Genomic DNA, 128,081 nt, shown 5'->3' with positions numbered 1-128,081 from the left:
ACAGTCATTTGGCTCAACCTTGCCTGCTTCTCTTCTGCAGTCAGGGCCTTGACAGCCCTGAGCAGCATGAGTGCAGATGAGAGTGCTGAGCCAGGCCCCTGGGGGCTGTCCATGTGCAGTAATGCTCTCGAAGCTACTTGAGGCGCTGGGCATTGTTGTCAACCCCATTTTACCGTTGGGGAAATTGCCTTTGTGAGCAAGCACCTTGCCCTAGATCCGAATGAGCCATCAGCTTGGAGACCCACCCAAGTGACCTGGAGATTACATAGTAGCACCTCTGAGAAATCATTAACTCTGCTTTGATATGAAGAATAAAAGACATAATGCTTAGAGGAAATGTGCAACTCAGAGGAATAATACCGAGTTTGGTTGTAGAAAACTGAGAAAATTCAGAGAAGCAGCCCCCCATAAAGAACTGCGGGTTATTAATTTTTTAAATATTGCTCTCAGGAGACTGAACCACACAGGTGTTTCCCAGCAGTTGAAATGGGAAAGATGCAGCTTGGAATAATAAGCCCCGAAAGTCACGGGACCATGTGTGAACACACATGACAGGGTATATTCAGGGGAATGCACAACTTCCCGTTCTGTACCCAACGTCCTTGGCCTTCACCCAGGACACGCACCAATAAATGCTTAAACTGCCTTCCCCAGGCAGGATGAAAAAGGTAAGACATGCTTCTGAGTGGCTGGGAGTAATACAGACACACGATGGGCTTCCTTTGCTCCATACCATGCACTGGAACTCGGTGCACTATTCCAGGGGATGGGCTGGGAGCAAGGAGAAAAGTCCCTCTCAGTACTAATTGAATCTCTCTCTCTCTCTGAATACACCTAACCTGTAAGTGCTCATACAATGACTCCATAAACATTTTCTGAATAGACCGGGGTCAAATCATAGCTCTGCCTTAATTGACCCTTAACTGACCCGAATTCCCCTGTGCACTTGCCATGAACAATTACCCTACATCCTGGTGCCTGCTTGCAATGCCAGGCAAATGAAGTGTACGGGGGGGGGGGGCGGGGAGGGGAGGCATTTTCTTACCCTCAGCCCTGGTTCACCGGCAAGGAGTGTCTGTTTCGTCTCGCCCCCCTGCTCTGGAGAAGGCTCTCGGGGTCAGTGTTCTCTCTGACTTCCGGAGCGTGGAGATCTAGGTGGGCTCCTGGGTGCAAGCTGAGCTACGGAACAGTCTGTGCCGCTCACCACCTCAGGGGTGGGTTGAACTTGGAGCTATGGAAAGCCTGCAGAGGGGGCGGGGGGGGGGGGTGGGCGTGGAGAGGGGGCCGGATAATCCAGAGTTCTAGCTTCCTGGTTCTCAGGGGCCAGCCAATGCTGCTGCAGCGTGTGCTTGTGTGCCATGTGAGATCCAGAGAAACGGGTTCTAGTGGAAACAGACTCTCCAAATGGGTTTCCAACCTTCACCACTGTTTCACATTCAGTAAGGTCGCTTCCTCTCCTTTTTAAAGCTTTTGACTTTAGTCTTTATATACCTGCCAACAGGATGCATGAGACCTTACATGCAGATAAAATTGTTAAAAGATTATTTTCAGGGCGCCTGGGTGGCTCAGTCGGTGAGGCATCTGCCTTTGGCTCAGGTCATGATCCCAGGGTCCTGGAATCGAGTCCCGAGTCGGCTCCCTGCTCCTCGGGGAGCCTGCTTCTCCCTCTCCCTCTGCCTGCCACTCCCCTTGCTTGTGTGCTCTCTCTCTGTCAAATAAATAAATGAAATCTTTGAAAAAATAAGAGATCATTTTCGGTAAAAGGTAAGATCGTGACTCTCATATGGATAGGAAACCTGAAAATGTGTTAAGGATTTTTTACTACTCATGAGAGGACCGGGCAGATGTAATAATTTATTCAAAAGAGAAGGTGCAGAGGCACAGATTAATATAGAGTAAGGATTGCTAACCGGGAATTGCAAACGGGGGCAAAACAGGTTTTTCCACAGGATGGGCAGCAGGACAGAATCTGCGTGGCTGTCAACTTCCTACAATTGACAGAATTGTCAAATAGTTCAAAGACCATGTTGGGCTAGAATCGGCTCAGCTGGAGGGATGTCTCCTAGACGATGCAGACTTTTCCAGGGACATACAGCAGCAGTGTTTCTAGAGTGAGTGTACCTCGGAACCACTCCAGGACTGGAGTTGTTGGAAACGTCCCCTCTGCTGGAAGAGACTTTTGGTGACTTAGGGGAATGCTGGATTAAATGGAAAGAGGTCAGCTTGTTAGGGACAGTGAGTAGCGGCATTCAATGCCCCTTTATATGTCCTGCCTTCTCTATTTTCTGTACCAGGCCCACCCCTAACTTTTTTTTTTTAAAGATTTTATTTATTCATTCATGAGAGACAGAGGGAGGGAGAGAGAGAGAGAAGCAGAGGGAGAAGCAGGCTCCCCGCTGAGCAGGGAGCCCGATGCGGGACTCGATCCCAGGACCCTGGGATCACGACCTGAGCTGAAGGCAGACGCTTAACCATCTGAGCCACGCAGGCGCCCCCCTAACTTTTTTTAAACAGCCTGATTGAGATATAATTTATATACTATCTAGTTCGCACACCTAAGTGTACAATTCGATGGATTTGAGTCTATTTACAGAATGATGCAACCTATTCATCCAGGCACTCGCACCTTAAAAGTTCCCCCTTCTAACTATTTTCGTTTCTTTTTTTTTTTTTAAGTAGGGTCCACACCCATTGTGGGCTTGAACTCATGATCCTGAGATCAAGAGTCACATGCTCTACCAACTGAGTCAGCCAGGCACCCCAAAAGTTCCTCCTTCTGAGGGGGAGCAGCCTTGGGCATTTACACAGTGTTCCAGGCCGCCAAGAATCAGTGTGATTTTATTTTATTTCATGTACTTATTTTTTCCTTTAAAGTAAGGCAGACTGCCATGTGCAGTCCCTCATTTGGATGTGTCTGGAGTCTTGGAAGCTTGACTACCCTTATGTTTTCCTACAAATGGACCTTGAGAGCTCCTTTAGCCATTCTAGCAGGAGAGGGCAGATATTTGTATGCTCTTGACCAAATCATGGTCGTCCTCTGTCGGGGAAGCTCGTCCCATTCCACCGAGTACACAGCTTTGGGAGGGACGCACATGGAGTGGTGAGGGAGGGTGGGGACACCACCTAGCCAGCCAGATCAGCCACCTCCATCACCTGGAGGTGATGGTGTGATGGGTACCACAGCCTGATCGCTCTCACAGCCAGTGTGATCTTATTTTTAAGTCTGAATTCTTGGGTCTGAGTAGCTTTCTGGTCAGATGTGTTTGGTCAGACATGTTTCAGTCCCTTGAGCCCAGTAAGGCTCCTGCCCTTTGCTGATGAGTCTTTGTGGTGTGGAAAATTCTCTCAGCTCTGCTCCACGTCCTGCTCTGACTGTTTCGGCATGGGTACGCATGCTTTCTGGACCCCCAGGAATGAAGAGTCCTGTGAGGATTCTTCTTGGCTGTCTCTTTCTCTGGTTCTCTCTGTTAAACTTCTGGGTGGTCTGCTATTTTGCTTGTCTCCACTAGGATCATTGGGCTACCATACCTTTTAATGGTTTGCCCAAAATGTGTTTATCTCTGAAGAACCTACAAACCTTCATAGCACCGAGACACTGTTGCCTTTGACTTTGAAGATATAAGGCAAAGGATGTGAAGAAGCCTTTCTCTGGGGCCCGAGCAGTGTTAGTCATAAAAGCATATGCTGAGCACCAGCTTCAAGTGACATAGGTGTACCCTGGTCTTTGATAAGTCTGTGTTTGTACATCTGTGACATGGGGCCTTCTGAAGTGTGGTGTCCAGCCCGGGGCTCCTCTTGTTTCTTTCTTTCTTTCTTTCTCTTTCTTTCTTTCTTTCTTTCTTTCTTCCTTTCTTTCTTCCTTCCTTCCTTCCTTCCTTCCTTCCTTCCTTCCTTCCTTCCTTCCTTCCTTCCTTCCTTCCCTTCCTTCCCTTCCTTCTTTCCTTCTTTCCTTCCTTCCTTCCTTCCTTTCTTTCTTTCTTTCTTTTTTCCTTTCTTTCTTTCTTTTCTTTCTTTCCTTCTTTCTTTCTCCTCCCTTCCTTCCTCCCTTCCTTCCTTCCTTAGCTAGAATGCCCTGGTTCACAAAGCTACAGTATTTTACAATATTTGTCTTTATAACAGGCTCAACTGGCATATTCATTTCTTAGAAGTTTCTCACAGAAACAGAAAGGCAAACACAATGCCAATTGGTTAAAAAAAAAATGGAATTTTAATTCATGAGTCTTTGTTGTCTGATGAGGGCGTCGATGATTAAGGGTGCCGTAGGCAAGCGTTCACTATTACTAGACAGCCTCTCTTCCATACAGAATGTCCTACCTCCCGGTGGTCATGGTCAGAGGTGTGCTTGTCTTGGAACACTGAATCTGGATGGGGCGTCCTGTCAAAGCCCTCTGGGCTACTGCGGTGTTTGTGGAGGCGGCTAGAAAGGCCAGGCCGACCCTGGTGGACCGCCTTGACGACATTTCTTCAATCTCCAGATGCAATGACAGTATTCCAATTCTCTTAAGACTCTAATAACAAAGCAGAATCCTACTTCATTTCCTAAGATCATAGCTTCTCCTTCCTTAGCACACAGGAAAGCATCTGCCCTTCCCACGTCCTCTCCTCGTGGAGAAGTTCATCCGAGGGAAAGGTGAATGTACCGCCACAGCCCAGTGTCAGGGTGAAAGTGTTATCGAAAAGAAATATGGCACGTGAGACGCCTGGGTGGCTCAGTTGTTAAGTGTCTGCCTTCGGCTCAGGTCATGATCCCAGGGTCCTGGGATCGAGCCCCGCATGGGGCTCCCTGCTCGGCGGGAAGCCTGCTTCTCCCTCTCCCACTCCCCCTGCTTGTGTTCCCTCTCGCTGTGTCTCTCTCTCTGTCAAATAAATAATAAAATCTTAAAAAAAAAAAAGAATATGTCATGAGATCAAAGTTTTTCCTGGTGAATTTGTTCATTTCACACTTATTGAGAGACTCCTGTGTGCTGGGCTCCTGGGTGACTCCATGATGGAAGACAAGCAGGGTCACTGGAGGCCCGGGGCTAGGGGTTGCTGACCTGAGGGGTGCTTGAGTACAAAAAGGTTCCCTGGGCAGTGCTCCCAACATGACCAGTGAGGCCCACGGGATAACGTGGGACATGGGTGCATAAAAGGCAGCACCAAGAAGGCTGAGGACGTGCTTGAAGCAGGAAAACTCCACCCTGACCACATCCGGCCCCGAGTGCTATCAGTACCTAGAGAGGAAAAGCTGAGAGTGAATGGCCAAATTGTACTGCAGGCCACCTGCGGCGTTAATAATTGCTGTGTAGAAGGCAACTTTGTGGAGAGGTTTTCTGGGTTGGCAGGAGATTGATTTTTGATGATACTTCCCCAACCCCGGGCCCTGTAGGTGCTGCAGACACACAGATGGAGTCCTAACCTCACGGACACTACCTGCCAGGGCAGAGATGGATGAGAATCAGTCAAACGGACAGTGATTGGTTCTGGGAAGGGAAATGAGGGGCTTGAGAGCTGTGCTCAGGGACAGCCTATCTGGGGAGTGAGCAGGTGAAGGAAGGAGGCGAGCCACGAGACAGACATGGGCAAACACCTGTTGCTCCCCCTGCTTGTGTTCTCTCTGTCAAATAAATAAATAAAATCTTTAAAATATATATATAGGGGGGTGGGAGGATGGGTTAGCCTGGTGATGGGTATTAAAGAGGGCATGTTCTGGGCGCCTGGGTGGCTCAGTTGGTTAAGCGACTGCCTTCGGCTCAGGTCATGATCCTGGAGTCCTGGGATCGAGTCCCACATCGGGCTCCCTGCTCAGCAGGGAGTCCGCTTCTCCCTCTGACTCTCTTCCTTCTCGTGCTCTCTGTCTCTCATTCTCTCTTTCTCAAATAAATAAAATCTTAAAAAAAAAAAATAAAGAGGGCACGTTCTGCGTGGAGCACGGGGTGTTATATGCAAACAATGAATCGTGGAACACTACATCAAAAATTAATGATGTAATGTATGGTGATTAACATAACGTAATAATAAAAAAATAAAAAATAAAAAAATATATAAAACAAAACAAAAAAACAATGACCAGTCCTCAAGTAAGAGGGCTGGACAGCACATTTGTCACACAGAGTCCATCCTATTGGTGGGACCATCTGTGTTAGCTAACTGGCTTTGAAACAAATTAATGAGGTTCCTGCCCTCCCACAGAAACTGGGTGAAGGGGGTGCCGTCTTCCTCGATCACATTTACAAGAGATGCTTCCGGGCGTCTTTGAGAAAGACATTCCTGGGTCTGGCAAGAGGATTCTTCAGCTTTAAAAAGACTCACATACATTTCAAACAGACAGAGGAAGAACTTACAAGTTTTCTAAAGTGAACACTCTAAGAAAAGGGAGGGGGAGCAAAATCTCTATCCTTATTCTCAAAGGAGGAATTACGCATCTTATTATTATTATCATTTTTTTTTTACTTGTATCTGCTCTTAACCTAGAAAAGCAGAGCATGTAGGCCTCACAAGTCTCAGTGAGGAGTTTGGGTTTATTCTGAGCTTGATGGGAAGGCTGGGGAGGTATGAGCTGGACAGTGTTCTAAAGGCTCAGTCTGGGTGCTGAGCGGACACTTGGCCCCCGGGCTTGGCCTGATGCCTGTAGTGAGGAGGGGGACTTTGGAGCCTCCAGAAGGTTGAGAATGGCGCTGATTTCCTTTGATGGCTTGTGCCTAGGAGCCAAGCGGGTCTGCTAACTCCAGCACTTATGGCACTTAGCAGGGCTGTTTCTTTGCCTTGTTCTGTTGAAGCCCCGAATTTCTGTATAACGAGTGTCATCTGGTCGTTATGGAATATACCCATCATTCTTCCACTTTTCTGGTCTTTTCTCTAGGACAGTGTCTCTCAAATGTTTCAAACTTCTCCCTAAAAGGTGGAAGTAAGGTAGAGCTTTGGGAAACAAATTCCCAAGAGCTATTTATGAGAAGAGTAAAGAAATGCTAATGAAGGCAGGGCACAGAGAAGTCAAGTAAGGTAGACAGTACTGTGTGCAGCCGTAGGGCAAGGCTGTGAATGTGGCCAGCTCCTGAAAAGCCAGCAAAGAGAGACGGCATTACTGGAATCAGACCCAAACCAGGGTTTTTTTTCAGGTTTTCCACCTGGATCCTTTGTGCCCTCAATCGTCCTTTATGTAACCGTTTGTCAGTAGAATATTCCATCTAAACAAACAGGTCTCTGAAAAGAAGCAAACTGATTACATAGTTTCTTTTATGCTTGTGGCATAAAATCATAAATAGAATTACACACCACAGCCTCTGAAAGTCTCTCTGCCTTGCAGGCTGGGAGCTCATTCTTACCTGCTCACCTGAATTCTTGGGTTTGTGGTTGCTCTTATTTGCTCTTTGGCTATTTGTTGTTGTTGCTGGTTTGTTTCTTTGTTTTGGAGCACTCACCCTATTTCTGGACCGCTGGCTGTTCGGAAATAAGAAGTTAATTGGATCTTTTCTCTCCATCTGCAGGAAGATTCATTTTGTTTTTATACTTTTGCAAGGTCTTGGCTCTCAGAAAACGCACCTTTAATCTCACATGGGACATGGATGTTTTACCGTGGAGACCTTAGTCACCTAATTGCACAACTGCCGCCGATAAAGGCAACAGTTCCCCAAGTCATAAGGGCCTTCGGGTAACTTTGGGAGTGAAAGCCGTATCGTCCTTGGGCAGTCCTCTCCCTTCTCCAGGGCGAGAAGGCTGTTTTTCTGCAGCTCTGTGCTGTAACTGGGCATCAGTGGGTTTCACAGTGAGCAGGCCCCTCTTGGCAGCAACATTGAATGCATTTCATCCCTTCCCTGTCTCGCTCATTACACCCAGCCACTCGTTAGCCGTACCATCTTGAGCAAATCACACATTAATGGTTATAATAACAGTTCACAAGGGCACAGACTCTGTTCTAATCCATTACACATACTGTCTTATTCCTCATAACAACCCAGTGATTGGCAGTTAAAATCCCCATTTTAGGGCGCCTGGGTGGCTCAGTCATTAAGCGTCTGCCTTCGGCTCAGATCATGATCCCAGAATCCTGGGATCGAGCCCCGCATCGGGCTCCCTGCTCAGCAGGAGGCCTGCTTCTCCCTCTCCCACTCCCCCTGCTTGTGTTCCCTCTCCCGCTGTCTCTCTCTCGTCAAATAAATAAATAAAATCTTTAAAAACAAAAATCCCCATTTTAGGGGCGCCTGGGTGGCTCAGTCGGCTAAGCTTCTGCCTTCGGCTCGGGTCATGATCCTGGGGTCCTGGGATCGAGCCCTGCACTGGGCTCCTTGCTCTGCAGGGAGCCCGCTTCTCCCTCTCTTCCCTGCTTGTGTTCTCTTACTGTCTCTCCTTCTCTCTCAAATAAATAAATAAAATCTTTTTAAAAAATCCCCATTTTATCGATAAAGTGAAGCACACAGTACCTTGCCCGAGGCCCCTCAGCTGGGAAGCAGCACAGCCAGGATTTGGGCACCTGCACCACGATGCTGTGTGGCCCAGGGCTTTGTTAAACCTTAGCGTGGTCATCTGTACCATGAGCTAGTTGACCAGATGTTCCTGAAGCTTCCAAAGAGCCCTCATGAGTCCGTGTTGGTCAGCGGCTCACTAGTTTGAGTGCTGAAGAGGAATGTTCTATATCGGCTCTGTTCCTTCCCCAGAACTTACCCCAGCAGACAAGTTCAGGAACCACTGCAGGCGGGAGGAACCGAATAGGGCTCATCTTCATGGACCAGTCTTCATGGAGCTCTGCATGTCTGACCCTCAGTGTCTTGCCCTATGTCATCATTCATACACTAGATGAAATTCTTGTGGCAGATAGTCTCAAAAGTTTCTGGAAACAACTGGTTCTTGGGGCTGTTTAATAAAACTAAAGTAACTTAAGCCCTTCTACACCCCAACTGGAATTGGCTTCTCTGTCCTTCACACTAACTTGTACCCTACCAAGATTCGATCAATGATGCTTGTTACACGTCTTCTTGGTTTCTCCCTTAACAGTACAGTGTTTGTTTTTTTCTTTCTTCTTTTTTTTTTTTTTTTTGAGCCAGGGACCAACTCACTTGTATGTCTTTCCCCTGGCCCAATCACTATTGTGTAGTTGGCATTTAGTGACTGTGTGGCAAATCAGCTGAATCAAAACAAAACAAATAGATGATAACATATGTAGCATAAGCCCCGGCGGGCATTTCTCCCTCTCTCTTTTTTGTGATCCAAGTGTTTTATTTAAGCTGTACTTGCCAAGGCATCCACTTCTCAGAGGTACCCACTTCGAAGACCACTATCTCAAATAAACACATTACCAGCCACCCCACTAGATAAAAGGCTGGCTGTTTCCCCTGCACTGAGGATCTTGGTTGGCTTCAATAACTGACCATTTGGGCCGCCTTGCCTGTTTTCTTCCCATTTTTTTAAATTCCTGCTGTTGTGTTTTAAATTCACTAATAAGGCCTAAGCCCTCCAAAACCCCAGGTCCCCACCCTCCACCCCAATATAAGCAGAACCCCAGGCCTGCACTCCTCTCTCTCTCTCTCTCTACCTGTGACCTCGCTCTGTGGCCCCAGCTGTGTGGTGTAATTTCCAGGTTCTGTTAAGTCATCAACCTCTGTCTTTCAAAATTTCCTGATGGTTCTTGCTGAAGGGCACCTTGGCGTCGTAGTAAGAACCACCAGGGCCCGTCCACTTGTAACGCTGGGTTGGAGGAGAGGGGGATGTGTGAGGGAGGTTCACCCAGGCTGGGACCGCCACAAAGCAATAGAAGACACTTGTTTTCCAGCCCAGGATTAGGTGTGGTCAAAGAAGCACCCAGCCTAGTCCAGGAAAAGGGCTTGGGAAGAGGTAGAACTAGAGCTCTCTGGGCCTGCTATTATGTTGCACGTCCAAAATGCCTGCGAAATGGAAATTTCAAATTAGTTACGTAGGGGCCAGCGCAGGCTGCTCCAAGATGGGCCATTTTGGCATGAAGACTATCCTGAGATAAAAAGCAATCAAAACCCAGCAGATTCAGGGAAAGTTCTTTACTCCCTCCTCTCCGCCATCTGCCTAAAAGGAACTCGGGCAGAGGACCTGCTCCAGGAACAGAGCTGTCACCATGGATAACCTCGTTAGGATGGGAACAGGGAGGCTAGGCAGGGAGGAAGCTAGCAAGGCCTGGTCGATCAAAGTCCTCTCTGTCCCATTGTTTCTTTTTTTTTTTTTTTAAAGATTTTATTTATTTATTTGAGAGAGAGAGAATGAGAGATAGAGAACACGAGAGGGAAGAGGGTCAGAGGGAGAAGCAGACTCCCCGCCGAGCAGGGAGCCCGATGTGGGACTCGATCCCGGGACTCCAGGATCATGACCCGAGCCGAAGGCAGTCGCCTAACCAACTGAGCCACCCAGGCGCCCTGTCCCATTGTTTCTGAGTGGCGCTGCAAACGTTTCCGGGTTTTCATCTTCCTGTGAAGTGCATTCCTTCCGCTTGAAGTCCCAGACCCCTACCCCCTCCTCCTTAGTTCAGGTTGACCTATGTACCTCATTGCACCTGACTGTCTTTGGAATTTCTGTGTCTGTGTGGATTCCCCAGATGTACAAAGTTAGATCTTCTCTTCAATCTGTCTCATGTCTGGTTGACTCTTAGCCCAGCCAGAAGGATCTTGAAAGGGACAGGGAATTCTTGCTCCGTGACAATTAACCTTCAGTAATATGGCCATTCCATGCATCCGATGTTCCCTAGGATTCTTTCTGTGTGACACCAAACTTTCCTGTCCACAGGCCCTTAACAAGTAAGAGGCAGGGTGCGTAAGGGTCTTCTGTCTGACATACTTGTGCCAAGGATAGAAACCTAGGAGGATGTCCATGAAAGAGGAGAAGGGGCTCCTCTGGGCACCCCTTTTGAGCCATGCCTAATAAGAAGAAAATGTCATTTCTCTAGACTCAAAATATCAGCATATTTTTGCTAATATTTGAATTTTTACTAACCTTCTTCCCAAGGTTCAAATTTCGAAAATGAATCCCTCAATCAGAATTGTATCTTGAAAATGGAAAAGCTGGATTTCCTCCAAAGGATCTAAGTAGGAAATACCTTACTGCCCAAACCAATGAGTGATGGTGGTTGAGAAGGGGCAGTAGCTTCGGGGAGTGGTCAGAATCCAACTTCTCTGTCATATATGCCAAGGTATTGAGTGGTATTCTCCATGTCATTCCAGAAATATGGCTAAGACTCAAAGCTGCAGACCAGAGATGCCAAGTGGCTGTGGGTGGGGGGCAGCAATGAAGACGGGACCCCCGTGGGAAGGGGAGCCTGGTGTCTCCTGCTTACTGAGCTATAGGACCTTGGCACTGCCACCAGCATGCATCTTTTTGGGGTAGGAACTTTTGAGAACAATTGACATATGTTCCCTGGGGCTTGGGGGTGCATACATGTGAACATACAGAGTATTTACAATAGAGTGACTGTTATTTCCAGTCTAGGGATTTCTGAAGGCAGGATACCCACTAGAGTGAGTGGCCTTTGCCAATGGAGTCTGAGAACACTGTGTGAGTCTGGGAATGAGAACGGGGTGCCCCCATGCCAGTCTCCCATGGCCCTTGGAAGGTGCAGAAAAGCCTCTGCATTTCCTGAGTTTCTATAAGAAGCAGCATGGAGGTGAGAGGAAGGGTAGGACCCACGGGCTGTCCAGGTGGCCTCCGGGCCAAACAATGGGCTCTAGACATGGGGAAGTGGACTGCTGTGGGGTCAGGGAAGATAAGGCTGTCCTTTCCGAGGGGGCCTCGGTGATGGAGGAGACTGGGGGAAACCCGCCATCTATGCGGAGACCACTCTATGTCGGCAACCAGGAGTAGTAGATAGAACTAAGCCAAGCCTGACCCTGGGGCACACGGCCAGTTCAACGGAAAGATCCCTCTCCCTCCCTCCCCACACCAGGGGAGCTTGAAAGCCAAGCCTTGCCAAAAGAAGGAGCCTCCGTGCCCCCCAACCCTGCCCGTCTCCCCATTCTCCCAGCAGCCAGTGGCTGAGCCTGTCCGCCTGCCCTGTCCGCCTGCCGAGGGGAGGGACCAGGAGGGAGCTGGCACGGAAAGGCTGAGCTGGAGGGAGAAATTAGAAAATTGTTTCCTTGTTGCTTCCCCAGGGTCAGTTGAAGCTCAACGAAACTGCACTTAGATTGTTGTCTGGACCAGAGTTTCCCTGTCCTTTGATGCCCTTGCCTCTGATAACTCGAGGCCCTTTTCTCAGCCTGGAGCACTTTCTGCCACCCTGCCATCTGGAAAACTGAGACACCACGTGTGCAGGTCCCGTAGCACCCCAAGGGGAGGGCTTTTACTCTAGACTTCGTGGTTGTTGTGACCCTGGGGACAGAGTCTTCCGAGGAATCCAGGACAAAGGATTGCATACATATCATCGTAAGAAGTTTGTTCTTTTAGGGAACTCACAGGAATTAGTGGGCGGATTGCCAATAGGAAAGCAGCTGTCTCGGAAAGTTAAGAAGCCTTCTGACCACAAACGGAAGGACTGTGCCGAGAACAACAGCCTCCGGGGATAGGCAGGTGGGCTGCGTGGCCTGGGACAAAGCAGCTCCTCAGTGGTACTGGGTATTTATTGTTTAAGTATAACCAGAGTTCAGTTTTGCTCTGCTACCTCATGTTCAGCCGGTATTCTGACACTTCCTTAATGGCCTCCTGATGGCCCGGTTTCTGTGTTTGCCTTTCCAAAGACTACAGTAAATCAATAACGTTAGAGAATTAAAAACAAGTCCACCTTCCAAGCCAGAAGATAAGATAAAGTCTGCCATTTAAAAAAGGAGGAGGCAAATGAGTCAGGGATTACACCCAAAGACACTCTGGTGGACAAACCGCCACATGTCCTCCTGATTTTCCTGCTCAGAAGAGCCGGGTCCACCAAAGCCAGCCTGGAAGCGCTATTCCCCCAGATGTGGGGGCCCTGGTGTGGTTGGGGAGTCAGCCCTGGGTGCTGCGCGCCCCCCCAGCCCCCCCTCGTATCTGGTCTCCACCACCAGCTGTCACCAGGATTCAGTCCTGGTCTCTAAATCCCATTTTCCATGGGAAGAAACCAGGGAGCTCTGGAGAAGTAGCCAATTAGACTCCAGAGCAGGAAATGTACACATGGACTTGGGACATCTTGTTATGCCAGAAAGCGAGGAAGCTATCAAAGATGAATCACGTTAGAAGTTCACAGAATCTCCTAAAGAACTGGCCTGTACTCTTCAAAAATGTCAAGGTTACAAAGGACAAAGAGACTGAGGAGCCATTCTAGATTAAGGGAGACAAGAGAACCAAATGCAATGCTTAATCCCTGATTGGATCCTGGAATACGTTGTTTTTTTTTAAATAAGACACTTTGTTGGGACAGCCGGCAAAGTATGAATACATCATAGATGAAATAATGGAAGTATACCTGCTAAACCGATACTGATCATTGTTCATGACTATGTGAGAGTATGTCCTTGTTCTTAGGAAACAGACACTCTCCTGTTTGGACTAGGAGTGCAATTCACCCTCACATGGTTAAAATGTTATACATATGAAAGAGAAAATGGTTAAACAAATGCGATCAAGTGCTAACAGTTGGGGAACCTGGAGGAAGGGTCTGTGAGAGCTCTTTGCACCATTCTTTTAATTATCGTGTAAATCTAACATTATTAAAACAAAAAAACAAGGTCACCGGAGTCAACGTAAAAGGTTTCGTTTCCTATACAAACTGTGTTTTAAGGAAACCACAAAACTGATAAGGGGAAGTTCTTTATAGACTTCAAGTTAGTAAATGCAGGAAGAATATGAGAACTGGAAACCCAGCATTTTAGCAGCTGTAATCATCCGTGAACGCTAATACCCTGAGGTGGGAGTGAAGGTGGGCAGGGCGGGTGGCTGACACCACCTGCCTCCATTGGCAGATCCTAGCACTGCTAACTGTGGAATTTGTGAGGCCACCCGTGAAGAATTCTGGCCCAAAACAGTGCACTTGAATAACTGAACCTTTACAGCTAACCACCAGTTTGCAGGAAAGACGGGGTATAGAAGAATAGGGAAACTGTACCTTAAGGACACCATCAGCCAAATCCAGACGGTGGACTATTCTATAAGACGCATGAGTTACCTGGTTTCTCTATCACATCAATGCCATTTAAAAAAAAAAAAAAAAAAGGAGGGTAGATAGACTGTTAGCTACTAAGAGACTTGAGACATAATGACTAATTGCAGTGTGTGGCTCTTGTTTGCATTCTGCTTTAAACAAACCAGCTAATTTAGACAATCAGAGATTAGGTAATATTAAGGAATTATTAATTTTATTAAGGGTGACAGTGGCATGTGACTATGGTTTTTTCCAAATGTTTTTATTAGTTAAAGATGCAGGGGCGCCTGGGTGGCTCAGTCGTTAAGCATCTGCCTTCGGCTCAGGTCACGATCCCGGGGTCCTGGGATCGAGCCCCGCATCGGGCTCCCTGCTCGGCGGGAAGCCTGCTTCTTCCTCTCCCACTCCCCCTGCTTGTGTTCCCTCTCTCGCTGTGTCTCTCTCTGTCAAATAAATAAAACCTTAAAAAAATGCATATTAATGTATTTATGGGAGAAATGACACAATGGGCTTGTCTTTAGCAGGCTGGCAAGGGGTGAGGGGTTTAGATGAAATAAGATTGGCCAGGCATGGGTAATCGTTGAAGCTGAGTGACGAGGATGTAGGGTTTCACTACCTGATTTCCTCTACATTTGTATATGTTTGAAATTTTCCATATAAAAATCTTTAAATCAATTATGCCCAATGACTGCAATTTAGATTCCATTATTTCAGATGACTATTCCTTTTCTCCCACCAGTCAAGGCTTCAGGAAATGTGGTTCAGAGTCTCTCTCTGGTCCTTGCCTGGTGGTCTGGTGTCTATTTTAATCCTGCTGGTGAGTGGGCCGCCTGCACTTTCCTGGTGATTGGAAAGAAATCTAATTTGACTGGACTTCAAACCCAGATTGCAGTCATATGAAATTAAAATGAAACCATCCAACTCATGATGTCATTTACCTGTCTCTCCTTCAATTAATGTCCCTGGTCTCACTTGATCACATACCTGAATTTTCGACAAAGAAATGAGTTCTACAAACGTAGACTGCAGAAAGTCAAGTGTTTACAGAAAATTATATCATCTTTACTGTATAATATGCAGACTTGACTTTGCCACGTGTACCCCTATTCAGTAGTGAGGTTGACATGTCCGTGGCATTCTTATCTGAAAGTAATTCACTAATGAAAACTCTGGAAAGATGAAAATGGTAAAGTCCCAATTAAAAGCTGTGACTGAAGGGGCGCTTGGGTGGCTCAGATAATTAAGCGTCTGCCTTCGGCTCAGGTCATGATCCCAGGGTCCTGGGATCGAGTCCCGCATCGGGCTCCCTGCTAGGCAGGGAGCCTGCTTCTCCCTCTGCCTCTCTCTCTCTCTCTCTCTCTCTCTCTCTCTGACTCTCATGAATAAATAAATAAAACATTTAAAATAAATAAATAAATAAAAGTTGTGACTGAATTTCATAAGTTGTTCTCAGAAGTAGACTCTCAAGGACATTCTTCTCTTAAGCTCCACAGTTCACTCCTCCCTGGGCTATATAATCTTTTGCTATCCACTACTGCAGAAACCAAGGTGAAACACACAGAAAAGCAGAAGAAATCTTGAACTATGGGAGAAGCAGATTAACTTCTTGCTAACAAGTATGATACAAAGAAAGAACATGTCAATGGGCGCCTGGGTGGCTCAGTCGTTAAGCATCTGCCTTCGGCTCAGGTCGTGATCCCAGAGTCCTGGGATCGAGTCCCACGTCTGGCTCCCCGCTCAGTGGGAAGCCTGCTTCTCCCTCTCCCACGCTCCCTGCTTGTGTTCTCTCTCTCACTGTCTCTCTCTCTGTTAAAAAATAAATTAAAAAATCTTAAAAAAAAAAAAAAAGAAAGAAAGAACATGTCAAAACTCACACGCTGCCCAGACAGAAACTTTGCAATACTCAAGTCTCTAGTAATAGTTTGGACGTGAGTGGAAAAATTTAAATTCTAATATTTGCACAATGAACATTGATTCTTCAGTTTTGATCATCTCTTGGCCACAGAATTGATTTTTCGTATCTGCCTGTACCAGGGTGGGTTTTTCTTCTCCTTCTCTTCATCTTTTCTGCCCACCCCGCTTCCTGAGGGGAAATCTTTGATAAGGGGAGAAAAAAGACAGTCCTAGGGAAAAAGAGCGTGTGTTTTGCCCTTACGCTTCCAAGTTGCCCTAAAGGCTGAGTCCAAAGAGAAAAGAGAGAACATGGAGGAGGTTCTCCAACGGGTCACTGGGTTGGTCCCAGAAGAGCCTGCGCTCCAGGGGCCACTCTGGGTTGTGCAGCACCGCTGGAGGGAGCCGTTCTCTGCAGTACCCTGGGCTGTGTGGTTCCTTCTTCATCCCAGCCTCTCAGGGCTTCTCATGGCAAAGGCAGGTCAGCTGCAGACCCCCAGCTCTGCAGCCAGTGGGAGGAGATTTGAATGTCTCCGGTGGCTTCTTCACCCACACTGTTGGGCTAGTGACTCAGCCTCTCTATGCCTCAATTTTCTTGTCTGTAAAATGCAAATAATAATCATGGGGGGACGCACTGATGTGCCTCCCAGATTACCCCAGCAGGAAGGGAGGATTTTCCCTGTGCGGGAGCACTTCGCTGGAGACAGCAGGCCCCTTTCATTGCAGCCAGCATCCAAAGAGTGATGGACAAGGCAGTGTTAGGGCATGGTCATCACACTCCTCGGGGTCTACTCTGAATGGCCATCCTGGCTTCAGAACTCCCTCCGGGGTCCACGGCGGCCCCTCTCTTCCTCTGGTAGGTGTTGATCCTGAGCCTCTGGTACAGGGATCTCCACGTTAGAGATGCCTGGGGACCCAGCCTGCCACACACCGCTTTCTCATTAGGACTAAAGTGCACACAACTTAAAATTCTCATCGCAGAGTCAGACACAAGCACCTAAGAGAATTAGCTGTGCTATTACAAACCCAAGGCATGTCTTTTTTTTTTTTTGCTCTTATGATTAGAGATTTTTAAAAATCCTCTCAAAAGACCAAAAGAGGCAACCTCAGTATGTGCTCATGTTACCATTTTGATGGGGATGCCAAAAAACGAACACAGAAGCAAGAACTCTCAGCTTTTTTGAGATCTAATTCATATACCGTACAATTCATCACTTGAAAGCAGACAATTTAGTGGCTTTTAGTATAGTCACAGAGTTTTGCAAACATGACCACAGTCAATTTTAGAATGTTTTCGTCACTTCCCCAAAATACCCTGTGCCCATTAGTGGGGACTGCTCTTTCCTTGCACCCCGCCCCCAGTCCTAGGCAACCACCAATCTACTTTCCGTGTCTGTAAATTTGCCTCTTCAGGACATCTCATATAAAGGGAATGATACAATGTGTGGTCTTTTGTGTCTGGGTTTTTCACTTAACATAGTATTTTCAAGGTTTATCCATGCTACAGCTACTTTGTTCCTTTTTATGGTTGAATAATATTCCATTGTGTGGATAGACCACATTTTGTTTATCCATTAACCAGGTGATGGACATTTGGGTCGTTTTCACCTTTTAGCTATTATGAATAATGCTGTTATGAACTTTCATGTAAAAGTTTTTCTGCGGAGGGGCGCCTCGCTGGCTCAGTCGTTAAGCGTCTGCCTTCGGCTCAGGTCATGATCCTGGGGTCCTGGGATCAAGCCCCGCATCGGGCTCTCTGCTCGGCGGGGAGCCTGCTTCTCCCTCTCCCGCTCCCCCTGCTTGTGTTCCTTCTCTCGCTGTGTCTCTCTCTGTCAAATAAATAAATATTAAAAAACAGTTTTTCTGTGGACATAGTTTTTTGTTTTTTTCCCCAGCTTCATCGAGATATAATGGACATACAACATTGTGCAAGTTTAAGGTGTATAACACATTGATTTAAGGCACATACACAGCAGAATGATTTCTGCCATGGTGTTAGCTAACACCTCCAATTCCGTCACATAATTACCACTTGGGGATTTTTTTGGTGAGTGTGGACATATCTTTTGATTTCACTTGGGTATATAGCTAGGAGTAAAATTAGCTGAATCATATGGCAATTCTTTAATTTTTGGAGGAATTGCCACTGTTTCACAAAGCAGCTGCCCCATTTTACAGTCCCATCGAGAGTGTGAGGGTTCCAACTTCCCCACATCTTCACCAGCCGCTCCTTTTTATGGGTCTTGGCCATTCTAATGGCTGTGAAGTAGTGGCTCATGTTTTTGATTTGCATTTGATTTGCATGTTGATCATCTTTTCACGGGCTTATTGGCCATTTGTATATCTTCTTTGCAGAAATGTCTACTCAGATCCTTTGCTTATCTTTTTTTTTAAGATTTTATTTATTTATTTGACAGCGAGAGACACAGCGAGAGAGGGAACACAAGCAGGGGGAGTGGGAGAGGGAGAAGCAGGCTTCCTGCGGAGCAGGGAGCCCGATGCAGGGCTCGATCCCAGGACCCTGGGATCATGACCCGAGCCGAAGGCAGACGCTTAACGACTGAGTCACCCAGGCACCGTATGATTCTTTGCTTATCTTAAAATTGGGTTATCTTGAAAATATATATATATTTTTTTAAAGGTTAATTTATTTGTTTTAGAGAGAGAGCACATTTGTGGGCAAGTGGGAGGAGGGACAGAGGGAGATGAAGAAAGAGAATCCAAGGAGACTCCCCGCTGAGGGTGGAGTGCCACGTATGTGGGCAAGTGGGGCTCAATCTCATGACCCTGAGATCATGATCTGAGCGGAAACCAAGAGTCTGATGCTTAAGTGACAGCCACCCAGGCACACCGGTCTTCAAAATTTTGAGTCTTGTTTCCCTTTTCTATAAAAGAAGATGTTTACTGTGTCCTTCACAGATTTGTTGTGATTTCACACAGTGCTCTGCACTTAGCATGCGCTCCAAAGTTAGTGAACTTTCATCTCACCTTGCTTTGAAAGTAGAAACGAAGTCAAACTCATTGAGCATTACATCAGCCAGTGCAGTGCTTTGCATGAAGACGGGCTCAATAAACGTCTGGAAGTATAAATGTGCCAATTCACACTACTCAATATTCTAATTGGAATCTTATGTGCTTCACCCCCTTGCTCCCGTTACTTTCAGCGAACCTTTTCTTCTGAGAACAATTTTCTTAATTTTATTCCCCTTACCAGCTACCTCCTGTCCTGAAATTCAACTGGCGGCATCACTGAAGCTGATTACAAGACAAGCAAAGACACCACCCAGCAGGGCTGATGTGAATATGAGAACCCTTTGAAGGAGCTAAAGGGCTGACAGCCTGTCAATACAACCTGTCCCCTTTTGGAGAGCTCAACAAAAAGTAATTAAAGTCATTACAGCAGTGAGAAAATTGAGATTTCCTAAAAAACGCTGACTGAAGATTGACAGTTATTTAGCAGTTCAGTAACCCCTAACGTCCCAGCCTGGTCTGAGGCATGGCCCTCGTTCTCATTTGTAGGGTACTAGGCCACCAGCTAGCTGGCCCAAAGGTTCGAGGGGTGGGGTTGGGGTCCCTGCTCGGGTGTGGATGGATTTGGGTGGTGGACGGGAGACCCCCAAGTCCTACTTCATTGCACACTTAGTCAGCAGTGCTTTAGTAAACCCGGCTGAGCTGCCTGGGCCATAACGTGAAAGCTCAAGCACAGGTGAGGCAAGGCGTCTCATTTCACCTTGCACCGTCTTGAAGGTCAGCCCAATACCAAAGGCACCCTGGTGGGAATATGGTTACTTGCAGTTGTGCACATAAGAGGGCTCTGCTGGATTTTACCTTAGGCCCGGGTATAACCGGGAATATGAAAAACAAGGGATGTGTGTGTGTGTGTGTGTTGGATTCAGCTGCAGGACTGGGGTCTGAAACCTTGGGCCTCTTTCTCGAACCTACTAGAGGGTGGGCCTGGGGAGTGCTGCAGGACCTGTGTGTGTGTGTCTGTATGTGTGTGTGTGTGTGTGTGTGTGTGTTGGATTCAGCTGCAGGACCTGTGTGTGCATGTGTGTTGGATTCAGCTGCAGAACGTGTGTGTGTGTGTTGGATTCAGCTGCAGGACCTGTGTGTGTGCGTGTGTGTGTTGGATTCAGCTGCAGGACGTGTGTTTGTGTGTGTTGGATTCAGCTGCAGGACGTGTGTGTGTGTGTGTCTGTATGTGTGTGTGTTGGATTCAGCTGCAGGACGTGTGTTTGTGTGTGTTGGATTCAGCTGCAGGACGTGTGTGTGTGTCTGTATGTGTGTGTGTTGGATTCAGCTGCAGGACGTGTGTGTGTGTGTGTGTGCGCGCGTGTGTGTGTTGGATTCAGCTGCAGGACCTGTGTGTGTCTGTATGTGTGTGTGTTGGATTCAGCTGCAGGACCTGTGTGTGTGTGTCTGTATGTGTGTGTGTTGGATTCAGCTGCAGGACCGGGGTCTGAAACCCTGGGCCACTTTCTCGAAGCTACTGGAGGGCGGGCCTGGGGAGGGCTGGGGGATGAAGGTGGAGATGGTGGGCTCCTGGATGCAGGGACCTGCACGACTTCATCTCCCTATGCGGGGCCTAGCACGGGGCACTGCTCAGGGGCAGTCCGGGGCTCCTGGCCCTGTCGCGGGAGGGACCTGGAAGCCAGCTCCTGGCCGTCCAGCTCGCCAGGCCGCACGTCGACGCGGCGGGGTATTGGGCGCGGGGACCAATCTCCCGACCTGAGCCGCGGAGGGGCGGCGGCGCGGACCTGGGGCCGGACCCCAGAGCGGGGACCCCGCCGCCCCTGCGGCGAGGGCAAAGCCTGGTGTGGGCGGGACGGGCCAGTTCGCACTTCTCATTGGACAAATGCCCTTGTCAATCGCTGAGGAAATGCGAACGGACATCCGGGACTTCCCCCCCTCGGGACAAGGCGGGCTCTGGGGAGATGGGCGGATGCGGTACCCAGTAGCAGTCAAGCTCTTTGCCTGCGCGAGAGATTGGCAGATATTCTAACCACTGAGACGTCGCGGTGGGTTACCGGCTAGCCTGGGTGATTGGTGGCGGCTCTTGGGTTTTTCAGGTGCGGGGAGCCTCATAGTCATAGTTCCTGTAAAAGGGGCGCCTAATTAACGCATAAATGGGTTGAAGCTGCGGCGAGTTTGTCGTCTTTTCTTGAGTTAGGCGTGAGGCTTTCACGGAGGCTCCTGAGTTTGGTAGGCTTTTCCTTGGAATTACCCAGATTTTCTGGGCCCCTTAATAAAGCACCCCCTTCCACGTGCAGGATCAGGGCTGGACGAAAACGGGCGCTGAGCCCGCAGTGATCACCGAGATCCCCGGAAACATGCGCGTTCCGTGAGTTAAAGCGAAGATTGAGTGGACGACATTCAGTAGAAAACGGGAAGCAAAGAGAACGGAAGTTTGCGGGGAGGAGGGGAATGCAAGGAGCCCCTAAAAATTTGAATGGATGCTCAGCATTTCTCATAGTAGGAAAGATGCGAATTAAAACTTCCCTGAGCTAACATCCCTGACCTGTCAGATTGGCAGGAACTCAGAGTTTGACGAGGTACTGCCTTGAGGACAGTGCAGAAACCGGCTCTCTCGTGTGTTGCTGGTGGAGTGCACACTGGCCCAAGACCCGAGGGTGGGTGGGCATCTAACGAAATATCATGTATTCGTTCACCTTGGGCCCAGCAACCCATTTTTAGGGATCTGCTCTGAAAATACGCCTCCACAAACAGAGACCTCTAAATGCACAGTTTTATTCACATTGCCATTATCTGAATTAGCCAAAGATGGGAAACTGCACGAATGGCCATCAGCAGGGGAATGGTTGAAGTGACTGAGGGACGTCCGCGCTATGGAGCATTATATAGGAGACTACGTTAAGGCATTAAAGAGAATAAGGAAGCCAGCGGTATTTCCTGCGATCTCCAGAGACGTATACAGACCGCCACCTTTAGCAAAAGGACGCTGCAAGGCCAAAACCAACACGAATAAAAATGGTTGCACGGAAGGGGTAGAGGTGGTGGCGGTGCAGCTGGTGGGAGCCTTAGCGGGGAAATAGAATAAACACAAAGTGATACTGGGATGCCTGGGTGGCTCAGGTCATGATCCCAGGGTCCTGGAATCAAGTCCCACATCGGGCTCCCTGCTCAGCGGGGAGCCTGCTTCTCCCTCTCCCTCTGCTGCTCCCCGTGTTTGTGCTCTCTGTCAAATAAAATCCAAAAAATAAATAAATAAATAAAGTGATAGTAATAATAACAGTAAAATAAAAACAAAACAAAAATCGGTGACAATAGAAATCTGCCAAGCTTGGCCCCTGTTCTGGGACCCAGCATTAGATCCGGAAAGCAGGCATGCTGGGCTGGGTGGGCCTCAAGTTCTCTAAATAGGGCCACACTGTAGACGGAGCTAAGGATTTCTGGCATCTTGCGCCTCCCTAGGGCTTCTCCAGGAGATGAGGACAGAAAGAAAATGACTTTTACCTGCTTCCAGGTAATATATATGTCCCCTCCACGGTGAGAAGTAGAGACTGGACGTGGATCCCAGACAATGAGGATGAAGGGCCCAGTAGGTGACTGTGGGCTTCTCTGTGCCCAGGCAACCTTGCGGATGTGGCTCAGAGAGAGACAGAGCTCTTCACTGCCCTTCTCCAGCACTGTCTGGTTCCATAGAAATGATGCCATGGCCTTCAGAAGGCATGTGGCCTGGCCTGCCTGGATCCAGCCGTGCTGACACTTGAGGTCTTCCGGGCCCAGAGGACAAACTGTTAATCTGAGTTCAGGGAGGTCCTGTGGACAAATGTATTTTCTCACAATCAAATTGGGAAGAACAAAACAAATTCAATGTGATCTGTTCTTGGGAAAACTATTTTCATTTTCAAATATTAAAAAATTGACAACAAGGGGCGCCTGCCTGGCTCAGTCGATAGAGGGTGTGACTCGATCTCAGGGGTATGAGTTCAAACCCCACAATGGGTGTAAAGAGTAGTTAAAAAAAAAAAAATTGAGAACAAGTACAAATCATCCAAAAAGAGGAAAAAAGAGCTGTGTGCGCAAGGAGTTCACAGCAAAGTTGCTCCAGGTTTTAGGTTTTAGGCTGCCCTTAAAGCTGCTTAGTTTGCACGTTTTCTTCAACACGGCCATTTTTAGTACAGGAAGTGAGGAGACAACCTAATTTAGTCTGGATGGTGGCAGTTACAATGGACTTTTTTTTTAGGATTTTATTTGAGACAGAGAGCACGCACAAGTGGGGGCGGGGGCAGAGGGAGAGGGAGAAGCAGACTCCCCACTGAGCAGGGAGCCCGACGCGGGGCTCGATCCCAGGACCCTGAGATCATGACCTGGGCCGAAGGCAGCCGCTTAACCGACGGAGCCACCCAGGCGCCCCTACAACGGACGTTTTGAAGGAAGGTGGCCCTGAAAAGTTTCTAGCAAGCAGAGTTTGGTAAATAGAAATGAATTGTCTGTGGACTTGGTTTTTCGCGGGTGTGTGACGTGTGTGATGGGTGACAAGCCATGGCTATTTGTGTCACGTAGGGAGGCCAGCCTGTGCACAGGGCTCCGGGGCGGAGTGGTGAGGGGGCGCAGGGGGAGGGCGGAGACTCTGGGCATCTGAAAGTCTCTCAAGCCCCAGACTGGACAGTCTTCAGACTGGCTTTTGTCAGCTCCCGTGGCTTTGGGCCCCGCACGGTGGTGCCACGTCGGTGGTGCCACGTTGGTGGCATCCTGCCATGCCCTGCCTTACAGAAGGCTCACACCATGTTTGCTCTCTCCCTCCGGTCCTGCTGCTTCCTTCTCCCGCACCTTATGCTTTTTAGTGGCCCTAATGGTATCAAGGTGGTTTTCTTCCACCCAACGCTGTGAACAAGGGGGTCTCCTCTTGCTTTCAGCTTGCAGGGTGGGATGGCACCTTGTGGTTGTGAGTTATGGCCTTGCCATTGACTCTAAGAACTCCAGGAAACTTCTCAGATTGGGTTCTGAATCTGCAGGTACATTTGTTCCAAGGCACTTTGAGTTTCCTGAGCCAGAGCAGTCCTGCTATCTGGTGGGACACATGGGGATGAGTTTGAAGTGGGTTCTGAGAGGACTCTTCTGGCCACAGATGGACTCGAGGGCACCCCAGTGAGGCGGATGAGGTGACAGGAATGGTATAAACACAGGTGGACACTCATCTGGAAATGGCGGCAGAGCCACCCCCACAGCCCCAGTGAGTCGGCAGTGCTTCCTTGAACGATCAGAGGCCCAGTGTGGAACCTGGGCAACAGGACCCCCACCCGGGAGGTGTGCAGGGTGCTGTATGCAGCATACTTCAGAGGCTCTCGAGTCCCCACCAGGTGACAGAGTGGTCCTGGTGTCTACGCAGCAACCACCTCCCCCATCCCTTCCTCAGAGAATCCTGATGGGTCCAGCTCTCTGCTCCTGTGAATGGCCCTGTGTTCAGGGGATGCGGCCCCAGCCCCAGGTACCTCAGCTAACCGTGGTTGGCCCATCTCCTTGCTGGAGATTGGTTGCGGCATGAACACATGACATATTCTGGCCAATTGGGACCTGAAAGGAGGTGGGGGGTGCAGGTGCACCGGTTCCTAGAGACACAAGTCAGAGACGGCCGGTTTCCTGCATCTGGACCTGACACGTGAACTCCTGCGGCCGTCTTGCAAGCCTGAGGAGAGCTAGTGGGCCACAGAGCCCACAGCTCGAGGAATTCTGAGCCACGGGGACGGCCGTGTGGGCCCATTCTGCCTTTGGGCTCCTCCGTGACCCAGCTCCTCTCTGGTGTAAGCCGGCGGAGTCGGAGCTTTCTGTTCCTTGCTGTTGGAACATCTTAGCAGATCCAAGGATACGAAAGTTCCTTGAGTTTACTTCCCACAGCCGTGGGAATTTTGACTCAAGTACGCACGAGTCCTTCGTGTTTGGTATAATCAGAGAGGAAGGATCCAGGCAGGAGAAGAGGAAGGGCCATCATCTGGCAGCAGGGCAACGTGATGGGCAGGGCGGCCCCCCGGGGGTGGTGGCCCTGCCCGCCGAGCACACCCAGTGGGTGGGGAGATGCAATGATGGAGAAGGGGTCCCTGGGAGGTGACTAAAGGACCAAAGAACTCTAAAATCAGAATAAAAAAAAAAAGCAGTGACAAAAAGATAAATTTTATAAAAGAAAGAACCACCAACATTGGGATAGAAGAGCAGACCCTCCTCCTGGGCAGAGTGTCAGCAAGGAAGCAAAAGAATCACAGCCACAGGCAGGGGAGGTGCTCAAGGAGAATTCTAGTAGCGAGTGAGAGAGGAAGGAAGGAGAGTAACTCACCCCCGCCATCACTAATGTCAGGTGCGCAAAAGGCCACTGCTTCTTTGAGTTCACTGTGTTGATTTAGCTTTATTTCGGCAAATACAAAATATTTATAAGAACTTCATAGGTTCTCTCCTCAGCAGGCCCTCCCTAACTCCGTTTGCTATGAGTTTTCCTGCCAACGGGGTGAGCAGAAACAGGGCCCGTGCGGCATGGAGGAGCTGCTGTATTCGCCTCGTCCTGCGCTGGCTGAACTCCTGGAAACCTACTGAGCCCGAGGTGTCCCAGACACTGTCCCGCCAGGTCATTTTGGTGTTTTCCTGCATGCTGTCTGGGGAGATGCTCTTTCCCTGCACACATGCCCGTCTTCTCTGGAGGACCTTTGTCCCCCTACAGGTGGGCACCATGTCGCATCCTTGATGTCTCTCCCTAGCATCTGGAGGACCTTCATCCCCCTACAGGTGGGCACCACGTCGCATCCTTGATGTCTCTCCCTAGCAGCGAGCATGGTCTCGGGTGCGTGATGAGCACTCAAATGAGCCTCCCTTCCTTACATGGAAAGTTAAGTCTCATGCTTAAATGGGAGGAGCTCTTCGCGGGTCTCAGCTCTGATTACACTGATCTGTTCCAGCACGGAAGGTGGGTGTTGAGTTAGGGTTTTTGCTAAAAGGACGCTCGAGTCGGGGCAGGCAGCAGCTTGAAACCGTGGGCACAGCACCCCCCCCCAACTCCGGACACCTGGTGTGGAAAGGATTCGGGGGTGCTGTAGGGAAGATGGGTAACAGGTCCTGCTGCCTGGGTGTCCAGTCTAACAACACTGCACCCTCATTCTGCCTCAGAAGGCTTTCTGGAAGCCTCTGTAAGTGCATGGGAGGAAGCAGGAGGGGAGCATGCTCTTAGCAAACAAGTCTAACTCTGACGACAAGGATCCCGATTCCCGTAAAAGGAGGCCTAACTGTGGGAACTGCGCGATCCGTGTGTCATCCACCTCTACAGCTACGCGTGGGGACGGGAAGGAGCCTGCTGACGTCTGCGCGTGAGGGCCGGGGCCGCCTACATGTCATAGAGCCGGAGCTGCTCCTGCACGTCGCCCGCGGACATCTCCCCAAACGTCTCCTTGTTGTCCTTCATGAGCTTGAAGATGGCAGCCAGCTGCTCCTTCTGCACTCTGTGGGGAAGAGAGGACAGAGAGGAAAAGGGTGCTCCGAGCCTGGAGTGGGGGGTCGCCACGTGCGCCCGGGGCTGGGGCCCTGCTCTCTCGGCTGCTGCCGCGTCTGCTCTCCCGGACAAGAAGAAAATCAAACCGAAGTGAAACCCACTCAAAACCCACGAGCTCGTATGGCCGAACGACCTCAGCTGGAAGGTTCTGAAAGCCGGCTCTACGTCTTGGGTGTTCCCTGCGGGTCTGGGGAGGACCCGAGTGACCCTGTGGGTTCCCCTCAGGCCCCCTTTTAGCGTTGACCTGGCACGTCCCGGGAGGTAATGGGGAGAGGCCCGTTCTGTTAAGAGGCTGGAGAGCGAGCCCATGAAGAAACAGGTTAACGACAGCCTCGGTTTAGAGGGAGGGATGCGGACAAAAACCATTACCAGCCGAGACTTGGCGGGCACACGCGGAGGTGTACACGGGGGCTTGATCTGGGGGGCAGGGTTGGCATGGGGTCTCACTGCTCAGAGGAAGGAGCGCCTTTTCCTGATTAGCACAGACACCTTGTGGCCGGTGGGGCCCTGCCCCTCCTACCATAGAACTGGCCCGCACGGGCTGGGCAGCTGGGACTGACGTGCTATTGTCTTTGTGAGGCTCAGCCACACCATCTGACCGGCACAGCACAACTCCCAGGAGCGCAAACATTTTGCAAGGTCGGGGCAAGACGGCAGCAGAAAGCAGGGACGGTGTGGGGCTTGCTTGTTCCGCTCCATGCGCGGGGCTGTCAGCACGGCTGGCTTCTGGCTTCTGTGGTGTCTCCGGGCCACCACACCCTGCACCCCGGCCCTCTCAGCCCCTCCCTGCAGCGAGAAATGCCAAAAAATGGCAGGTCCCGCGTGGCTGGGCTCTGACGCGACCTCTGGCCATCCAGCAGGCCTCACTGCCTGAGGCGGGCTGGGGTCCGCACGTCTGGTCTTACACGTGCATCCCAACAGATTCCTCCTGCAGGAACCCCATACCTCCCATCCAGAAGTTGGTTTTCTGGCTAGAGCAGCATCTAGAGACTCAAATATTGAAGTCCCAAATCCCAGCCTCACTTTGTCACCCTGGGAGTGTGATTTCTACAGTCCGTTTTCCTCTCTGGAGGAGGAAGTGTGCATTGAGCTCCTTGGACGGAATCACAATCCCTCCCGCCCAGAGTGAACACAAATTCTCAGATATTTTTGATGGCTGTAGCACCTGGGCATTTTTAACAGGGTGGACCTATGACTTGTACTCTGCTAGAGAGTAATAGGCATCAAAATGAGAGAGCTCAAATTTTAATGGGTTCAAAGGAGATTATTTCTTAAAAACAAAGCAAAACTGAAAAAACACACAGTAACCGAGATCATCTACTCAAAGTTTATTGGGCTGAACAAAGGCTGAATACACAGATCCAAGCCATCAGGAGTACGTGAGGCTTGGTGCCTACAAGCCACGTGCAGAAAGATTCCAGACAGCTAACTAGTTCGATAACTAACCTGGAGGGCGTCACCTACTTACTGTTAACAGTAAGATCCCAGCCTGGATAAGGCTGTTATTGCTGTGTATGGACAGGTGTGCCAACAAGCGTGCGTCTACTCGTCACGTGGCTCGCCCACCATTGCCTTATCTGCACCACGGCCCTGAGCCTAAGCTTTTAGGCCCAGAGAAGAAGGTCACTGGGAATGTAACATGCCCTAGGGGTTGGCATCCCAGCCTTCCATTAAATGGAAAAAATTTTTCTATAAACTTACTGCTTTAAAAAAATGTTTTAACCAACACATCTAAAAACTGCAGATTAGTTTGGTATAATATAAATATTGTCCAATATAAAATTCCAAGAAGTGGATCTGGGACTGATCTCATTATCTGGTGAAATTCTAACTTCTCTATGACACCTTCTAGGAAACGGCATAGTCAAGAAATCTATTTCAAGCAGACTATTCTTATTGCTTCTGCCAAAGCGAACGTGGAGATTCGGCTGAGCTGGTAAGAGCGAAAAGGCCTCTGAGCCACTAGAGGCCCAGATTCCAGCTTCCTCTAAATGAAGACTAAGGGTGACACAGATCTAGAGAGTTGTCGCTGGTTCCCTGCTGTCGGGCCATCAGTAGGCGTCCCTCACCCCCAACAGCCGAGCCGCCAGACAGAAAGAGGGAAGTGGGCCCCCAGGAAAGGAGGACAGTCCACCATCCCTGAGCAGCTGATGAGCACAGGAGCTCTGCCTCAGCTGTCTGGAATGCTTCAGTCTTTCTCGGTTTGGCTCCAGGGAAGGAAAAGGCCAGTGTGGGCTGGGGGTGGGTGGGGGGCACTGGAGTGAAGCTACACTGGTTTGAAAATGATAAGGTGGCTGTCACTGCTGACATCACGGGTGCGAAGGCTGAGTGGACAGCAGGGTTCAGCGCTAAAAACCAAAGTCTACGAAACCCTTGCTGAACCAAGCAATCCACACCAACAGGGAGGAACACCTCTACCCCGGGGGCCGAGGCACTCCCGGCACCCTCCCCGCTGAGGGACAGGTCCTGATGGAGGGTCTGGGTCCCAGCGGATTTATGCAGGCCAGAGGCACCTGGGAGCCTGCATGGCTCCACTCTGGGGATTTCCATTTTATCTCTCAAGCTTTTTAGATGCCAAAAGGAAAAGCCTTTAGCAGGAGGCTAAGGATAACTTCATTATTCTTCGGTTCTGTAAAGAGAAATAGGGAGAAAAGATCATTTATTTTACTTCTTCCACCTAACAAGTATTGTGGGGGAGGAAATGGGAAACGGGAAACGGGGATGCGGAGGAGCATGTTTGGGATTGCAGACGCCAGGCTGGATGCTGGTTTCTCAGACCTGGGGCAGTTCGCTTCTCGTCACCTGCAGTAGGGCACTCTGTTCCCCAGGGCTGGCCTGACCCGGCAAGGGACCTCAGCAGCCTGCCGCACCCCATTCTGAGTCTGGAGTCCAAGAGGCGTACGGTTAGGTCGGGCAGACCCTACCTCTGGGCAGGTCCGCAGGGCGGACGCTAGGTCAGATACTGGGTGCTTCTGGTCTTTGGCTACTGGGGCCATCCTATCACGTGCTTCTATTCCCTATTCCCGCTGGCGGGGTTTGTCCCCGCTGGGGACACTGGCACCCTAGGCTGCGTGTCCACCTTTTCTAAATGACACCCCGAAGGACGAGGTATCGCAGGGGATCCGATTTTGTCCCTCCGGCGCCCTCTTCTGGAGACCAGAGACACACGTGTTTCCAAACATTGACACTGGCAAATCCCTCGTGGACTCACCAGGTTGCAGACGCCAGAATATCGCACAGCCTGGGTTCCCCGGCCTCCTCTCCCCCTTGCCTGTGATGAGGTACAAAACACCCTCCACCAGAGCCGTGTCCCCTTCCAGAAAGGTCAGGACATTCTGAGGACCTTCAGAAAGGAGTGGGTGCTGGGGTCCCAGGTTCCCATCTATCAGAGCCAGCCTGGTCTACGCTTTCCTCCGGACCAGAGGGTGGGAAGAACAGATGGCGCACAAGGAGGACAGGAGTGGGCAGGGCTGCTGCTTCTTTCTCCTGCCAAGCTCTCCAGCTTCACTAGCTCCGGGAGCCGGAGGAGCGTCAGCAGCCTGCAAGCTTGCTGTCCCAGCCACACTCTGAAGCTAGACGCGGCACCTCCCAGGGAGACTGTGGTGGGGACGCACACCCTGGCAGCCAGGCCTGGCAACGCCAAGGATGCCGTGAGCCCCGAGCCCCCAGGAGAAGCCTTGGAGTAGGGGGCAGGCCGTGACAGAGCAGGGCCTTCCTTAGGCAGCAACCCGCTCTGGATTCGCAGACCCGGCCATTTTCAGCCCCTAGGGCAGAAGGAAGCTGACCCACGAGCGATTCCAAGGATGGGAATGTTCATTTAAACACAGCAGAGGAACGATCTGGGGTCTTGATTTTAGTCCTGCTTCCTAAGTGCTCTGCCCTGAAAATGTGTAAGGTGAGGCTTTAGGGGAGGCTGGATCATGTGACCACTAAGGATTCGGGCTCTGCCTACTACTGCTTTATTGGCTAAGTTGATAAATTTAAAGTCAGGGACTTGCAGCATTTATTTCTTTACTAGCTTGCAACTGAACTGGGACCCAGAGTGCCAGGAAAGGGATTAGAAACAGGCAGAGTTTGGTGGGAAAGACAGGCAAAGAAAAGGGCACACTTCCCTGGCCTGTGGTTTCAGTGGTCTGACAACAATATACATGTTCTTTTTCACCCTGGCATTCCTAGGGCCATTTCCTAGACTCAGCTGGGACCAGAAGGAGCTTGCGCCCACCGGCTCTCCCGGGCCACACGGGAACTACTGTGCTGTAGATGAGGGACGGAGCCAAACTCGCCAGCCTCTGCAACCCCAAGCATCACCACGAGAGGGACAGAAGCAGCTGCAAGAGGGGTGCGAGTCAAGGGGCCCCACGCCGTGCCCCGTGGGCTGGCTGCATGCAGGGGCAGGAGACAGCAAGCACATGGCACAGGTGGATGCGTGCGACAGCTGCGGGGAGCATGCTGGGGAAGGGCAGGAATGAAAATGAACATGAACTCCAGCTCCACCCCGTGAGGACGGCATCACACTGAGTGAGGACCGTGTTTAAGGGCCGCGAAGTCCACCAGCCCCTCCTTCTCAACTTGGGGCACAGCCTGCAGGTGAGGAGGGGAGAGCTCCTCCTCCACCCCAAGAGCAGTCCTAGGGCACGGTCTCCACCCCACGGAAGAGCCAAGCGTGAATCGGTGCGTGAGAGGCCCCCCAAGACCCTGTCGGGGAAAGACACCCCCCGCCCCGGGCGATGCAGAGTCTGCTGTCTAATCATAACAGAAGAGACCTTCCCTCCCTCTTCCCGAGGTCCTGGCTCGGAGCCCAGGGACGGTGGCCATCTGACCCCGCAGCCTGAGGCCTGGCATCTGTCCCCTAACTGTCCTTTCTGTTCCAGTGGCTCCTCACATCCACAGGGAGCACCTGCCCGAGCCCCTGGAATCAGGCCTGTCCTGGCCACAGCTCTGTCCACAGGGACCTCTGCGGGACCCCAGGTGCAACCCACCCTCCCTATTCTTAATCCAGGGGCTGCAAATGTTTTCTGTAAAGGGCCCGATACTGACTCTACTGGGCCCTGTGGGCCACGTGTTCTCTGTTGCAACTACTTGCCCCGGCCACAGCGGCCTGGAAGCCACCACAGACCACAGGAAAAAGAGTGGCCGTGCTGCAGTCACAACTAGCTTACTGACCAGGGCTGCAGTCCGCCACTCCTTCCTCTGACCCGGAAAACCTGCCTGTCCCACCACAAGGGTTTTTTTTTTTTTTTTTTTTGCCACACGAGGCTTGCTTCTTAGGGCAGGACGAAGCGGCAGGGCGACACCCAGCGGTTCCTGAGGGGGACGACAGTTCGGCCCCAGCCTCACAAGTGGGCGCTAGCTCCCCACCAGCTGGTCCATGAGGCCCACCCGGAACTTACGACCACTGGGCTCCCAGAACCCTGCAGCCCTGGGAGGGGGGGGCCGGGTCACACAGCGACCCCCGTGCTAGCAAAGAATGAGACCGCTCGGTGCACAGAATGTATCAACCGGTTATGAAGGCGGCGGAGGAGGGGAGGTTTAGACCGCGACACTCATGTTGGGGACACATTACCAGACAGGAGGAGGGAAGCACCACTGGTCTAAGAAGTCAGTCTCCTTACCAAAAGGATTTGCAAGAATATGTGTGGCTCAGGACCTAAGGAACTTGCTACAGGGAAGTGAGGTCAGAGGTCAGTTCAATCCTGAAATATAAAGGCAGCAAACCGGGTCACACTCAGAGGCAGGGTCACCAGCACCGGCGGGGCGGGGGTGCTCCCCTGGAGGCTACCTTCCCCTGCTCCGGGTCTTCCTCAGGCTGGGCCTACGCTGCCACCCCTCCGCCCCCAGGGGAAGAGCCTTCCAGGCCAGCTTTGGAAGAGGCAGGTGACAGCTGTGGGAGGGGAAGTGGGGATTCTCGCAGGCAAAGCAGCTTCTGATTCTTGAGGGACCCTGAGGGGCGTGGCCAGAGGCAATGGAAGGGTGTGTGAGTTATGCATTCGAATAAGCCCTCCTGTCCTCTGTGATCGTGGGACCCCAGCCTGGGCTCCCGTTGAGACTCCTGCTTGAACTGAAGCACAGCATGCCAGGCTCCAGGCCGGCCCAGGGGGCGTGCAGGAGACAGCTGGGTTGGGGGTCTGACCACTGGTTCTCTCCCCAGCTGTCCTGCTGCTTCCGGAGTGTTCCTTAGCACCCTGGCGGGATGCAGGGAGGCCCACGGGTGTTCAGTGGGTGTCCGGCGGGGGCGCGGGCCGTAAAGCTGAGCAGCTAGGCAGCTGCAGTTGCGTGGGAGAACAGATACAGACCAGCCGCAGACGCTGGGCGGGGAGGGGCGGGAGGGAGGGGAGCTGCCAAATGGACGAGCAGGGAGGTTCGCGCCCTGTCCTGCAGTGATAGATCGGTTTTGTCATGAACTCGCCCGTGTGAGGGATCTGCTCCAGGCTCTTCCCGGCCTCTCGCTTTTCCCTTTCCAGTGGGGACGAGGCGGGCAGGGGAGGGGCTCAGCCGCCCTGCCCTCCTCCCCAGCTCCCCAGAGGGGACTGTCTCCAGGGGAAACCGAGTCTGGCTGAGGAGAGCCAGGACGGGAAAGATCCCCTAAACCAAAAATGGGGGAGTGGCAGCGGGTGGGGGTAGCGGCTCGCCCCGAGTGCGCAGGGGGCAGGACAGTAAGGGCTTGGAGGCTGGTGCCCTGCGGTCCGAAGAGGAAGGTGCACGGCCTACCTCTGCTCCTCCTCCAGCTCCTCTTTGGTCATCATCTTCTTGTACTGGTTTCCCCGCAGCTTCCCGGGGCTGTATTTAAAGGAGAAGACCTCTCCCCCTGCAGAGAGGAGATGGGGTCAGAGCCGGCGCGAGGGTCTGAGTGCTGGGGGCCTCCCCCAGACTCAGGGTCCTCTTCCCCTTTTGTTAGTTTCAAAAGGGCCGTCTGGGCCAGAGGGGGTCCCCCGTCCACCCTTTCCACCCCAGTTCCCCACACAGGTGCTGCCGGGCCTCAGAGAGGGTGCTTGCGACGTTTCTTCTCGCCTGACAGGGCTTCCTCCCACACTCTTTCCGTGAAGTCCCACGGCGACTTAGGAACTCCAGGTGGGGATACAGAGACAAAAACAAAACAGCTGGGGAGAAACCAGTCCCCCTCCTCAAACAGCACAGCTCCACCCACCAAATGATGGTTCCTCTCTAAGACCGGGTTGAGCCGTCCACACGGCGGTCTGGCTGCCCCTCTCTAGCAAAGGCTCCCACCAAGTCGCCGTCTGTGAGGATGGCCTACCCTCGTCTTTGAAGCCCCCCCCATTACTGGGGGGCAAATCACATCAGACAGAGCAGGCTGTGCCAGGGTGCTGGGCTCCCTGACTCACAGGGACTCCTGAGCCTCCTGCTGTGGTCCTCCAGCTCCGGGGCCTGGGAATGCCCACCAGTGATTAGAAATCTGAAACAATGCATCCAGCCCACGGTAGGACATGGGAGTGAAGTGGCATTTTTCACATCATTTTGAATCTGGGCATCAAAATTGGCACATATTACTGAATAGGTGTACCAGGATTTGCCAACCTCTGAGAGCAGACTCCTAGATGCCTTAAAACAAACAAACACTCTCAAGACCTGAGGAGGGCACACCAGAGGTCTGGGCAGAGGAAAGCAGAAACGTGACACAGGCAGCAAGGGCAGGTGCTGGGCACACAGGTGCGGGCTGCAGGGCAGGAGAGGAAAGCCCTCCAGAGCGTCACCCTGGGCTGAGCATCTGGGAGCAGAGAGTCCCCTTGGGAAGTGATGCCCTGAAGTGCTCCTTCAGCCCAGCAGGTGTAGGGCAGAGGGCCTCCGGCCGCCCGCGGGACAGACACTGAATGTCTTGTCTTGTCTAATTCCCAGGAAGGCTTAAAGAATTGAGGAAGGGAAATGCGGAGGCCAGCAAATCACCCTCCCACACAGATGTGGTCCTTTTCAGTTCTGTTCTAGAGAGTTTACCTCTTTGACACTCCAACGTCAGGAATCTCAAACACCTCCACATCCTGCCCCAGGCCACCCTCACCTCCGGCTGGGGGCTGTCCTGCCTGATCAGACAGGCTGGTGTGGGCCCAGGGAGGAGGAAAACGCCCTGGCCCCTCGGATTCAGCTTCTCTCTGGGCTGAAGGAAGAAGGTTCTGGATGCAAATTCAGAACCCAAATGTTACGCGATGGGGGCCGTGTTCTCTCCAAAAGCTCGCTCAGGAGGAGAAGGCTGGTGGGCTCCACAGTCCTCCTGTGGTGCCCTCACCCCGGCCAACTGCCCAGGAGCTGAAGCTTTGCCTTAGCAAGAAGTTACTACATCTGTACAAGGATTCCTTTGCTCTTCATTCTTTCTGCAAATATTTAGTGAGCACTATGCTAGGGGCTGGGGACTTAGCAGTGAATAAAACATACAGCAAGCAAAGATAAGTCAGATGCAGTCTGAAGTTGGTCACGCGTGCTCTGCAGAAAGGATGGGGGTGTGGGAGGCAGGGAGGGAGCTGCTTGGAAGCTTCACTGGGGGTGGGTGGGGGTGGCATCAGGAAGGGTTTTGCAGATGGTAGTTGAGGGGTGTGGTGAGTTGAGCCCTGCGGTGTCTGGGGAGACAGATTCAGCAAAGCAAGGAGGTCGGTGGCCCTGGGTGGCAGAGAGAGGGGCCAGGTCATCATGGGCGGGGAGGAGGGCTTGGTTCTTCCTCCGGGTGAGATGGGGCTTGGTGCAGAGGCAGGGGAGTGCCGCCCCACCACTCCTCACTGGGGACCCCAGCCCCCATTGGTCGGCTCTTCCTCCAGGCTGAGCTCTGCTCAGGCCAACAAGCAAAGGCGGGAGAGTTCCATTCCTTGTGGGCCCACAGAACTCGGGGGCTTCCAACAGCACCGGGTGTGGGCTGCCTGCATCAGGCAATCTGGGCACTTTGCTGAGTGATTCAGAGCTGCTGTCTGAGGGGCCTGGGTCCTTGGTGGTCTGGAAAGCCCCGAAAAGCCTGCCAGAGGGGCAGAATCACACAGAGATTGCGGTCTCAGCATGAGCGCACAACCGACGCTCATCGATGCTGGCCCCACCGGACAAAGAAAACCAATTAACCTCAACGTCAAGGTCACTGTGTTGCTATGTTTTAGAAAAATAAAACATAAAAAATTCTGCCAGCTGGGTACGACTCAAGGTTTCCATTTATGGGGCAGGTCTGATGAGTCTGATGTTTTCGGGGCCAGGCGGAACAAAGGACTAGAAAAGGCTTTCACTTAATCACATCGTATGTGGTGTACCGAGGGACACACAGTCGCATCCAATTTTGCTAGACCAGGAGGTCTCGATGTGAGAGCCTCCCAGGAGCAGGACTTCCTCCTGCAGCCTTCTGTGAGTCACCAGGTCGCTCAGGGAGGGTGTCTGAGCAACACTAATCAATTAGCCTGAGAGCTGAGCTGTTCACTGCAGAAGGACTGGGCGCCCGCTCCTGTTTTCCTCGGACAGCTGCGGCCACAAACCTCCCCTCCCTCGCCTTGTCAGAGCTGGCAGGAGGTGGCTGGGGGGTGGGGGATGTCCAGGGGGCGGCAGTCAGACAAGGAGGGAGGGCCCCTGACCAGGCAGGGTGTGAGGCTGGTGTGAGCCTCTTCTCATCCTGGCCAGGGGCCTCTGGCGGCCTCGGCTCCAGCCCCTTTCTGTGTCCCCGAGTCACTGACAGGATCCTGACTTCGGGCATCCCTGCAGCCACCTGGGGCCACGAGGCAGGGACAGACCCCAGAGCCACAGTTCTGTGCGTCTCTAACCTGCAGATGATGGAGGAGAACCAAGGGCTCCAGAGAGAGCAGGTGACCCCCTCCCGCTTCTGCAGCTGCCCGCCCTTCCCTCCTCCTCTGTGGCGGTACTGAGAAGCCCCAGCCCCATGGGGCCTCAGGGGGGAGCTGTGGGCCCCCCAGCGCTGCCCTGCTGCCAGCCCACACGCCCACACCCGCCGTGATCACGGCATTCCTACAACCTGCTCTTTCCACTGCCCCTGCCAGCAGTCGGCTGAAAGCCACGGCAACAGTCCCACTTTTTAAAAAAATGATGAAATATTTCAAACATACACAAAAGCACAAGTAATAAGTCCTCCATGTACTTTCCATATAGATTTCACAAGTGTTGACATGTTGCTTTTGTTTGTTTTTGTTTTTTTAAAGAAATAAAACACGACAGACGCAGCAGAAACCCAGACCGTGTGTGGTTCTGTCTCTGTCCGTCCAGGGCACTGGCCCCTCGGGGTGCCCAGGGCAAACCCACGGCCTTCCACCCGGGCAGGTTCCAATTGGTCAGTTTTCTTAATGCTCCCCGGTCACTCCCGCTTGCTTGTCCTGGCCAGCCAGAGTCTGAGGGCAGGGAGGTCTGGCCAGTGAGCCTGAGCTGCTTGGAAATCAGGGTCTCCTCCCCTGGGGGCTTCGTTGTGCAGAACGCCTGGGCAGTGGCCCTGTGAATGGCTTTCGTCCCCATCAGATAGATCGGGAGACACTTGGCAAGAAACTGAAATGCACAAGCAGTGGCCGGAGGGGAGCTGGGAGGCAGGGCAGGAAATGGAAGGTCAGGGTGCCCGATTTACTGGCGAGACGGGCCTTCCGTACTCGAAGACAACTCAAGTTTGAGACAGGAAAGTGGGGACAGAAAGGGCAAACGTGACAGTGCCCGGGGGCTGCGGCCTGGGGGCCGGGCCCTACTCACCATCCTCCTCCTCAGGCCCTGCTTGGGGGGGGCCCTCCTGGCCCTCCTGCTCCTTCTCCTGCTCCTCTTCCTGCAAGACAAGGAGAGAGTCAGCACCGGGCGCCGGAGCTCGAGAGGGTTCACTCTGATACGGTCATCCAGGTGCCTGACTCCTTGGCGAAAGCCACCCGACCCTGGGGCAGGCGGTCAGCCAGCAGGTGGAAGCCGCATGAGCTCTGCGCAAACGCTGTGTGGCCAAGATGACAAGGGGGAAGCTGTGGCCCCAGGAGCTGTGCTTTTGACCTTTGAACCTCAGTTCCTTTATGCTTTCTGGGTGGGTGGCCTGTCAAAGCCTTTGGATGCCACTTTGGTAACAGGACAGCGGACCGCCCCCACCCCGACCCTGCTCCAGGGACTAGATTTTATTTATTTGACACAGAAAGAGAGTACAGACAGGGGAAGCAGCAGAGAGAGAGGGAGAAGCAGGCTCCCCACTGAGCAGGGAGCCCAACTCGGGGCTTGATCCCGGGACTCCAGGATCATGACCTGAGCTGAAGGCAGACGCTTAACCAACTGAGCCACCCAGGCGCCCCTGCTCCAGTGACTAGAACTAAAGGCACGAGAGGAGGGCTGGCGGGCCATCTGGAGCCCAGACCGGGCTGGGTCATCACAGAGGAGTGGCGCTCATGGGCACAGACTCTGTCTCTGCCTCCTGGCACCTCGTTTCTACCCCTAACAGTTTCAGTGTCCATCTTTCCAAAATTGGAGCTCCACCTGCTTCAGGCCCAGCGTTCTCCCACCAATGGACTCAATAAACAGATGGCTGGAAGGAGTGTCCCAAGATGGCCTTCTTGGGAGGAAGGAGTGACTTCAACCTGCAGGAATGCTGGGGGGGGGGGCGGGGACCAGGATGCGCTGATCCTCCAGCTAAAGGGATTTTAGGCGCGGCCCAGGAAACTGTGAGGGGAAGCCAGAGGGCAAATACGGACACACCTGCCGGTTTAGAGAGGGAAGCACACCCAGGAGGAAGTTACCCGCGGTGGAGAGGGCAGCACACCGAGGCCTTTGGGACTCCGCTCCCAGGGCAGGTGCACGGAGCGGCCTGCAGCAGGCTCCCTCACAAAACAGGGCGAGTGAAGTTGGCCTGCAAGTTTGCACAAGCCCAATGGCCGGTGATGAGTGGCAAACCCCAAAAGGCCTTGAGTTTCCTGGGACTCACACAAAATGCAGCCGGGAGGGGCGGGGCGGGAGGCAGGAGCCGGACTTCTCCACTTAGCAGCGTCCAGCAAGCTCAGCACCACCGAGATGGGAGTCGCGCTGCCCTGAGCGCCGCCGTGTTGCCCCCCAGGATTTTGCACAGCAAAGCGTCTTTGTGGCTATGGGGAGGGGGGCAGGCCTCTTCGGGGGAGGCAGGAAAAGGAGACACCCCTTTGACCCAGCAAACCCACTTCTGGGGATCTGCTCTGGACTGGAAAACCACCTGTTCAGGTTTTTATACAAGGACTCTGTGTGCAGCAGAAAACACGCCAAACTGGAAACAAGGAAATGTTCATCCTTAGAGTTAAATCTCTTACAGTTAAATATATTTGGCTAACGTGCTCACCACGATATTAACAGGTTAAACGTGGCACGGTGTGCATACGCCATGCAACACTGTGCTTTAAAAAGGAGGCAACCAAACAAACTGATGTGAGAAATGCATTGGGCTAAATCACCAAGAGTGAAAAAGCAAGGGGCAGCACAATGTGAGAGGGGCAATCTTCTTGGTGTAAATATAAAAATGGAAATGCACCCCCATGCTCATAAACGCTGAGGAAAGGTTTTCTGGGAGGACACGAAAGGTAGTTAGCAGTGACTACCTTTGGGGGCGGGGCTACCTTGGGGGAGGGGCGGCCCTTCTCTGTTCATCTGATACATTTCAGTATATTTGGATTTTCTAATAATATACATGAATATGCATTAATTACTCCTAACATATTTAAGGAATGCTACACAGGGGTCTCTAAACTGTGAAATCTGATTTTCTTTTTTTTTTAAATAAGAGAAAAAGAAAAAAAGGGAGACAAACAGCCATTAACCCATTCAGGGCTGGACCCCAGAAATAGCCCAGTATCGAGACTGGAGGGGTCGATTCTCCCATTACGTGTGAGGGACACCAAGATAAAAGAGAAATAAGCACAGTCCCTTCCTCAAGGAACTCATGATCCAGTTGGGAAGACATCTACACAAATAATTGCCATTCAAGGTGAGAACATCAAGAGCCGAGGCAGACCCCACCATCCCAGAGGGACACAGTGATGACTGACCTGCCAACACTCTCCCGGGGGGAGACTGGTCTACATTTGAATCTTGCACTTGACTTCTGAAGTGTGCTGTTTCTTAAACTGTGGTTGTGGTCCCATTGGCAGGTTAGGAAAGCGATTTAGAGGTCGCTACTGATTTTTTTTTTTTTAAATGTGCAACCCAAGTCTTAGTGTGGTTTTCAGCTTTAATAATTTCAGAAGCATAAATGCTAAAAACATACCAAAAAATGACATTGGAAAGGTTATTTACATTTTAAATATATTGATGTTTCTCATTCAAATTCACGTAATTACCACAGTCCAGTGCTAGATATAGCTCTAGTTGATTTTCAAACTTCCAAAAAATATTCATGGCCCAAGGTTCAGTGACCGAGGGATCGCCTTTGTGACTCCAGCCTTTTGATCTTACATGAGGATTTGATGCACACCTGACCGCCTGGACATGACTTCATGGGAGGTTGACCAGTTCACCAAGGTGCCCATGGGAGAGGGCTCCTCCACCTGCCTACCCATCCGGACTCCGGCACGCACAAATAATTAAAATGAAAAACTTGGCATTCAAATGTCAGAAAGCTAAGTATAAGAGGAATTTAAATAAGTAAATATTCAACGGATGTGTGTTGTAGCTTTGTAGCATTTACATTTCTCAAGTTATTAAAACTTAAAACTGCACTAAGACTTTGGGGGTACTCCTGTATCCCGGAATTAAATGAAAGATAAATAGTGTTATGTGTGTGGTAGACAGAGATACCGTTTGATAAAATTTCTTTTTTTCTTTTTTAAGATTTTATTTATTTGACAGAGAGAGACACAGCGAGAGAGGGAACACAAGCAGGGGGAGTGGGAGAGGGAGAAGCAGGCTTCCCGCCGAGCAGGGAGCCCGACACGGGGCTCGATCCCAGGACCCTGGGATCATGACCTGAGCTGAAGGCAGACGCCTAACGACTGAGCCACCCAGGCGCCCCCCGTTTGATAAAATTTCTGGCGTGCTTCCGTGGCTTTATTATATATGGGGATGCAATTTAAAAGATTTTTTTTTTACTGGAGACTTCATGAAGTTTGGAAAGCAGTGCTGAGTTGGCCGTGTACTGCTTTCTGTCTGTGCAGAAATCCTCTTCCTTCAGAAGATGCCCGTTGAAGCCCGTGGGCCCGGTGGGCACTGCCCCAGGGCAGTCAGTGCCCCTCTCGCAAGGGACCAGCATGCAGATGGGACCCATGGCCCAACTCTGCTGGGGGAGAAGGGAGCTCTGGTCCCCGAGCTGGGAGCCCCTGGCTGTGCTTGTCCCTGAGGCCACTCCAACCTGAACTTTCCCTATCCGTGAGCGACTCAACTCCCAGTTCTGCGAAAGCTGACCGAGCCAAGTGGCTGTCACCCTGTCACTGTCTGCTCACACCCTACTTTGCAAGCCCAGAACGGGTCAAGTCCTCGTGGGAGAGGGCTACCCGCGTCCAATTCCAGCAGCGCAGCAGCTGAGGGCTGGGCAGTGATAGAAGCTTCCAATGGTGCTGCAGGGAGGTGCCCCCCCCCCGACCCCCCCGCCCACGCCTGCAGGCTTCTCTGGGTTACTTTAGATGACATCACCATGATGGAAAGGAGTCCATTATTAAACAAAACACTGTTGGGGCGCCTGGTGGCTCAGTCAGTTAAGCGTCTGCCTTCAGCTCAGGTCATGGTCCCAGGGTCCTGGGATCGAGCCCCGCATCGGGCTCCCTGCTCCATGGGGAGCCTGCTTCTCCCTCTCCCTCTCCCTGCCGCTCTGCATACTTGTGATCCCTCCCTTTCTCTCAAATAAATAAGATCTTTAACCCCCCCCAAAAAAACACTGTTTATTGCATTTTGCCCTTATTTTATAAAAAATGTGTACACGACAGAAAAACGGAAGTGCTGATACCAGTAATAAGATGGGCGTGGGTCTTGTACACAGTGCCCTTGGGACAAAGACGGCCGTCCTTTTGGAGTTGGTGGCCCTTGGGCATCCCTCCAGACGGTGAACTGTGTGCGTGACAGCGAAGGAGGGCGGTAAGGTGCAACGACGCACAAAATGCTGTAGCAAGAGCCGTCGGTAAGGCTGTTTACCTTCCTTCTTATGACATGTCCCACCTCCTGTGCTGCTTTGGCACGTGCAGTTTTTGAAGGTAAGTTTTCTGGAACACATTGTGTGTCTAAGCAACACGGTAGAGGGGCCCCGAGGAGGGCAGCTCGGCTGAGCTTGAGGGGCACGGTGAGGCCCCAGAGGGGACGCCAGGCAGGGAGCATCACAGCTTTTGCAATGACTTGCTGGAGTTTGGTGTGGTTGCAGGGGATTGCGGGGTGGGGGTCAGGAGGCAGGTCTTAGACCGGGGAGATCTTACAGGGGACAAGGCAACGAGGGGCCCCCAGCAGCTCTTAAATGGGGAGAAACGGGAGGAGACTGGAATTTTTGGAGCGGGAAGTGGAATGGCATAGTGGGGGCAAGATCGGAGGCAGGAAGAACTCCTAGAAGGGGGCTCAAAGCGCAGGCGGGGGATGTCAGGCCTGAACTGGGAGGTGAAGGGACTCTGGCCCCCAGCTCAATGTTTGTTGAATGAATCAGCGAAGGGCTGGCTGCCCCTGGCTGAAGGCAATCCCCTGGGGGTCTCGAGGTCTGAATCCCACCCTTGGGCTTGCTTCCCCACATAGCTGGGCTAGGACCACGCCTGGGGCAGCACAACCCCACAGGTGCTCAGGGTGCTGACTGCAAGCCAGCAAGAGGCCATCACTGTCGATTTCTGGTCAATGCCCTTGGTCCTGAGCGTGTTGCAAGGTACCCTGTGTTGTGGGCTGAATTGTGTCCCTCCCCACATTCGTAGGCTGAGGCTCAAACTGCAAGTATCTCAGACTGTGACTACATTTGGAGAGAGGGCCTTTGAAGAAGAAATTAAGTTAAAATGAGGCCGATGAGGGGGGGTCCCAACCCAATTTGACTGGTGTCCTTTTAAGAGGAAATCTGTAAGAAAGGACACACTCGAGAGACACCAGGGGTGTGTGTGCTCATGGAAAGACCCCGTGAGGACGTGGCGAGAAGGCGGCACCTGCACGCCAGGGACAGAGGCCTCGGGAGAGAGCGGCCCTGCCTGTGCCAGGACCTCACTGTTCTGGAGAAAAGAAATGTCTGTGTTTCAAGCCGCCCGGTCTGTGGTACGTTGTTACGGCAGCCCTAGCAAGCCAACACACTGCGCTCTGATGAAAGTAAACCAGTTTCATGAAAACTGTGAATTGGCGACGCCCTCTGAGACCGACAGCTGTTGTCATCCTGGCTGGTCACCAAGGCAGTCTGGGGCTGGGACCCAACCCCCTCACCTCACTGACCAGAGTCCCAGCATTCCACTACTGGATAGAGCCCAAGTTTTAACTTCACCTGTCCTGGGACACTTCTCCAATTCAGCCGTTTCCTCCAGTGGAGGGCTGGCTGTGGGGAGAGGCCAAGCACCGGGGCCAGGGGCTCCCAGAGGCCAAGGAGGGAGGCTTCTCAGAGCCAGTGTGAGCCTGCGAGCAGCACATTGCCATTTATGGCTGCTCTGGCTGATCCAGGCCTGATGCACCGCGCTGAAGCAGAGGAGGGAGAGAGACAGAGAGAGGGGCACTGAGACAGGGGGTGGGGAAGAAGCAGAGAGAGAGAGAGAACCAGACATTGTTCTGTCTGCCCGAGGAGATGGTTCTGCCCTGGGGTCCTGCACTCAGGACCTGCTGGGACCCTGTGACCAGCCACCAGAGCTGGCTCGGGCTGTGACTACAAGCCCCCCGGTTAATCCAGGATGATTTTAGCGGACCACGGGTCCACTTCCACGGGGATGCCTGTCCCTCCCTCCCCTGCAGCAGCCAGCACAGAGAACAGGAAGCTCTCAAGGGGCCTGCCCGATTCCCCATGCACTCCTCCGCTGCCTGGGTCAGGCCCCATCCACCGCAGTACGTCGGAAGGTTTCCCAGGGGGGCACCAAGACTGGGTGCAGGAGCTGCCTTCCGGCTCCTACCGCAGGCAGAGCGGGTCTGACAAGGCTCTCCCCTCTTCCAGAAAGAGTCCATTAGGCAATCGGGCTGTTCATCCTGTGCGTTCAGAGGGGCGCAGCTACGGGCGAGCAGAGGGCCCAGAGCCGGCGCCCGCTCCGAGCGCCCGTGCTGGGCGGGGAGGGCAGGCCGGCAGAGGTCACGGCGGCTCTCTCCACCGGCGCGTCTCAACAGCTCAGCCACCGCGCGCCTAAGTGACAGCTCAGGCTGAGGTTGCTCAGGCCAGCCCTCTGAATCCGTATTTGCAGCTGGGTAAGGCACATCCCCTGAGACAAGAACTGACGTCTTCTTATCCTAAACCGGCCCCTCTCAACTCGTCAGTTTTTCTGTACGGTCACAGCATCTTTGACACTTCGTCACGGCCTGGGAAGGGTGAGCCAAGCCGGCCACTTCCTTCCACTTCTCGACTGCCACCCCCGCCCCATTCTCCACGCTCCTGCCAATCACTCAGTGCCAGATACGGACAGGCACCGTGTCCTTGACCTTACTCTCCCCCAACTCATTTGCTCTGAGAACCTCTTCAAATGCCAGTTTTATGATGTTTTTTCCTACTAAAACCCTAAAATGACCACTGCTGTGCTCAAGTCAAATAATCCCCGGCCTCTGAGGTTCTCCTGCTTCAGAGGCAGTGAGGTCAGTCCCTAAGGCTTACTGGGAAGTGCTCTCCTCTCCTGCCCACGCGGGTGGGGGTGTGCCATGGGAGGGCGGGCAGGAACGTGGGGTCACCCTTGGAACCAAGGCCTTGGGCACACGGTCTGCCCTTCCCCATTCACCTCTGGGTGCTCCTCCTTCCACTATCTGCGTGGGGTCCTCTGAGGTCACAGGACCTGGTGAGAATGGTTTTGAGCTCCTTTTTTTTTTTATGATTTTATTTATTTATTTGAGAGAGAGAGAATGAGAGATAGAGAGCACGAGAGGGAAGAAGGTCAGAGGGAGAAGCAGAGTCCCCGCTGAGCAGGGAGCCCGATGCGGGACTCGATCCCGGGACTCCAGGATCATGACCTGAGCCGAAGGCAGTCGCTTAACCAACTGAGCCACCCAGGCGCCCTTGAGCTCAGTTTTTATCCTGGCTCAGCAGGCAGAGCCCTGGAGCTCCATGGGGGGCAGGGGGTGGTACTGAAGGGATTGCTGTAAGGAAGGACGTGGAAATAGGGGGGCCAAGACCTCCCCCCTCCCACAGAGCAGTTCTGCTTTTGCTCTACACAATGGACTTCCATCTAAGATTGAAGAAGGAAAAAGGTATCTAGTGCTTTAAAAAATGTGGGAAAACCACTTATCTAATGTGGCTTTGACCCAAGACAAAACCCTAGCTGATAAAACCTTTGATGCATTGCCAGTTATCCAGTCTCTGTTTGAACACTTCCAGCCTCGGGGAGCTCACTACCTTACAGAGCAGTCTGCCTCTCTGGGGCATAACACATAAGCTCTAGACCATGCAGACAAGATGCAAGGCCCTGGGCCAGAGGCCTGGGGCATGAAGAGAAATGGCCTCTGCCTGCTGCCCGGGGCAGTGCTACGAGGAGGCATCATCTGCCTCGTGGCAGGGGCCACCAGCATTCCTTCTCTTCGTTGTTCTTGCAGCCTACACATTCAACAAGCATGTACCGGGCGCTGCTGTGTGCTGAGCCCGCTAGAGCAGCTGGGGATGTGGCCGTGAACGTGGCAGGCCCATCCTCCTGAACCGACATTCTGCTGTGGCAGACAATGGACACGAACATAAAGGATAACCTCAGACCACATGGGGTGCTGTGAAGACGGCCCGAGCGGGTGTGTGTGTGTGTGTGTGTGCGTGTGTGCGTGTGTGCCGGAGCAGGGGTTGGGGACTGTATGTTCGCGGAGGTGCTTGGGGACACATACACTTGAAAGGTGAAGAGGAACAACCGTGTGGAAGTCTAGGCCAGGAGAGGTCTGCCAGGTGGAGCGAAGAGCAAATCCCAGGCTCCAGCTGGTGTGCCTGGGGGCCGGGACACGGCGGAGGGGCCTGAGGACAGCTGGCACAGGGTGCGGGGCCGGCCACAGGGGCCGTGCCGAGAGTTCGGCATTTACTCTGCATGTATGTGACGGGAGCCATCGCAGGGCTTGGAGGAGAGTCCGGGATGTGGTTTCCATGTGATAAAGATGGTGCCCGTTGCTGGGTGGAATGTGGGGGGCGGGCTGGAAGCCGGGGGAGCCGCTAGGAGCGAATGGCACAGCCCAGGTGAGCCACGGACGGCAGGAGAGAGGATAGCCTGAATTCAGGAGGTACTCTGCAGACACAGGTGGCAGGACTTGCTGGTGCAGGGGCTTTGCGCCTGAAAATAAGAAAATGAAGATGTCGTGTGGGCTTTCAGCCTGAGCGGCTTCCGGGGGGCCATGGAGGAACTCCAAGCAGATGACTAAGAACAGTGGGGGGTAGGGAGGGGCCGAGGGCAGAAGTCAAGAACTCTTAACAGACACGGGGGTGGGGTGGGGGGGAGTCTCAGGTGGCCTCAGGGCTCACTGGACAACCACGGGCATGTGTTGAGGAGGCAGCTGGCCACCGGAGGTCAAACTCAAGGAGAGGCTGGACACCATCAGCTATTGATCATGCTGACAGTGTCAGTGTGTTCTGGAAGACGGGCCTAGAAGTGAGTCGTCCACTTGATGTGGGCATAAGCTCTTCCAGCATGGACAAAGAACAAAGGAAGAATACTGGGTAAGAGGCTGACTCAGGAGGCGGGGCTGGGGAGGGGGGCCGTAGATTGAGATCAGGAGTTCACGGCCCAGCACACAGGCCCAGCACACAAGGCCCCAGGGCAGGGAGGAGCCAGGCTGCAGAGCCGAGTTCAACCAGCCAGACTAAAAGGGCCATCCTGGACTCTGACCTCACATCCCAATCGAGGGCACATTCACAAGCCCTACACACACTCTCTTGCTCAGATGGCCAAGCATGCCAGATCCAATCCCGTCAGATTAACGGTTTGGGGCATTGTTCCTACAAAGAGGATTTGGAGGGCATCAAAAGCCTCATAAAAAAAAAACACCCAGGGGCAGAAATGCACATTCTCCCCTTATCAGCAAGGATTAGGTGGAATTTTTGTGTCTAGGTTTTGCAGGGGCAGGGGATAAACAGAGACGCTTGAGCACAGGGAGGAGAGCTCACGGACTGACAGGACCAGAATGAGGAAGGGTGGGAGGAAATGACACCACTGTGTTGGGGACCAACCAGGCTGAAGAACTTTGACCAGGACCAACTTTAAGGATCATAATAGAAGACAGGTGCTTAGTGTTTAAAGTCTCTAAGGAGGCCTCAACCACGGGCACCGGAACTGGTGAGACTTCATGAAGAATAAAGATAAGAGTGGTTTGACCCCCCCAGGAGTAGGGTTTACTGATCTTCACAGGACACCACTGGGCTGGAGGTATTTGCTTGTCTTGGGATTGAGCTCAGAATCTGAGTCATCAGCACATCAGCATCTGGCCAGGAGAAACACTAGTAATACCAAGGTTACAGAATTAGGTTCTTGCTGAGAACATGCCCAGGGCTGTCTCAAGCAGAGGTTGGCCAGAGTTAACAATGAGTGCAGGGAGTTCTTACTTGCAAATACTAGACTCGGGTGCACACATGCACAACCCCCTCCCCCACAGGCCACGAAACAGGAGCTGGTAATGGGAAAGCTCTAGGAGAGATCAGAGATGGTTTTAGTTCAACCCCTTCCCTTTGGGGAAACTGAGGCCCAGAGGTTATATGACTTCCCCCAAGTCCTATGGCTATTCAGAGGCAAAGATATTAGTTGAACAAGTACCATGAATTCTCACACCAGGTTTCCTTCGGGCCAGTTAATGTCATTTGCTCTTCTTCAGCCCCGGTGGCCAGGAGGATGTGACCGATCCTTCTCCCCCCTCCCCGGGCAGGAGGGCAGGGACACCCTGTGCAGCATCCCAGCCCTCCTTCACGGCTCGGACTGAGCAGCAAGCCTCTCTGTCCGTGCAGAGCACCCCTTACAGGAGGAGGTTTCTGAACCCCATCAAAGTCCTCCTTTGTTCATCTGTCCCTAACGGCAGCCAAGCGATTGTGGTCGGACTCAGGTTGTTCCAGAAATGCCTGAGCCACCAGGGATTGGGCATTTCTCAGGAAGCACATCCACCAATGGTCTCAGGCTGTCTCAGCCCTCCCACACTGTGGCTGAGGCCGACGGTCTGGGAAAGAACAGGGCTACACACAGAGACTGTCTGAAAGGGCGTATGCTCCACGTTTCCTTTCTAACCCTCCAAACCTAGACAGCTTTTTTCTTAGGATATGTCCTTTAAAAATTTACTACTTCCCACTGAGTAGAAAATTCTAACTGGCAGCTACATTTTCTGGGTGCAAACAAGACTATCTCTGGAAGAAAGAACAAAGTTGAGCCATTAGGAAAGTCCCCAGACTTCTTTCTCACATGGAAAAAAAAAAAAGTATGAGCTTAAACGACTTCACATAAAACACCCTCTTGCACTACCGAACACTGAACGCTTGTTTGCAGCTCTGGGCATCGTTCTCTGTTCAGGGATGTTCATCACTGTAATTACTGTTTTACGTTCTGCACTTTTCCTCACTTATTTCTACCAACTTGCTAGTTAATCCAATGTCCTTATTAATGGACATTTGGGCTATTCCCAGTTTCCTTCCCAGCAAATCACTAGACCTGCTATAGATGGAAAGTCTGTATCCTCCCCAAATTCATATGTTGAAGCCCTAAGCTCCAGTGTGATGGTATTTGGAGGTGGGGCCTTTGGAGGTAACTAGGGTACCATGAGGTCCTGAGAGTGGGGCCCCCAGGATGGGATGATTGTCCTTATAAGAAGAGGAAGAGAGACCAGAGAACTCTCTCTCCACCACGTGTGGACACAGCCTGAAGGCGGCTGCCTGTGAGCCAGGAAGTGAGCTCTGACTGGGAACTGAGTTGGCTGGCACCTTGATCCTGGACTTGCCAACCTCCAGAGCTGTGAGAAATAAATGTCTACTGCTTTAAGAGTCCCAGTCTGTGGTATTTTGTTATAGCAGCCCAAGCTGACTGAGACAAGATTCCAAAGTGATATGAACAACTGCCAAATATCTATTTGGCCCTCCGCTAGCTGGATTCTGTGCTTTTGTTAAGAGAATAGAAAGTGGGGCCATGTTGGCATCACGAAGGTTGGAACAGATGATGGGGGAGGGGACTCACCTGCTCCTCAATGATTCTGTGGCCTCTGCAGGGGGTGGGGGGCACAGGGGCACACCTGTGGTGACAGGGATGGTGAGGGTAGGGGACGCAGCTTGGACCTAACAGCAGGAACCAGGGGGGCGCCTGGGTGGCTCAGTTGGTTAAGCGTCTGCCTTCGGCTCAGGTCATAATCTTGGGGTCCTGGGATCGAGTCCCGCATCGGGCTCCCTGCTCAGCGGGGAGTCTGCTTCTCCCTCTCCCTCTGCTGCTCCCCCTGCTTGTGCTCTCTCTCTGACAAATGAATAAATAAAATCTTAAAAAAAAAAAAGAAAAAAAAAAGGTGAACCAGGGTCCAGCTGCATAATGAGGGCTGCCAGAGGAGGCTGGGCAGCCCAATCAGACCAACACCACCGGAGTGTCTGAAAAACCAAGCCCTTTCCTGAGAAATTCCCCCACCGGGTTTCTTTTTTCCAACACTGTATTTTTTTTTCAAGTATAATTAATATACAGTGTTATAAAAGTTTCAGGTATACAATATAATGATTCAACAATTCTATACATTTCTCAGTGCTCATCAAGATAAGTGTACTCTCCAACATTGTATTTTGGGAAATTCCAACCTACAGAAAAATTGGAAGAATAAAACAATGAACACTCATATACCCTTCACCTAGATTCACCAATTGTTAACATTTTACCATCATTCCATTCTCTTGTGTGTGCTTATATGTGTGACTGTTAGAATCGTGACACGTTGTCCCTAAATGGGCATGCATCTACCCTTTTATTTTGTTTTTTAAAGATTTTATTTATTTATTTGACAGAGAGAAACACAGCGAGAGAGGGAACACAAGTGGGGGAGTAGGAGAGGGAGAAGCAGGCTTCCCGCTGAGCAGGGAGCCCGACACGGGGCTTGATCCTAGGACCCTGGGATCATGACCTGAGCCAAAGGCAGACGCTTAACTGACTGAGCCACCCAGGTGCCCCGGGCATGCATCTTCCTAATAACAAGGATACGTTTCTACATAATCACAACGCCAGCATCACATGCAAGAAACTGAGCATCCATACAATAAAAATGATCTAATAAGCCATTCCTTTGAAACAACTCCAGTTAATCTGCAAGATGTTCTTTATAGCTCCCCACCCCCACCCTAATCCAGAATCCAATCAAGGATCAGGCATCACATTTGCCTGTCTTGTCTCTTTAGTCTTTAATCTAGATGAATCTCCCTGCCTGTTCTGTGTTCCGTGTCATTGTCCCTACTCCGTTGCTGAGCAGAGCGAGGACCTGAGTGCCAAGAAGTCCGAGTTCTGGCACAGACGTAACTCTAGTACTATTTGAGTAACCCTTGACCTTCACCTTGACCACTGTTTGGGAATCCTATGACATAGCCTTGCTGTAATCCATATCTGCATCTAATAAGAAGCTTGGCCATCCCAGAATTGCAGCCTACACATCAGCACCAAAACGCACTGTTTCCTGGCCTTAAAAGGGACCAGCTCTTATTTGTGACATTGTTGGCCCTGATTCTTTGTGAGGGTGCGGCATGCCTGTCATGCTTCCGCGGCTGCCCACCCCTACACTCACCCCTAGGAAACATGACAAGAAAGAGGTTCTAATAATAGAGCTCTGCCCTCTGCTTGGCCTCCCTGCCCTGGCCGGCTGATCACCCCCCATTTCTTCAGTGGCTGCCCAGTGTCTCAGCCCATCACACTACTTTGCTCCCCATGGGGCTGCTTCCCAGTGACCCAGAGCTGCAGTGGAAGGCTGCTTCCTGTGGTGGAAGGCTGCTTCCCTGGGCTCCGGATCCTTCTCAATAATCAGCTTTGTGAATCAGAGGCAGCAGCTGCCCTGGGCCTCCCAGGCCTGGCCGGGCAGAAAGATGATTGGATCAGAAGAAGCGCCATTAGTTAGGCAAGGTGGCTGCTCTGTCCCTACCCACCCCCCCGCGCCCCCCCCCCATTTCCCCAGGGTCCTTCTACCAGCTCTCTGGGCTCGGACTCGGGCTTGGCAATATGATTATCAGATCTCGGAAATGCGCCATTCCATATCCAGACAATTTCTTAGCAGCTCTTCCAGGGCTAATCCCACCACTGGGAAGGCATAGTAGTGGGGGACAGTGATATGTGTCCCCCCAGCATCTGACCCCCAGGGCCTGTGGCACAGCCATGATTTACTGTTTGCCAGCTGGAGTTGAGGGGGGCTCAGCAACTCAGCAAGGGTTGGGGATCTGAACCCACAAGAACAAGGCAAGAGCCCCGAGTGAGGAAATTGACTTAAACGGAACGCTTACGTTGGGATAATCTCAGGACAAGATGTCGCACAGGGAGGACAGACACAGGCTCAACTCTCAGAGTCATCTGGCAGCTGCCCCGCATGTGAACCCTGTGATGTGCTTTGTCCTCCAAAGCACCCACTCACCCCCATAGGACGTGCATTTTCCTGACAGAGGCAAATCGTGCTCTGGCGGGCGGCTCTTGACCAACAACACTGAACCCACCCCACCAGATCTCGAATTGCTGAGGGCCCACAGGCCTTGTAGGAAGCTCTCTCAGAAGTGCTGTTACCCAGAGGATCAAGACATGACAGAGAGCCACGAACAGGCGTTTGCAAACTTCAGTCGGGAACTTGCTGCCCTGCGTGACCCATAGGAGCAAGGTTGGCTGAGAGCTAGGGGCAGGCTGAGAATGGCCCGATGTCTCTCCTGTGCCCAGGAGGCTGTGAGTGCAGCCAGAATCCCAAATATGGGAGCCAACCTAACATATCAGCACAGGTCCAAAACCCTTCCTGCCATCATCACGGGTGAGGTTAGCAAGAGCAGCTGGGCCTCCATTAAAGCGAGTGTCTGTCCTCCCCGGGAGGATTACAACAGCCCTCCTCAGGCTGGTGAGAATCGGCTCTCATGACACAATTAGTCACCCACTTGTCAAACAAAAGCGCCTGCTCAGAGGGGTCCCCCATACACTTACTCAGCAAAGAGAAACGCCCTGGCCCAGCCTCACTGCCTTTTCCCCTCAAGGGTTCTCTCCCGTGTAAACCACCGTGTCCAGCAAAATTCAAAAAGGCACTGCGGATACACTGACAAGGCACCCAAGCTTTGTACTGCTCCAGCCATTCTCCGCTGCAGGAAAAGGGGCTCGGGACTAAGAACAAGGCATTCTGATCTGACTCAGGGCCCTGGGTGGTAGCCTGCAGAGGTCAAGGGTGCTGAAATCCTAGCAATGTGTCTCATGCCTGGCAAGTAAGTTTCCAATGTAAAGAGAAGCACTGGAAAAAGAGTATGGGGCTGGTGGGATGGCTGCACATCTCTCTGGATGTCCTGAAGCAAGGCGTGTGGTCAGGACAGAGCTGACGGACCGCAGGGAGTGGGCTTGGGGCAGAAGCAGGAAGGTCAGTTTGGGGGTGCTCAGCAGCCCTGTAGGAGGGCTTTATCTTCTCCTCCACTCCATCCAGGCCAGGCTCATCTGCAAGCCCAGGGGAGATGTGCCAAAGCACGTGTGCACTTTGAAAACGACAATAAAAATGACTGCATTTGTGCAAGGCTTCTTCTTTTGGCCCCGCCCTATGCGCTTCCCACCTCACTGGCTCTGGAATCTGGATTTCACATTGGCTTAACAAGAAAAATCAGCTTTTTTTTAAAGTATGACTATTTTTTCGTTATCCAGACAACTCTCATTATTGCAGACCTTGAAATAAGCCACATGCACGTGGATCCGGGAATCCGTGGGCTGGAGGGGTGCGGGGCGAGGGGTGGGTGTGACCCGAGCCAGGGGCGGAGGGAGCCGGGGCCGGGGCCGGGAAGTGGACCGCGAGCAGAACACACTACACAACTCCAACAGGCTCGGCGCTCGCCGACACTTCTGGGGGGCAGGATGGCGAGTTTGCTCGCGGGCTCTGCGCTCCCGGGGGGTGGGGGGCTGGGGACCCGGTCCCTGGTCCTGCCCGAGCTGGGGGGAGGGGGAGGCGGGCCCCGGGGTGGGGAGGGGCGCCCGGGAGGGCCGGGTCCCTACCTGCCTGGCCTCGGCGGCCTGCTCCTCCGCCTCTGCCGGTGCCGCCTCGCGCTCCCCTGGCCCCTCGAGCTCCCCCGGGCCCTCCGGCGCGGCCGCCGGCTCTGGGGCGCAGGGGTCGGGCGGTGCGGGAGTCCCGGGGACCTTGGCCGGGGACACGGGCTCCGCGCTCGCGGCCGCCCCGCGCCGCACCAGCAGCCAGGCGAGCAGCAGCGCCAGCGCCGTGGCCAGCACTGGCAGCGCGGCCAGCAGCTCGGCCGGCGCCTCCATCGCGCCGCGGCCGCCCGAGTGCCCGCCCGCAGGGACCCCGAGGGAGCCCGCCGCGCCCCGCCCGCGCCCCGCCCCGGGGCGGAGCCCTTGCCCGCGCCCCGCCCCCTCGGGCCCCCGGGGGTGGCTTTGCGGCTGGGGGACCAGGGCCCGGACCCTTGCGGCGGCGCTCCGGAGAGCCAGCCCCGCCCTGCACCGGGCAGGCCTGACGCTTTGCGCTTCGATTTGTTTTGAAAACCAGCTTGAAAAGCTCTTTCCTCTGGCGCCCTTAGATTGACCGTCATTTTCGGCATCATTTCCGCCCTGTACAGAAGGTCCAGCACTTTGGAACCGCAGGTTGGGGAATGCTGAGGCCCTGTAAGGCTAGGGAGGCTCCCCTAAACCGTGGCACCGGACTACCTGCAAGACCATGAAAAGCAAACGTTAACTCCGCTCACTCTCGACCACTTCCAGACCCGTCCACAGCATTTTCGGGGAACACTTCCAGTTCCTGGCCGGTGAATACCCCTTCCGGCCTGAGACCCAGCAGCCTTCAACACAAGCCTCATTGTAACGTGGCTGCCCCCCAAAGGCTGCTTTCTGGAATTCAGCTCCAGTTGCCTTAGAGTAACTCTGCTCCCCTGCTGACTTTTCCTCTTGGAGTAATTCTCAAGTGTATGGGAGGGTAGAATGAAGGGAAGTCCACTGTTTTTGTTTCTCCAGACCCTTCCTTCTGTTGTGCTTGTTTGAGATAGATATGCTGTAACCAAAAAAAATTGTCTTTACCACTTGCAATAAACACAGGGCAACATCTGTCAGACACCAGGTGAAAAAACAGGGTGCCAGTTTTTGCTTAGGATACATTCATTGCTTTTTTGGAAATATTACAGTGCCTGAGCTGGTATCTGGTGCAAGCCAAGAAGCTAGATGGAGTACTGTTTACATGGAAGACACAAATATGTGCTCAGGCTTCTTCCTGAGCTCCAGTTATGACCAGCAGGCTTCCAGGAAGAGGGGGGGCTTAGTCCTGTTACTTCCCATAATAGTAAGGGGTACCAGCAAAAGGAATTTCAGTGGTGGTTGGTGAAAAATGCCCTGTTAACTATAAAATGTGGAATGGGGCTCCTATCTCAGCTACTGGCTTTTGACCCCTGGGGGGACTTTCAGCCAAAGTGGGCCTTCTTTTTTGTCCCCTTCCTTCCTTGTTTGAAAGTATACATTTAAGGGGGCCCACTGCGCAAACTTAGCTACATTCTGTATCCACTATTGGATACTGGATGAATATCGGATGAGTAACGGATGAATAACGAGAAGAAACAAGAATAAAACAATGCAAAAAACCCAACTCTAAATCAAGTTGCTTTATTTAAAATGATAAACAAGTTTCATCCAAGTGAAAGTTAAAAACACCCATCAAACGGCGGAGCCACAGGCATCCCGTGGCGGAGCCCATGGCGAGACGAAAGCAGACGGAGCAGGCTGCTGGGTGTCTCTGTGTCAGCGGCAGGAGGAACAAGGACTCTGCACGGTCCCAGTTCTTCTGCCCTGTCCAGTCACCTTGGAGACAGCAGACCAGGCCAGTTTTCATGGGACATTCAGTGGGGGCTAGACAGCTCAAGTTTTTGAACTAAGATGAGATGGAAATCGAGAGCCCCCACCCGAGGGGGCCGGGGCACGAGGGTCATCTAGTTTTGCTGTATATAATATAACATCAGTGGAACATATTGACAGAAGGCAAGGAGGGGCAGGGGAGTGTGAGGAGAAACCAGACTACACAGGGAACCATCAGCAGTACCCAGCACACACATGACAAACAACTTATTTGTGGAAACGCTACACACAATTCAAGGAACCTACAGCTGTGCACGTACACGCCTATGTCCTAGGAAGCACTTTTTACAACATTTACCACAAAACTCCTGTTCTGTCCCACACTCTTGTCTAAAGTCCTAAATCATACCCAGGCTGAACCTCTAATTAAAGTTCATAAAGCATTTATACCAGCAACTTTCTTGCCGATCCTTAAATATCTTTAGCTAATTTAGAGAGAAACTGAATACTAAAAACCCAGCTATGATGTTATTTATGCTCTTTTATGAAGATCTCATGGACTCGAATTTAGTAAGGTGTGACCCTGCTTTTCTGGTCATGGAAATGGATGTGCTTGACTCCACCTACCCTGACGAGTGACCCTTGGGAACCGTGCATGGCATGCTCAGTCTTTCAGCTCCACGAGGAGAGGGACCTGGGCTCGGCACTGCTGCATCTCCAGCACTCAGAACAGTGCCTGGCACTCAAAACACAAGCTGAACGCTTGGATGGTTCATAAATGCGCACCTGCAAGCCTAAGCCAAATGTGAACATCCCTGTGTTTGGTGGCTCTCCCCTCAAAAGGTGTCACCCTGAATATCCCAGCACTACTGACCCCAGAGACACCTGTCTGTGTGCAGCACTGGATACACTTCAGGCTGATGGTAAAGTCTTTGGTGCTCACTCCAAAGCCCCAGAGCCCCACGCTATCTTCCTCCACCCTGCTCCTCCCTATCAGTAGTTACTGGTCCAAGAGCCCTTCTTCCAGGACCCAGCTTGTTGGTCTTCAGTTGGAGAAGTTTCAGGTCATGTCCTTGCCCATACTATTGTTGACACCACTCAGAGAAGGAGCTCAGAGCAGATGGGGTAAAGGGTTAACTTTAGAACAGACGGCCCCTGGTCCCCACTTCCTACCTTGTCCCAAGCACCCAGCCACCACTGCACTCCCTTCTCACAGTTTCCCCACCTCATCCCTACTTTATTTCCGTAATGGTGTGCTTGGCTGGCCCGCAGCAACAGTAACAGGGGCAGGGTGGGAGGTGTTGAATCTCTGGCATGCCTAAAACAAAAGACTGTCCCATGGTCACTCACTCATGGGGTGGCAAAAGCCCAACAGCAGCATGTAAACTGTGATCCAAATGCTTTCCGGTGAGGTGACTGCGGGCCTGTCAGGTGGGCTGGATCCCTTATTTCTGAATATTGTTTGTCAAACAGGAATCATCTTTGGCCTCTTGGGAAGGCTAATCTCTCCCATTCAAATTTCTACCCTGTCATCCCAGCCACTGCAAAAGTGTCCCTATCCTGCCCCCTGGCGGCAAACAGCCTTTTGGTTTTGTTTGTTTTTTCTTTAAACTCAAGTTTAGAGGGAAGTTGATATGAATTGGAGAGGAAGGTGTGAGCCCGGCAGCAATACTGGGGTAAAGAAAAAAAGCGTTTTGGAAGATGGCAAGAACATTTTAAAAAGGAGACAAGAACCCCATTCAGGTGTGAACACAAAGAGACGACACGTTCTGGAATGGAAGCAGGGCTGCCTGAGCCCGGGCGGCCTGGTGGGGAAGGGGAGCGGCACTGAGGGACAGGTGACAGGCGCCAACGCCGAGGAACATGGTGGACGTTCTCCATCCAATCCGGCCACGTTTTTGGATCGGCATTTGAGAATGCAGAAAACTGACCAAGACAAAGTAGGGGACCAGCCTCCTAGAGGAAAGCCACATGACCGACCCAGTGTCAAGAAATGATCATCATCATCAGTCTATTAAAAATATAACCTTTGCACAGAGGAGCCCTGGATTCCCCAGATTATACCCATGTTCAGGGAGGATCTGGGGAGGCAACACCATATAATTCCAGGCCATCTGCTCCCCGGGAACTCCTGCTGCCCTCTGGCTGCTCATGCCCTTACCTACACCCCCGCCCAGAATGGGGCACGCTGCTCAGTGCTTTTCACTGGGCACATCCTTGACAAGCCCCTCTTACTTTTATTTAAATTTAGCTGAATTTAGGGACAGATTAAGGCAAGCAGGTGAACTGAGAGGGCAAAAGATGGAACCTGCTGGTCAATCCCCAAGGATTCAGACCAGAGTTACTGAGAAGCCTAAACAGATCCCAAAGACTAGAAGCACCATATATGGATTTATTCCAGACGTGCAGCACAAGCCACGCACCTAATGTCTGCTGGTCAAACAAACAGGGACACTACTCATGATGTCTCTTACAGAGTGAGAGCTTCTGCCTTATGGATCACATGGTAGGAAGAGGCCACATCTGTTAGAAGTGGGCCCTATTCACAACTTGAATTCTGCGATAAGAACACATTGAACACCTTTCTCATTCCGTTCCTAAACAAAAGCCCTGACATGTCATCCCGCCCCCAAAATACACCACACGAAAACACTGCTGGAATTTAAGAGCCTCTCTGATGGTGGAGGGAAGGTAACTCGTCCAAGACCAGTGGTGAGCGGCGCTGCCCGCGTTGGCTGGGTCACGACCACGGAGTGCGGCTTTGGAGAAACGGTGACACAAAGGAAGGTGGCGTGTGCGCAGCACGTTTTACGTGTAATTGGCTCAGACACAAATCCGAGTCCACTCACCCCTCAGGGCCTGCTTGTGCGCAGCTGGCTCTCGGACAGCAGAGGTTCCTCACCAATGTCGCTGAGGTATCAGACGCAGCGAGACACGCAAGGGATCCCAGCCCTGCGGCCTCGAGGTCGAGCAGCGTGGCTTAGAGGTGACAGCACAGAGCTCCTTACCCAACAGCACGCCAGCATTCGTTGTTTCGGGTGTCACTGAGCTTGCTGAGCTTCGAAACCTCTTGACCATCTATTCTTAGTAAGCAGTAAAAACAGCATTTGACCGAAGACAGAAGCTTGGACCAGAGAAGGTTATCCAAATTCAAAGAAGACAAAGGAGAAGGTGGGAGCAGAAGACGTGAAAACTGAGTCAGGTGGCCGCCAACAGCGTACACAGGAGCCACCTCAGGGAGAGTGTCTTTATTTGCTCAGGGGTGAGCCCGGCCTCCACAAGTGTCCCTAATCCTGCCAAGGAAAGTACAACTGCCTGTAATCAGCATGTAGACAGCACACCTGGTACAAAGCTGGAAGGAAATGTTAAGCAGAACCCCAGGACCCCACATGCAATTCAGGGCAGGGCTGTCCCTAGAACTTTTTCTGACAAATTATAAAGTCACAAATCACTGGAAGGTGGGAGTCTCCAGCAACAGAAACACCTTAGAAAAGCAAGAAGAGAAATCTAACAATGGCTATGAAGAGGATGACTTGGTTGAGAAACACATAGTCTAGTCCCATAAATTCATGTCACTAGGACACCTGAACTTCTCCTGGAATTCCAGTCTGACTGAATAGAAAGAGGAAAAAAGACAACAAGGCTTGTGGGTCCTACGCTTTCCTAACGTGTGTTAAGAAAACACCCGGCTAACTCAGAGATACAAAGAACACAACAGCAACATCACCCGCAGCAGGCCAGGCCCTCAGACGCTTAGAGTCCTCCGAGCTTCTGTACTGACCTCCCTCCCTGAAAGCTCCCCGAAAGCTCCCCACTTACTGCCGCCGCCAGACACACCGCGACTCGCTCGTGAGAAGAGTCTGGCTCCAAAGCTCACTGAAAGCCCATTCCGTGTCCACCACGAGGGCACACGCTGGCAAAGAGATTACCCTACTGACTCTGATTTTAAGTTTTAACTTATTTAGACCCAATCTGGTTCAGACAAACAAACAAACAAACAAATGTGGGAGACGTGATGAAGACCTTATAGAAAACCGGAGTTCTTCGCAGATGTCTCACTTGGTGTGAGTGCTCAAAGCAACAATGGCAAGTGGGGGGAAAAGCAGGAGGCTGGCCTTGAGGCTCTCGGGAGACACCGGGGACCTTCTCTTGGGCTGCCCCCGACTGCTGTAACCATCTCTTCCCCATTGAGGGCCCACAGCAGTGGGGTGACTGCTTTCCCACAACACCACAAGAAGAGCAACAAGGGGAGGTTCTGGTATTCTCAAAGGATAAAAATTGCAAGGATATAAAATGAATTTAGTTTTTATTAAATAACGTTACGGGTTTCCTTGGCACCATCCACACAGATTCTTGCCTTTATGCATAAAATGAGCCACGTTACTTTGCACTGGTAGCGGAGCAAAAAGCTACTGTAGCAAATGCTAAGTGAACGGACTCCTATTCCAAGGGCGTCCTCGCTCTCTGGCTTCCTCCGGCCCTCCCCTTGTCTGCAGATCCAAAAGGCTGCCCTCCCCAGGGCCCTGCCCCTCGCCGCGGGCATGTCCTCCTACAGAGACAACAGCCGTGCGTGGTCACCTGGAGGAGCTGCGCTCTTTGCTCACACAGTCGTCCTGGGAGGTGGTGTCCCCATTTCCCATCATGCTGCACGTTCTCCGCTTCTTCCGGCGGTGCATCGTCCCATCACCTTCAGACCCAGACTCACACTGGACGGGGGAGGAAAAAAAACAGGAACTCAACGAGATGCAACCCATTCTGTCTGTAAATAAACGTCCGACCTCAAGAGACGGCACAAATGTCATCCGCACTCTCCCAGAAGTGAAGCAGCCATTTGCCGCCGTGCCCCAACACAGTCTGAATGGCCGTCTCCCTCCGTTGTTTCTGCCTCCCAAACACTGCAACTTCCCTCACATGCTGGCTGCCCCTCCAGTGTTCTCCAACGGGAGGGTTATTTGTTCGAAATCGGGACACACGCTCTAAGAATATTTTACGGTCAGATTCTAAGATTGCATTATGCCATTTCACTGCGTCCACGCAGACCCCGAGGAGGGAAGCACAGAAGTATGGCACTTAACACTCACGCCACTCCCCCGCCCTTGCCCCCTGCAAAACACCAAATCCCCAGATTATGCAAAGCGCTAAGACAGAAATTTCATCTGTTGAGTGCCCGGGTTCCTCTTCCCCAAAATGACGTTAGCTTCTAACAAACCACTGAATTTGCCGAGTTTCCAGGCTTACAATTTACAGCCACAGGGCCAATTCTCAACACGGGCTTTGAGGTGACAATGCTCTAAGTCTAAAACCCCATCATGAGCTGTGTGATCCTCGGCCGTTCACTTAACAAAATCCCCAAATACTCCTTTTACCTCTCGAAGTTACTGCAACGACATGTGCATGCACCCACGCCCCCCACACACGTGCAAGGCTGTAACATGGGCAAAATTCACCACCCAGCAGGAATGGTGGCAGGTGTAGTTCTTGGAACAAAGTGGACCATGTTCTCATCTCTCTCCCTCCCGGACCGGAGAGGGGAGAGTCACATCTGGTGTTTCCGGGGTGACCTGCCCCAAGAGCCTGGGGAGGGAGCAAGGCCTCACCTCCGAGTCCGAGTCAGATGAGCTGGAGCTGGAGGAGCTGGAGGAGTCACTGGAGCTGTCCGAGGCAATCCCTGTGGACTCCTGAAGGTCAACGGAGTCAGCCAGGACCGCCAACTCGGGGTGCTCTTGCTTCAAGATCCTGAGAGACAAGAAACATCGTTCCCAGCGCTGGGACCGGCAGCAACACCTGCACACAATCACCCGGACTCAAAGCTGAGGCCTGTCTCTCTCAGAAGCACCTGGGAATGTCACGTGCCTTGGCTCAGAATGGGTGGACAGTGGTGAGGACACACGGATCCACAGGCTGGGAACAAAAGCCCTACCATGCTGCTCAGGCTTTTCTGAAAGGCAACCTAGCTGCACGCAAGTTACTATGACCTTCGCAAAGGAGCCAGCCGTACTGCCGACCTGTGAGGCAAAGTTGCCCCGAGTTAGTCTTTTTTTTTTTTTCCCCACCTGGGAGAAAGAGTCTCTCTTCCTTGTGTTTTTTCCTGAACCATTCCTAGCTGATTTTTTTTTAAACCCTTCCTTTCCACAACACAGCACTGAGTGACCGCAGTTGGGCTTGGTTAAATTCTATTTGTACGAGTAGCAACAATTAGGTTTGCAAGAAATAAGAAGTGTCAAGCAACAGAAAGGGTTCCCCTCACTTGAAGATAGAACTGAACTGGACTTTCAGAGGCAGCAGCCCTCCCCTTAGGGACCTGATCTGGCATCCACTCTAACCAGGGACAAAAGACCAGCTGTGTGGTAAGGCCTTTAAGATGACCAAATCACAGCACACAGTGGCCTATGGGATGGAGTAAGTGGGCCTCAGGTGCCCGTGAGTCCGGGGAGAACAAAGCCACCACCCTTGCTGGCCCTCTCAGCAGGGAGGCTGAGCACTGACCAAGCCAGGATCCCTCTCTTACCCCGAGAGCTGGTCCCTCCAGGTCAGGGTTGGGACACAGTGGCACGGGGTGGCTGGGGGTGGCTTGCACTGCCGCTGCCCGTGCTGTATCTGTTCTGTGGATAAACAGAGGAGCTAAGTCTCCAGGGCAGTCACCTCACTCACAAGAACTGAAGGTAATAAGTTCAAAGGGGAATAATGCTTCTCAGTAAGAAAAAGAAAGAACCAAAATAAAACCCAAACAAAATGGCTTCCTTTGCTAGTGCTAGCTTTGGGGGGGAAAACAACAAAAACAGAAAATAAAACAAAACAAACGGAAAATGAGAATCAATCCCAATTATGACCATGTTTTGACTGACTGATCAAACATGCAGAGTCTTACCCTGTCACCTGGAGGCTGGCAAGCATCCTGAGAACTAGCCCTGACCTTGGACCCACTCTCCTCTGCCCGTGCGGATTTGCAGCCCCAGCTCTCCCAGGCCTAAGATCAGCACACGTTACTGCAGCAGTGGACTCTTTCCATTTCACCTCTGGGGTAGGAATCGGAACAAGACAAAAATAAGAAAAAAAATGTCTCTCACCTATACCATTTCCTCGATAACTTTGGTCTCCCTCTTACCGTCTTGTGCCATACAACAGGGAAGTTGGTGCTGCTGGCAAAATTCTGGGTGATGGCAATGGTGGTGTCAAGATTAAGCACAACATGCCACCAGCCTCCTGAAATCCAAAAAATAAACAGTTAAATAGGGTTTGGTTCTGCACAATCACAAATAACGTAAGCTTCACGAATAGAGAGTTCCTATCTACCCATCTACAGATAAGACAGGTAGAGGCTCGGAGACATGAGATCAAGACTGGTCAATGCTCCTCCTGATCCAGGAATCCCAACCTATTTGTGGAAAGTTCTACTGGAGCACAGCCATGTCCGTTCATTTTCGGATCGTCTGTGGCTGTTTTCCTGCTCCATAGGCAGAGTTGAGCAGTTGGAACAAACCCTGTCTGGCCCACAGTGCTTGAAACATTTACTCTTTGCATTTTACAGAAAAAGTATGTTGACTCTTGTTAATCCAAAACTGTGATCAAAACCGTAAAGGCAGCAAGTTCTTCAGCTCCTAGGAGGAGAACACCTATCTTCAATATTAAATGCCCTCACTCTCAACACTTAGCCTATCAGGTACGGGACATCCTTCCTCTCAGCCCCAAGTTCCTATATCCTGGCTCAACCCGGCCAATGCTACACTGTATTAAAAACCCAACTTACGGGAATATACACAAGTTACAGTATGCCCACAGAGACACCAGATAACTACTAGGCATAAAAATGAAGAGAATCTTTACATACAGAAAGTTTATCAAAAGGCACTACGTATTTAGCTTACACGAGGTGTGGATAACAGCCCCCTAAGCACTTGACCACACAGCTGCACATCACTGTCTAAGGTGGGAAGCAGTCAGTTCGTTTAGAGTCAGCATGCAGACAGGTTTCTTTGATTCCTTCTATATACACCTGTGCTCCGAAATGACAAATAACTGAAATCAAAGAATGTACTTTCTCTTAGTTCATCTATACCTGGTACAAAAACAGTCTCTCCTGGTTTTTGTAAGATTTCCAGGGGTTTGAATTCAGGTGGCCAGGTGGGAAGCTGTGTCCGGGGATGAATGATACTAAACCAGGTAATAGCTTCATCTTGCTGGTTCCCTCCTTCTTCACGGGTCACCTTGATGAGTTCCCTGGGTGTGCTGGTAGGAAAAAGGCACCAGCGCTTGTGGCCCTGAACTAAGGCATTCCAGGCACTGGTTCCCAGAGGGTCGATGTGAATTCCAGTTCCAGAGCGTGGTGGCCCCATCACAAACCACCTAAAGGATGGAAAAGTCCAAGATATGAAAGGTAGTTTAACTGTATACACACGCCACCAAATAGTGAGTTTTTAATCTTATACGTTATGTTCTTTATTTCAGAAACTACATAAATCCTGCTACGCAGAAACGCTGCATGAGCCACGCCTGGAATACTCCGTAACAGAAAGAAGAAAAAAAAAATCACTGATGTGGCTTACTACTACTGGGCTTTAACTATTAACACTTCCTTTAAAGATCAGTGGTTTAACTTTGGTTGCATGTTTGAGTCACCTGGGGTGCCTTCAGAAATCCTGATGCCCAGGTGGCAACCCAGACCAGTAAAACCAGTCTGTGGCCATAGGACCTGGGCAGGCAGCAGTAACCCCCTAAGTAAATTCCATGTACAATTAAGGAGAACCACTCACTGTTATGGAAAAAGGTTAGCCAACTGAGCTCAGGTGACACATACTGTCCTACGTTAGACTGTAAGGGCTTCACCGCCAGATACTTTACCTGTAAGGGGGCCTGCGTTTCTCCCCGGCATACTGGAAGAGATCATCAGTGAAAAACTTGGGCACCTTGTAGTCTTCCAAAAGTTTCCTTCTTTTGGGGTGCTCTCCATAGCTGCTGTCAAAGATGTAAAGGGGGCTGTCGTCCCGAGTGCTCTCCATGTACTCGATGTAGTATTTCATCTTCATCTTCACGGAGTAGCCGTCGTTATCCTCACCACACTTGAACTTCTGGTTCCGGTACTTCCTTTTTAGGCGCTCCAGGGTCCATTTCTCCTGCGCAGACCAACCCTCTTGGGCATTCAGCAGAACCACGGGCTTGTACGGTCTTTCATATCGCTCCACAAATTCTTCCACAGACAGCTGTAATGCGTCTGCCCTTTCCACGTTATCCTGAAAAAATCAGAAAAGACCTATCCAGTTAATTAAAAAAAAAAAAAAAGTCCAGCGGCAGCAAAAGGCGTCCCCCAGGACCAATTAGCAACGACATACCTAAGGAGCCAGATTCTCGTTCTGGCTTATCTTTTGGGGGGGTGGGTAGAGGGACAAGGACCTGCGTGTGGACGGACACGTCGCACCCTGCTCCGCCCCACCAGGGTAAGGGGGCTTCGCATCTCCCACTCAGGGGCCTCCACAGTCAAGTCCCCGGGGGCCCCAGAGCCCAAAGGGGTCAAGGGGCGACAGTCCTTCTTGTGGATATCGCCAAAGGCGTCAGCCTCCAGGCAGCCGGGCAGGCGGCAGCTGCGGCGCGGGAGGAAGGGGGCCCGCCCCGAAACCCGGGCCCCGATGACCCGGACCTCCGCGGGGTGCGAGGGAGCCCATCGGAACTCAGAGGTGCCGCGCTGGGCGCTGGGGGAGGTGCGCATGAGCCCGGAGGTGCCCATGCCCGGCCCCAGCCCGCGACCCCGGCCCACTCACCGCCACGGCCGCAGGGTTCAGCGAGAAGCTCTCGTAGTAGTTGTGACGGGTCCAGTCCAGCGAGTCCTTGAGCTCCGGCCGCGCACTCCGCTTGGCCTCGCGGATCCGCTTCTTGCTCTTGTGGTTCATCCTCCGGGGGTCACCAGCTGCTCCCGCGACGACCTCGGCGCGCCTCGCTTCCTGCTTCCAACGCACCCCCTCCCCGGCCCGGGCAGCGGCTGCGGCGGTGGAGGCGGTGGCGGCGGCGGCGGCACCCAAACGCCCTTCGCTCTGGCCCGGCGCCTTTAAAGTCGCCTTCCAGAAAATTCACTCCCCAACCACCTCCCGGGCCTCGGGTTGGGCACGCGGCTGCCGTCTTCCCCGCCCCCCGGCCTGTCGCGGTGAGCCATTGGCTCGGGCACCTCCGGGGTCCGCCCTCACACTCGCCGGCTCTCCGCCATGTTGGGAAGGTCGCGCTGATCGAGGAGCCGCCTGACTACGGCTCCGCCTCTCCCGCGCCCGCTTCCGGTGTGCGCGTCACTTCCGGGCGTGGGCCGCTTTATGCGCGGCCCGTTTCCGGCGTGCGAGTTCCCGAGGCCACTTGTCTGCCGTGTCTCTTTTGCCTGGTCTCCGGTGTCTTCTCCCTGCGCGGCCACATCGTCGCCGGAAGGGTGCTTTCCCCGCCCTTGCAGTCAAGTTGCAGCGACCCGGCAGGGCCGCCAAGGGCCACGTGGCGCCGGTGAGGCGGCTCCAGCCGGCCAGGGGTTTCCCGCGCGCGCAGCCTGGCAGCCCGGCGCTCCTCGCTATTCCCGGCCCGTTTGGGGGCCCCGGATTTCCCCCTAGGCAAGCGTGGCCCCCGACGGCATGAGGTCCGGGTCCAGCGCTTTCGGTTCTCGGAGGAGCCTGGCCTGGGGGCCGAGGGGGCCGTACTGGAGGTCAGCGTCCCGCAGGTGCGTGCGGCGGGAGGTGCCTCCGGTCCTTTGCGGTGGCGCCCCGGGCAGGAGCCGTTCCCGGCTGACCTGGGGGTGTTGGGGGGGCGGGGGCGGGGTTTGGCGGCTACCCTGCCTTAGGATGGACCTCAGGGCGGGAAGGTTTGTGGCCTGAAGGGGCCCTGCCGGGAAAAGGGCCTTCCACATCGAATGTATCCAGCCAGAAAGGTGGCATTTTTGACACCAAATATTTTCTTTGATTTTGAAGGGCTTCTTAACTCAGCTTTATCCAGGACCGAGGATTCCACCCTCCCTTTTCAAATAAAGTTTCTTGGGTTGGCACTCATTTGTTCTTTTCAGCCCACGGCTGTCCCCAAACTCTCAGTAATAATAGAAGTAATACCTTATGCGTCCGGTTTCTCAAAGCACTTGGACGTTCCAGTGTTTCGATTTTAACAGCAGTCTGTGAGGTGGGTATTAGCAAAAATAATTTGAAGATGAAAAACCGCCTAAGAGGAGGTTAAGTCTCCAGTGAGACCCAATTTTGATAGTTTTTTAAATGCCTTCGTGTTGAAATACCCACTGGGACTTCTTCCCAAGTTTAGGAGGTGAAGATACTCCCTGTGAGAACAAAGACCCCTTTACAGCCAAATCTGCAAACTCACTCACTGCTCTGGTCAGAAATCCTTTATTGTATCCTGGGTAAAATCTACTAGGCAGGCGTTTTATTCACGCAGCACTCCCTACACTTAGAACCAGTGCCTAGGCACTAATATTTTTGTTGAGTGAATTGAATGAGTTCAGACTTTCAGTTCCTTCACCTTTGATACTTACACCACTCCAGCCCCCTTTCCAGCCAGTCCACTAGCAGCACCCTCTGCTCTAGAAAACAGAAAGACTTGCAGTTTTGCGGTTTAATGACAGCTTGCTTTGCTTATTTTGTGCCGGGTGCTGGACGAAGTACTTTGCATTGAGTCTTCCAAGTCGCTCTATGAGATAGGCTTTTTGCAGGTGAGGAAACTGAAGCACAGACAGGTTAAATAATGGGTGAGGTCACACAGCTAGTAAGTTACACAGCCAGCATTTGAACTCAAGGCAGGCTCATTCCAAAGGTGTGAGTCCTTATTTTGCCTCCCTGAATACTATGCTCTCACAATTCTGTATCTTTCCAAAGTCTCTGTAAGCTGCCTGCCTTCCTAATTCCAGGACTGAGCTGCAAACTTCTGGAATGTCTTCCTGGACTTACTGTTTCCCATAAGCATACCAAGTTACGCCTGTGATTGTAACCCTCTGATACATCATTCTTAACTGCACTTAAAATAAAAGCTAAACTTCCTGTGGCCTACAAGACCCCACAGGTCTGGTCCCTGCCTTCCCACTGACCTCTGCACTACAACCCTGCCTCCCAGCCCCCATGCCCCTGCGGTCAGTGCCCTCTGTGGTCCAGCCAGAGGCTTTTTAGTTCCTGCTTCAGGACCCCTTCCTGAATCATTCTCGCTGTCTAGGACAGTCACCTTGTGGTCACCGTCTCCCCACCCCTCCCTGTCCCCACCACTCTCTCACATCACCTGCTGTTGTGTTAGCATTATCACCAACTAAAAATATATTTGCTTACTTGTGGCTTGTCTTTTTCCCAGTAGGGTATTTATGTGTGTGTATATGTGTATTCCATGATAACCTAGTTACATCCTTAGCCCACTAAGCCATTCAGTCCCTGGATAAATGCTTGTTGAGTGAATGAGTGTATGAAGAGTGCTTATGACAGGGTATTGCAGTTTTATATACCCCACGGGATGTGAACTGGACAGCAGGGAACTCATTTTTGTTCAGTGTTGGGCACTCTAATTGCTGTAAAAATATATACTCCAACTGCCAGCAGATGAGTAATTTTTGGCATACAAAAAATTCTTTTCAGGTGCTGCATCTCCAGTATGGGATGTATGTTTGGCCCTGTGCGGTGGTCCTGGCTCAGTACCTGTGGTCTCACAGAAGATCCCTGCCAGGCAAGGCTGTCTTAGAGGTACAAGTGCCCTTGAGGTTTCCTAAAATACTCTGTTCGGATTTAAGTCTACGTGCTTGTAACTTTTTTTTTTTAAGATTTTATTTGAGAGAGAGAGAATTAGAGATAGAGAGCACGAGAGGGAAGAGGGTCGGAGGGAGAAGCAGACTCCCCGCTGAGCAGGGAGCCCGACGTGGGACTCGATCCCGGGACTCCAGGATCATGACCTGAGCCGAAGGCAGCTGCCCAACCAACTGAGCCACCCAGGCGCCCTACGTGCTTGTTATTTTTGTTAAATATTTTTAAATCGGGTGATTTGGCCAGCTTGTAAGTCATGTGAGCTAAGAATGCTTTTTACATTTTGTTTAAACAAAGAACACGCACCAGAGACCACAGGAGTCCCACTGAGACTAAAATACCGCCTGGCCCTTTACATTACGCTGACCCTTATTCTAAGTGAAGCCCATTGACTAATTCTAGTTATAGAATCTTGGCATGGAAGCAATCATTAAGATCATCTTTCCAGGGTATCCCAACAGGGTCATCCGGGGTCCAGTGTATCACATGCAGTTTCTCATACAATAGCCCTTTCCATATTTTGGAAATCTTGAGAGTATCCCAAACTCTTCCTCATCACTCCACCTGACGTGAGACTGCTAAATGCTTGGAGAAATAAACTTCTTGTCAAGTTTGCAGAAATGGTACAAGGCTTAAATCTGAAGGCCGAGGACAAATCTAGAACTTAGTTACACCTCTTAACTTTTGCAAAAACCATGTAAATGAGGGGTGTGAAGATACTTGGCATACCTCTGGCCCTGAACAGTGGCAATTTGTAGAGATTCAGAAAAGATTGATAATCTCCCAAGCTCTTGCTCAGAACTGGAAAATGGGAAACTTGTTTTATTTTTATTTATTTATTTTTTAAATATTTATTTATTTGAGAGAGTGAGAATGAGAAAGAGAGAGAGAGTGTACATGAGAGGGGGGAGGAACACACTCCTCGCTGAGGAGGGAGCCCGATGCGGGACTCGATCCCGGGACTCCAGGATCATGACCTGAGCCGAAGGCAGTCGCTTAACCAACTGAGCCACCCAGGCGCCCCGGGAAACTTGTTTTCAATCCAGTATTTATAAAGGCGTTCCTTGGTTAGTCCTTAGCATGCTTAAGATCTTGTCACTTTGAAGGCCCAACTGGAAAATCCCCCTCGTAGGAAGTCACGTTTCAGACCTGTCGGGTTATAGCCACATAAAAGCAGTAGAAATTGGTAGTAACAGCCATTATAATGGCCAGGTGTGCAGGCAACTCACCCATCAAGCTTCTAGAGACCCAATGTCCTGTATAAATAGGAACTCCCTTAGACTGTAAGAGAACTGACAATGACAGAACAAGTGTCCCAGACTGCCTTGGGCATATTAAGCAATTAAGTCAGTTGAGTTGCAAGTACAGGGTCCTGCATGGGACTTAACCTTCCCACCCAATTACGAGGAATCTCAAGTAATTTCTACAAATTGAAAAGCTTAAGCTTCATATAGTAAAGCACTGCAATTGTGGCACGTTTTGTAGATAGGAGCAGCTCATGATTGACCCTGTACTTAGGGAAAAGTTCCCCAATTCCCTGCAATGGTAAGCAGAACTTTGAAATGCTGTCTTTTAAATTTAGATTGGAGCTGGAGTGAGCCTTCCAGGAATTATGGCTGCAAAATGCGGTGCTGAAGTGGTCTTGTCGGACAGTTCAGAGCTGCCTTACTGTCTAGAAATCTGCCGGAAAAGCTGTGAAATGAATAACCTGCCCCAGGTGCGTGTCATAGGACTGACATGGGGCCATGTATCTCAGGATCTTCTGGCTCTACCACCACAAGATATTATTCTTGCATCTGATGTGTTCTTTGAACCAGAAGGTAAAACTTTTTTGGTTTTCAATAGTAACTTTGGCTGGAGAGATGTTAAGTAAAAGTCCATTTAAGGAGTCCTTTCTTCCCAGATTTTGAAGACATTTTAACTACAGTCTACTTTTTGATGCAAAAAAACCCCAAAGTCCAGTTGTGGTCCACTTACCAGGTAAGAAGGTAAGCCTGAATAATCCCGGTTTACTCAGTTTTATTGAAACTTAAATCCTAATCCTCATGCATATATCTACTTTAAGGATAAAATGAAAATGTATCTGAAGCAAAACAGGAAAAGCATGATTTTAAAAAACTATTTATTTTTTTTTCAGTGCTGACTGGTCACTTGAAGCTTTGCTCTACAAGTGGGATATGAAATGTGTCCACATTCCTCTGGAGTCTTTTGATGCAGACAAAGAAGATATAGCAGAATCTACCCTCCCAGGAAGACATACTGTTGAAATGCTGGTCATCTCCTTTGCAAAGGACAGTCTCTGAATTACACCTACATACAGGCTCTTCTGGGACAATGTCAATACTAATTAGCAACCTGGCATGCCAACTAAGACTCAGACCACTTCAGCTTCTTGGGAGTACAAGCACTGAATATGGTCTCATCTGTTGGCCTTAAAGATGGTGGTGGGTCACCTCAACACTCATGGGTTACAAAGCCATGAAAAAAATTTTTACACCTGTAAAAAAGGGATTTGGATTGTTCTTTAGGAAAAAAAAAAATAAAAACAGCATAAATTAAGCTGAGAGACGGGGGTACCCACAACCTCAAGAAAGTGCTACCTTAGAGCACTGATTTTAGGGGTTATGGGTGCTGAAATGGCATTTCCAATTTTTAACTTAGGAAAAGTCAACTACTACACATTTCACTTTCATACTGTACAGTCAGTAACAATTCACAAGGTAATTGCACAGGTCTTTCAAATAAAGGGGGGAAAAAAGACCAAGACATATTCTGAGAAAAGCTAACACCAAGAAAACGTTTTAATTAAACTACAGAAACAATGGTTATAGTACAGAATTTTCATGAGCAAAAAGATACACCATGTTATAAGTACTTACAAAGTTACAAACCATTTTGCTTCCTTAACATTTTCCATATTTTAAGTTCATACATGAAGATGATCAGATATACCATTTTGGGGAAAGGGGGGGGAAAAAAGGTGTATTTATCATCAGCTAGATGTGCTCACTGTATGCTCCGTTATTTATATGCAAGGCCCGGGTGACTGGAAGTGCAGTTGTCAGGCATTTTAATAAACTGGACAGCCATTTGTTTCTGCACGACAAGGCATCTTTACACAGGAGCAATCAGGAGAAAACAGGAAACAGCCAAGCACTCTGCACTGCAACACGCCACCTTAACAGCTAACCAGCATTACTCAACTGCTACACAACTGCGCCTAGTGCACAAAAATACACAAGAGAAGAGATTAGAATTGTGTTTGGTAAACAATCCTTTTCAAAAAATCAAGTCTTTTCACCTGAAAAGTCTTTATACAAATTTGGGTTCAGATTACCACTTAGATCTGAAGGTAAATAACATATACAAACAAATTTACACCAACTTTTGTAGGTTTTTAATTTTAAGGAATGAAGGCAATGTTGAGTCAATCTCTTGACAGCTTTAGGCTGTGTGTAATGGCTGCACACGTTTCCTTAAAAGTCAGGAGGCCACAAATTAGGTTACCAATCTGTTTAATTTCAAACAAAAAAAGTCAGCACTATATAAACAAAAAGGAAAATTTACCTCAAATATCCAAGCCAATAATGAAATCTGAAGTCGTTCACCTCACTAAATTACAAGAAATTTGAATAACAGCAACAAAATGGCACATAAAATGAAGTTTGCCACCTGAGGCAAAGCTTAAAACAAGTAAAAAGTTAGACAAATGTTACAAAATAACCTTTTCAATAGCCAGTTGCTTGTTCCAAGGACTCTTCGATGGACTGAGTGTGTGGTCCTTTTCCCCCAAGTCTTCTGTTATGTTGCTTGTTGACCCATCTAGGTTTGAAAAGAAAAAAGTTCAGTTTATCTTCCATTACAATGAAGTTAACCGAAAGTGCACATGGTTTCAGTTTCAGGCATGTACTTACTAAGGCTCTGGTGAAACAAGTAGGTTACGGAAAGGTTCCACCCAGCCATTAATTATAAAGGCCCAATTAGGAAATTTTCACAAAGGCTACCATCCGCTTTTACAAATTTGTGTTTATGCAATCTTGGCCTAATAACCAAGGTGAAAAATGATATAAGGGAGGGAAAAGGGGGGAAAAAAAGAAAAAAAAAAAAAGGACGGTATCCAAACAAAAACAACTTGAAATCAGAAAATCAGTCTATTTTAAGATAAATTTTTAGTTCTCAAATGAAACATTTGGCAATTGAGAATAAAGCTTTAATATCTGAGCTACTTAGGGCCCTTTCCTTTTAAAAAATAGGACCAAACAATTTGAGAGTTAAAGACACACTATCCTTTCCCCACCCAGTGCAATACCTGTAAACTTTTTTGGGGTTCCAAAAGTTCATTGCTTCTTTTTGCAATTCGTTTGCCACATCCATTAGAATATGAAGTCCCAGTCAGTACAACAATAGTTGAACTGATCGTTTTCTCTAAGAGGATAGTGCATCTTTAACATTTAAAGACAAACCTGCTCCAATACACGCCCACAGAAACTGGTCCCTGGAGGATCAGCCAAATCAGTTAAAATCTGCAATACTGGCCAATATTCTTTTATCAAACAGGAGACCGCAGCTTTAAAGGGGAAAATGCAGACGTTGGATAAAAACAGCAAGAAATAGTCATTTTCATTAATAGGTCTCAAACAGTTTACGAAACAGCCATTATTATCTAAGCTTTATGCACATCCTCTCTGCAGACCCCTCTCGTATTACTCCCACAGCTGAGTTAGCTCACAGCCGCACTCCCGACATCAGGAGCCACTTTTATATTAACACGGATCATAACAAGCTCCTGCAAACCCCATCTCTGAGTTCGGGTCATGTGCCTCGGATGCCCACTGACATTACCATTCGCTTAAGAGGACACCGCTCCTTCCTCCTCGGGAGACTTGGGGGGGCTCTTGGAGCGCGACCTGGACTTGGACTCCCTCTTGGACACGGGCGGAGGGCTCCGGGACCGGGACCGGGACCGGGAGCGCGAGCGAGACCGGGACACCGACGAGGACTTGGACTTGGACCTTCGCGCCGACCTGGACTTCGACGTGGACCGCGACCTCGAGCGAGTGCGGGAGCGAGACTTGGAGCGGCTGTAGCGGGAGCGACTGCGGGACCGGGAGCGGCTCCGACTCCGGGAGCGGCTGCGGCGGCGCCGCCGAGGGCTGGGGGCGGACGGGCCGGGCGTCAGGGCGGCCATCGGGACCCGCGGGCCGCGCCCCGCCCGCGTGCTGCGCCCGCCCCGCCGCCATTACCGCGCCGCCCGCCGCCCGGCCGCCATTTCCCCGCCGCGGCCCCGCGCCCGCCGCCGCCGCCGCCGCCACGTGTCCGCGCGCACCTTTGCGCCCCCCGCGCTCCCCCCCCCCGGCCCCCGGCCCCCGGCCCGTCTACCTGCGGCTCCGGCGTCCGTAGCCGCCGCCGCCATAGCGGCGGGGCGGCGGGCCCCGGCGGCTGTGGTGCGAGTCCGGGGGTCGGCCGTAGCGCGCCATCTGCACCCGCAGCTCGCGGCCATCCAGCACGGCCCCGTCCATGGCGTCCATGGCGTCCTCGGCGTCGCGCTTGTCGTGGAAGCGGACGAAGGCGAAGCCGCGGGACTCCTTGGTGTAGCGGTCCCGCGGGATGTACACGTCGCCGACGCGCCCGTACTTCTCGAACACGCGCCTCAGGGTGTCGGGCGAGGTGCGGTAGGTCAGGTTGTCCACCTTGAGGGAGGTCATGCCCTCCACATCGGGAGGCGGGCGACCGTAACTCATGGCCCTGGAGAGCCGGCCGGGGGCCGCGACTGCGCGCCTACAAACTAACGCCCTGGGCGGGCCCGCGCGCTCGGCTGAGGCGGCGGTTCCCTCACACTAGGCCGGCTCGACGCCGCGCCGCGCCTCCGGCAGTTGGCTTCCGCGTGGAAACGCTGGGAGAGGCCGGACGGGGTAGGGGTGAAAACACGAGCGAAAAGGCCGCAGCACTCGACTCCACCAAAGAAACAACTGGGCGGGCAGCCGGCCCTAGCGCCCGTTTATATCCCTCCTCACAAAATGGCGCCCGCGCCACCCGGAAATGAATCCCCTGATTGGCTCGCCCCTCCCCGCCCCGCAACGCCGCGGCCACGCGCCCCGCCCCTGTTCGACGCGCCTGCGCAGAGCCCGGCGGGCGGGCCGAAAAGCGCGGAGTCACTATTGCTGGGAGGGGGGAGCGGAATTTGTGGGCAGTTGGAAAGCCCGCGAAACGCTCTTTCCGGCTGCGAGGCCGTACGGGCGCTCTCCCGCAGGAGGAACAGGAAGCGCTCCCCTTCCAGGCCCCGCCTTCTTTTCATGCCAATATACGAGCTCGACGCAGCTTTTCTGCTCGGACTTCCGCAGAAGGTTCCCGCTTCTATCAGAGCGGGTATTACTCCCCCTACTGTCGTTTGCCTCGTGATCTCCAGCTTTCTCAGGCCCCGCTGCCATGTCTTCAGGCTCCCTCCCGCAGTTCCCGACTTCGCGGGGTTCCGCTTTGTAGCCCCCCCTTCGCTGGGGCGCGCGGGCTCGGCGCCGCGCCCCTCCACACGGCGCGCCTGCGCGTATCGGGCTGCACAGGACTACATTTCCCAGCCGGCCGAGCGGCTGGCGCCGAGGCTGCGGTCAGATGACCTGGTCGCCTGACCCGCGGTGAGTCAGGGCCGGCCAGGCGGGCGGGGTGCGCCGGCCGCTGCACCTCGGCCTTGGCCCATAATCCCCCTCGCGGGCCCCTCAACCTGGAGCCACGACGTTATTGGCACCTCTCCGGGTGTCGGGCCTTTCCCTGCCCGGATCGGATCCTAGGAATGTCCTAACTGCCCGTGGGGAGAGCCTCACTCTCGGCCCGCGATTCTGATCCAAGAACTGGAAGTTGACAGCTTGGCAGCCTTGCTCCTGGATCTGCCTCCTCTTCTCACCATCTCATTTCCTTCCCCAGGAGTGTCAGTGGGTTCCCCCGAGGAGAGCTGACCGCCCTGGGCTGCTGCTGACCTCCGGCAGAGTTGAGCCACAATGTCCCCGGAATCTAAAAAGCTTTTCAACATTATTATTTTAGGAGTTGCCTTTATGTTTATGTTCACCGCCTTTCAAACTTGTGGAAATGTGGCGGTGAGTCGGGATCTGTTCTCCCTCCTTTGAAGTGCCTCTCATAACGCATTCCAGAAATGACAATAAACAGTAATTGTGCCTAACAGCGCGCTTAAGTTGCACCTTGTATTTTCCCACCTACCCTTCCTCGGTTTTTATGCCTCGGTTTAATTTCGTGTGTCAGACGTTTCTTATTAATACTGTATCGGGATGGGGAGTTAAACAAGACCGCTTATTCTTCTGATAGGACTTAGGGATTGTATGTTGACCTGTTATTTTTTGTCTGTACTAAAGTCTCCATGAGTAATGGGAGAATTGAGGAGAAAAGAACCCCAAGGCATAGCTACAGCTGGTGTCCCCCCCCCCGCCGCCCCCCGTCATCGGTTTGCCTTTTCCTGTTTTTTAGTCCTTTTTCTTGTCTCATAGTTGACTTTCAATATGAAGTACTGAGTATCTTGAATTTTACTTTACCGGGTGCTTCATTCCCAGTTCTTGGAGACAAACTTTGGTGGGGATGGGGAGGGAGACTGCGAAATGTTTTCATTGATTAGCTTTATCTTCCACGCAGCAAACTGTCATCAGGAGCTTAAATAGCACAGATTTTCATGGCAGTGGATATACCAGGTATTGTACTGTATGATTGGTCTTACTTGATATATTACGGTAGTTACCTAAATCTTAACCAGAATCTCTGGCAATAATACTGTGATTGAATTAGTAGTGGTTGCTTTTTCTCCGTGACTGGTCTGTTTGGGAGAACATAATAGAATAAAGGTGATGAGTTTAGGTTTCATGCAGAATTAAATACTGGGTTTGAAATCCTGGTTTCATGACTTAACGCTGCATTATGTTAGGCAAGTTACTTCTGTGAGCCCAGTTTCCTTGCTCAGATAATGCGTTGGCCTGTAAAGCTCTTGGCACAGTGCCTGGCGTTTAATAAACACTCAAGTATTGTCATAATTACATCTTCTCAATCCTAAACAGAGGGTGTTTTATATGATTCTTGAAACATTCGGTCCTGTCGTAATTTCATAACTAACATACTGTCATCAGGAGCTTTTAGATTTTTGTTAAAGGTGTTTAGTCCCACTTTTACAAACAGAGAAAATAAAGTGAAAAGACCTTCATGAGTCACTAGTACACTGTGACTGAAGCTGGGAGTGTAATGCACACATGGATATAAACACATACGGGTTTCTTAATTTTTCTGCAGTTAACTATTAAGAGGCTGACCAACATCCCCCCCTTCCCCCACAACTCTTATTTGGTTCTTTATTACCTATCCTAAACCTGGTCTTATGTATGATATTTGAGAATAAAGGGGTGCTAATGTTCATTTTTTAAGTGTTTAACAATACCACAGTTTTTAGCAGAGCTTTGTCTTCAATTCCAGAGAACCTTTACTGTTTGAGAGGATCATAAAGGCCAAAGAATAATTTAGTTTGGGTTTGTAAATAGTGTCTAGGAAATGAATTCAGGACCCTCAAAATGGTTTTAGCCATACTTTGCTACAAGATGTATGTACTAGGGCTGGGTCTCTAGTAGCTGAATAATGTTCAAAAGAGACCATTAGATTGAGTTAAATAAGTTCTGGTTTAAAGAGCGATAACTCTGTGCTTGTCATTTATAATAATGAAATTTCATGCAGTTGCCAGGAGTTGTAAACTAAGTTTGTAGAGCAGACTGGTTGACTAGGGCCTCTGGGGTGAGATGACCGGGGATGGGATTCTGGCTCCACCATTCACCAGCTATCTGGCTACACTTTTGGCAAGTAACTTAACCCCTCTGTGTTTCAGTTTTCTGTAGAGTGAGGATAATAATAATAATACTGTCTTTATAGAGCTGTCAGATTTAATAAAGAAAACATACATAAAACGCTTGGCTCGGTGTCTGTTACATGTTACATGTTGGCTGTTATTATAATTTACCAGTTCATTAAAAGCATATTGTCCAAGGCAAGCTGATTCCAAGGGAAATTTGATGAGACTTCAATATTTTGTATAAGTGAAAACCTCATTATAGGAATCAGCTTGATGATAGAATTATTGTTAATTCCAACTAAAGAAATGAATGTTTATGGCAAAAAAATCTATAGACTCTAAGTAGATTTGAAAAAACGCACTTTTGAGACAGTGATTCAAGGGTTTTGTTTTTTCCTTTTATGTATTATGTGTACAGCATGGCAATTATATATGGAGTGTTCTCCGCTTCAAATTTAATGACACCATCAGTGGTTGCCATTATAGGACCTCAGCTTTCTATGTTTGCAAGTGGTTTATTTTACAGGTGAGTAGTGCGATTTTCTTTCATTTAATCCAAACACCCTCAGCACCTTCCAAGCATATAGTAAACTTTTCACAAGAAATTGCTGATGTGGGGGTGCGTGGCTGGCTCAGTCAGAAAGGCATGTGACACTCGATCTCTGGGTTGTAGATTCGAGCCCCACGTTGGGTGCAGAGATTACTTAAAAAAAATTGCCAAGTTGGATTGAATAGAATACAGGCAGTATTTTAGGGATTTGGTTCTCTCCTTGATGCCTAGGGTTACCATGTTGTCTTAATGTGGTGGTATGTGTGCATATACTTCTTTTCATCTTACTATTCGTAGAAATAGATATCTCTAAATCTCTTTCTGTGAGAGTTGAAAAGAACTTCCCGTGAAATACTCTTATATCAAGTTGATTAATAGGAATGCAACCGAGATAACTAAGCCTTTTTTCTGGGCTGTAGAATGACAGTCCCAGCCCATGCTGAGCTATTGGCAAAGGCCAATTGCAAACCCTCGTTCAATGTCCGATCTTACAAATTCAAAATACTAAATTAAGAAATGAGTAGGTCACATTTGTCCTTTTTTCCCCCAACACTTTAGGTAGTGTTGGAGAAGTCCTTTACAGGTTGACTTTTAAAAAAGAATTCTCAGAACCGATTCCTAGAAAGCATAATTGGCATTCTATATGAGGTATTGTTTGACCATAATGCGTTGACCTGTTACATTTTAGCATGTACATTGCCGTTTTTATCCAGCCTCTCCCATGGTCCTTCTACACAGCCTCTGTTTTCATTGGAATTGCAGCTGCCGGTAAGCATCTCGATGTTTATTTTCTCTGTCTTCTGGGATTTATTTAAGCGTATCATGTGTTTCATGTGTGAAGCCAAGTGATTTCATTCCCTTGACAAACTTTTGGTTTGAATTTCAGTGCTTTGGACAGCACAAGGAAATTGCCTGACAATAAATTCAGATGAGCATACTATTGGGAGAAACAGTGGAATTTTCTGGGCACTCTTACAATCTAGGTAATAATCCTTCTGGAGCTAGTCTTTCCTTTAATTCTTTTGTCACACCATTTTTTTAGATCTTTGTTGTGTTGAAAATTCCAATCATCTGTGTTCCATGACTTGAGTTCCTAGCTGCATATGATACGGATTTAACGTTTTATAAAATTGTGTGAAATGCATGGACCTGCCTAATTGGGACTCGTGATTAGTAAAGAGAAAATCATGTTAACCATAATTGTATTTAGCATCTGCTATATTTCAGGCAGGGACTGTTGGCTTCATTACTAAATCTCAGTAATCCTCACCACCTCATGAGACCAGAAGGTATAATCGGTGTTCTACAAATGAGAAAACAGAGGCTTAAAAGTGAAGTAACTTATCAGATTTAAACCATCCTTATCTGCATTCCAAAGACCACATCCTTCCCACTGAGTTGCACCTGATAGCTATTAATGAATATATTAAAATTCAAAAGTGAGGGGCACTTGGCTGGCTCAGTCAGGGGAGCATGTGACTCTTGATCTCAAGGTCGTGGGTTCGAGCCACACGTTGGGTTGTAGAGATTACTTAAAAATAAGTGAACTTTAAAAAAAAAATTAAAGTGAGACTAATTATATCAGGGCTGAATGATACAACATGTTCTGTATTTCCTAAGTAAAAAAGCAAGAATGGTCATTCTGTCATGGAATCTGTCCTGAGGATTTACCCTCGTGGATATTACCTAAAATTGTGGTGTTGATAAGTCTTCATAAATGCAGATGTTTAGTTGTAAGGGGGTGTATATTAAGAAACCAGAGTGTAGGCGAATGATTCCTTCTCTGGGAAAGTATGCTAAAGTATCAGATTAGATGCAGGTATCTGAATCATGGATTTTTTTTTTTCCCCCATGGATTCTTTAAAATACAGAATTTGAGAAGTAGCATAAGCTTGTTTCCAAGTAGTCATTTCCAGAGTCCCAATAAATCACATGTTTCAAAGAGAGTCAAGTCTTTGAAGGGCGGTTCAGGCGGAATCAGGTCACTGTCACGTGGAAGGAGACTGAATTCCATCTGGGTCAGTTTTTCAGAAAGAGTCAGGGTGGAGTCGATACTTTTAAACGATCTAGGGCAGATAGATACCTTTAAAATTATATATGCTTAAAAAAATCTTTTCCACTTTTTAACAAATGGAAAAACTGCTCTAAAAACTATAAATATGGAAATAAATCCTCAACATCCTGTCCTCCCTTTTGTTCCCCCAGCTTGTTCTTTGGAAATCTCTACATATATTTTGCTTGGCAGGGGAAAACTCAAATATCAGGTTTGTGTTATTCACTTTGCTTTATTCACACATGTTCGAAGGATAATAGTTTCACAAAATATCCATTATTGCTCTGTTCAGATTGTTCTAATGAACCTTGCTGCCTTAAGTTCTCTCAGGTTTTCGTCTTTAGTAACTTTTTTCCTTATATTATTAAGCTAGGATTTTAGTTTATGACTATGCCTTAAGCAGCTCAAGGTATAGGAGAAGGTTATGCTGTGTATGAGCACACTAGTCACTTGTTAGACTTTTGAACCCTTGTTTCGTCTGTATGCTTCTTTGGTTAAAAGAATATGATTAATTTCTTGTGCCATTTTTCTTTTGGCTCATTAGTATTTCTTTAACTGAAAGACAAAGGTGGAGGTATTATTCCATTGAGTTTCTTGTTTGAGATTTTCACTAATGCAATAAAGTAAACATTTAACAAGGAAATGTTTGGATGATTTTAAACAACCTCTGAACATAACACTAACTTGAATTGTTTGCATGGCCAGTGCTATCAGCTTTCTTCTTTTTTTCTCTAGAGAGTGACCGAAGAACAGTGTTTATTGCCCTGACAGTGATTAGCCTTGTGGGCACAGTTCTTTTCTTTCTCATTCGGCAGCCAGATTCTGAAAACGTCCTAGGAGAAGATGAATCTTCGGATGACCAGGACCTGGAAGTCAATGAGTAAGAAGTTGGCAACGTTCCTTTTTACTTGAAAATATATTTTGAGTCGATGTAGTTTAGAGATTTCCAATCTTTTTGCAGCCCTAACTGATATCCAGCATTGGGCAGACAGGAGGAGGAAGTTTTATTTTTATTTATTTATTTATTTTAAGTAGGCTCCACCCCCCAATGTGGGCCTCACACTCACAACCCTGAGATTGAGAGTCACAGGCTCAGGGCACCTGGGTCGCTCAGTCGGTTAAGCATCCGACTCTTGATTTCAGTTCAGGTCATGATCTCAGGGTCATGGGGTTGAGCCCCACCTCGGGCTCTGCGCGCCCTGAGCAGGGAGTCTGCTGAAGATTCTCTCCCTCTCCCTCTCCCCTCACAGGCACAAGTGCTTGCTTCTGCTCTCTCTCTCTCTCTCTCCCCCAAGTCTTTTTTTTTTTTAAGTTGCAGGCTCTACTGACTGAGCCGGCACAGGCGCCGAGGGAAAGGTTTCAAAGCCAATCAGAAGAGAAAGAAGACAAAAGGGGAGTTGTGGGGAGAAGGAAGGGAAAGGAAAGGAGAAGCAGGGGAAAGTGTACAGGGGATCTGAGTCTCATCCCAGGTTGTGGCTGACAAGCTGCATGACCCTGGATGTAGCCATAATCCCCTTATTTCTCTGGGCCTCGATTTCCTCTTTCAGTTCAGCTGGCATCCTGTGTGTTTTAATGTACAAAGATGCGGGCTTATAAAGTTAAATAGAAGACCGTCTTTGCCCTCTGTTACAGTTTCTCTGACCCAACCCTAAAATATCCCCATTCCTTTGGCGAGTGTGAGGGTCAGGGCCATCAACAGTTGTTCTCGATGATCCTCAGTTACACCCATGCTCCTGTGCACAGTGCTGCGTTTTGGCCCTAACCTACGTGCATGCTCTTCCCCAAAGTAGTCCAAATGGGCAAACAGGCGTATAGCCCTGTGTTTTTCTAAAAACTGTAAATTACTTGAACCTGTTTCAATTATAAGTAAAACTAAAATATCAGAGACAATTTCTCTGCAGGTATTATCCAGGTTTGAGGATAGGGAAATGAGAAATCTTTGCCAGTCTCGTTTTGCTTAGTTTCTGAATCAGTGAATTGTGAAGATTACCTTATAGCCTTTTATCTATTGTTAAAATGTTGGCACTGAGCATTCTGTGCTGCCTTGTTAATCCCCAGAAGACCTAAAATCCTCCTGTCAGAGGATCATTAAGCATTCGAAATTTCACTAAGTTTGTTTAAAGCAAAAGAGAGGGGCGCCTCGGCTCAGTCGGTTAAGTGTCTGCCTTTAGCTCAGGTCATGATCCCAGGGTCCTGGGATCGAGCCCCACATCAGGCTCTCTGCTCAGCGGGAAGTCTGCTTCTCTCTCTCTCTCTCTCTCTCTCTCTCTCTCTCTCTCTCCCTCTCCCTCTCCCTCCCCCTCTCCCTCTCCCTCCCCCCCCCCGTCCTCATGAATAAATAAAATCTTTAAAAAATATGTAAATAAGTAAAAATAAAAGGAGAGGTGTTACCTTTGATTTGAACGTATATGTATTTATGTGTATTTATATGATACATATTTATAACATCAACTGTGTGTATATATTTTTTATCATAAACTAACAGATATTGGAGAAGGATTCTATGAAGATGAATACCACAGATTCAGCAAAAATTAAAACACCTGTTTAGCAAATGTCAGATGTTGGTGCTGTGCAGACAAATACAGCCTACCCATTTTCAAGGAACTTTGTGGATAGATAGAGGATTGTATAACTGAGAAGGTGCAGTGCTGAGGAGTATTGCTCTGTCCTTTTAGCATTTTCTCTCCCTGAATTGTATCCCAAACTTGAAGCTTCCTTGTCTTTATTCTATAAATAGCACAGACTCTTTGCCAGCCCCCTTCTAAACCTGAGGGATACAGCAGTGAACAAGATAGATGAGTCCCTGTTCTCGTGTGACTTAATTTTGGAGTGGGTGTAGATCATACACGTGTAAAACTGCAAAGTAAGTGCTCGAGAAGGCAGCGAAAGGGGGAGGTGATGGAGGGCTGGGTGGCTCCCTGAGGCCTTACTGGTGAGGTGGGACGATCCGCTGATGGCCATTGCCAAGGCCAGCTGGTGGGAAGGGGTGCGGTGGGTGCCAGGGCTGCAGGGAGGCCTGTGGGACTCGGCACAGGGAGGGAGTGGAAGTAGGAGTATCTGCAGTAGTCAGGGAGTCGATTCTGGGAGGCTCTGCAGGAGCGCAGGTTCTATTGGTGTGATTAGAAGCCATTGAAGGGAGGTGCCTGGGTGGCTTAGTTGAGCATCCGACTCTCGATTTTGGGCTCAGGTCATGATCTCAGTGTCCTGAGATCAAGCCCGGTGTCGGGCTCTGCTCTCAGCACAGGGCAGGAGGGGGTTCTGCTTGAGATTCTCTTTCTCCCTCTGCCCCCAAACCACCCTCAAAAAAAAGCCATTGAAGGAAAAAGTAGGATCTGATTTTAAAGGATTCCACTAAAGGCCTTAAAGAAGATGATTTGAGGATGCAGAGAGGCAGCTCAGTGTCCTACCTGAGTGGTCCCGGTATGTGTAATTTGCACGTATGAGGCCCTGTGAGCTGGGTGATCTCTAGGAATTTCTTTCTCGGCAGTTGCGTCTCTGGCCCCTGCTTCCCTCCTTCCCTTCGGTCTGTGTTTGAGTGTCTATTCCAGGCATTGTTTGGAGGGTGTTTTGTTGAACAAACAGAGAGATGTTCGTGCACTCATGGAGCTGCCTAGTGGGTGAGAGAGAAGTAGGAATTCTTTTTAAAAACAGTTTTTGGGGGCGCCTGGGTGGCTCAGTTGGTTAAGCGACTGCCTTCGGCTCAGGTCATGATCTCAGGGTTCTGGGATCGAGCCCCGCATCGGGCTCCCTGCTCCGCGGGAAGCCTGCTTCTCCCTCTCCCACTCCCCCTGCTTGTGTTCCCTCTCTCGCTGTCTCTCTCTGTCAAATAAATAAATAAAATCTTTAAAAAAAAATAAAAAATAAAAACAGTTTTTATTGAGCTATAATTCACATGCTGTGCAATTTACCCATTTACAGTGTACAGTTCAGGGGCGCCTGGGTGGCTCAGTCGTTAAGCGTCTGCCTTTAGCTCAGGTCATGATCCCAGGGTTCTGGGATCGAGCCCCGCATCGGGCTCCCTGCTCAGCGGGAAGCCTGCTTCTCCCTCTCCCCCTCCCCCTGCTTGTGTTCCCTCTCTCGCTGTGTCTCTTTCTGTCAAATAAATAAATAAAATTAAAAAAAAATAAAAATAAAGTGTACAGTTCAGAGGTGCCTGGGTGGCTCAGTTGGTTAAGGGTCTGACTCTTGATTTTGTCTCAGGGTTCTGAGACTGAGCCCTGCATTGGGCTCTGTGCTGGGCATATAACCTGCTTAAGATTCTCTTTCTCCCTCTCCCCTCCCACCCCCATGCTCGTGCTCTCTCTCTCAAAAAAAAAAAGTGTATAATTCAGTGACTTTTAGGGTATTCACAGAAGTGTGTGTTCATTGCCACAACGAATGTTAGAATATTTTTATTACCCCCCAAAAGAAGAACCCTTACCTCTTAGACATCTGATATTAGAACACAGAAGTGTAAAGGAGAGGAGGGTATAGAAGTATGGGCTGGAGGTGGGGGGGCTGGCTTGCAATTTAATATTATAACATTTATTTATATATAACACACACATATATATGCATAAATGTGTATATATGTAAAATTATAGATGGAGTTGCCGGGGAAGGCTGAGAAGGTAACATTTAAGTTGTAGGGGATGAAAAGTAATTTTCCCTTTACTCTCCTGTGTTCTTAGTTGAGACCCCCTATAATAAGATTAATAAGAAAAAAAAAGCAATCAGAAGTTTATTAACACGTATGCCTCACGTATACATGAAGGAAACCTAGGGGAAAATGAGTAATTCCCCAGGATGGCTTAGAATTTAAGCTTTATATACTCTCTAAATAGGGAAAGGGGAGGAGGAATGTAGGCCTCTTACAGGAGAGTAAATGATTTTTTGGAAAGATGAACCAGACCCGTAGAAGAATAGATGGGAGATAGGATAGTTTGTGACATACATACTGTTGATGTCTGGTCTCCTCTCTTATGACAAGAGCCAATCTTCCCTGTCTGATGAAACTCCCAGAGATGATTTATAACAGTTGAGTTCCTTTTGGAGGATCTTTCTTTAGGCAGATGAGGGGAGTTCAAAGAAAGCCTGTACCCATATTTGCTGTTTTTTGAGTGCCTACAGCTCAACATAATCAATATACTAAAGCATGTTTTGGGGTGGCACATTCTGCTACCCTCCAAAGTCGAGACCTTAGAGCGGTAAGTGAAATGGGAAGGTATTGGAGGGTTTGAGAGGGAATGAATGTGGTCTCACTTTGCGCCCTCCATCCTTGCACGACCTGGGGATCGTCTTATTTTATCGCCTTATTTATCTAGTATCCTACTAGAAATGGCTCCCTTTAATATCTCATTGAATTGAATGGGGAATGATTTGCACCTGAGTGCTGGCTGGCTTAATTGTATTTTAATAGTCTATAGAGTATATAAATTGGTTCCTACTTAATTTGGGGCTTGAAATATAAAATACCAGAATCCTATACCTGATCCTATCCAACTACAAGAGTACTATCAGTTACTTGGAGTCTAAAGAGTTTTTGCTTCCAGGGAAGACGTGAGTTTTTATGGTGGGGGGAAAAAAGGTTTTTCCTGTTGTTTAGAACAGACTACCTTTTTTGTGTCGCTAATTCATTTATATAAGTCAGCTAGATCTCTATGAGGTTTCTTTTTTTTTCTTTTTTGTAAAAACGTTTAAAGATGGCAGAGGAGTAGATATTACCCTATTGGCAGGCAGAGTAAGAAACATAATCTTTTATAAATGTCTTTACCATAATCACATTAAACAACTTACACTTTAGCTACATGGTCTCATTAAATTCTTTTGGTTAAGTGGTAGCACCCCTATTTTATAAACTGGGAGGTGAAACTTGGAGGCATGGGGTAACTTGTCTAAAAACCATATGACGAAGAAGTGGCAAAGTACAGCGCAGACTCTGAAGCACACATTTTTGACCCCTACCTTTTCCTGCACCAAGCTGTGGGGCATGGGTGCTGGTGTTGCTGTTGAAGAGTTTTCACACTGCACAACTTAGTTTTGAAGGAGTCAGACTGGAGGGAAATTGAGCTCTTACAAGGTGTTTTTACGGTATGAGAATAGCAGGGTGGAGGAGATTTCTGTCCTGCCTGAAGTATCCTTTCTGAGAAGGACACGCGTGGATGTGTGCTTTCAGCTTAGTATGAGAGAATTGTGTTTGGCTGTTAATAAAGGGTCACGGAGGTGGCGCTTTCACCTGGTTCTCTGAGGCAAGGATGGGGTCCCAGAGGGACACCCTGGAGCGAGGAGCATTGTAGGCAATGGAAATGTTTGCCGGACCACGTAGAGGACGGAGCTTTGACGAACGTCAATGAAAATATGATAGCATTTTAGTTCTCTTTTCAGTTTTCAGGGGAAAACACTTTGATATTTTGTTTTATTTTTTCAGGTCTGCACAGAGTACTATGGGAAAAGCAGTAGATGCGTTCAGTAAGTATTTTCTGTGTTGGAAATGCAAGAGCTGTTCAGGAACAGCTACAACATTTGCCTTTCCCCCTTTCCCCGCTAACTTTGGATTGACGATCCTCCAGTGTTTTCATTCTTCCAGGTATGCGGCTCTGCAGTCCAGTAGTCGTCTCAGCCAGTGTCTCTAACTGGGGTGTGTGCGGGATGGACGGGAACCTGAGTGCCCGGCCTGGTGCCGTTTGGGGGAGGCACAGGGAGGTGCAGAGAAATCAGGGACTGGTGCTTGACAAGGCAGTGAGGACACACAGACCATCTCCTCAGAACCGAGTTTGGAAGAACAGTTGGGCTTGTCTGCGGAGGGTTCTTCCTGGCTACGCCTCCCTACGTGTTTATTTTGTTATTCTCCCAACCGCTCTGTGAGTATCCTAGAACACACACCTACCATTCTCTCCATTTTATATAAGAGAGAATTGAGGCTTAGCTAAAGAAATTATTTACCCAAGGTCAGATAGCTAGTACCCTGCTGAGCTGGGATTCGAGCCCTGACTGTGACAGGCAAAGCCAGTGATTCCCATAATGGCCATCTTGTGGTTCCTTCAGAAACTGGCAAACATGGCTTCTGGTTCTCGTACGGCCTGATGTGGGCCAATTCTGTGCTTCTGCCTGTAGCTCTCTCAGCCTCTTTGTCTCCAAAGGAGAGAGACTCTGACCACTGTCTAGTGGGGAGCAGCCTTTTAGGGGCCATGTTGTTTCAGTTAGGCCCCTTGGCCTTATCTTACGCTCTGTGCTTGTGGGTAGTCTATAGGTTGCCTTGGGCTAGGGTGCAAATTCTTGATCTAATCAGCCATGGCCTAAGTCAGATGACACAAAGCACACAACTTCTAGCCAAGAATTCATGTGGTCGCCTCTTTTATTTTTTATTTTTTTAAGATTTTCTGTATTTACTTGTCAGAGACAGAGAGGGAACACAAGCAGGGAGAGTGGGAGAGGGAGAAGCAGGCTCCCCACTGAGCAGGGAGCCCAACTCGGGACTCGATCCCAGGACCCTGGGATCATGACCTGAGCCGAAAGCAGACGCTTAACCGACTGAGCCACCCAGGCATCCCATGGTCACCTTTTTTAGAAAAGGCTTATGGGTGTGGTAGCCTGAGTTTTGAATATATAGTATCTTATTGTTCATGCTGTTTAATCAGGCTTTTATTACATGTATTTCTTACATTTCAGGGACACATTTTTTTTTTAAGACTTTCATTGTTTATTTGAGAGAGAGAACAAGCAAGGGGAATGGCAGGCAGAGGGAGAAGCAAGCTCCCCACTGAGCGGGGAGCCTAGTTCGGGGCTCAATCCCAGGACCCAGGGATCATGACCTGCGCCGAAGACTGTCGCTTAACCAACTAAGCTACCCAGGCACCCCTCATTTTAACCATTTATGATGTCATTTAATATTTTTTAGTGAGCCCTTTCGTAGATATTCCTTTCTTGTTGTTCCCTTCTTGGCCTAGAAAGCCACATTGGCTTGCTTGGTGAGCCATGGAGTCAAGGTAAAGGGAGATAGATGACCCCCAGACTTATGGAATGGTCCATCCAGCCTTGGTGAGGCTTGATGCAGCCTCCCTGCACCATTACTGAACACCTGCTCTCCCTGGCTGCCTACTGACAGTAACCAGATTCAGGATGTCCTTCCTGGATGTACAGACCTCACCTCAACTTCTCTGTCTATAAAATGAGGCACTCACACGATGGTGGCCGCACAATTTCATCACGTAACTAGTTGGTTGCTCGGGAGGGTGCAGGAGTAATAGGATGTTGAGCTGTCTAGTTTGAAAGCAGCCAAAAAGGTAAGGCATGTAAGGTGCTACATGGCAGGCAGGTTTAGGAGCTGGTTCCTGGCCCCTGGGGAGCAACGTGAGGTAATGAGGTAGCAAGGAAGCCGACGAGAAGACAGGAAGGAAGAAGACTGTCCAAACTTTAAGTAATCTGTCTGTCTTGGGGAGGCATGGGAGGCTGTGTTTCATTCTTTTTTTTTTATTAAAAATTTCTTTTTTTAAGATTTTTTTATTTATTTGACAGAGAGAGACACAGCGAGAGAGGGAACACAGGCAGGGGGAGCAGGAGAGGGAGAAGCAGGCTTCCTGCCGAGCAGGGAGCTCGACTCGGGGCTCGATCCCAGGACCCTGGGACCATGACCTGAGCCGAAGGCAGACGCTTAACAACTGAGCCACCCAGGCACCCCTCCTTTATTCTTAATCATCACATTCCCTCTATTGATGCTGTGATGCATGTTGTACAGAAAAGGCTCCTGCTTATCTGAAAAGCGCTTCATTCCTCAACCGAATGTATATGTTTGATAGGAGTCTAGAAAGTTTTTTAAAATTTATTTCTTGGTCTTGACACAATCCTGAAGTCCATCTGGAAGAATAAATCAGAATAGCCAAGAGAATTTTTGAAAAGGAGAAGGACTTTCCCTAATAAATATTAAAGTCAATTGTGAATTCATTTGAACACTTTGGAATAGAAAGACAGTGGAACTGGATTCTAGAATCGGGCCCACATCCACAATACAATAAATACAATAAAAGAGACTCTTCAGTAAGCAAAGTTAGGGAGTGGAGTGTGTAGGAAAATAGAGTTAATGTAAAAATGAAACTAGAAAAGTAATTGAAGAAACTGGGTAAAGAAAAGCCTTTCAAGGGGCACCTGGGTGGCTAAAGTCGTTAAGTGTCTGCCTTCGGCTCAGGTCATGATCCCAGGGTCCTGGGATCGCGGGCTCCCTGCTCACCGGGGAGTCTGCTTCTCCCTCTCCCACTCCCCCTGCTTGTGTTCCCTTTCTCGCTGTGTTTCTCTCTGTCAAATAAATAAATAAAATCTTGAAAAATAAAAAAAAAGAAAAAGCCTTTCAAGGAGGTCACTCAGACGATAAGGGAAAAGAATGCCCTTTGGTTGCTTAAACTGTAAAACTTTGTCTATCAAAACAACCTAATAGAGTTAAAATGGCAGGGAAGATATTTGCTTAAGTATAAAATGCAAATTTCAAAGTTTTCCATCAAATTTCAAAAGATAAAAAAATAATTGTCCGTGTTATGGGGAGTAGGTATTTATATGCCTAAGACCACATTGCTGATAGCAATATATATTTGTATTATTTTCTGAAGAGCAATTTGTCAGCAAGTTATCAGAAGCCTTAGAAATGTTTGTACGTTTACCCCAGCAACTCCACTAATAGGATTATCCTCAGGAAGTAATTAGGAATTTCTGTCAAGATTTAATGGCTAAGATGTCTATATTAGTGAGAAACTGAAAGTAATTGAAATACTTCACTGCAAGGCATTGGTACATCTATACAGTAGATTATCCTAGCCATTAAAATGAACTTGAGTGTTAGAAAATATTTGCTCTAGGGGATGCCTGGGTGGCTCAGCCGTTAAGCGTCTGCCTTCGACTCAGGTCCTGATCCTGGGATTGAGCCCCGTGTCGGGCTCCCTGCTCAGCGGGAAGCCTGCTTTTCCCTCTCCCACTCCCCCTGCTTGGGTTCCCTGTCTTGCTATGTTCCTCTCTGTCAAATACATAAAAATCTTAAAAGGAAAGAAAATATTTGCCTATTATGTGAAAACAAATTTTAAAATAGTATGTATAATGAAATTTGTTTCTATTAAAAAATTTTTTTAAGTCTGGAAGAAGATCCATTAAGCTGTTAGATGATATTTTTTCTCTTAATAGGTTTATTGAATATAATTCACACACTGTACTATCACCCATTTAAAGTGTATAGTTCAGTGGCCTTTAGTACATTCACGGGGTTCTGCATCCATCACCACAGTCAATTATAGGACCTCTTCTTCACCCCAGAAGGAATTTCCGTACCCATTAGCATTCACTCCCCATTTCCTCCCCACCACCCCCATCCTCACCGTAGGCATCCATTAATCCACTTTCTGTCTCTAGACTTGCCTATCCTGGATATTATTTTGTATACATAGAATCGTACTATATGTGCTCTTCTGTGACATGTTTCTCTTACTTATGGTTTTGGCTTTACTTATGGTCATGGTTTCAAGGCTCATCCATGTTCTAGCATGTTCTGCAGAATGGGTTGTTTGTAGGCATCATGAATAATGCTGCTCTGAACATCTGTGCACAAGTTTTTGTGTGGATGTACATCTGCACATCTCTGTGTAGGTACCTAGGAGTTGGAGGATTGCTGGCTCCTGTGGTCGCTGTGTTTAACCTTCTGAGAAACCAGCAGATGTTTTCCAGAGTGGCTGCACCATTTTATGGTCCCACCAGCTGTATCTGAAGGTTCCAGTTTCTCCAGTTTCTCCACTTCCTTGAGTTCTTATCTATCTTTCTGATGATAGCTGTCCCCGTGGGTGTAAAGTGGTGTCTCGTGGTTTTGATCAGCATTTCCCTAATGGCTAAGGATGCAGAGCATATTTTCACACGCTTGTGGGTCATTTGCATCGTGTCTCTAGAGAACTGTCTACTCAGGTCCTTTGCCCGTTTTTTATGGGTTGCCTTTTTATTGCTGAGTTGTAAAAATTCTTTTCTTTTTTTTATATATATTTTAAAGATTTTTATTTATTTATTTGACAGAGAGAAAGCCAGGAGCCCGATGTGGGGCTTGATCCCGGGACCCTGGGATCACGACTCAAGCCAAAGGCAAACGTTTAACGACTGAGCCACCCAGGCACCCGAGTTGTAAAAATTCTTTATGTGTTCTAGATAAAAGTCTCTTATATATGATTTGCAAATATTTTCTCCCATTCCTTAGGTTGACTTTTCATTTTCTTGATGGTATCTCTTAAAGCACAAAAGTTTTAAATTTTTGATGAAGGCTGATTTATACGTTTAATTTTTTGCATGTGTTTTTGGTGTCCTAAGGTTTTGCCTAGCCCCAGGTCGCAAAGATTTGCTCCTGTATTTTCTCCTAAGACTTTTATAGTTTCAGTTCTGATATTTAGGTCTGGGATCTATTCTGGGTTCATTGTTATTTATGTTGTGAGGTGGGAGTCCAACTTCATTCCTCTGCATGTGGCCACCTAGTTGTCCTGCTGAAAAGACTGTTCTTTTTCCCCACTGAATTGTGTTGGCGCCCTTATCGAAAATCAATTGACTGTAAATGTGAGTTTATTTCTAGATGCATGTGTCTGTCCTTATGCTGGTACCATGCTTTGCTGATGACTATCAAGCTTTGAAGTTGGAAAGTGTGAGCCCTCCAGCTTTGTTCTTTTTCAAGATTATTTTGGCCATGGTGGGCCCCTTGAATTTCCATATGAATTTTAGGATTGGTTTGTCTATTTCTGTAAATAGATGATGTTGTGTTGTTTTTAATAAGGCTTCACTATTTTAGAGCTGTTTTAGATTTTTTTAAATTTATTTGAGAGAGTGAGCAAGTGAGAGAGAGAAGGAGCAGGGGGAGGGGCAGAGAAAGAGGGAGAAGCAGACTCGCCACTGAGCAGGGAGCCCTATGTGGGGCCTGATCCTGGGACCCTGGGATCATGACCCGAGCTGAAGGCAGACACTTAACTGACTGAGCTACCCACGCGCACCCCATTATAGCCGTTTTAGGTTCACAACAAAATTGAGAAGGAGGAGAGTTCCCAAAATTGAGAAGGAGGAGAGCCCCCCGCTCTCACACATGCACAGCCTCCCCCACTATCTGTGTCCCCCACCAGAGCGATGCATTTGTTATGGTTGATGCACCTGCTACTTTCACACATCATCATCACCCAGAGTCCACAGTTCACAAGGGTGTACCCTTGGCTGTGTACATATTATGGGTTTGGACAAATGTATAATGACATGTAATCACCGTTACAGTATCATTCTAGATTATGTTTTAATTTCTTTTTGTTAAATATTCTGATTATTCAAAAACAAACATGCTTTGCTAATGTTATTTTTTAAAATTAAAAGTATTGTTTTAAACCTTGTATTAATCATAATTTTTTTTTCCTGGAAATACGTGAATATGTCTTACTGCATTTAGTCTTACTACATTTCAGTGAGATTAGAGAAAAAAGTATCCTCTTCTGCATGTGGCGAAATTTAGGACAGACCGTTTGTGTCTTGTGTAACTTTTGTAGTCAGCAGTTGAGTAAGAACTAAAATCTGGAGCCACTCTTCGTTTAGGACTAGTTTAGATCAGTGACCTTAAACTATGAAATGTGAGCAGGTTCAAAAAGACAGTTAAAACATGCAGTTTTTAGACCTGCATTTTTCATTGCAGATTTCCACCACATTGAACAGTGTAAAAACAGACATTAAAGTAGTCCTAAGCAAATATGCAGAATTAAAGCTTCTGGTCCCCAGATCCAGAGAACTGAGAATCTCAGGAAGTGGCGTGGCAGCCTCGGTGCAGTCAGCAAGCTCCCTGGGTGGCAGTTGTCATCTGGAGTCCAGTCTTCAAGCTGCTCTGCACTCGCTCCTCCCCCTGGGACGTTAGCACCCTTCCAGCCATTGACGCCCCTAGCCTAACTTTCGCTGAAGTCTGTTCACGTAGTCTTGTCTTGTTTGATCCTATTTCTATTCTCCGTTCCATGTTATTTTTTTAGATTCAAGCTGGGGAGAATGTGTTGGGGAAAACACCACTGTAGAATATATCTAAGCAGGTGGAATAAACATTTTATTTACAGAACGGATCTAGTTCATCCCTTCAGCATCTGAATCCTTAACCTCAGTCCCACTGTATTTGTCTACTGGCGTTATTGACAAGGGGTGTCTGGGTTGAGTGAATGTTTTAGAATTTTGGGGTAATTAAAATCTAATTAAGCAGTCTTACATTGTTTTCTTCTTACAGGAAAGTCTCTTAAGTTATGTGTCACCAAGGAGATGCTGCTCCTTAGTATTACCACTGCTTATACAGGTAAGGGAATTAATGGCGGTTTGGGTTTTCTGTGGTTGCATAATGAGAATGAGGACTGAAAACAACCACCATATAATTCTTTCTCACAGCTCTGTGCACTGATGGGGCTCAGCTGAATGATTCTTCTGATGGTCTTAACTGAGGTCTCTTCTGGGTCCTGTTAGAGGCAGCTGGGGCCACAGCTTCGTGATAGTTTCCTTTGCATGTGTGAAGGGATCAAATGCAAGGCTGGGTGTCTGTTTACCATAGTCTCTGGCTGCATGACCCCCTCCCAAGTGATCCCTTCCTTCTGACCCAAGAGGAAGACCAGATTGCTTAGGGGCTCCAAAAAGAGCAAAAGGAGAAACAACCAGACTTTCTGAAGGCTTAAGCCTGGCACGAGCCCAGTGTCACTTTGACTGCATTTCACTGGTGAAAGCATATCACAGGGCCAGCCCAAATTCAGTGTGGGAGGATTCTACACAAGGGTTGAACCCTGGGAGGCATGGTTCGTTACAACCCAGTGATTTTAGGGCAAAATGGAGCTCTGCAGAAAATAACCCTGAGTAAATCCTTCTAACTTTCTGTGGATTCATATACTTTCTAATGAAATGGAATGAGCTCTGTGGCTTACCGGAGTCACTGGGGCACTCTCAGATCTTCAGAATCTGTTTCCTTTTAAAAATGCTATTTTGTCAAGGCGCCTGGGTGGCTCAGACGGTTAAGCGTCTGCCTTCGGCTTAGTTCCTGGGATCGAGCCCCGTGTTGGGGGGGGGGTCCATGCTCAGTGGGGAGTCTGCTTCTCCCTCTGCCCTCCCCCCCCCCGCTCACGCTTGTGTGCGTGCGCTCTCTCTCGCTCTGAAATTAATAAAATCCTTAAAAAAAGTGCTATTGGGGCGCCTGGGTGGCTCAGTGGTTAAGCGTCTGCCTTCGGCTCAGGTCATGATCCCAGGGTCCTGGGATCGAGCCCCCCATTGGGCTCCCTGCTCCGCGGGAAGCCTGCTTCTCCCTCTCCCATTCCCCCTGCTTGTGTTCCCTCTCTCGCTGTGTCTCTCTCTGTCAAATAAATAAAAAAATCTTTTAAAAAAAAGTGCTATCGTGTTAAAAAAAAGTGTTATAATGTGCCAGTGATTACTTTTACCTTTATTTGCCTTATAGATATAAACATTTTTTTTTAATAGAGTAAATGGTAAACGTCTTTAAAATTCAGTTTAGTTTTGTAGCAATAAGGAATGAGGTCTTCTACTGATTGACCTTAATTTTTTAGCCCTAATTTTTAAAACTTCTTTTTCTGGGAAAAAGTTTAATGAAAACATTTTGTCTTTAAGCAAAGGTAGATGGATAATATACATTGGTTTTCCAAACCTACATTCCTGTTAACCTTGGAGAGCTATTAAGGGTAAAAAGCACTTAAAAAATCACTATTACAGACTTACATGTGTACCGCCCTCTGCCCATCCCGTCTCCACACGGAGGATCATTTTGTTTGTTTGTTTTGAATGTTTATTTCATTTATTTATTTATTTGTGAGAGAAGGCGTGTGTGCGTGTGCACAGGTGCACAAGCAGGGGGAGGGGCAGAGGGAGAGAGAATCTCAAGCAGGCTCCCCGCTGAGCACGGAACCTGAGCTGAAATCAAGAGTCAGATGCTCAACTGACTGAGCCACCCAGATGCCCCGAAGGATGATCTTTAACAGAAAGGTTAAAGGGTTTGCTTCTTTGAGTTGTGTATTTTTATCTGAAATACATGGCAACTGCCGTCTTGTGGCTAATTCCATTTCGTCAGCTACGTAGCATAAAACTGCTCTGCTTGAGGGGAGCACCATGTCAGGCTGAATGAATTTTACTGTGTGTGTATATAAAGCTCAAATACCACCAGCTCTGAAGAAGACCCCAGAATGGAGATTGTGAATGTATAATTAAATCTGCTTTTTTCCTAAAGGTCTGGAATTGACTTTCTTCTCTGGTGTCTATGGAACGTGTATTGGTGCTGTAAATAAATTTGGAACTGAAGAGAAAAGCCTCATTGGACTTTCTGGCATTTTCATCGGCATTGGAGAAATCTTAGGTTGGTTTAAAAAATGTTTTTATGTGAAATCGGTTCATTGTAGCTATCACAGATGTTTTAAGTGTACTTCACCTCTCCGTCCTTGAATTTTAATTTCCTTGCTTATTTTTACCCAGACAGGTATGTCTTTTTTTTTTTTTAATCATCGTTCTGAGATAACTATGAGATGTTTGCCATATAATTCCCAGTCAAAACTGTAAGTAGGAAAACATGTAGTCTCTCCCAGCTTTTTCTCTTAAAATACTTAGGGAAAGTGTCCTCTGAATCTCTGACACGAGCTGGATGTCCCTCGAGACAATCCACTTCTAACTCTTAAGTCCTGGAGTTTGTGTCAGACTCCACAGGTCCAAGGGCTCAGTCCCACAAAGATGCCCTCACTTCAGATGCCCCTTGTAAGTCCCGGGTCCACAGGCTACCTTCTGTCTGACATGGCTGCAAGTTTGGAGGTTCCCATGAGCCCCCGGGAAAATGCTATACTTACCACTAAAGCTTATTATAAAGGATGCAGATGAACAGGCAGATGAAGAAGCACATAAGGCAAAGACCAGGAGGGTCCCAAGCACGGACACCTCTGTCCCTGTGGAGTCAGGGTATACTACCCTCCCAGTACGTGGATGCGTTCACCAACTAACCAGGGTAGCTCTCCCAAACCTATCGTTTAGGGGTTTTTTTACAGACATTTCATTACAGAGGCAGGGTTGATGAGATCATTGGCCAATGACAATGGAACTCCATCTCCATCCCCTCTCCCCGGTCCCGAGCCTGGGGGCCGGGGCTGAAGGTTCCAACCCTCTAAGCAAGTGGTCCTTCTGCAACCAGCCCCCATCCTGAAGCTAACTAGACCACCCCGAATCCCCTCAGGAATCACTTCATTTGCATAAACTCTGGTGTGGCCAAAAGGGAGAACGAACAGAGGACACGCCTGACACTGAGGACATGTCCAGGGTTCTAGGAGCAGCTCCGGGCCAGAGAGCGGAGAGGAGGACAGACAAGGCAAAGACCAATGTGTATTCTATTGTGCCGCACTAGGTAGTCCTTCTTTTTAAATGTTTTTTATTCAAATTCCAGTTAGTTAACATAGAGCGTAATACTAGTTTCAGGTGTACGACATAGTGATTGAACACTTGCATACCCTTCCCGCTGCTCGGCACAACGCCTGCAGGTATCCCTCGGTCAGCAAAGCTGGTTCGATGCCTGGAGCGCTGTGTTGGATATTGTCCTCTCGGAGGAACTTTCCAGTTCATCGGATACTTACTGAGCATCCATTGTATGAACAAGAGACTCCCCACCCACATGGAGCTCATGGCTTAGGGAAGAACACAGACAATAAAAACCCATAGGACCCTCAGAGTGGCCGGCGGTGATCAGCACGACGGGGAGAGCAGACTTCTGTGGTTTTTGTTCCCTGCTTTACTGCCCAAACCTGGAACCGTACCGGGTGTTTATATGTATTTGAACATGTGGAATACAGTGAGAGTAATTGTCTTAATGTTTTTGCTCATTCTAATATCTATGACAGTTCTGGGGGTTTTTTTGGTTGTTTTTTTTTTTTTACAACTTTATTGAAATATAACCCATGTGCCATATATGTCACCCACTTAAAAGTGTATGGGTCAGTGTTTTTTAGTACATTCACAGGGTTGTGAGTCATCCCTACAGTCTAATTTTAGAACATGTTTATTGCCCTTCCCCAGGCAACTGCTAATGTACTTTCTGTATAGATTTGCTTATCCTGGACTTTCATATAAATGGAATCACAGAATACATGGTCTCTTAGGTCTGGCTTCTTTCATTTAGCATAATGTTTCCCACGTTCTTCCACGTTCTGGCAAGTATTAGCATCATCCTTTCTTATCACTAGATAATATTTAATTTTACAGATATGTCACATTTTACTGTTTGGGTTGTTTCCACTTTTTGGCCATTATAATTAATGCCGCCGTGGACATGTATGTACAGTTGTGTGAATATGTGTTTTCATTTCCCTCGGGCATATAACTAGCACTGGAATTGCTGGGTCATAGGATAACTCCACATTTGGCTGCTTTTTCTCTTCATGATGGGTCCTATTTTCCTGCTTCTTTGCCTGGTCATACTGGAGATACCAGACTTTGTGAACTGCTGGATATTTTTGTATTCTTAAAAATATTCTTGAGCTTTGTTCATGGCTGCAGTTCATTTACTTGGAAACAGTATGATTCTTTTGGGGCTTGCTTTTAAGGTTTGTTGGACAGGACCAGAGAGTGCTCAGACGAGGGCTAATTATTCCTCGCTCTTGAGGGAAGACCCTTCTGTGCATACCCAGTGCCTGTGAGTCGTAAGGTTTCCTGTCTGGCTGAGGGGATGAGGCACTATACCCAGCCCAGGGTGGGGCGCTAATACATCTAACATATCTAACCCCCTTGGATGGGCTTCCGGGGGCCTCTGCTCATTTGCTCACAGTATGTGCTGATCAGCACTTAGGGAAGACTCAGAGGGACCCTCTGTAGATCTCTGGAATTGTCTCTCTGTGCAGCTTTCCTTTCTGATAGCCTGTTCTGGAACTCTAGCCGCTTAGATATCCCTCCACTCGGGGCTGCGGGCTCCCTTCCTTTGCTTCCTGTCTCAGAGATCACTGCCCTTTGTCATCTGATATCTCGTGTCTTCAAACTTACTGCTTCATATTTTTTGTACTTTTTTTTTTTTTAGGCAGGTGCTAAGTCTACTCCTTGTTACCCCACTGACCTAGAAGTCTATTCTGATTTTTAAATTTTCTTCTGTTTTCAATGGTTATTTTTTATTTTTAATATTTATGTTTGCTTTCCCTTGATTAAATTAGTTGTTGGTTTATCTGTTTTATTTATTTTTTTCAAAGAAACAAAATTTTGATTTATTAATCTGGCCTTGTGTTTTTCTGTTCTCTATTTCACTGGTTCTGCAGGTGGAAGCCTCTTTGGCCTGCTGAGCAAGAATAATCGTTTTGGTAGAAATCCAGTTGTGTTGTTGGGCATCCTGGTGCATTTTATAGCTTTTTATTTGATATTTCTCAACATGCCTGGGGATGCCCCTATTGCTCCCGTTGAAGGGACTGATAGCAGCGCTTACATCAAATCCAGGTATAGTGACTGTCATTTTTCTAGCAATTTAAGGAAGGGTGGGAGGTAATGGGTGGCTAGATATTCAGAATGGAGCAGTTAATCATTTTCTGAAAGTCTGTTCTCTTTATAAGGTCATCTGTCAAACGTTAATGGAGCCAGAATTATTTTAAATAGGAGCTCATGAGAATCCCAAGTTATTTTATAATTGTTAGTTTTAACTTTTCAGCCCACTAAATGTTTTTCTTGATCTGTGAAAGAGCATATAAGTATCTGATGTGATGTTATAGGTCTGCTTTCTGAGTAGTGAAGAACGGTGAGGAAAGGGTAGGCCATCTGGTCCATTTACAGTTGGTTATATCGTTTTGAGCATCTTACTTCCTTGCACTCAACTCAAATTCATTATAGATGTAGACATTTATGTCCAGATCCACCATCCAAGGGCGGCCCTGCCCAAACCCAGTGTTTGCTCCCAGATAGTTCATACACCAGAGTTTGCTTGGACTGTGCAGGTGAGTGCGTTTGAGCATAAATTCTTACTTTATAATCCAGTGTTTATTTCTTCTTGTTTCATAGTGTTTATAACTTGAAAGTGAAATGCTCTTGTAAGGGAATTGCTTTTACATTGGGAAGGGCTCCAACAAATACTGTTCAGAGTGCTCTTTCTAAATTCATTTTCCTTTTTATGCAGCAAAGAAGTTGCCATCTTCTGCAGTTTCCTGTTGGGTCTTGGGGACAGCTGCTTCAATACCCAGCTGCTTAGTATCTTAGGCTTTCTGTACTCTGAAGACAGCGCGCCGGCCTTTGCAGTCTTCAAGTTTGTGCAGGTAAGCTCCCCTTCGGGATGGGCTGAGGTGGGCGCCTTTTTTTTTTTTTTTTTTTAAGTGCTTTAACATTGTTTTCTTGTTGGGTTTGAAAGGAGAGGCAGGGGCATCCTTTAAAGTATTTCTGATTGGACTTAGGAAGCAGCGAAGGGTGTGATTTTCTCCCCCTGGCTCCTGTAAGAGATTTTCCGTTCTGGTCTTAGTGCTCAGATTAGAGGCTTCTTGCCTTAGATACCGGAATCCCTTTGTCACATAGACAAGCCCATTTCTGACTGGGAGTGTACGTTATTTAATTAATTACTCAGTTTCTCAAAATAAATTTTATTTACTTATTTAAAGATTTTATTTGAGACACAGAGAGCAAGTGGGCACACACGTGGTGGGGGCAGGGGGAGAAGCAGGCTTCCCACTGAGCCGGCAGACCTACTTGGGGCTCGATCCAGGACCTTGGGATCATGACCTGAGCTGAAGTGGGATGCTCAACCGACTGAGCCACCCAGGAGCCCCACAAAATACTATTTTAAATAACAGATTGCCACTTGCCTGACGGTTGCCGGCTCTCAGCGGGAGTTTACAGTGCGTGTTTGTGAGCTAGTGACTGGGGGTCGGTGGGGTCGTCTGGGTGCATCTTCTGACCTGGTCTGTTTCTTCTCAGTCCATCTGTGCAGCCGTGGCATTTTTCTACAGTAACTACCTGCTGCTTCACTGGCAACTCCTGGTCATGGTGATATTTGGATTCTTTGGGACTATTTCATTTTTCTCTGTGGAGTGGGCTGCCGCCGCCATCGTGGCCCGGGGCTCTGACTACCGAAGCATTTGACCCGGGGCGCCTGCCAGGTGGGGCACAGCTGCAGGCGGCACAGGGTACGGCAGCCTGGCTGAAGAAGCCACCTTCCCTTTCCGCAGAGTATTGGATGATGTTCAGGAAGGAAAATCAAAGAATTAAGACTGCTCAGTCTGCCAGGGTTGGTGTTCAAGTTTACAGACATTAGCTATTTAAAACAAGCAGAATAAGGGAAACTTGTTCTGTCAATTGTAATCGTTCAGAAATGTTGTTTTTCAATTCCTCTGTCTCAAGTTCCTTATAATCATGTTATGGAGTGTAAATGTTTTCTTCGCCCTCCTGTTCTCGTTGAAAGATGCTGCCCTGATTCAGAACACTAGGCCGACTGTCAAGTGAAGATTCTTGCTGGGCATGGGGCGTGTGCTACTATGTAATAATAGGGAGCATATGCCCGCCCCACATATGTGTCTGGGAACGACATTTAAATAAATTGTGAGATGCTGAAGTGGAATCTTTGAAAAGATTTGCACTTTCTTCCTCCTTAAACGTTTTGCTTTGGTAAGTTTTCCTACCTTGTCATTTGTAGCAAGGAGTAGCTAATTATTATAAAATGAGGTAAAAATTGCTGAAGTTTTAAAAATGAATCTAACGTGTAAATGAACAAAACACATTAAAAAATATATATTTTTTTAATTTATTCATTTGAGACACAGAGATACAGAGAGAGAGCATGAGCAGAGGGAGAAGCAGAGGGAGGGGGAGAAGCAGACTCCCCGCTGAGCAGGGAGCCCAATGCGGGGCTCGATCCCGGGACCCTGGGATCATGACCTGAGCTGAAGGCAGACGCTTAACCATCTGAGCCACCCAGGCACGCCCCCAAATTTTTTTTTTAAAGATTTTATTTTTATTTATTTGAGAGAGCAAGAGTGAGCATGAGCAGAGGCAGAGGGAAAGGGAGCAGACTCCCTGCTGAGCAGGGAGCCCGATGCAGGACTTGATCCCAGGACCCAGAGATCATGACCTGAGCCAAAGGCAGACGCTTAACCAACTGAGCCCCCCAGGCGCCCCCGCAAAATACATTTAAACAACAACAGCTATAATACACATTTACCAGAGGAGGATTTTTGCTAACATTTTCTTAGAAGATGCAATGCAAAAAAAAAAGGAAAGAAAGAAAGAAAAAGGAACGTGTAAGCCATTCTGTAGTGGCAGGCTGCCATCTGTCCTAGAGCAGACATCATTCCTCACGTGTGTCTGGGGATGCAGCATAACTATCTGGGGGGGTATTTAAATGGACTCATTCACTTTCCTCCATAAGAGCTTGCATTAAAAATTCTTTCTAATTGACATATAATTCAGAAACATGAAATTCACCATTTTTTAAAGCGTACAATTTAGTGTTTCTTTTTTAGTATATTCACGAGGTTGTGCAGATAAGCACCATGATCTAATTCTAGAACATTCTCATCATCCCAGAAAGAAACCCCATGCCTTTTAGCAGTCATTCCCCATTGTCTGGCCTGGCGTTGGCAAACACCCGTCTGCTTTCTGTCTCTATGGATTTGCCTGTTTGGACATTTCTTATGAATGGGAGAGCTCACTTTTACCTGTGATATTTAACTGTACGAAGGATGAGTTTTACGGCAAGGTAAATTCAGCCAAGAGGACAGTTAATACCTTGTTTTCTATTGTTTTTTTTAAAGACCGTGTAGAAGTTTGGAGATTTTTATAGCTGGCTTACAAATTTGAAGAAATTCAGTGGAGTGTGATTTTCAGACTTGATGGCACGTGTCCTGCAGGGAGTCGGGAAGCTGTGTGGTTAGCTAGAATCCTTAGAGAAATGTCATATGTGTGGAGCACTAAACTCTTTTGTCCCAGGTTGTGTAAAGTTTTGGTTTTCTTTCTTGAAGTCGACCTAAGCCCAGTTGTTTGTTGATCTTATATAAATAATTTGTAAATGCTACTGCAGAATTAATACAAGTAATTTTATTATTGTCTCTTTAAGCACGTGACTGCTTACCCGGGTGTATTAGTTTTCTATCATGGTATAATCGTAGATTACCCCAAAACTTAGCCACTTAAAATGACACACACTTACCGTCTTACAGTTTCCGTGGGTCAGGAATCGGCGTGGCTAGGCTGGGTCCTTGGCTCAGGGTCTGTCACAAGGCTGGGTTGGGCTTGACTGGGGAAGGACCCACTGCTCAGCTCACTCTTGCAGGAGTCAGCTCCTCGGAGGCTCCTGGATAAGAATCTTCGTTTCTCATGACTGTTGGCCAAAGGCCACCCTCTCTGTTCCTTGTTACATGGAGCTGTCCTCAGGGCAGCTCACAACGTGGGAGCTGTCTTCATCAGAGAAGGCAAGTAAGAAAAGCCAGAGAATGGTAGCAAGACAGAATTCACAGTCTTTTGTTACTTAATCTCAAAAGTGACATCCCATCACTTGTGCTATATTCTTTTTGTTAGACGCAAGTCAGTAGTTCTGGATGGAATTTCACAAGGGGTGAGTACCAGGAGTCAGGGATCCTCTGGACCATCTTACGAGGCTGCTTAAAACACCAGGCTTAAACTCCCTTGCATTTAAGCTCACACTAGGCCCTGCATTCCCACATCACATCTCCTGGGCTCTCACTCCATTTGCTCATAATGGATCTGCAAAACGAGGCTGGTAGAGGTTAAGTAGCTTCTGTTAATGACACAGAATACTTCCCTCCAAGAAAGCCATAGCATCTCAAGTCCACTAGGAGGATTCCTAGTAACTCCTGTCAAGAAGGAAATGAAATAGGGTGTGGTGCATAGTCAGGAACATGACTTCCGGGCTGCATCCAACCGATATGTGCAGTCATACTCATTTGAAATTCTGTACTCACATTGTGTTTTCTGGGGTTTTGTTTTTACTCGGTTTTTTATGTCTATGAATAGTGTCAATCCTGGTGGGCTCTTCAGATGACTGGTAACATTAAGCTCATCTTTTACATTTTTTTCATATTTGAGTTAAGAAGGAAATGTGACAATGAAATAAAGAGTTTAATTTTTATACTTGTCTCATACACTTTGTCAAATAATTTTATCTTCACATCTGTGTGTAGTAAGTCTTAGCTTGGTTTCACACGGGGGTGTGTGTGTGTAAATATGGGTGCAGTGCTCTTTTATCGAAAATTTAATGAGGGTATATATTGAAATTTGGTTGAGACTTTGAACAACCTTGATTGAATCATAGATATCTTCTCCACTAGTATGAAGAGCTCCCCAACCCCTCCCCAGAGTTTTCCCATACCCAAAGGCTTGAAAACTTTTGGTGGGAACGTAAAATAGTGCAGCCTTTATGGATAACAGTAGGGTGGTTCCAGAAAAAACTAAAACTAGAATTACCATATGATCCAGCAATTCCATTTCTGGGTATATACCCAACACCACTGAAAGCAGGAACTTGAAGAGATACTTGTATAACCCGTTTACAGCAGGATTATTTACAGTAGCCAAAAGGTGGCGACAACCCAAGTCTCCATCACAGATGAATGAATAAACATGATCGGGCTGTTCATGCAGGGAAGGATCGTTTGGCAAAGGTGTAAAGCGCTAACACCTACAACACGGATGAACCTTGAGAATGTTTATACTGAGATATGCCTGTCACAAAAGGACAAAAAAAATGTGTGTCAAGTACCTAAAACAGTCAAATTGATAGAGACAGAAAGTAGAATAGTGGTTGCCAGGGCCTGGGTGGGTGGAGGAATGGGGAAGTGTGTTTAATGGGGTTAAAAAGAAAACCACAGGCCCAAAATGGCATCACTTAAACCAAGTAGCCAAATCTGGACTTAATACCTACACTCCTTGCCGTGTAGCCTGAACCGGTCAGTGAGGAATTTTCTGATCAGCATCGATGAGGTAATCTGTCACGTGGGCCTTCTCCAAACTGCAAAGGAAGATGAGGGAACCTGCGTGGTAAGACCCCTTGCCCTTACCGTCAGGGAAGATGATCATTTATCAGAGAGAGGGAGGGAGAGAGAGATTGAAAGCAGGGGGGAGAGGGAGAGGGAGAAGCAGACTCCACTGAGCAGGGACCCCGACGCAGGACTCGATCCCAGGACCCTGAGATCACGACCTGAGCCGAAGGCAGACGCTTCACTGACTGAGCCCCCCAGGCGCCCGAATTTTGTTTTTTGACAGCACATATAAAGTGTCCTCTGGGGAGGGTAAGAGTCCTGTGGGTGGAGAGTGGTGACAGTTGCGCATCGTGAATGTGCTTAATGCTGCTTAACTGTACACTTCAAAATGGTGAAGATGGTACATTTATGCGTGTTTCACTACAATTAAAAATAATAGGGACGCCTGGGTGGCTGTCGTTAGGCGACTGCCTTCGGCTCAGGTCATGGTCCCGGGGTCCTGGGATCAAGCCCCACGTCCGGCTCCTTTTCTCAGCTTCTCCCTCTCCCACTCCCCCTGCTTGTGTTCCCTCTCTCGCTGTGTCTCTCTCTGTCAAATAAATAAATAAAATCTTTAAAAATAATAATAAACTGGGGGGAGCATAAGTGATTGTGTTTCAAGGGACCCCAGGACCCCCCCTAAGTTGGAAGATTTACTGGAAGGAATCACGGGAATTAGCTTAAAAGTGTACCCACGGCTAAGGTTTATTACGGTGACAGGGTAAGGATGGGTCACAGGGGACGAAGACCCAGGCAGAGTCTGGAGGAATCCAGGCACAGGCTTCCTTAAGCTCTCCCTCCCCTTGTAGCTGGGGCACATGAGCACCTGGCCCTGGAGACCCCAACAGACCAATTTCGGCCCCTCGCTGCTGACCAAGTGCAAAGCCAGAGAAACAAGTGGTGGGGAAACGAGAAGGGAATTTATTTGGGTGAGGCAGCAGTGGGAAGACAGCGTCTCAAAGACTGTCTCCAAAGTGTTGGAGACACTTCTAGGTTTATATAAGGACAGTGTGGGACAAGGGTGGGCAGCGAAGGTCAGGTTGATCATTGTCTTGGTGTCAATCAGGCGGGGTCTTGCGGGCCCAGGACAGTCCTTATTGTTTTGAGGCGGTATTTCCAGTTCCCCTGTGGGATGCTTTGCCCGCAGGGTGTTAGGAGATAAGCTAGAAAGGAGAACTTAATTAGAAAGTACTGACTGAGGTCAGAATGGAGGGGGTTGACGCCCTCTTCCACCCTGCGAGATCGCTGAGAGAGCTCCCTCTTCCCCCAGTGTGGAAAAGGCAGCAACACGTGTGTGGCGTTCCTGCCCAGGAGAGCCCACCGGGGACACAGCCCCCCAGGTGTGCACTGGGCTCTCTCTGCCTGGCGCAAGCAGGGATGCCAGACCCCCGGAGAGAAAGCAGGCGTTTATGTAGCATAAACCACATCGTCTGACCCAACAGCCAGGGCTCAGTGAGCCACCCTTAGCACTTAACTGTTGGCTAGAAATGCTCAGAGAGCCTGCCTGCCAGCCAAAGACCAGGTCTGCAAGCAGCTTCCAAGGATGGTGGTCTCAGACCTGCTGTGTTAATCCTGTTGTGCGCAAGCCCAAAGCCGTGTTAAGAAGGGTCTTATAGATAAGGTTGGGATAGTTCTTTCTCATCACCAATGGTAAGGAAAAGCCTACAGAGGGAAAGGTCTTGAAAACTAGCCCTGAGTTTAATGTCAGACATTTCCTTTAGGGCCACAATCCTTGGAATCCTTGCTCTGCCTGGGGCGCCTGTGTCGCTCAGTTGGCGAAGCGTCTGCCTTCGGCTCAGGTCATGTTCCCAGGGTCCTGGGATCGAGCCCCGCATCGGGCTCCCTGCTCAGCAGGGAGTCTGCTTCTCCCTCTCCCTCTGCCACTTGTGCTCTCTCAAATACATAAATAAAATCATAAAAAAAAATTGCTCTGCCTTGCTTGTACTTGAGAACCATATACCTGACTTTAATAGGTAAAAATCTCCAATTTCCCCCATCTGAGACTTCCCAGGAGCTTTGTATCAGGGGACTTTAGAACTGTCCTCAGAATGATGCTCTCCTAAACCCATTTCTAGGCATGCCTCATTTGAACAAATGTCAAAAACAGGATAGCAAGGATTTGAGGGATTCTAGAAACTGGCACTGCTGTTCTTGAATCATTTTATTATAAATTAAATCATTTACATAGAATATGTGTATCCTTTTTCCCTCAAAATGAGACACTCATTTTGGTTTTTTAACACCTTTTTTAAAATTTTATTCTTTAAGATTTTATTTATTTTAGAGAGACAGAACACAAGCAGGGAGAGGGGCAGGAGAGGAAGAGAGAAAATCCCAAGCAGACTCCGCACTGAGCGCAGAGTCCGATGTGGGGCTCGATCCCAGGACCCTGAGATCATGACCTGAGCTGAACTTGAGTCGGATGCTTTAGTGTATGTGCTGCCGAAGCGAGCACTTGAGTCGGATGCTTAACCAACTGAGCCACCCAGGCGCCCAAGAACTGTCTATATTTTCTTAAGAAATATGGAAACCCAGGGCGCCTGGGTGGTTCGGTTGGTTAAGCGACTGCCTTCGGCTCAGGTCATGATCCTGGAGTCCCGGGATCGAGTCCCGCATCGGGCTCCCTGCTCGGCGGGGAGTCTGCTTCTCCCTCTGCCTCTGCTGCTTCCCCTGCTTGTGCTCTCTCTGTCAAATAAATAAATAAATCTTAAAAAAAGAAATATGGAAACCCATTCCATGGAAATATTCTGACTCTTAAAATTTTGTGGGATTTCTTTTTTGCTTGTTTCTTTAAAATCTTTTTACTTTATTGAATTAAAAATAGACTATTATTAATTTTTAGATTTAAAAAATAGACTTTAATTTCTAGTGCAATTGGGAGGAAGGTACAGAAATTTCCCACACACCCCGCCCCCATTCATGCATAGTGTCCCCCACCATTGACATTCCCACTGGAGTGGTACATTGACTACTACTGATGAACCTCCACTGATACATCACCATCATCCAGAGTCCGTTGTTTACATTAGGGTTCATCCTCATGTACATTCTGTGGGTTTGGACAAACGTAGCATGTATCCAACATTATAGTGTCGTATGGAGTAGTTTCACTGCCCTAAAGACCCTCTGTGCCCCTCCTATTTATCCTTCCTCCTGGCAACCTCTGATCTTTTTACCGTCTCCATAGTTCTGCCTTTTCCAGGATGTCATGTAGTTAGTTGGAAACACACAGTCTGTAGCCTTTTCATTATTGGCTTCTTCCACTTAGTGCTATGCATTTAAGATTCCTCCATGCCTTTTCATGGCTTGATAGCTCATTTCTTCTTAGCGCTGAATAATATTCCCTTGTCTGGGTTGTTAAAAACAAGACAAGACCAGGCTTCAAATAAATTCCTTTATGCTAAGTCCCAAGTCACCTTCACCATTACCATATCAGCTCTCCCAGAAATGGAATCTTAAACCAGTTGATCAGGAATCGCCTGATGGACCCATGCCATCCCCTAAAGGAAAATAACCTTGCAATAACCAACCTGGTTTTTTTTGCCTGGTATAGCTCCCTTGTTTCTGCTTCCTGCTGCCTATAAAAGTCTTTCATTTTGTACAGCTCCTCCGAGCTCCTTTCTATCTGCTAGATTGGATGCTGTTGGGTTCAAACCCATTTTTGTTAATCTCTTAACATGTTTAATATGCCTCAGTTTATCTTTTAGCATGGTGTATACACCTTAGGTTTTGACATTATGAATAAGGCTTCCATAAACATTTCTGTGCAGCTTTTTGTGTAGACGTTAAGTTTTCAACTCCTTTGGTAAATACCAACAGGCACAATGGCTAGATCGTATGATAAGAGTTATGTTAGTTTGGTAAGAAGCTGACAAACCGCCTTCCAACGGGGCTGCACCATTTTGCATTCTCTACCAGCAATGCAGGGAAGTTCCTGTTGCTCCACAACCTCAGTAGCATTTGGTGGCATCAGTGTTGTGGGTTTTGGCCATTCTGATAGGTGTGTACCAGTATCTCATTGTTGCTTTAATTTGCATTCCCCCCTCCGCCCCCGAAGACACTGTGTGGAGCACTTTTCATCTTTGTATTTGCCGTCTGTTATCTTCTTTGGTGAAGTGTCTGTTAGGTTCTTTGTTTTTTTGTGTATGTTGAATACAGTCATTTAATCTTTTGCAAATATTTTCTCCCAATTGTCTATGGCTTATTTTATTATTCTCTTGAGTGTGATTTCTTTTTATTGATCCATAATGTATTAAATTTTATGGGACACGTGGGTGGCTCAGTCAGTTGAGCGTCTGCCGTTGGCTCAGGTCATGATTCTGGGCTCCTGGGACTGAGTCCCACATCAGGCTCCCTGCTTGGTGGGAAGCCTGCTTCTCCCTCTCCCTCTGCCAGCCACTCCCCCTGCTTGTGCTCTCTCTCTCTCTCTCTCTCTCTCAAATAAATAAATAAAATCTTAAAAAAATTTTTTTATACTAGGAAGTATATTTTTTGTTAGTTTGGTGGGCCAAGAAACTATGATGTTTTACAGTGGCTTTCAAACTTGACATTATTTTCAACTTTGTATACAAACAGTCTTAACAGTCTGTGAGCACTGGGTACGTTTGGTTGTGACTTGGTTTTCTGAGCTGCTGTTAAATCTGGAAGGTTTGATGTTTTTATGAGGAGTAGTTCTGCCCTAATTCTGTGAGAACTGAGACAGATAATTTAAAGAAAAAACTGATTGCCATTTTAGAGACATCAAATCCAAAAGAGACTCATTTGGGTATTTCTTTTCGGCTGCATTTCAATTCGTAGGTCCTCTTATTTTCTTTTCTTCCTTAAAATGTTGTCAGATATTCCCAATTCTTCAATCTTCTTTGTTTATATTCTAAGCTTGTTTGACTTTTTTTTTTCCCCCTCTATTTTACATTTTAAAAGGGATCTTCGGGGATAATTGTCACATGAACTGAAAGCAAAGTCTTTTAATGACTCATCTTGTAGACACTGTGAGAGCATATTGAGAAAAAAGCAGATGTTTTTTCTCTGCTTCTTTTATGTTGTTACAACCATTCAAATAAGAGAGGAGTACAGCAAATGTTGTCAGCTGGCATGTTGGGTAAGTAGTCTGTCGAATTGATGTGGCTGTCAGAGGGAGCCAGGCAGGAGCATCTGGGCTCCCTTTCCTCCTGAAGGTGGCTGGACCCAAATCCACAGTGTGCGCGCTATTTTGCGAAAATGATTTGCTTTGCATCCAGAACTTGCTTTAGACTGAAGGCCATCATGGGGCATCCTGTGGTGCAGTCGAAAGAATCCCCCCAAGGCAGAACAAAAGAGATAGTAGTTTATTGAATACACGGCAAGGGCGCAGCGGGCAGGACCTCAAAAGAGAGAGTCTGCCACGAAGTGGTGATGAGGGGCTATAGTTACAGGGTGGAGTGAGGGAGTATGGGGACGGATGGAATTTTCCCTTTTTTGGTAACCTTAGGAACTGTGCCTGGTTGTAAGTAACCCATTGGTCAGTTAGGGCCTGTGGTTTAATGAGCCTGTTTGCGTTCAGCCTGGTGGTTGCCGTGGGCCCTTTTGCCTTGTTCAACTTTCCATTGCTCAAGCCTCAATGTTACAGTCATCACCTTGGCACCAGCAAACGCTCTGACTTAGGCACCATTTTGGCCTGTCTCCTTGCTTTGCAGAATAAATAAGGTGCACTGTGTTTGGTATACAGTCTGTTTCCTTTCCTGAGAGATCAGCTTTATCATTTAATTCCTTTCTGGATCAGGATAATCATTGCAAGTGAAAGTGTAAATTGTGAAAGGCAAATAGCCCAAAGCAGGGCATGATTATTTGCATCTTTCATATTAAACACTGATACACTAGATGAGCCCCAGCACATTCACTGTACCATCATGCCCTCCAAAACTGGACCTTCCAAGACTAATTTTCTATGTTTATAGACTTCACTATTAAATACCGAGTGCTTAACGATGCCAGACACTGTTGTAAGTACTTGGTCTTTCAGATAGCAGCCCCACTCTGAGGCTCTCTAGGGGCCCCCATCCTAATTATCCTCATTACCATAAACTCAGGGGTGCTCAAAAGGGCTCATATGAATAACAAAAGACACTCCTATCAGCCAGGAAATCCCAGGGGTTTTAGGAGCTCTGTGCTACAACTGAGGACAAAGGCCAAATATATTTCTTAATTACAACGAGTATAGATCTGAGCTATAAGGTGACTCTTGGTAAGTAGTTAGCGACTGAATAGTTATTGTTCTATTATGCTTTTGAACATACGGAAACGTAGCAGATTCAGAGGGAAGCCCTGGAATCATAAGGTGTAGACGTGGAAGGAACCTCAGAGAATATTTAAAACTTAGCACATGGTTACAGAAAAGTCTTCCTAATTCCCAATATAGCACAGAAACACACCTGTGTGTCCTAAATCTTGGTGCAAACTGATCCCCACCCTGACTCCACCCAAAGCTAAGTCACCTAAATCTGCTGGGGTGCAGGACCCCAGTCCCTTTCCTTATTATCTGAGCAGATGCATCATTTCACACCCCATGGCCCATGATTTCTCTTGACTGGCTTCTTTCTGTTCTAGTCACTCCTGCAGCCTTAAGTTTTGTTGTTTTCTTTCTTGCCAATTTTTTTTAATCTGAGGAATACAGAAATATTTTTATTTTTTCATTTAATGACGCAAAACACAAATGCTGATTTGACATACATTCACATATAACTTCTTCTCACGTTTACGACTCAACAGATTGGTGAATCCAAAGGAACTAGTATAATCACTATATGGAGCATACCATATCAGTATTTCAATAGTTTATTCCAACCCATTGCTTCTTTTATACTCTAAAACATCTTCATTATGTTGCTTGATGAGAGAGATCCACAAGAAGACAGAGGTGCCCAAGGTCAGTCCAACTTTCAGCCAGTGAGGTCTGTCATGTGGTGCTCCCGAAGGTAGAACTTTGCGCTGAAGAGCTGCTTGGGAGCCTTGGCAGGAGCCAACAGCTTGGAGAACAGGTGCAACAACACGGGCAGCGCCATCTTGCTAGGCAGGGCTTCTCCTGCCAAGTCTCTAAAAGGATTTTCTTGGAGCCAAAAGACAGGAGCTGTGTCCTTAAAGGAGGTAAAAAGTCCAAAAGCATGCTTTGAGTGTCCAGTAAGAGACCACTCATTCTGGCACAGAGAGAGAAGAATTGCCTTGATAATGGTCACCTATGTAATCCTTTCTATTTAAGCAGCCTCCTCCTTTGCACTGTGGTCTCTGGATGGCTGGGCTATTCATCTGTGGGTAGTGGCCAGCTCACAATGGGTTGTTGCTGCTACTGTTAACCTTAAAAATAAATAAAACCAGTCATTTTACAAGCAAAAGATGGGTGTATTTGGGAAGAGCAAAAAGTTGCTTTACACCACACACAAAATACGGCAGAGCCACAGGCAGGTCCACAGAACAAAGGAGAGCAGGCTCTTTTATGGCGCAAAGGCGCTGCTGCGAAGGCTGTTGTAAACAGAAAGTCCACTGGAGTAAACTGGGAGTTGGACGTATGGGGGCTTCTCATTGGCTGAGCTGTGACAGTCTGTCATTGGCGGGGCTGTGACTCTCTCTCATTGGCTGGGCTGTGACTGTCTCTCATTGGCTGGGTTGTTGCTTGGTGAGGAGGAAACCTTCCTTCCTCCTGCTGGCATAGTAAAGTAATAGCTAACCTTCCTGAGGCCTTGCACCTTTGGTCTCTCTGTTGGAAATACAGTGGACAACCCAACTCCATATTAATGAGGTTTTCCTTTATTAATTTTCACACTATTAATTTTTTTTAAAGTAAGCTCTACTCCCAGTTTGGGGCTTGAACTCCTGACCCTGAGAGCAAGAGTCCTATATTCTACTGACTGAACCAGCCAGGCGCCCCCATTTTTTTTTTTTTTTTTAAGAAAGAAAGTTATAATAACCTGTTTGGAAAAGCCCATTAGTGGTACATCATTATTTGTTTCTTGGCGCCAGAACAATGAATGCAGTGTATAGCTGCCTATAAACTTTTCTTATTGCTACAGAGCTGATCAGCCGCAGTGAAGTAACCTGAGGTGTGTTCTATGTTCCAGTGCAGGAGGTATGCATACCTTGAATTTCCTGTATTTGTACCTCTCTTAATACCATACCCATCTCAAGTGTATGATAGGGTGATGGATGTAGGGGCCAAGGGCAGGTCTCCCCAAGATGGGCCACTTTGGCATGAAGATTATTTTGAAATGCAATTTTATTTTATTTTTTAAAAGATTCTATTTATTTATTTGACAGAGAGTGAGAGAGAGACCACAAGCAGGGGGAGTGGCAGGCAGAGGGAGAGGGAGAAACAGGCGCCCCCCTGAGCAGGGAGCCTGATGTGGGACTCCATCCCAGGACCCTGGGATCATGACCTGAGCCAACGGCAGAGCCTTAACTGACTGAGCCACCCAGGCGCCCCTCAATCATTATTTTAAAAGCAATCAAAACCCAGCAGATTCAGGAGAAGCTCCTTACCTCTGTTCAACTGCCTAAATTCACATCAGAAAGGAGACTGTATCAGAAAGAGGGCCATTTTTTTTTAAAGACTTTATTTATTCATTCATGAGAGACAGAGAGAGAGAGGGAGAGAGAGAGAGAAGCAGAGGGAGAAGCAGGCTCCCAAGGAGCAGGGAGCCCGATACGGGACTCGATCCCAGGACCCTGGGATCATGACCTGAGCCGAAGGCAGACGCTTAACCATCTGAGCCACCCAGGCGCCCCAGAAAGAGGGCCATTAACAGAGATTCCTTTTTACCTAAGGAACGTATATGTATAACAGGGCAATCTTGGTTTTCCAAACATTTCTAGTGGTATTCCCCCCCTTTGTTTCCCCAGACCCTATCCTCTTTAGCCCATCTAAGCCTCATGTTGCCTGGCTGTCTTTGGAATCTCATGTCGGTGCGGATTCCTCATACGTACCAAACTAGATTTGGTTTTCTCTTGTTAATCTGTCTTATGTCAATTTGATTCTCAGTCTAGCTAGAAGGACCTTGAAGGGAATAGGACTTACCTTCCTACTCGACATGGGCATGGTCAAGCTCTGCAGTGATAATTGTAGGTGTAAATGTGGTGAGCAAGAGTCAATGAGGAAATGTTGCAACTTCCAACGTGAACTACATGGCATATTGATGAAAGTTAACTACGGAAGGAGAAGGAGAATTTGACCACTCAAGTGAAATGGACAAACTCCTAGAAAGACACTGTAACTGATTCAAGAAGAATTAGGAAATCTGAAAAGACCTATAACAAATAAAGAAATTAAATTAATAATTAAAACTCTTCCCACAAAGAAATCTCTGGGCCAAAGATGGCTTCATTTGTGAATTGTATCAAATGTTTAAATTATCAAATTATTTCAGACCATAGAGGAGGAGGGGAATCCAACTCATTCCATGAGGCCAGTATGTCCCTGATACCAAAGCCAAAGACACTGCAAGAAAAACTACAGTCAAATATTCCTCATGAACATAGAGGCCAACATATTAACAAACTGAATCCAGATAAAACAAACATATAAGAAAGATTATATACCATGACCCAGTGGGATTTATCTCAGGAATGCAAGATTAGTTTAACATCCAAAAATCAATGTAATTGTGTCATTTTCCAACACTAATAATTTTCCAACATCAACTGGATGTCATACAAGTTGATTCAGTTCTGATTCTAAGTACCCAGAGTTAGCCCAGACCCCATAAGTTGAAGGCTCAGTCCCATTCAGCCCCCACTTCAGATCCCAGCCACAAGATCTGGGGATCCCAGAACCCCAAGGTTGCCACAATTCTGCCTTGCTGAGCACAAATTCAGGGGTTCCTACAACCCTTCCCTCAGATTTGATAATTCACTGGAGCAGCTCACAGAATCAGGAAAATGCTATACTTAATATTGCAGTTGTATTATAAAGGACCCAACTCAGGAACAGCCAAATAGAAGAGATGCACAAGGGTGAGGTGGGGCAGAAGACCTGGAGCTTCCATGTCCTACCTAGGCATGCTACCCTCGCAGCATATCAATGTGTTCACCAACCTGGAAGCTCCCTGAACTTTGTTCAAGAGTTTTTATCAAGATTTTATTGTGTAGGCATGACTGATTAAGTCACTGGTGTTATGATTAATGCAACCTCCAGCTCCTCTCCCCCTGTTGGAGGTGGAGGAGGTAGGACTGAAGTTCCAATTGTCTAATCACCTGGTTGGTTCTTCCGGCGACCAGCCGCCATCTTGAAGCTATGTAAGGGCCCACCCAGAGTCACCTCATTAGCATAAACTCAGGTATGCTCTGAAGAGGCCCCATATGGTAATGATAGACGCTCTTAGCATTCAGGAAATTCCAAGGGTTTTAGGAGCTCTGTGCCAGGAACCAGAGACAAAGACTATATATAGAGAGAGACACACACACACATGTGTATTTCTTTGGTAAGATTTTATTTATTTATTTGAGAGAGAGTGAGCCAGAGAGAGCAGGAGCAGGGGCAGAGGGAGAGGGAGAAGCAGACTCTCCACTGAGCAGGTAGCCCAACATGGGGTTTGATCCCAGGACCCTGGGATCATGACCTGAGCTGAAGGCAGATGCTTAACCAACTGACCCCCTGTATATATATATTTTTAAGATTTTATTTTTTAAGTAATCTCTGCACCTAATGTGGGGCTTGAACTCACAACCCCAAGGTCAAGAGTCACATGCTCCACTGAATGAGCCAGCCAGGTGCCCCCAACTTGTGTATTTTTTATTATACCACAGTAGTACACCATATAAATAAAATAAAGGACAAAAACTCCATGGTCATTCACATTGCAGAAAAAGCACTTGAGAAAATCCAACACCATGCTTAAACAAAAACTAAGCACCTTTCATTAAAGCAGGAATAGAGAGGTTCTTCAACCAAGTAAGAGGCATCAATGGAACAATCCACAGCTAACATCATGCTTACTGCTGAAAGAGTGAATGCTCTTTTCCTCACATCAGGATAAGGCAAAATGTACATTTTTGCCATTTCTGCGATAAGACAAAAAAAAAAAAACATCTAGTTTCAAAGAAAACTGTCAATCACAGATAACATAATCTTATACGTAAATAATCCCAAGAATACACACACAAATAAACCTACTAGAACTAATGTATTTATTTTATTTATTTATTTTTAAAGATTTTATTTATTTGACAGAGAGATACAGTGAGAAAGGGAATACAAGCAGGGGGGAGGGGGAGAGGCCTCCCACTGAGCAGGGAGCCCGACGCAGGGCTCGATCCCAGGACCCTGGGAACATGACCTGAGCCAAAGGCAGTTGCCCAACGACCGAGCCACCGAGGCACCCCAGAACTAATGTATTTAGTAAGGTCGAGATACAAAATCACTATACAGAAACCAAGTGTATTTTATATACTAATACTGGACAATCTGCTGATGAAACTAATACAATTTCATTCCCAATAGCATCAAAACGAATAAAATTGTAATAAATTTAACCAAAAAAATACAATTCGTATTTGCTGAAAACTACTAAGCATTGCTGAGTGAAATTAAAGATATAAATAAACAGAAAATCTCCATGTTCGTGGGTTGGAAGATTCAGTCTCATTCAAGAAGTCAGCTCTTGCCACATTGATCTATAAATTCAATGTGATCACTCTCAAAATCCCAGCTGGACATTTTTTACAGAAACCAACACGTTGACTTTAAGATTTGTAGGGAAATACAAAGAACCTGGAATTGGCAAAACAATTTTGAAAAACAGAACAAATAGGAGGTACTTTTGCTTTTTTATTGCAGACTTACTCTTGAAGAAAGTGTTATCAAGACAGCAGTGTTTGGCATAAGGATGGCTCCATATAAGATAATTGAGAATCTAAAAATCCTTATATTTATGGTCAATTGACAAAGGTACCAAGACAATTCGAGTGGGGGAAGGACAGTCTTTTTCACAGGTGGCGCTGGGACAGTCAGACAGCCAGGAGCAAAAGAGATGAACTTAGATACCTGAGATACTTTCACGACTGCAGATTGTTCTACACAAATACTCCTCTGTTTTTGAAGTTAGAATGTTTAGGGGAAACAATTCAGAATACCAAGAGAAGATCTATTCCCTGGAGCACAGTGGGAAGTGAATGAATACGGCATTTGTTGATGGAATTCATGCTGGGCCATTAAGTATTTATCTATGAATACAGATGGAACTTGTTTTTGAGATAGTGGGCCTCTCCAGCCTTTGTTCTTATCCTCAGGTTTGTTTTCTTTTTTTTTTTTTTTTGGCTGGTTTAAACCCAGACCTGTAAACATTCATGACTTCCTGATCCCAACCAAGAGTAAACCTGGGGGAAAATTTGGACATCCACTCTGACTCATGTCGATACTGGTAATGAAGGGATAGTAAGGCATTCCTCCCAGTTACAGTGCAAGCACCACACACCCACAGAGTAGGGTAGCAGGACTTAGGTTTTGACTGGGTTAGATATAAGGGACATTCCGGCTTAGTTGGCATCATGCTTCAACCTCGCTAAAACGCCCATGCCTTACCCCAACTGCAAGTGATGTACGAAAGACCTGAGGGTTTGAAGCCTATGGCTATGAAAGAATTCTTGAGATGTCTTTGGTGCAAAAAGGTGGTTTTATTAAAGCACAGGGGACAGGATCCGTGGGCAGAAAGAGCTACATTGGGGTCATGAGGAGTGGCTGATTACGTACTCTCAAGTTGGGAGGGGGTTAGGGATAGCATATGCCTCCCAGGTATTTTGACAATACCCACCCCCCACCCCCGGGGGCCAGCTATTGTTAGGAAAAGGTCCTAAAACTCAAGTCGTGAGACTCTTCAGATGTGTATCAGTGGGTCATATGGTTGGGGGATGATCGCCAACGTGTATCTTGGGGGGTAGAGATAAAGGAAGTTTCCAAAGGAATTTTTATATGTTAAAGTAGACTTACAGGGTCCTGGAGGGCCAGGATAAGATTGCCTTTTGCCCTTAGCAAAGTATTAACTTTGAGGCAGCTGAGTTCCTAGAGGAATGTCACTCAGCCTATTTCAAGGACTTGTCAATGGGCTAGAGTAGTAAGCAAATTTAATAATTTTTCTTCTGCCTTTGTTTCCCTCATCACAAGGAGCAAAGGTTATTCCTGCTATCACGTGAAGATGTAAAAATGGTGAGGTTAAGTTGTATACCAGGTCAAGAGCAAGTCACAAAATTGCAGTCAGGACTCGCCAGCTCCGCCATCAAGTTCAGGTTTGGGTTGCATTTTCTCCTTAGAATTCTGTGTGGGTCAGACCCCAAGGCCCTTCCTGTTGCCTGTGCCTTATCCATGGAATGAGACTTCACATTTACACAACCTGACTTTGTAGAACCCTTTCAAGTACATTCTGACACGAGCCTCCCAAGAACTCAGCACAGGAGTTTGGAGAGAGGGCTAGGTTTTCCCATAGTAGGGCTCAGAACTGGAGAGATGGGGGCTGGCCCAGGAGGGCAGGTAGGTGGTACAGCCAGCTCATGACAGGCTTCTCTCCACTAGGCTTGGCCCGGTTGCCTCAAGACACAGCCTTTGCCTGGGTGCCCACTCCATCATTGGGTTAACTAGAATTCTAGAAGCTGAATTCAGAGCATTCGGCATCTCTTTTCTTCTATCCAGTCCAAGAGAATTTAGTTACTTAGCATCTCAGGGAAGCCTGTGGAAACATTCATTGCCTTATCAGGATGTGGGGAGTATAGCCCCACATGAGGCCCGGTTTTATTGAAGGTCCAGTAGAGTTTGGGATTCATATTAACCATCAAATGAGGAGAATGGGCTAGGAAAATTTCAGAAGCATTGGGGAAGGAGTGAATTGTTTAAACTTCCCAGGTGCCTCTGAAATTAAGCGTAGGGCTGAGGCGCCCAGCAGGTGCAGAGGGTCTGCAGGTCCAGCATTTGCTGACTCAGTCTTATTCAGCTTCCTCTCCCAAATTATGCTCTTCTGTGCACATTTTTTACCACTTGTCTCTCTGTGTTATTGGAAACTGCAAGCTATCCACAGTAAAGCCAATTTAAACCCAGTCAAGCCTGCAAGTATTAACACTCAGGCTTGGAAATAGGAAAAAAAAAATGACAGAGGCTGCTGAAAGATCTCACTATGCTCTTCGCCAACGTCCCCCCGGGGGTGAGGATGACAAATGACCCAGGGGCCCTGGGGCAGGGGGTGGGGGTGGGGTGGCCTGCAGAGTGGATTTCATGTCATGCAAAGAAAAATGAGATTACAAGTATCTCACGGCAACAAAGTACCTTCAAGAGTCTGCACTGGGCAAGGGAAACAGCAGTCAGGAGGGAAATGAGAGGCTGGAGCAGGGTCTGTGCAGTGTGGGGGTTCAGTGCCCAGGGCGCTGGTGGGCTGGGAGTCACAGAGAGATGCCTTGTGCCTTTTGGGTAGGGGAGTGCTCGGGAGTTGCTCTGGGCTGTCCCTGCCCCTGCGCCTTCAGTCTATGGTGAGTCTGAAGGCACATCTCTTCCATTCTGCCCAGAGCCGTAGGATGCCTCTTGCCCTCTTGTGGCCCAGAGTCTTGCCCAGAGCAGGGTTTCTCAGCCCTGACCCCTTTGACGTCTGGGCCGGATCATTCTGTGTTCCGGAACCATCCATCCAGTGCAGTGCAGGAAGTGGTCCCTCCCTTGCCTCTCCCTGCTGGGTCCCAGTAGCACCACCATCCCCCCGCCCCAAGTTGTGACAACCAAAAACATCTCCAGACATTGCCAAATGTCCCTCCCACCTCCCACCGAGGGCCCCTGTTCTAGCAGGTGGCAAAAATTAGCTGAGGCAGAAGGCTTGTGAGGCATTTTGGCATTGAGAGGGGCTGCCTTGCTGAGAATGGGTCAAATTCATCTCTTTGAGTAAAATCATCTCCATATAATTTGTCACTTTAATGGTTTGGTGGATGTGGTTCACAGAATAATGGCCCCCGAAATGTCCACGGTCCTAATGCCCAGAACCCGTGAACATGTCACTTTGTACAGCAAAAGGGATTCTGTAGCTGTGATGAAGTTCAAGATCCTGAGATGGGAAAATTGTCCTGGGTGATCTGGGTGGGCCCCTCAGTTGCCTTTAGATGTATATTGTTTGTTATAAGGGGGATCAGGTGAGGGAGTGCAACCAGGTAAGCGGAAAATCCTCCCAACTTTATGAATATATGTTTAAGGCATGCTCACTTATTGAGATAAAGCCAGCAAATACCAAGCAGCTGCCGTACGTTAGGGAGCAAAGGTAATAGAGCTCTGCCCTCCCGGAACTTTAGGGAGCTTGGCAAGTGTTGGATACAAACGAGGTCTGCTCAGCTGCAATAAGGGGGCATCTGCCTAACAACCCAAAAGGATTTAGGAGAGGATAGAGTTGGGGTGCAGGGGCTACCTAGCAGGTCCTACATCACCCAAGGCCAGGCAAAGCTCCAGATGCTTCCCGAGTCCCTTCTTTCCTCCTGGGATTTTTTTTTTTTTTTTTTTGCTTACTCTTCTGGGCAGATGAGAAACCGGGGTTCTGGTCCCTGGCGGGGGACTGGAAGCAGCTCATGGACTCTCTGAGACTGAATTTCCTCATCTGAAAAATAGGGTGTGAATGAACATGATGGCGTGGAAGGTTTCTGTGAGCCGGGACACACACTGATTCGTATGCAGGTGGAGACCCCCACTGGACCAGGTCCACCTCTCTTTGTTTCCATGTCCCTGGTCACCAAACACCACCAGCCGTTAGCTAGTAGCTTCAGATTAATTCCCAAAGCTTGGGCAAAAGATTTAGCCAAGGCCCCCAGCCCTCAAATCCTGCACTACTCGCAAAATTAACAAGTGCTGGGTGGAGGGTGGACCTGGTCTCTTGCCAGCCAGGAGGCATGGAGGGATTACTGTGCTGGTTGGCCATCTTGCAGAAAAGAAATCTGCAGGTGCAGAAAGGGGGATCCCATCCTTTGGTGCCCTGGTTGGATGGTCCGCTCATGCCTTTGGCTTGTGTGCATCTGGAGGCAGGTGTCTCCTTTGGTGTGGCTAACGCTGAGGGCAGGGAAGGAAGAGGAACTGAGTTGGTGGAGGAGATGCAAACGCACTGTGAGCTTCCACTAACCCCTCACATGAAACTTCTGCTGGGCTGTTCTGGTTCCCTCTGCACATCTCTGCGTTGGTGCGAGGCATCCCTCATTAGCCTGTGGCTTTTGGCTATTTTCTGATGTTCCTATTTAAGTCCCCGAGTTCACAGATTGTCTGTATCTTTCATTCCCTCCTTGGAAGGCACCGATAACTCAATTTGTGGAAAATTGAAAACCTTTCCAGATATGACTCTTTTGAAAGTGGTTTTGCCTAAGAGCATAATAACGTACAAGCTCCAGCAGGGGTGATTCATTTAGCTCTTGTTGCCCTTGACCTAAGAAGAAAACACAAACAGGAAAGCTGGAAAGCAACAGTTGAAACCAATATACAAGCTCATTTTAAACCAAGGGTCTGTTTTTTTCCCCCCAGCTCTACAGTTCCTAGAAAGTACTAGGGAACAGGAATATGTGTATTTTGCCTCGGCATGTCTCATATTGCTGCACGTCGCCATGAGGGGCCTCCAGGGCTAAATGTGGGCTCAAAGGAAGGGTCCTGATCCATTGTCACCAACCTTATGGCAGAGCACTTATGCCCGAGGAGGAATTCAGTGGCTTTTCCTGGTCCTGGATGCTCTCCGAGGCCCCCTGGGCTTTCTTCTGTGAATACAGCATGGGAACCCATAGGCTGACTTCAGGGTCGTTCATCCCTCCCCACATCTGCCGTGAAGGCATCCCTCAACACTTGGCCGCCAAAGGACTTGGCCGCCAACCAGCTTGAGCTGCCCTTACTGGGACTTAGATGAATTTCCCTGTTTTTTTTTTTTTTTTTTTTTCCCCCAGGATGAGCCTGTGACCCTTCTGTAGTGGGTTGAATATTGTCCCCCCCCCCAAAGATATTCCATATCCTAGCCTCTTGAAGCTGTGACTGTGACCTTATTTGGAAATAGGGTCTTGGCAGATGAATTTGAGGATCTCAGGATGAGGTAACCGTGGACTTAGGGCCCTGAATCCGATGGCTGGTTTCTTCTAAGAAACAGGAGGGGAATCTGAGACACAGAGACACAGAGAGAAAGGTGGAGGGTAGGTTCCTGACATGCGAAGACAGAGGTAGGGATAAGAGTGATGTAGCTACAAACCGCGGAACGCCAAGGATTGCCAGTGACTCCGAGGAACCAGGCAAAAGGCCTGGAACAGATTCTCCCTCGGAGCTTTCAAAGGAACCCGGTCCTGGCGACACTTTGATCTCAGACTTCTTGCCTTCAGAACTGCATGAGAACACAGTCCTGTTGTTTTAACCGCCCCCTAGTTTGTGGCATTTTGTTATGGTAGACCTGGAGAAATGAATACACTTCTCCCCAAGCCCTCAGAGTGGGCTTTGCTCTGGTGACGGCCCCTGGGGCCCGCTGTGCACCTTTCCTCCTGCCTTCACTGGGGTGGGCTGCTTATGCCCAAAGGACTGATGGCATATGTCATTAGCTGGAAAGTCCCCAGAGGGTCTGTGTTGTTTTCTCCTGCTTTGTCCTCAGTTCTCTGTTGATTTCCTGAGAACAGATTTTATCTTTTGATAAGTTCTCAGCTTGCCAGAATTGCATAACTACTTGGTCCCAGACTGTTAGGGAGAGAGGCTGGGAGCTCTCCCAGAAGTGACTACTGCAGCTTCATCCCAGAGGGCGCTGGCTTCTGGCCGGGGGTCCTCTGGCACAGACGAGCCCCACTCTGAAGGAGAGACTTCCGTCCTTCTGCTCTAACCTGCGGCTGAGCTCTGAGCCAACAGGGATCCCTGCTGCTCTGAGATGCCTCCTGTGGGTGGAAAATGACAGGCCTGAATGGAGGGGGTTGAAAAGCCCCAAGAGGGGGGGTCTTGGGAGGCTTACACCCTCCCCTTGTCTCCCAAGCTTCCTCTGGGAGCTCCATGTGGGAAAGATGAAGGCGCCTCTGAGTCTCTTCTCCGCAGTGAAAGGAAACCACTCACTCACTCCCTGAACAAAATCCAGTGTCTGCCCTTAGGTGGGTGGGTGGGGGGCAACAGGGCACTGACTTTGCAGTGGACTCTTCTTACCCAAGATTCTAAGATTAACTCTCCCCTTGGATATGGTCTCTCTCTAACTTCTCACTTGGTAGGACCGGGATTGGTTTTATTAAGGTGGAGGGTAGGTTCCTGACATGCAGGCAGCAGTGGGGCGTCGGGAAGGTTTTAAGGACAGAATGCAAAAAGCGGCAATAAGCTAAGACGTTCAGCTTGCTCACATCCACCTGCAACTGCTTCAGGGCTGCCTCTCCAGCAGACACCATTCTGCCTTTAGTCCCTGGGGCACCCAGGGAGCTGCCTTTCCCGGGGCATCTGTGCTGGGGAGCAGGTGTGCGGAAGGCCCCCCTCATTCAGGAGCAGGGCAGGAAAATACACCTGGGGCTGCTGAGGGGATGCTCTCACCCTGTGCCACTGTAGTGGGGTACGCGTGCACGAGCACCTGGCTCCGGGGTCCCAAACACACCAGGCTCAGCCTCTCGCCGATGACAAGATCCAAAGGCAGAGACACGAGTGGTGGGGAAGAGAGAAAGGAATTTATTTCGGTGAGGCAGCAGTGGGAAGACAGCATCTTAAAGACTGTCTCCAAAGTGCTGAAAACACTTCTAGGTTTATTTAAGGACAGTGTGGGACAAAGGTGGGTGGGTGCGTGCCGGTGGGCAGCCAAGGTCAGGTTGATCATTGTCTTGGGGTCAATCACGCGGGGTCTTGCGGGCTCAGGGCAGTCCCTGGGGCTTGAGTTTTAGTCTGCCTCTCTGCCCCTCCCCTGGCTTGTGTGCGCGCACTCTTTCTCTCGCTCTCTCAAATAAAGAAAATCTTTAAGAAATACAGACTGAAGTCAGATGGAGGTGTTTGATGTCCACTTGGTTGAGGGGACTCAGAAACAAGCAAACCTGGCTTCAAATTATACTCTGCCAACTTCCTAGATGACATCCTGGGCAAGCAGTTTAACTTTTGGGGGCCTCAGCTTTATCTGTAACTCCGGGGAATGGCCACTCCACGGGGTCATTGTGCTCATTGTTCAGTGAGGCTGAAATGCGGCTGAGGCCACTTCGCATGAAATCTCTCACTCGTCTTCCTGTCTCAGGGGAGTGAGCACGCGGACAAATGCACACCGAGGTTGAAATGCTGCTGATCTTCCCTGACAGTGGATTTTGCCACTGGATCCCGAGATGGGTCAGGAAGGGCTGGGTCGGGATGGGAAAGGTGGTAGGGTCACCCCAGGCTGTGGCCCCAAAGCTCTGGATCCAGCAGATGAACTGCAAGAGGTTCTGTCCCTATTCTGCCTCATTTTCTGGTGCTGGGGACAGCTGACCTCCCACTCAGCACCCTTTACAGAGACATTCACACCCCATAGTCTTCAGGGCACTTCACTGTCTATGACGGAACAACATTCTGTCAGAGCTACACTGGGCCTTTGAAGCTACCACTTCACCTCCCATTTCTTGCCGCTGAAAAAACGGCCGGGGTGAGATCACCACACCGACCATCCGCTGGGTCCTGGGTCCTAAGGAGGCAATCACGGAGGAGAGGGGTCAGCTGTGGCCACCTGGGGTATGAGCCTGGATATGAGGACAAGGTGAAAATTAGAGGAGGTGGGTGTTGGTATGTGGCAGGAAGGCTTGGGGGTGGGGGACTGGAATTCCCACCTCCATGCCTTAAGGGCTTTCAAGGACATTTATATTTTAAGTGAGTTGTTTGAGGAGTACTCCCCCCCCTCCCCCCCTCCCCCCATCCTCACCCAGTAGCATTCTGGGCATGGGACAAGGATAATGGGTTTTCCAGAGAGGAAGTCCGAAGGATCTAGGGCACGGTGCTGTCTACATTGTGGGGCTGGGCTTCTCTGGGGGGCTCCAGGGGCTGCTGGTCTGAGTGATTTCAGGGACAAATACTCTGTCCTTGATGCTGCTTGCATATATTGTATTTTTAATTGAGTATGTAGTACTTTTATGATGAAAAAAAACCCCTCGATTAAAAAAAATTTTATTTAAAAAGTCAAATTATTGCACAGCATTGTGAATGTACTAAATGCCACTGGATGGAACACTTTAAAATTGTTAATGCCGTGTGAATCTCAACAAAAACGCTTTTTTAAACATGGGGGGATGTTATTACAGACTAAAGAAGATTAAAGAGTAATCAAATGAAATTCACAAACCTAGAATAGACACCAGTTTGAAGATAGGTAGTTACAACAGGCATTCTTGGGAAATTTTAAACATTTGGCTATGGACTAGATATTAGATGATTAGGTAGATCATTAGATGACGTTATGAAATTATGTTAACTTTCTAATGCATGATTACAATTTTTTGATTATATACGAAATTGTCTATAATTATATATGAAATTATTCTAATATTTTGAAGACTTAAGCTGTTATATTTACCGTGAACTGTCATAGTTTTTCCCACAGACTGAAATTTTACAGCAAAAACCTGAGAAAAATACAGTACATATGACAAAGTGCCAGGAAAAGGTCAAGCTATTCTTTGGGTAACTTTCCCCTAATACCTTTGATATTTTGTACTCTGCCCTCCCTGCGGATGCACGCACGCACGCGGATGCACGCACGCACGTCGTCGCACAGACGCACGCACACACGCATGCGCACAGTTCCCTGTCTCCCCTCTGACCTCACTATGCCTCCTAGAAGGTGGAGCGTGCTTGCAGCCCGTCCCGAAATAGAACTGATTGGCTGCCGCCCCATCTAAATTTTACCCAGCCTCGCTGGTCTTCTTCCACTGCGCGGTCCCCACCTGGGTTCCTGTCGGTTCCCCGCAGCATTGCCTCCAGCCTGCTGGCACCCCATCGAAGGGGTCCTCGAGCGGAGCACCAGCCCGCCGTCCCTTCGTGGGCTCCTCTCTCTCCGCGCGCCCTGGGATGGCCATCCGTCCAGCCATTCTTGGCCTCTCCGTGGCTGAGCCTGGGAGGCACGTTAGTGTCCTGGGGCTGCAATAACGAAGTACTTCAAACAGCGTGGCCTAAAGCAACAGCGATTTATTCTCTCACAGTTCTGGAAGGCAGTCATCAAAATCAACATGCCAGCAGAGCCGCACTTCATCCGAAGACTCCAGGGGGGCACCTTTCCTGCCTCTGGTGGCTCCAGGCCGTCCTTGGCCTGCAGCTGAGTCCCTCCAGTATCTGCCTCCATCCTCACGTGTCCTCTTCTCCTCCCCTCCCTCCCAAGTCTCCCTCTGCCTTTGTCTTCTCAGGACACTTGTCATTGGATGTAAGCCCGGCTGGATAATTTAGGATTATCTTGAGACCCTGACTTAATGGTGTCTGCAAAGACTCTTTTTCCAAATAAGGGCACAAGGACAGGTTCCAGGGCGTGGACAAATGTGGGGGAGGTCACCATTTGGAGAGTGCGTGTCCTTGGTGAGCAGCCACTGCTGTTTCTGAGCTGCCCTTCCCTCTGTTGATCTGAAGCGCTCTAGGGAGCTTGCTGGGTGTAATCGGAAGCCTCTCCATATGTGGAGGGCAGGGAGAGACCGAAGAAGGAGGCAGGCCACTCCTGGTTGGTAGGTGGCAGTTTTAGTGGCAGCAAGATGAATGGGTCCCTGTACCCACCTACCATACTTAATTGGGTTCAGTCATATATATAGCGTGCACCACGTGTTCTCAATACCACGTCATGATCTCAAGACTATGTCCTTGGAGCAGCCTCGGGGAGCGAGAAAGGCAAGCAGAACCCACACTCCATGGACAGGAGTGGGGATGAGGCTCTGAGTGCCTGGGTTCAGTTCAAACGTGCCGGGCAGTCACGTTTGTTTTGATGACATTTCCCAGCACCTTTCCAGTGATGTAGGAAAAGATGTTAGGATTCGAAGCCAACGGCCAAGAAAGAATTCTTGAGACGCCTTTGGTGCAAAAAGATGGTTTTATTAAAGCATGGGGGACAGGTCCCGTGGGTAGAAAGAGCTGCACTGGGGTCATGAGGAGTGACCCCCATTATATACTTTCAAGTTGGACAAGGGTTAGGGATAGCGTAAGTCTCTAAGGAATTTTGGAAACAAGTTTTGCAGGACCTTGAGGGGCTAGCTATTGTTGGGAAAAGGTCATTTATTACCATCTAATAAAACCTGAGTCATGAGACCATTCATATCAGTATCAGTGGGTCATATGCTTGGGGGATGATTGCCAACATGTATCTTGGTGTGTGTGTGTGGGGGGGGGCAGAGATAAAGGAAGTTTCCAAAGGAATTTTTATATGTTCAAGTAGACTTACAGGATCCTGGGGGTTGGGCTAAGATTGCCTTTTGCCCTTAGCAAAGTATTAACATCGAGGCAGCTGAGTCCCTGGAGAAAGTTCACTCTGCCTGTTTCAAGGACTTGTCAATGAGCTGTAGGTAGTAAGGAAATTTAGTTATTTTTCTTCTGACTTTGTTTCCTACATCACCAGGACTCCCTAAAAGGTGGCCCGTCCCGGTGCCTGGCATCCTTTCTCACATCTGCGATGGTACACAGATCCGGGTGGGTCTCAGCTCTACCCCTCACCAGCTGCCTAATGATGCTGAATGAGGCATGTCTTATCTGGGCCTTGGCAGGCTCAGCTGCGCCACGATCAGAGACTGGGGGCATTGAACGGGACAATGTACTGGCAGGTGCACTGTACCTCCTCTGCAGGCGGGGTGTCCTCCGGGTGAAGGTGAGCAGGACTTTCCTTCTCTCCCCATTCTGCCCTGAGGGTGAGACACTGGGTGGCGAGCGGGGGGTGGAGAAATGAGGCCCAATGTTCCTGAAGCCCCCGGGTCTCCTGCTCAGGGCAGCTTCATCCTTCCAGTGCAATTGAGGGTTTCTTCCTCTGAAGTCTATTTGCAACCCCGGCATCAAGTGCTGGGTAATGAGGCTCGGCACCTGCTGTTTCCTGGCTAGGGTGAACGTGCATATCTGCTGATGAAATTCTGTGTGGATTAATTAAAACGGGAGAAAGCATTTCTCCTGAATTATTTACCAGCTTCCAGGGGAGCAAACAATCATCGCGGCATCTTATTATTGATGTGCCAGAGCCTCTCTTTTGAGGGTGCTGCTCCAAGCCTGGAGTTTGGGGTTGGGCGGAGGCAGAGGCGGGGAGCTGGCCCCTTCCGTGGCTTTGAACAGCTTCATTTCAGGAAGCCTCAGGGGTGCTCATTTGTATCATCAGAGATGTGCTTCATGCTTAACACTGGAAGGGAAATGCCCTTCATGGGGACAGTCCGAGGGGGAGCTCTTTAGAAAGTCCCTCCCACGGAGCCTCATCTTCCTTTCTTTTTTATTCAGAGAGGGCCCAGCTTTTCCAGGGAGGCCCCCCCGAGACTCAGCTGTCACCCCAGCCATGCTCTGGGGCAGTGACTCACCTGTGCCCAGCGCAGGTCTGCGTGCGAGTGCGGGTCCCCATGGGCTTCTGGGCACTGTGCGCCTGGGCGCTCGGGGCTATTTGTGGGCTGCTGGGTTGTCTGGCTGTGGAGGATCGGAGTGAGTTTTTGTGACTGTTGTCTGTGTGCACATTCACAGAATGCCTCTCTGCCGTGCAAGCCCCTGCCCAGCAATGCCGTCTACCTTAAAGGGCCAGGGACACTGTTCTGAATCTTTAGGATGGCCTTTCAGTCCCAAAACTGATTCTGGAGCTGAGCTGAGCTGTCCTCCCCTATGTAGGTGACTTTTGACCAGCCACCTCTCATCTGCCCCCTTCACTCACCCCTTTCGCTTCTCCCAGGGCTCGCAGACCCTTAGCCCTGCCGAGTCCAGTTTCTCTTTCCAGGCTGCTTATCTTCCCTTCAGTGGTTCCCTTCAGTTTTCATGCTCGCTTTCCCATCCCCTTGGGCCAGTTTCCAAGCTGCGTCTGAGATCCACACTTAGCCAAGATGAGCCCAGGTACATATGTGTGAACGAGCACCCCCATGGGCTTTTCCTTGGATGGTGGAGCTCTTTTTAAGACAGACTGTAGTTATGTTAATGCTCTTCTCTTCTTCTTCTTCTTCTTCTTTTTAAAGATTTTATTTATTTATTTGACAGAGAGAGTGAGAGAGAGCGCACAAGCAGGGGGAGTGGCAGGCAGAGGGAAAGGGAGAAGCAGGCTCCCCACAGAGTAGGGGGGCCCTAATGTGGGACTCCATCCCAGGGCCCCGGGATCATGACCTGAGCTGAAGGCAGTTGCCCAACCAACTGAGCCCAATGCTCTTCTCTTCTAACCTGTTTCCCAGTTTCCGTGGGTCAGGAATCTGGGCACAGCTTAGCTCATGAAGCCAGCGGTCAGGGTGCTGGCTCGGGCTGGATTCTCATCAGACAGATAGACTGGGGAAGGATCCACTTCCAAGCTCACTCACAAGGTTGTCTGCAAGATTCATTTCCTTGCTGGCTACTGGTCAGAAGCTGCCCTCAGTTTTCTGACATAAGGGACTTTTCAGAGAGTGGCTCACAACACGGCAGCTGGCTTCCCTCAGGGAGCAAGAAAGGATCAGGCAAGACAGAAGCCACAGATTTTTTGTAACTTAATTTTGGAAGTGACACCCCACCACTTTCATATATTGCAGATGTTAGAAGCAGGTCACTAGGTCCAGCCTACACTCAAGCAGAGGAGACTCCACAAGGACACAGAGGTGAGGATTGCTGGGGCCATCTTGGAGGCTTCCTAGAGTTCGTACTGTCTATGGGAACCAACACGTGTTGGGAGAGCTATTAACCCTCACACATTTATAGATCAGGACCATTCTCTTTCTGGCTATCCAGAACGGATAGGCCTCCTCTGCAGTCTACTAATTTATTTGATTTTATCAAACTTTACAGTTTGCTAACAACTTGCTTCTGTCTATGATAGAGCGTCCAGTTAAAACCCACAAGGTACAGCTATATATAACAGCAGGAAGCAATGTGTATACGAAAATGCCAGCTATAACATGCCAGCATGAAAAGATGTTTTGCCAGTGGTTGCAGATGGGGGCTCTGCCTGAGAGGTAAGCTGAGTGAGACCATCCTCCGGGGCAGCTGGGCCAGACCTGCGTGAATGCATCCTCACGATCATGCTTACCTGAGTGGAATCGAGGTCCTTGGACACAGCGTGCCCACCACCACTTCCACTGCTGGTGAAAATGACATGGCAGGCCTCCGCTCTGGCTAAAGGGGACATCCTCACTGAGCAGAGCATGCCAGTTCCTTAGGCCACTGAGGGAGGGTGAGCAGGAATAGGGCCACTCTCTTCTCTTTCCTGAACAAGTACACATTTTAGAGCAACTCGGAATCCAGGGAATTCACAGGACATGCTAAATTCAGTTTAGCTAAAGGGGACCTCCTAAGAACGACCACTTCTGGTCAGGACCATCAGCCAGACTCTCCTTCTGTCCCCCCACCCCCAACAATCTGTTGCCCCTTGGGGGGGCCCCACTCAACCTGGGGAAGTCTCTGGTTCTTCTGGGAATATGATGTGGTAGGAATTACATGGCTTTGGGATAGGACAGATGACTTCCCAGCTGTGAGAACTCAGTTTTCCCATCTGTAAAATGGGGGTAATACCATCTCCTAGTGAGGTTGTGTGATGATTAAATATTTGTGCAGAGAGCCTGGAAGACTTACAGACACATCAGGGTCAC

At 48.9% G+C, this 128,081-nt stretch overlaps 5 protein-coding genes and 1 pseudogene across 17 annotated transcripts; 2 read left to right on the top strand and 4 right to left on the bottom strand.

The window, feature by feature from the left end:
• Nucleotides 1-25,277: 25,277 nt before the first annotated feature.
• Nucleotides 25,278-52,808, bottom strand: MXRA7 (matrix remodeling associated 7). Of its 3 annotated transcripts, XM_088028132.1 has the most exons (5): nucleotides 52,541-52,808; nucleotides 37,080-37,149; nucleotides 33,129-33,225; nucleotides 32,033-32,113; nucleotides 27,734-29,049 (listed from the first exon to the last, which is right to left on the bottom strand). In XM_088028132.1, exons 1-4 carry the CDS (start codon nucleotides 52,805-52,807, stop codon nucleotides 32,080-32,082), a joined length of 468 nt encoding a protein of 155 aa, XP_087884258.1. In that variant the 5' UTR covers nucleotide 52,808; the 3' UTR covers nucleotides 27,734-29,049; nucleotides 32,033-32,079. The 3 variants fall into 3 exon arrangements, with proteins under 3 accessions (XP_027968341.1, XP_087884258.1, XP_087884259.1); XM_028112540.2 differs by lacking the exons at nucleotides 27,734-29,049; nucleotides 32,033-32,113 and adding an exon at nucleotides 25,278-26,370; XM_088028133.1 differs by lacking the exon at nucleotides 32,033-32,113.
• A 1,321-nt stretch (nucleotides 52,809-54,129) lies between these two features.
• JMJD6 (jumonji domain containing 6, arginine demethylase and lysine hydroxylase) lies at nucleotides 54,130-64,491 on the bottom strand. 4 transcript variants are annotated; one of them, XM_088028131.1, is made up of 8 exons: nucleotides 64,087-64,326; nucleotides 63,173-63,561; nucleotides 62,391-62,677; nucleotides 61,440-61,537; nucleotides 60,843-60,931; nucleotides 59,932-60,070; nucleotides 58,913-59,040; nucleotides 54,130-57,627 (listed from the first exon to the last, which is right to left on the bottom strand). In XM_088028131.1, exons 1-8 carry the CDS (start codon nucleotides 64,213-64,215, stop codon nucleotides 57,591-57,593), a joined length of 1,296 nt encoding a protein of 431 aa, XP_087884257.1. In that variant the 5' UTR covers nucleotides 64,216-64,326; the 3' UTR covers nucleotides 54,130-57,590. The 4 variants fall into 4 exon arrangements, with proteins under 4 accessions (XP_087884257.1, XP_027968340.1, XP_087884256.1 ...); XM_028112539.2 differs by lacking the exon at nucleotides 60,843-60,931 and having other exon boundaries at nucleotides 61,402-61,537; XM_088028130.1 differs by lacking the exons at nucleotides 54,130-57,627; nucleotides 60,843-60,931 and having other exon boundaries at nucleotides 58,624-59,040; nucleotides 61,402-61,537; nucleotides 64,087-64,491.
• A 152-nt stretch (nucleotides 64,492-64,643) lies between these two features.
• Nucleotides 64,644-69,630, top strand: METTL23 (methyltransferase 23, arginine). 3 transcript variants are annotated; one of them, XM_088028128.1, is made up of 5 exons: nucleotides 64,644-65,015; nucleotides 66,910-67,005; nucleotides 68,725-68,891; nucleotides 68,975-69,059; nucleotides 69,209-69,630. In XM_088028128.1, the coding sequence occupies exons 1-5, from the start codon at nucleotides 64,930-64,932 to the stop codon at nucleotides 69,372-69,374; spliced, it is 600 nt and encodes a 199-aa protein (XP_087884254.1). In that variant the 5' UTR covers nucleotides 64,644-64,929; the 3' UTR covers nucleotides 69,375-69,630. The 3 variants fall into 3 exon arrangements, with proteins under 3 accessions (XP_087884254.1, XP_027968317.1, XP_027968318.1); XM_028112516.2 differs by having other exon boundaries at nucleotides 64,935-65,015; nucleotides 66,910-67,014; nucleotides 68,654-68,891; XM_028112517.2 differs by lacking the exon at nucleotides 66,910-67,005 and having other exon boundaries at nucleotides 64,938-65,015; nucleotides 68,654-68,891.
• On the bottom strand, nucleotides 69,177-73,091 carry SRSF2 (serine and arginine rich splicing factor 2). Of its 6 annotated transcripts, XR_003610725.1 has the most exons (4): nucleotides 72,451-73,091; nucleotides 71,914-72,224; nucleotides 71,535-71,638; nucleotides 69,177-70,893 (listed from the first exon to the last, which is right to left on the bottom strand). XR_003610725.1 is itself a non-coding variant. In XM_028112514.1 (3 exons), exons 1-2 carry the CDS (start codon nucleotides 72,810-72,812, stop codon nucleotides 71,921-71,923), a joined length of 666 nt encoding a protein of 221 aa, XP_027968315.1. In that variant the 5' UTR covers nucleotides 72,813-73,091; the 3' UTR covers nucleotides 69,177-71,638; nucleotides 71,914-71,920. The 6 variants fall into 6 exon arrangements, 3 of the variants coding, with proteins under 3 accessions (XP_027968315.1, XP_027968316.1, XP_027968314.1); XR_003610724.1 differs by having other exon boundaries at nucleotides 69,177-70,291; nucleotides 70,796-72,224; XR_003610723.1 differs by having other exon boundaries at nucleotides 71,535-72,224.
• A 150-nt stretch (nucleotides 73,092-73,241) lies between these two features.
• Nucleotides 73,242-101,551, top strand: MFSD11 (major facilitator superfamily domain containing 11). The gene is made up of 14 exons (XM_028112747.2): nucleotides 73,242-73,700; nucleotides 73,987-74,156; nucleotides 74,704-74,759; nucleotides 76,314-76,421; nucleotides 77,134-77,213; nucleotides 77,332-77,428; nucleotides 78,651-78,709; nucleotides 79,234-79,378; nucleotides 84,908-84,948; nucleotides 91,721-91,786; nucleotides 93,707-93,832; nucleotides 96,753-96,927; nucleotides 97,598-97,733; nucleotides 98,386-101,551. Exons 2-14 carry the CDS (start codon nucleotides 74,061-74,063, stop codon nucleotides 98,548-98,550), a joined length of 1,350 nt encoding a protein of 449 aa, XP_027968548.1. The 5' UTR covers nucleotides 73,242-73,700; nucleotides 73,987-74,060; the 3' UTR covers nucleotides 98,551-101,551.
• A 7,699-nt stretch (nucleotides 101,552-109,250) lies between these two features.
• Nucleotides 109,251-109,477, bottom strand: LOC148163358 (NADH dehydrogenase [ubiquinone] 1 subunit C1, mitochondrial pseudogene; annotated as a pseudogene).
• Nucleotides 109,478-128,081: the final 18,604 nt, after the last annotated feature.

This window comes from Eumetopias jubatus, unplaced genomic scaffold (genome assembly GCF_037043125.1).
Source record: "Eumetopias jubatus isolate StellerSeaLion01/CBP00866 unplaced genomic scaffold, mEumJub1_p1.0 scaffold_10, whole genome shotgun sequence".
NCBI classification, from domain to species: Eukaryota; Metazoa; Chordata; class Mammalia; order Carnivora; family Otariidae; genus Eumetopias; species Eumetopias jubatus.
The sequence above is the reverse complement of the archived record's forward strand: the minus strand, read 5'-3'. Positions and strand labels throughout refer to the sequence as shown.

What these genes read in the sequence shown, in the direction of transcription:
- MFSD11 (XM_028112747.2), top strand. Translation starts at nt 74,061, where the DNA reads ATGTCCCCGGAATCTAAAAAGCTTTTCAACATTATTATTTTAGGAGTT. An exon ending in TATTACCACTGCTTATACAG is followed by an intron (nt 91,787 to 93,706) that starts GTAAGGGAATTA and finishes TTTTTCCTAAAG; the next exon opens with GTCTGGAATTGACTTTCTTC. An exon ending in AGCGCTTACATCAAATCCAG is followed by an intron (nt 96,928 to 97,597) that starts GTATAGTGACTG and finishes CTTTTTATGCAG; the next exon opens with CAAAGAAGTTGCCATCTTCT.
- JMJD6 (XM_088028131.1), bottom strand. Translation starts at nt 64,215, where the DNA reads ATGAACCACAAGAGCAAGAAGCGGATCCGCGAGGCCAAGCGGAGTGCG. An exon ending in AAACGCAGGCCCCCTTACAG is followed by an intron (nt 62,678 to 63,172) that starts GTAAAGTATCTG and finishes TCCATCCTTTAG; the next exon opens with GTGGTTTGTGATGGGGCCAC. An exon ending in CTGTTGTATGGCACAAGACG is followed by an intron (nt 60,932 to 61,439) that starts GTAAGAGGGAGA and finishes TCCACAGAACAG; the next exon opens with ATACAGCACGGGCAGCGGCA.
- METTL23 (XM_088028128.1), top strand. Translation starts at nt 64,930, where the DNA reads ATGAGGTCCGGGTCCAGCGCTTTCGGTTCTCGGAGGAGCCTGGCCTGG. An exon ending in TGGAGGTCAGCGTCCCGCAG is followed by an intron (nt 65,016 to 66,909) that starts GTGCGTGCGGCG and finishes AATTCTTTTCAG; the next exon opens with GTGCTGCATCTCCAGTATGG. An exon ending in TGTGTTCTTTGAACCAGAAG is followed by an intron (nt 68,892 to 68,974) that starts GTAAAACTTTTT and finishes CTTTCTTCCCAG; the next exon opens with ATTTTGAAGACATTTTAACT.
- SRSF2 (XM_028112513.1), bottom strand. Translation starts at nt 72,812, where the DNA reads ATGAGTTACGGTCGCCCGCCTCCCGATGTGGAGGGCATGACCTCCCTC. An exon ending in TACGGACGCCGGAGCCGCAG is followed by an intron (nt 72,225 to 72,450) that starts GTAGACGGGCCG and finishes GTCCGCCCCCAG; the next exon opens with CCCTCGGCGGCGCCGCCGCA.
- MXRA7 (XM_028112540.2), bottom strand. Translation starts at nt 52,807, where the DNA reads ATGGAGGCGCCGGCCGAGCTGCTGGCCGCGCTGCCAGTGCTGGCCACG. An exon ending in AGGCCGCCGAGGCCAGGCAG is followed by an intron (nt 37,150 to 52,540) that starts GTAGGGACCCGG and finishes CTTGTCTTGCAG; the next exon opens with GAAGAGGAGCAGGAGAAGGA. An exon ending in AGGGCCTGAGGAGGAGGATG is followed by an intron (nt 33,226 to 37,079) that starts GTGAGTAGGGCC and finishes TCCTCTCTGCAG; the next exon opens with GGGGAGAGGTCTTCTCCTTT.